At 42.3% G+C, this 137,272-nt stretch overlaps 19 protein-coding genes and 4 pseudogenes across 23 annotated transcripts; 11 read left to right on the plus strand and 12 right to left on the minus strand.

Annotated features, from left to right (window-relative positions):
- The first annotated feature begins 447 nt into the window (after nt 1-447).
- LOC127777902 (non-specific lipid-transfer protein-like) lies at nt 448-1,234 on the plus strand. Its single transcript, XM_052304527.1, has 2 exons — nt 448-981; nt 1,082-1,234. Exons 1-2 carry the CDS (start codon nt 611-613, stop codon nt 1,089-1,091), a joined length of 381 nt encoding a protein of 126 aa, XP_052160487.1. The 5' UTR covers nt 448-610; the 3' UTR covers nt 1,092-1,234.
- A 1,462-nt stretch (nt 1,235-2,696) lies between these two features.
- LOC127777900 (long chain acyl-CoA synthetase 4-like) lies at nt 2,697-10,779 on the plus strand. Its single transcript, XM_052304525.1, has 19 exons — nt 2,697-2,883; nt 3,021-3,087; nt 3,328-3,417; nt 4,395-4,451; nt 4,570-4,618; nt 4,820-4,896; nt 6,678-6,717; nt 6,811-6,905; nt 7,076-7,243; nt 7,346-7,456; nt 7,536-7,623; nt 8,177-8,243; nt 8,473-8,548; nt 8,662-8,779; nt 8,891-9,136; nt 9,235-9,374; nt 9,959-10,141; nt 10,234-10,353; nt 10,489-10,779. The coding sequence occupies exons 1-19, from the start codon at nt 2,753-2,755 to the stop codon at nt 10,522-10,524; spliced, it is 1,959 nt and encodes a 652-aa protein (XP_052160485.1). The 5' UTR covers nt 2,697-2,752; the 3' UTR covers nt 10,525-10,779.
- A 959-nt stretch (nt 10,780-11,738) lies between these two features.
- Nucleotides 11,739-16,171, plus strand: LOC127777901 (transcription factor WRKY19-like). The gene is made up of 4 exons (XM_052304526.1): nt 11,739-12,330; nt 12,410-13,024; nt 14,364-14,489; nt 15,209-16,171. Exons 2-4 carry the CDS (start codon nt 12,660-12,662, stop codon nt 15,894-15,896), a joined length of 1,179 nt encoding a protein of 392 aa, XP_052160486.1. The 5' UTR covers nt 11,739-12,330; nt 12,410-12,659; the 3' UTR covers nt 15,897-16,171.
- Nucleotides 16,172-18,871: 2,700 nt separating this feature from the next.
- On the plus strand, nt 18,872-25,986 carry LOC127776209 (protein-tyrosine sulfotransferase). The gene is made up of 12 exons (XM_052302570.1): nt 18,872-19,467; nt 19,653-19,830; nt 19,914-19,985; nt 20,507-20,795; nt 21,598-21,738; nt 22,671-22,775; nt 23,014-23,161; nt 23,683-23,735; nt 23,849-23,926; nt 24,021-24,140; nt 24,439-24,603; nt 25,318-25,986. Exons 1-12 carry the CDS (start codon nt 19,419-19,421, stop codon nt 25,456-25,458), a joined length of 1,539 nt encoding a protein of 512 aa, XP_052158530.1. The 5' UTR covers nt 18,872-19,418; the 3' UTR covers nt 25,459-25,986.
- Nucleotides 25,987-26,110: 124 nt separating this feature from the next.
- On the minus strand, nt 26,111-32,127 carry LOC127776208 (disease resistance protein Pik-2-like). 2 transcript variants are annotated; one of them, XM_052302569.1, is made up of 4 exons: nt 31,748-32,127; nt 31,575-31,665; nt 29,517-30,645; nt 26,111-28,542 (listed from the first exon to the last, which is right to left on the minus strand). In XM_052302569.1, exons 3-4 carry the CDS (start codon nt 30,404-30,406, stop codon nt 26,568-26,570), a joined length of 2,865 nt encoding a protein of 954 aa, XP_052158529.1. In that variant the 5' UTR covers nt 30,407-30,645; nt 31,575-31,665; nt 31,748-32,127; the 3' UTR covers nt 26,111-26,567. The 2 variants fall into 2 exon arrangements, with proteins under 2 accessions (XP_052158529.1, XP_052158528.1); XM_052302568.1 differs by having other exon boundaries at nt 29,517-30,668.
- A 765-nt stretch (nt 32,128-32,892) lies between these two features.
- On the minus strand, nt 32,893-36,964 carry LOC127777592 (disease resistance protein Pik-2-like; annotated as a pseudogene).
- An 808-nt stretch (nt 36,965-37,772) lies between these two features.
- LOC127775499 (disease resistance protein Pik-2-like) lies at nt 37,773-43,579 on the minus strand. 2 transcript variants are annotated; one of them, XM_052301749.1, is made up of 3 exons: nt 43,295-43,579; nt 40,856-43,199; nt 37,773-40,161 (listed from the first exon to the last, which is right to left on the minus strand). In XM_052301749.1, exons 2-3 carry the CDS (start codon nt 41,743-41,745, stop codon nt 38,187-38,189), a joined length of 2,865 nt encoding a protein of 954 aa, XP_052157709.1. In that variant the 5' UTR covers nt 41,746-43,199; nt 43,295-43,579; the 3' UTR covers nt 37,773-38,186. The 2 variants fall into 2 exon arrangements, with proteins under 2 accessions (XP_052157709.1, XP_052157708.1); XM_052301748.1 differs by having other exon boundaries at nt 40,856-43,579.
- Nucleotides 43,580-44,847: 1,268 nt separating this feature from the next.
- On the minus strand, nt 44,848-47,979 carry LOC127777809 (uncharacterized). The gene is made up of 9 exons (XM_052304428.1): nt 47,604-47,979; nt 47,456-47,521; nt 47,253-47,358; nt 46,449-46,491; nt 46,055-46,127; nt 45,736-45,823; nt 45,305-45,361; nt 45,143-45,221; nt 44,848-45,043 (listed from the first exon to the last, which is right to left on the minus strand). Exons 1-9 carry the CDS (start codon nt 47,675-47,677, stop codon nt 45,030-45,032), a joined length of 600 nt encoding a protein of 199 aa, XP_052160388.1. The 5' UTR covers nt 47,678-47,979; the 3' UTR covers nt 44,848-45,029.
- A 57-nt stretch (nt 47,980-48,036) lies between these two features.
- LOC127777810 (uncharacterized) lies at nt 48,037-50,706 on the plus strand. The gene is made up of 3 exons (XM_052304430.1): nt 48,037-48,416; nt 49,887-50,019; nt 50,108-50,706. The coding sequence occupies exons 1-3, from the start codon at nt 48,130-48,132 to the stop codon at nt 50,162-50,164; spliced, it is 477 nt and encodes a 158-aa protein (XP_052160390.1). The 5' UTR covers nt 48,037-48,129; the 3' UTR covers nt 50,165-50,706.
- A 740-nt stretch (nt 50,707-51,446) lies between these two features.
- On the plus strand, nt 51,447-53,990 carry LOC127776465 (uncharacterized). Of its 2 annotated transcripts, none has more exons than XM_052302846.1 (2): nt 51,447-52,617; nt 53,875-53,981. In XM_052302846.1, exon 1 carries the CDS (start codon nt 51,643-51,645, stop codon nt 52,567-52,569), a length of 927 nt encoding a protein of 308 aa, XP_052158806.1. In that variant the 5' UTR covers nt 51,447-51,642; the 3' UTR covers nt 52,570-52,617; nt 53,875-53,981. The 2 variants fall into 2 exon arrangements, with proteins under 2 accessions (XP_052158806.1, XP_052158805.1); XM_052302845.1 differs by having other exon boundaries at nt 51,448-52,612; nt 53,875-53,990.
- Nucleotides 53,779-62,890, minus strand: LOC127776464 (ABC transporter C family member 10-like). Of its 2 annotated transcripts, XM_052302844.1 has the most exons (14): nt 62,682-62,890; nt 62,389-62,606; nt 62,010-62,071; nt 59,500-61,535; nt 58,615-58,935; nt 58,448-58,534; nt 57,336-57,932; nt 57,078-57,242; nt 56,638-56,932; nt 55,955-56,169; nt 55,559-55,864; nt 55,249-55,312; nt 54,499-54,738; nt 53,779-54,183 (listed from the first exon to the last, which is right to left on the minus strand). In XM_052302844.1, the coding sequence occupies exons 3-14, from the start codon at nt 62,023-62,025 to the stop codon at nt 54,074-54,076; spliced, it is 4,452 nt and encodes a 1,483-aa protein (XP_052158804.1). In that variant the 5' UTR covers nt 62,026-62,071; nt 62,389-62,606; nt 62,682-62,890; the 3' UTR covers nt 53,779-54,073. The 2 variants fall into 2 exon arrangements, with proteins under 2 accessions (XP_052158804.1, XP_052158803.1); XM_052302843.1 differs by lacking the exon at nt 62,389-62,606.
- A 16,988-nt stretch (nt 62,891-79,878) lies between these two features.
- Nucleotides 79,879-83,866, plus strand: LOC127776232 (U-box domain-containing protein 70-like). Its single transcript, XM_052302591.1, has 7 exons — nt 79,879-80,192; nt 80,302-80,581; nt 81,809-81,894; nt 82,025-82,248; nt 82,322-82,382; nt 83,047-83,241; nt 83,393-83,866. Exons 1-7 carry the CDS (start codon nt 80,031-80,033, stop codon nt 83,501-83,503), a joined length of 1,119 nt encoding a protein of 372 aa, XP_052158551.1. The 5' UTR covers nt 79,879-80,030; the 3' UTR covers nt 83,504-83,866.
- Nucleotides 83,867-84,524: 658 nt separating this feature from the next.
- Nucleotides 84,525-91,151, minus strand: LOC127776275 (uncharacterized). The gene is given in 2 exon segments (XM_052302637.1): nt 84,525-85,238; nt 90,618-91,151. Coding segments are annotated over 2 exon segments (978 nt in total). The 5' UTR covers nt 91,073-91,151; the 3' UTR covers nt 84,525-84,715.
- LOC127776231 (U-box domain-containing protein 70-like) lies at nt 86,320-90,566 on the plus strand (annotated as a pseudogene).
- A 380-nt stretch (nt 91,152-91,531) lies between the features above and the next one.
- On the plus strand, nt 91,532-92,238 carry LOC127776234 (histone H3.2). The gene has a single exon (XM_052302593.1). It carries the CDS (start codon nt 91,647-91,649, stop codon nt 92,055-92,057), a length of 411 nt encoding a protein of 136 aa, XP_052158553.1. The 5' UTR covers nt 91,532-91,646; the 3' UTR covers nt 92,058-92,238.
- A 1,064-nt stretch (nt 92,239-93,302) lies between these two features.
- On the minus strand, nt 93,303-95,034 carry LOC127776235 (GDSL esterase/lipase At4g01130). Its single transcript, XM_052302594.1, has 5 exons — nt 94,794-95,034; nt 94,482-94,694; nt 94,078-94,229; nt 93,705-93,975; nt 93,303-93,597 (listed from the first exon to the last, which is right to left on the minus strand). The coding sequence occupies exons 1-5, from the start codon at nt 95,032-95,034 to the stop codon at nt 93,329-93,331; spliced, it is 1,146 nt and encodes a 381-aa protein (XP_052158554.1). The 3' UTR covers nt 93,303-93,328.
- A 923-nt stretch (nt 95,035-95,957) lies between these two features.
- On the minus strand, nt 95,958-99,484 carry LOC127776233 (uncharacterized). The gene is made up of 5 exons (XM_052302592.1): nt 99,129-99,484; nt 98,164-98,210; nt 97,028-97,219; nt 96,617-96,718; nt 95,958-96,286 (listed from the first exon to the last, which is right to left on the minus strand). The coding sequence occupies exons 1-5, from the start codon at nt 99,346-99,348 to the stop codon at nt 96,155-96,157; spliced, it is 693 nt and encodes a 230-aa protein (XP_052158552.1). The 5' UTR covers nt 99,349-99,484; the 3' UTR covers nt 95,958-96,154.
- Nucleotides 99,485-103,457: 3,973 nt separating this feature from the next.
- Nucleotides 103,458-104,504, plus strand: LOC127776276 (ethylene-responsive transcription factor CRF4-like). Its single transcript, XM_052302638.1, has one exon. It carries the CDS (start codon nt 103,458-103,460, stop codon nt 104,502-104,504), a length of 1,047 nt encoding a protein of 348 aa, XP_052158598.1.
- A 4,551-nt stretch (nt 104,505-109,055) lies between these two features.
- On the minus strand, nt 109,056-112,668 carry LOC127777298 (uncharacterized). Its single transcript, XM_052303873.1, has 2 exons — nt 112,318-112,668; nt 109,056-110,345 (listed from the first exon to the last, which is right to left on the minus strand). Exons 1-2 carry the CDS (start codon nt 112,622-112,624, stop codon nt 109,252-109,254), a joined length of 1,401 nt encoding a protein of 466 aa, XP_052159833.1. The 5' UTR covers nt 112,625-112,668; the 3' UTR covers nt 109,056-109,251.
- Nucleotides 112,669-113,887: 1,219 nt separating this feature from the next.
- On the minus strand, nt 113,888-121,500 carry LOC127776826 (soluble starch synthase 1, chloroplastic/amyloplastic). The gene is made up of 15 exons (XM_052303381.1): nt 121,146-121,500; nt 119,886-120,241; nt 119,153-119,230; nt 118,941-119,065; nt 118,022-118,103; nt 117,752-117,925; nt 117,481-117,562; nt 117,293-117,384; nt 117,120-117,182; nt 116,952-117,041; nt 116,164-116,288; nt 115,931-116,039; nt 115,798-115,850; nt 115,620-115,659; nt 113,888-114,789 (listed from the first exon to the last, which is right to left on the minus strand). The coding sequence occupies exons 1-15, from the start codon at nt 121,441-121,443 to the stop codon at nt 114,631-114,633; spliced, it is 1,926 nt and encodes a 641-aa protein (XP_052159341.1). The 5' UTR covers nt 121,444-121,500; the 3' UTR covers nt 113,888-114,630.
- A 1,822-nt stretch (nt 121,501-123,322) lies between these two features.
- LOC127777863 (uncharacterized) lies at nt 123,323-123,987 on the minus strand. The gene has a single exon (XM_052304481.1). It carries the CDS (start codon nt 123,885-123,887, stop codon nt 123,486-123,488), a length of 402 nt encoding a protein of 133 aa, XP_052160441.1. The 5' UTR covers nt 123,888-123,987; the 3' UTR covers nt 123,323-123,485.
- Nucleotides 123,988-129,684: 5,697 nt separating this feature from the next.
- LOC127776277 (40S ribosomal protein S5-like) lies at nt 129,685-130,148 on the minus strand (annotated as a pseudogene).
- A 411-nt stretch (nt 130,149-130,559) lies between these two features.
- LOC127776278 (uncharacterized) lies at nt 130,560-135,300 on the plus strand (annotated as a pseudogene).
- The last annotated feature ends 1,972 nt before the right edge of the window (nt 135,301-137,272 follow it).

Consider the following 137,272-nt stretch of genomic DNA (forward strand, 5'->3'; position numbering starts at 1 on the left):
AATTGAGTTTCGTTCACATGGCCGTCGGTGGTCGCTGACATCGAACCGAAGCGGAAGATAACGTCGGAGAGTAACTGAGATGCAAATCATTCGTTCGCCGGTACGTTTACCAAGGGGGCTCCAACGAATTTTGATCGCTCAAATTTGAATAATTCAAAAAGGAAACTATTCGAATAACTTCGCGTCGATGTCATGATTCTGATTTCACAGCTACAGCCCATGAAGAAGCCTGTCTACTATCTAGTGTCATCTGTCACCAGAGGAGCAGTGCAGTAGCATATCCCTGTCTGCTGCAAATCCCTACAGGATTGCCTCAAAATCATTGCTTTCCATTGACCACAAGATCTTTAATTGCATTTTTTTTTCCAAAAATGCAGTAGCATGCATGCACCATGCAATGCAAACAATTGAAATCCCTGGACAAAATATCAAAAAACTTTCGGGTAAATAATCCTGACCTGTCAGATGATTGATGCTAACATGATAACATCCATGCACGCGTTGCGTATCAACGCAGATGATTCCATCTTCAATTTCCCATTTCTCCCTATAAATAAGTCGCATTTGATCCAAATTCGTCTCGACCAGCGTGCACTGCTCTCACCCAACAATGTCCATTTCCATGACGTCGACGGCGGCGGCGGTCGCCGTGGCGCTCCTCGTCGTCGCCGGCGGCGCCGGGCTCGCGGCGGCGGGGACGTCGGACCTGTGCGGCCTCGCGGAGATGGCGTTCGGCGAGTGCACGGCGTACGTCGCCGGAGGGGAGCCCGCGGTGTCGCGCCGCTGCTGCCGTGCCCTCGGCGACATCAGGGACCTCGCCGCCACCGCCGCGGAGCGCCGGGCCGTGTGCGCGTGCATCCTGTCGGAGATGCTCGCCGCCGGCGACGGCAGGGTCGACTCCGGCCGCGCCGCCGGCCTCCCCGCCGCCTGCAACGTCCGCGTCGGCTTCATCCCGACCAGCCCAAACTTTAACTGCTTCAGGTAAATTACAAGAACTCCCCATTACGCTTCAAAAAATAAAAACATTTTAGAATTCCTTTTTCTTCATATGAGCTGATTTTGTTTTCAAATTCTTTTGCAGGGTTCGTTGAAGAATGAACAAAGCATCAACACATGGAGGAGTTACAATTTGAAAACCATTGCAACCTTCAAGCTTTACATTGTTCTTAAGTTTCACCATTGTTTGTGTTTCATCTTAAGAATATTATAAGCAATACATTCTCAATCTTCAGTTCATCAGTCTCTTTCGGCTTTGGCTAGTGCAGCTTTGCTTTCGTGAATTCTCAAGCATTAATGATGCAGTTTTGAGCTTGGTTTGTCCTAACCCAATACACGCGTCACCTGGAAATTGACATTACACTTGCACAAACCTTCACTGGGCCTAACAAGTTCGGCCCATTAAACCCAGATGCTATCTGGGCCTCACGTGCCGATTAAACCTGGCCCAAATGATTACTTAGACCTCATCAAGTTGCGTCCTTTTCTAATCATTTTTCTTCAAACTATTTTTTTCTTGCAAAGTTGCAAGAAACCGCAGAAATCAAACTTCATTATGAAATAAGGGCCTGTTCACTTTGATGCCATTTTCAGTCTTATCAAATTTTGGTAAAGTTACCAAAAAAGTTGCTACATTTAGTTTGCTGCCAAATTTTAATAACTATATAAGAAATCATATCAAAATTTTGGTATGGTAAGGTTTTTTTTTCATCAAAATGAACAGACCCTAAGTATATGGTTCCGTAGTCCGTACAGTTTACGTACAGAAATGGTCTTCCAGCATTATGGTTGCGTAATTCTGAACTTCCTTCGGCCCAAATTCATCAAGATATACAGCAGCCAATGTTGTACAGGTCAATTTTCTGCTTCTGTCTGACCTGTTCCATGGATAAAATTTGTCGTTAGGAACAGTTAGTCAAAATTATTATTTAATGAACATTATTTTTCCCAGATTACTGGGGAACTATAGTGATAAGCAGCAGTAGTAGTACTTTGTGCTCACCTGTTGATAATAATTAATTGAGCAGGTGATTGCTCTGATTAAGATTGGTACTTGCTCCGATAGAGAACTCTACGGATTATCTTTGTTTGTTGGATATATGTCCAATACTCAATGTTTACTTTTGTAAGGTGTACCTTAATTTGGCACTGCCCAAGAAAATTTTGACAAGTACTCATTTTCTTTAAATGTTTGATACCGTTGAATTTTAGATATAAGTTTGACTATTCATCTTATAAAAATATTATCTATATGACTTATATTTTTACACATTTGCATACGTATTTTGATTAAGACGAATGGTAAAACATGTTTAAATGTCATCAAATATAAAGAAAAGGGAGGGAGTAATCGATCTCTCTTCCATTCTTACAGCATACTGGTAATAATTACTAGTATAAAACCATGTTCAGACATATAGAGAAAATTGGAATATGATTCTCTACCCAACATATGCATAAACCTGACTGTTGTTATTCCAAAGTTACAAAGCTAATTTTGCTTGGTTTTGAAAAGAATTTGCAAAGTTAATTTGGACTTCAAAATCCACCCTCCTGAAAAAAAAGAAATCCATGGGTGGAATGAGAAGTTGAAAAGAAAAATCTTTTGGTCATGTGCTTGCATGGTCTCAGTCAACCAAAGACATTTTCCCTATATATCTTTACCAATCTCTCCCAGCTTGCAAGGCATCAATCTTGAAAGCTCCTCTCTCTTTCTTCCTCTCTCGTCGTCGTGTCGTCGCCGCCGTCGCCGGAGATGATGAAGCACTTGGTGGAGTCGGAGAAGGCGGCGGAGAATGCCGGGCCGACGTACCGGAACGTGCTGGCCAAGGACGCCGGGCTTCTGCGGCCGCCGCCGGGGGTCGAGAGCTGCTGGGACGTCTTCCGGTGGGTGATCGCGCGGTCTTCATTTCTCAGCTCCGGCGATCGCCGGCGGATGGCCGGAGACATGCAGCTCCATTTGTTTTTGTCATTCATAGCCTGATTCGATCGGTTTCTTGAATCGTCTTCGGATAATTTTGCAGCAATTCGGTGGAGAAGTACCCGGACAGCCCGATGCTCGGTCGCCGGAGAGTCGTCGACGACGGCAAGGTGATTAATTCAATATTTCTTTTCCCTTCGTTTGAACAAGAATAATCTTTCATTATTTCACATTGGTTTCTGCTCTAGCTTGTAGCTATAATTCTCTCTTCTGCCTTCTACTTCTACAAAATGTATTGCTACTTTGATCATTCCAAGCACCACTTTATTATTTCGGATACACATGTGGAGTAAAACTTAATTTTTTTTTTCGGTTTAATTAGTTCTCTAATCTGTATAGTTCATTTGCAGGCAGGTGAATATGTTTGGATGACTTACAAGGAGGTTTATGACGTTGTGATGAAACTTGCTGCCTCCATTAGCAAGTCAGGAATCAGCAAGGTAATCAACTTCCCAGATGAAGATTGCCTCCTTAAAACTTTTGCCGGCAGTAACTTTGTTTTTTTTATTAAAAAAAAACGTAATGCATTCAGTAACATTTAACTGAATGGAAATATTTGTTAAGCAGATCTTGATTCCAAAGATACATAGTAGTAAATGAATAATTGGCAATAGTTTATGGCTCAGGTTCATTGGATATATATATTTAGATCATCATCAATGGCCATTTGTGCACGTCTTGATCACCAGCAGTTGGTTAGCTGCAAACCTGAGCCAGCTGCCAAATTTAATATAATGTGAGCAATTCATGAGATTGTGGATGCATATGCATGCTTACCATGAATTTTGGATCTTACAAAATCTTGATAGTTTTTAAAATAAACTGCGCAGGTTGTGCATCAATCAAACAAAATTGGATTATTTCAGATATGTGAGTTGACTTGGTAGTAAATTAACCATTAAGCATCAGGAAAGGCTTATTTATTTTGATTCGTTATAAGCATAACTTAATTAATTTAATCTTAAAACACAGTAACTTGACATTGCTGAAACAAGATTTACCACCAGAGATGAAGAGTTCCACTCTTGTTGTCATCAGGATGATGACAGAGGCACTCACAACCATAACTTTGGCAGGTTGTGAGCAAAAGTCCACTGTTTGAATCTTCCAAGGTTAAAAAGTCTGAAGTCTGAACAATTCATTACCTCCAGGAGAGTTGAATTGATCATGTTCTAGAATTTGGATAGCTCCATTGTCATGTACTAGTATAACCTGGCATCTTTCAGTTCAATCTCTTTGGATATCATATTCCACAATTCAGAAAACATTCAGTTTGTTTGAAAAGTAATTGACTGAAGAATCCTCTCATTTGCTGATGAGTAGTACTATGTTATTGGATGGGAACAGTTGACTAGTTCAATCATTTTAGATTTTACCATTCAAATGTTATCAAACTGAATAAATTACCAAATTTCAGGGTGAAAGCTGTGGCATCTACGGCGCAAACTGCCCTGAATGGATCATCAGCATGGAGGTTTACTTCAACCATAAATTACTCATCACTCATGCACATGACCAGTTTTAACCATTAAGTTGCATGAACAGTTTTAACCATTAACCTTAATCTGTTACTCTGATCTGACCATTTTCAGGCTTGCAATGCACTTGGGGTTTCATGCGTGCCTCTCTATGATAGTCTTGGTAAGCACATAAACGCATGTGCAATTCTATAATTGATGAGAATTCTTTTAACCATTCTTGAAGAGTTCAAGATACCGATAACCATAAATTAACACTTGAAAGTACATCTACCTCAAGGGTAGTAAAAAGAGCTCAAGAATTAAGATTAGCTCTTCCTTTTCTTCTATTTTTTAATATATTTTTTTTGTGTTTCTGTTCTAGGTGCTGGTGCAGTGGAGTTTATCGTGTGCCATGCTGAAATCCAGATTGCTTTTGTGGAAGAGAGAAAAATCGCAGAGGTAATTCGACAGCTTTTCCAGTTTTTTTTAACTAGAAAAAATGCATGTGCGTTGCAACGGGTAAAGTCTATTTTAATATTATTATTGCTATATAGTTTAGTTAAGATGAAATTCACTGTGTGAGTTCGCTTGGATATATACTCCTCCGGTTCTATTTTTAATTGACGTTTTGGACAATGACACAGTCTACAAGATACATCTTTGATCTTACTTTTCTATTATAATATATATAATAAATAAATGCATGTTTACTTTTATTATAGTACTTTAAAAGACAAAATATGTATATGTTGTTCTAGTTCCTTTAGACTGAATATTTTTAAAGTTATTGATGGTCAAAGTTATAAAAGTTTGACCTCAATCTTGTCCAAAACGTCAATTAATATGGAACCGGAGAGAGTATATTATTAGAAAATCATGAGCTGCAGTTAGGAGTCTGATCGTCTCAAGTTTTTTTAAATAGATTTCTTATGTGATTCCTTATGTATTATCAAAAGTGAACGATCTTAAAAACTAACTCAAATGTGGAAATGTATTTCCAAAAGCAAACGAACTTAAAAAATGATTCATACACGGATGACGTACCAAAATATCGGCAAAAACATCTTCAATTTTTATAATAGTAGAGATAGAGAAGAGATAGGCTGATTTGGAAGGGGGAGAAAATGTAATTTGGGCTGGCCTTTCTTCATCTACGGCCCATATAATCCCAATTTGGCCCATATAGTCGATCTACATTTGGCCCGCTTTATTTAGTCTTGTCTCGGCCCGGCCCAATAAGATCCCGAGCATAGGCCGTTTCGCCGGGCCGACGGACGGCGAAGCGCCGGTGGCATTTCCGGCGACTCCGGCCTAGCACGGCCACGCCGCAGTTGCCCCGCGCCGCCGCGCACGCCGGAGCTATGCCTCGCCGTGCTCCGGCGATAGGCCGGCGCGCTCTCCGCAGGTGGCGGCGCTCGTAGCGGTTTGCCCCGCGAGAAGGGGGGGGGGGGGGGGGGGGGGGGATGGGGATGGGCTATGGTGGTGGTCCTGGCCGCCGCGTTGCCCCGCGTTCGGCCGCGCGCGTCCTCCCGATCGGCAAATCCGCGCAGCGCGATGAATTCTGCAGGTTTTGGTTTTGCTCTTTTTTTTTTTTTTTGCGCGAGTCGAGATGATCCGTACTCATCGAATTTATAGCAAATGATTGGGAATTTGGGATGGCTAGTTCCTCTGGTTAATCTGCTCTGCTCTACCTTTTTTGGGCGAATTCCGATTCGCTTAGTGTGTATCTGTGATACAGAATATTAGTTTGTATCTGTGATACAGAATATTATTCTCGTTACTCCTTTAGTGTTGGAGTATTAGTCTTTGCATCGTTTAGTTCCTGGATTGTACGTGCTCCCTGTTGAGCGAATCATGTAATTCGTTGAAGCAAATACAGGATTTTATTCCATTATTGAAAAAAAAACTGTGATACAGAATATTATTCTCATGTATCTGTTATTTGAGATTACTGAGTAGACGCATATGCAGAGAGTGTTTGTAATCATTAAGAGACCACATGCTAAGCTGATGCAATATTCGTTAGAAATTTATGTAGTGCTGAACTACTGAGAGCTCTCGAGCTCTCGATTGTGTCTCGAATGAGGAAATAGTTGAGTCCAATTGACCAAATAGCGTGAGATGCAGATGGGTGTTTTGGGTAATTTGACTAGGGAGAAATCTGTATGTGGCAGTGCTTACTATGGTTGCTTTAAACTTGAAAGTATCCTAATTCTTGTTAATGGTTTTAATGATGGCAGCTCTTGAAAACTTGTCATGCCACATCAAAGTATTTGAAGAGTAAGTTCATTTTATACCCATAATTATATCAATTAGTCGATTCCCAATCACTGGAGTATATGAATTAACTTTTATTTTCTTATCTTTATTTAGCAATCATCAGCTTTGGAGGTGTGACAAATGACCAAAAAGAGGAGGCTAAAAATCATGGGATGTCCATATTCTCATGGGAGGAATTCCTGATCATGGTAATTTATAAATTGTTTCAACTTACTTAGTCCTTTATATTGGTATAATTCAAGATTATATTGAAGAATTAAACTTGTCTGACTAATAATGTGTTATTTACCAGTTATATGACATGCTACCGAACCATTACAAATTTACAAATGAACTTGTCTGACTTTTATGCTTATAGGGAGGTGATCATCATTTTGATCTTCCTGAAAAGAAGAAATCTGACATCTGCACAATAATGTACACAAGCGGGACAACTGGAGACCCTAAAGGTGTTATGATATCAAATGAAAGCCTTCTTGTTAACATCACTGGTGCTGATTGCGTGACCAGGTCTATCGGCGAACCTGTGAGTGTAGAATATATTTGTATTCTGTAATAACCATTGCTATGTACTATCTTGAATGAATTATGCAACTCATTTTATTTGCCCTCCATTGCTCTTTTGCAGTTTGATCATGATGATGTTTATATGTCGTATCTTCCACTGGCTCATATCTTTGATAGAATCTTTGAAGAATTATTCATTTCACACGGATCAAAAATTGGATTTTGGCGTGGGGTATGATTTATGGATACTCCTTGTTTCTATTTAAGCTTTCAATGGATGCATACTCAAATAGTGTCATATATGTATGTAGGACGTCAAGCTGTTGGTCGATGACATTGCAGCTCTAAAACCAACAGTATTCTGTGCAGTTCCACGAGTACTTGATAGAATATACTCAGGTAAATTCCAAACGTACACATTTATAGCTAATATCATGTTAATGTCCACTAGTTGATTTCCTTGTATGGAAAATGGAACTCAATGACTATACATGTCTCAGAATTTATTTGTCTAATCAATTTATCTGATACCCTGCCATATTTCTGTTCATGATGTTAACATGCCTAGACTACTATTATTTTCATGGTCTCATTATTTCTAAATGCATTAATAAAATTTTCATATGAAGTATTGAAGTGAACATGTGAAATATAAAAATATACTATAACAATAAGGTCCATAACAGTTTACTGGAGGCCTTACTTGAAATTATTTCAAAACTAGCTCTTTAGATTGAAAATTTTTGACAAGGATGCATAAGGGAACAAACCAGAAACTGTTAATTGTCAAATATGGTGGAAATGTTTTGCAAGGATTGATCTACTAGCTACTGAACTCTGCGTAAATGAAAGTCCTTTAATGTAGAAATTCAGTGGAAAGTTGCACATAATGTCTAGCTGTACTTGCAATATTTTGTCCTTAACTAATATTCGATGCATTTTGTTTATGTAGGTCTTACAGGAAAGATCTCGTCTGGTGGCATACTGAAGAAAGCTTTATTCAATATTGCTTACAAGCTGTAAGTCTGGATATGACTATACTGAGAACTCCTTTTACAAGGCTTTCCAAAAAGAATTTCTTTTACAGAACTCTTGAGTTGATGGATTGGACAATATAAGTTTCTTCTGATATTCTTATGTCCTTTGACCTTTTCTGAACTTTCATCATTTTTTTCAACTTATTTGTTCAGTTGATTATGTCATGGTATGATACAAATTCTGAATTAGTCATAATTATCAAATGAACAGGAAACTGGACAGCATGAGGAAAGGAATTAAACACGAGAAAGCAGCTCCATTTTTTGACAAATTAGTTTTCAGCAAGGTACAATTAGCTAGTTCAGGAGCATTTTTTTTATCTCTTCATCAGATAAAATTTAGACTGTCAATGCATCTTCATATGTATATCATTGCCCTAACTTAGTGTTTATCCTTTAGGTGAAAGAAAGACTGGGTGGAAAACTACGTTTTATCGTGTCTGGTGGTGCCCCTTTATCTGTAGCAGTGGAAGAATTTTTGAGGGTTGTGACATGTGCAAGTGTTGTTCAAGGCTATGGTATATGCTTGCTTCACCATTCAATTCCTTTAGGAAGTATTTAATCAAGCGCTTCATATGTTGGTTGATATAGTAACACTTTTAAATAAAATTATGAAAAACCAACTTCAGGGCTCACGGAAACTGGTGCGGCGTCATTTGTTGCAATACCAAATGATTTTTCCATGGTTGGGACTGTTGGTCCACCAGTTCAGCATTTGGATGCACGTCTTGAGTCAGTTCCAGAGATGGGCTATGACGCTTTGTCGAGCATTCCTCGTGGAGAGGTATGTGTAAAAGGAAGTGTTCTATTCTCAGGATACTACAAAAGGGAGGATCTTACACAGGAAGTCATGATTGATGGATGGTTCCACACAGGTTAGCTGTTTCTATAATCTCTGGGACATGCTAGTTGACTATAATGGCATTATTTTTTTCAGATGATGACTATATGCCAAATACCATGTATAATACAGGGGATGTTGGCGAGTGGCAACCAAATGGGTCCTTGAAAATCATTGACAGGAAGAAAAATATATTCAAGCTTTCACAGGGAGAATATGTTGCAGTAGAAAATCTCGAGAATGTGTACGGGGTTCTCCAAGAGATAGATTCGGTAACTACTATACTAGCTACTCACTTTTTCAGGGGATCGTCTCAAATTTTATGTTTCTATCTGATATGAGCCTTTTTTTTCCCTATTGTATTTCCCATATTTTTTTATGTTTGTTGAAACAATTGATGAATGTATACAGCACCTGATCTGAAAAATTAGATGAAGTTAAAGTGTCCCTGAGTGGGAAAAAAGGTCTTTATAGCATAATCTGCTGATATCACAATATGGTTTTAAAAGCACCAGTTTAATTTTTTTTAGCCCTTTAGCGTTTTGATTAAAATGCATATCAAACAGTAAATTCTTATGAGCATCTAACTGAACCATGTCATGGCACCTGGCTTACATGCTCAATAGCACTAAAACTACACAAAAATGGAAATAATGGCTTCGCCTCAAAATTGTTTACTGTTTGGTAGTGTCTCATGTTCATTTGGTTCTAACCATTTTAGAGGCTATATAGTGCATGTTTGTTTGGAAATGTGATGCACCTGACTACCCAATGCATGAATAATTGAATCTTTTTTTTGGGCAACGTTTTGTTTGTAGATGTCTTGTTTTTCATTGTATCTTCTAATCTATTTCAGATATGGATTTACGGAAATAGTTTTGAATCTTTCCTTGTTGCTGTCATAAATCCCAACCAACAAGTTCTTGAGCATTGGGCTGAACAAAATGGTATCTCTGGAAGTTTATCTGAATTATGTGAAAATTCAAGAGCTAAAGAATATATTCTTTCAGAACTCACGAAGATTGCAAAGGAAAAGAAGGTAAAGTTTTGTGGCATGTAAACCCTACAATTTTCTACGCATTTCAACGGGGTTAGTATTTTTAAATGTTTATATATTTTTTACCTTGCCAGCTGAAAGGCTATGAGTTCATAAGAGCTGTACATCTTGACCCATTACCATTTGATATGGAGCGTGATCTTATAACCCCAACATACAAGAAGAAACGACCACAGTTGCTTAAGCACTATCAGGTTGGATGCCATACCAAAAACAGTTTGTCTGTTCTGCAATTCCATTCTTTGTCATCACCATCATTTCTTGAAGTCTTCTAGCTAATGCAAGTTAATATAATCTCTAATATATTTATTCGTGCATTGTTTGTTCAGGGAACCATTGACGCACTCTACAAGATGGCAAAGTAAACGAGCAATGCTACAGACAATTGAAGAAAGGCTTCACCCATTCATGTAATCTCACCATGTTGGTATATATATAAATCCAATTCACATGTCATGTACCTAACCACTCATAAAAGACTGGAAACAGATCATAGCCTTGTCTTTCTTGTGCTGAAATGATTACTGTCAGAAACGGTGTGACAGGGACTGTCTTTTGTTAGATCATTCTGTTAAGTCATCCTATGTTTTGCACAACTTAATTATTACTACTATTCCCTTAGGCTAGAATCTCATTCTGTGCATGTACTACTACTATTTCTGATTGCTTAGCAAATAATGATAAGAAAAAAAGAGGGGGGGGGGGGGGGGGGGGGGGGGAACTATTCCTTGTGCGGCTGTGACCCACAAACTCCCTTTTCTTGGGTCAGCACGCAGTCGTAAGCACAAGCTCTGAAGCCTCTGCGTCACTGTCATCCATCTCCTGCTCTACACACGGAAACAGGTTTGAAGATTCCTGGTCAGTTCTTCCAACCTTCTAAGTTGACCTCTCTTTTGCCAATAGTATTGTGCTATTCTCCTCTTCTTTGATCCGTTTGTCCAGTAGCAATTTGGAGTGGAGGGTTGACTGGTCAGCGGTCAACACTGTCTATATGAGCTTTTGAACTTTCCTAAGTCCACCAAACTTTGCCAAAAAGCAGTTCTATGGTGAGTGAATGCCAACACAAAAGATGCTACTAGTTGGTATCAAGCTTAAAATGCAACAGAGCATGTCATTATCCCAGTGAGAATAAGCATACCACATCAGGCTCCAAATATGTGATTGTTCTGGAAGGCATCGCATTAATACCTGCAATTTCGATGTAATATCCGTGAGCTTTGGAAAAGGCTGGAGCTAATTAGATCATCACACTTGTTATCTTTTATTTTCACAAGTCAAAAGTTCTGAGCTTTTGGCATGGTAGCTTAATGCTTATGGTGAATATGACATTAATTAAACAAAAGAAAAAGAAAAGCCTATGCGTGTTCCCTTTTCTTCCTCTATTTTCTCCTTTGCAATGGAGATTGGAGCTCCTTTCTTGGAAACTCTTGTGTTTAATTTCTACACAACCAACTGAATCAGGGGGAAAAACAACAAGTTGACTTACAAAATGGAATCGAATAGTCTACAAAGTAGTAAAGCTTATGCAATTATGCACTGTAATATTCCCAAGATAAATGGAACCAGATGAGATTAATTGACATTAAAAACATAAAGTAGATCCATACTACTCCAAGTAATGCTTTCTTCTTTCGCAAACTACGAACTACCATAGTATACGATGTCAAGTTTTTCGGCCGGTACCGATACCGGGTGTACTTAGCAAATTCCTCCTGATCTCCCAGTAATAGCACTAGTACGATGATGAGTATGACCAAAGACTGGTCAACGGGGAGCAAGCACCCAGGAAAATAAAAGGAGAGAAATACAAAGGGAAAAAATAAGAATTAAACTTTGCATGGTTTCTGTTTGGTCAAACTTCTCTTCCTCTTACCAGCATATCATATCTCCCCAAACCCAACTAAGTTCAGAGTTCAGACCTAAGACAGCCATGGCCACCGGCCTTAAATTCATCTGTGCCCATAACCACATCTCTGATCTCTCTCCATGAATCCAACCCTAGCTTAGATCAATAATGTCCTTGCTAAGCTATCTCCTCCAATTCTGCTTCTGAATTTCTCCATTCTTTCCAGCAAGCTTACCAAAGCAAGCAAGCAAGCAGAGAAAGAACCGATCACCATTCCATTTCGCTTCTCTCCCAGTTCACGCAATCTTGCAGTGTTTGCTACATGGTAGGAAGTGAATAAAAAGACCTGATATCTGTCAGAGCTTTGTTTGTCGTCCTAGATCACTAATTTTTCAGAGTTTCAGACTTTGGGAGTTTGCTGCTGCCGTCTTGTTGGTCGCCTCTGCAACTTCTCTTGTGTTTCTCTGAACTTGCCATGCATGATCCTTCCATTGCTCCTGCCTGCAAGCTTGGCTCTTCAAATCTGCCATTGCAACATCGATCTTGCATTGCTTGCAACATCTGAAGTCTGAATCTGCAAGCTGATTGATCCAAAGCTACAAGAACAATCAGCTTAGCTTTCGCGTGTCGTGTCGTGTCCAAGAATTGTGCCCCATGGACGGAGGAGACATCCACCTGCTGCTGAGCATCCTCGCCGACGGCGAGAAGCAGGCCCGGCAGCTAGGCGAGCCCGCCGCGGCGGCCGACGACGAGTACCACGGCGGCGGCCGCGGGGAGGAGTACTACAGGGGCGTGGCGCGGCAGCTGCAGGGCACGCTCGCGAGGGCGATGGGCGTCGCGAGGGCCATCGAGGCGGCGGCCTTCGCCGGCGGCGGCGGCGGCGGCGGCGCGTCGGGGTCGCGCGGCACCACCGGCGACCGCTCCGACTCGCCACGGTCGGCGGACGAGAGCTCGGGCCGGACGGCGAGGGACGCCGCCGTCGCGCAGCAAGAACGCCACCATGACACGATCAAGAGAAGGTGCGTGTGTGTGTTCAAATTCGTCTAAACAAAAAAAAAAATCTCTCTCTTTCAGTTCGTTTTAAAATTTCTCTTTCAATTTGCTTTAAAATCTCTATCACTGTCTCACACACACGTTTGGCATTTTGGCCGTCGTCACATCACTTTAAATTTTTTTAAAAAAAATGGCGCGAAACTAAGGACATGCCCGCCACGCGTAAGTCGCCACTTAAGCAAATTGAGATAATGGATAGAGTATCTGAAACTGAATAAGGATAAAATTCGTGTCACCCTTTCTAAGCCCCTATTTGTGTACATGGTTGGACTTGTTTAGAGCCTTAAACTTTTTTTTTGTTATAAATCTCTTGCCTTAATGTTAAGAATGGCTCTTATCAGTCCAGCTACAGTCTATAACTATAAGTCGTAGACAAATTAACGAAGTAATAAAAAAATAATATTCCCTCTGGTTTTTAATAGATGACGCCGTTGACTTTTTCTCACATGTTTGACCATTTGTCTTATTCAAAAAATTTACGTAATTATAATTTATTTTGTTATGAGTTGTTTTATCACTCATAGTAATTTAAGTGTGATTTATATCTTATACATTTGCATAAAATTTTTGAATAAGACGAATGGTTAAACATGTGAGAAAAAGTCAACGGCGTCATCTATTAAAAAACGGAGGTAGTATCTAGGTAAAATTTTACAAGTCAAGGCTAAAAAATAAACCTTGGTAAAAAAAACTCAAAACCAACTCTAAAATTTAATTTGCTAAAAAAACTAGGTTTAAAATCAAGTCACTGTTTTTTTTCTTTTTAGCAAAAAGGGCAAATGATCTACCTAATGCGTTATGGATGTAGATGAGTATGTATGTCGTCTCTGTGTTGTATCATGGTGCAATGTGAATTTTTTAGCTTCCAGTTCCATATGTTTTTGGTAGTTCCAAAATATCGATGTCTCCGGTTAATCAATGTCAGGGGGAAAACCCATTCGAAATATCATTGTGACTCTAAACAGAGGATATTTAATTTCCTAAAAAAAAGGCTATTTAATTTGTGGTTATTTGCTTAAATATAAAAAGAACAAATTCCGTTTTCAAACCAATCATATGCAACCGTCAAAAATATATTTGAAAAGGACCTAACCCCAAGGACGGGCAATGTAGAAATCCATGTCATAGTTCTTTGGTCAAAAGCATGGAAACAGTCATAATCATAAGTGGAAACAGTCATAATCATAAGCATACAGCTGTACTGAATTATTAGAATTTGCCTGAGTCAACCTAAGGAAAAAAAGGAGTCAAATATCATTGACTGACCATTTGGTATAATTTTCTTGGCTCTAAATCATCATACAGGAAGGGCCTGCCAAGATGGACAGAAAAATTCAGAGTGCCAGATGCAAGTTTGGAGGCTACACCAGATGATGGATTCAGTTGGAGGAAGTATGGTCAGAAGGACATCCTTGGTGCCAAATTCCCAAGGTTAGCTCAACATATCATTTTATACATGTTTTAATTTAAACCTTGGTAATTTTAAACATAAGTATATTTCTAAATATTTAGATTGGATGCATGAAAACATATTATAGGTTTAAAAAATATTATAATAATTTTGTCAGGATTATTATTATTTTGAATAAAACTAGTGGTGAAAGATCAATTTTGAAGACTGTAAATACCCAAAACAGCTTGTTTCTTGACGGGAGGGAGTTAAACCTACAAAATTCATTCCCCACAAAAAAAAACCCTACAAAATTCACCATTATTTGAAGCCCCCATAGTTCCAAACACAAAAATCGAATCATTTTACAGCCTCATGGCTGACTCTACGGTTGATAAGCTTAAAAAAAATCGAAGCAGTCGAAAATAATTTATGGGTACAACTTTTATATAAGTATATTTAGTGATTTAAAAGTTAATGATGAATTACTGATAAAACATGATATTTTTTAAAAAATAAAGTTAAGTTTCAATTTTTATATTTTGGTTGTGGTTAACAAACGATAAAAGCTTTTGATTGGGAAACCTAGTCCGAGCCCAATCGATTTATCGTGGCAAATTCATTTCTTAAAATTGGGTCAAAATTAACATTCTCAGTTTTTTAAAGCTTGTGGGCCGACAAAAAGAAAGTAAAAAAATGAACGGGCCAGATGCATGATCTGATGCCTCCTGTCACTGACACGTGTCGGATGGATTCGCAGGGGTTACTACCGGTGCACGTATCGCAACGCGCAAGGCTGCCCGGCGACCAAGCAGGTGCAGCGCTCCGACGCCGACCTCGCCGTCTTCGACGTCACCTACCAGGGCGCCCACACCTGCCACCAGAAGCAGCGCCGCGCCGCCGCCGCCGGCGACCAACCGCCTCCGCCGCCGCCGCAGGCCGACCCGAGCGTGGAGCTGCTCGTCAACTTCAGGCACGGCCTGAAGGTGGAGACCAACGGGCTGGCTCCTCCGCCGCCGCCGCCTCCGACGACGACGACGAACTTCCACGACGACCAGCACTTCTGCTTCCCCTCCATGCCGCCGTTCCACGCCGGGGTGGGGCCACCGCCGCCGCCGGACGACGCGCTAGGAGGAGGAGGGTGTAATAATTTCTCCTCGCCGCCGTTCGTCTCGCCGGCCGGTTCGGCCGCCGGCGAGAGCTACTTCTCCATGGAGCACTCCTACGAGCCACGGGGAGGCGGCGGCCACTTCGTCATGAGCCGAGGGGACTCGTCGGAGCTCCACGAGGTCGTCTCCGCCGCCGCCTCCTCCTCCGCCGTGGTCGACCCTGCCGCCGCCGGCGGCGGGTTCGACTACCCGCTGTACCACGGCGAGGTCGACCCGCACCTGCCGTTCCCGCCATTGTTTGGCCACGCTTCCATGTACGGCCAATACAGAGACGCGTGATGAACCGTGCCACGTGTCACCTGACGTGGCTATGATTTTCGTTTTGTTAATTTGAACTTCCTTTTTTTTTTTTGTATCTTGATGACATGATAGACAGCAGTATGCATGGAGTAGTAATCAGTTAGTTTGTTCTTGTTTTATTTGTTTAGTGTTGATGAGTCGTTACATGACACTTGTTAACTATTGAGGATTTTAGAGTCACTCAAAGAGGATTCTAGTTAAGTTCTAGTCCATAATCAGTTCTTCCTTTTGGAAACCTTATAATTTGAATTTGAGTTTTGTGAAGAAGTATTGGATATACGTCACTATATTGGTGAAATGGTGAGATGTCATGGAATTAATTAGCAGTACAGTGCACACAGTTTCCTTGTAGTTTTGGACAAATCCCTTGTAGTTCAGTGATCTTTAGGAGTACTTATCCAAACTTGATAGATCACAGTGACCTGATTGTATGAGAACAGTATATTCCCTATTGGTTAACTGCATTCAGTGAGCAAAGCTGGTCACTTTCACTGTCAGTAATGCATCATCCATGCAAGTGTTCAGTTGCAGGCTTCCCAGGTTGATTGAAAACAACTGCTCAATCATTCATTGGATAAGATTAAGTCCTTTCAGGTGACACTGTCCTACTGAACATTGCACTCTGACAGAGAGTCATCAGTACCTACAAGAATGTATCCCCCCTCTTTTAGAAAAAAAAAATCAATATTTTAGTTTGATTTTGAATATAGTCACATTCATAACTATAAGTTGTGACACGGCCTCATCTTTTGACTTATGATTATACTTATAAGCTAAAATTTGAATTTTGAGTCTTAAATTTGGAGTTGATTTTGAGGTTTTTTCATCGTACTTTATTTTTTCGATTTTACTTTTAGATCGCTAAGAAAACGTATATAAAAGTTTTATTTATAAATTATTTTTGTTTGTAAATATAACGTTTCGCTTATTCCGTTAATAAACGAAACGATGGCCTCCACAAGTATTTTTTTTTAAAAAAAAAGATGGATGGAATACACAAGAAGATGCATGAAGAAAAGGTTTGGCAGGAGCAGGGACCCTGATAACCTGATCAATTAGTGGGTAATCATCTTCCCTCTACCAAACGGCACTAAGTTGTAGTGTTATGGTAGTGGACAAGATAAGCCTGAATCCGGCAGCCTGCTTCCACAAAAAGATTGTTCTTCAGTAGCAGCAAGATTCGGCAAGCCTGCGTGACTGCCACCACAAGTTGCTCCCTTGCTGTGTAACCTTCTTTAGGCTTAATTAGAGGTAGCCCCGATTATTTCTAAGCAGAAACGGCAAAGATGTTGTAATCACACAGTTAGGGGCATGTTCGGTACAGCCCAACTCCTAAATTTAGCTTCAGGAGTTGGGTCTAGAGTGGAGTTGTGGAGCTGCCTAAATCCAGCTACACAAGTTTAGTTCATTTTGTGAGAGAGCTTCACCCAGCTCCACTCTCAGTTTTGGTGGAGCTGAAACTGTTTGGCTGAGCTCCAGCTCCAAGAGGGGTGGAGGTAGAGCTGGAGCTGTGCCAAACAGACCCTTAAATACCCATTAACAACCTGCTAAATTTAGATCAGTATAAAACACGCTTCTAATTTTACCGTGCGCTGGAGGCTGCAAAACCCATCGGATCTTATTCGATTAATGCCCCTAAAAAGTCAAAGGTATTATTCCACACTTATCACTACAAAAAGATTGAGAGAGATTTAGAGATAGGAGGATTGAGAGGGATTTGGAGAGAATTAATTCTATGACTATTGAGGTGTGAAATTAATCCACCTTAATCCTCTTATAATCCCTTGAGGGTTAGCTGAACAATGAAATTTTACTATTTTAAATGTGTTGGTTGGGGACAAGACCACTATAGCTTTGTGCAATCTATAGTTATACCATTGGCGTATGGACCACAATAAAATAAGTCGTCTATAAATAGTGACTCAAAAAGCTTCATTGGGGTTGAAGAGAGATTTTCAACACATATATTAAATAAGAAAACATATTAGTATATGATTAATTAAGTATTAACTATTACAAATGTGAAAAATATGTTTATTGTTGTGTTAGAGGTATACCACGAGGACCTTCGGCCGGGCCTACTGAAACCAAGGACCTAGGCGAAGGACTCAAGCCGGAGGCACGCGACGAAGGCCGAGAAGGCACCCACATGGGCGAAAGCCACATGGCGAAAGCCGTGGCATGAAGTACACGGGCTTCACTGAGTGCGGACCTTGTCAGAGGGCCATACGGTGCGAAGACTGTGGGGCGAAAGCCTTAGCACAAAGGCACGGGTTTCGCCAAGTACCAAACCTCATCGGGAGAAGGCCTAGCGGGCCATCGTGTCTTCCAGAGGTTTCGCCAACAATTGGGCCTAGCCACTTAGCCCATTAGAGGCCCATACATGTAAATTCTCTATAAAACCTAAACCCTAATGATGGAGGAGTCTGTAATAGAGCTATAAATAGGCCCCTAGGGCCATGTAACAAGGGGATCTAAAAAATTTTTACTAAACAATACAATTTTCTTTTCTTCCAACCATTGTTGAGAGAACCACGTTTTTTGACGTGACGCAGTTGTCTAAAACGACAACATGTTGTTTTCTAAATAAATTTCTATATAGAATTTTTTTGTTTCACGAAACATATCAAATGTGAAAATGAGGAGGTTAACGTTTGGAGTTAAGATTAGAACAGGGTCTCCAAACTTCAATGTCTTCATTTTCCGTTAGCATATTTTTAAAACTGTTAAATGGTGTGTATTAAAAAAAATAAGTTATATATAAAAGTTGTTAAAGAATCAACTAGATTATTTTTTTCAAGTTTATAACAATAATACTTAATTAACTATGGGGTAATGAATTTTCTCATTTCGCGTGCGCTGTAAATCTTTCTCCACCATCAGGCCGGCGATCTGGCTCCGTTGGTTGGACACCGTGCGGGTAAAAAAGGGAGGCGCCGAGGCGGAGGAGGACGGCGGGTGGGCGCAGCGCAACGGCGCAAGTGGCGAGAAGGAAAACTCGTGCTTCCGCCGCGATTTTCCCCCCACTTCCACCACTAGACTATTTACGTCGCCCCCGCCTCGGCATCGGCCTCGTCCTCCGCCTCCTCTGCCTCGGCACGCGAGAAGGCGAACGAGAGAGAGAGAGAGAGAGAGAGAGAGAGAGAGAGAGACACCGCCAGTAGCAGCAGCAGCAGACACTGCGCGAGAAAGCGAGCGCCAAAGCACAATAAACTAGGGAACGCGCCGCCACGCCACGCCACGCCCACCACCCCGCGCCCGCGCCCGCCGAGACACCGCCGCGCCGCGCCGCGTGCCACGCCACGCCGCGCCGCGCTCAATTCCCCACCGCCACCGCCACCGCCGCCGCCGCCCTCCCCCTCTTCTCCCTTCCGGGTTTTTGCCTTTTTACCGCCCCGCTCCGCGCCCCCCCCCCCCCTTCCCCACGCCGCGCCGCCCTCCTCCTCCTCCGCCTCGAACCGGGGCCGCGGCACCCCGGCTGGATCTGGGCCCGAACCCCCGATGGCGTTCGGCGGACTCGCCCTCGCGCTCGCGCTCCTCGTCGTATCAGGTAATCGATCAATCAATCAATCCCCTCTCCTCTCGCCCTCCCCCGCCGCGTGCGAATTTGTGGTGGGCGGAACGCGCTTCGGTTTTTGGTAGGATCATTCCGTGGAATCATCGCTGCGTTGGGTAGCTATGTATGTGTCTGCGCTGATTTGCGCGTGTCGTTTTTGGTGTTTCGTTTGTTTGCAGTGAACTTGCTCCAGGTTGCGAGCTCCGATGGCGACCACGCGCGCTGCGAGGGGGTCGTCAAGGGCTGGGCGGCCTCGGTTGCGGGGAGCGAGGGCAAGGATGGGGACAAGCTGAGCCTCAGGGATCTGCTCTTCTTCCTTCACATTCCTAGAACCGGTGGCCGTACCTACTTCCACTGGTACGATGGGGACATGCATAGTAGCTTGTTTCATCGTCATCAAAGGATGTGTGCATTTCACTCATGCTAGTTGTTTTTGGCAGCTTCCTGAAAAAGCTGTATACCAATGCTGAGGAGTGTCCGCGATCCTACGATAAGCTGCGGTTCGACCCCAGGTAGAAAAGTTTGTTCTCTGTTTTTGTTCTATTGTATATTTGTCAAGCTTTATGTTGGCCAACCAAATGAGAATTAAAATAAACTAGATTGTCTTTTGTGTATTACTAATATTATTACTTTACACTATGTACTATCCTATTCAGATTCAGACAATAACATTCCCATGGATTAACACGTTTTCTGTGGTTTAACACTGATTTAGAGTATTCCCATGTATTGGAATAACATTCTTAGTGCTTATCTGACTGAAAACAGTAGATATGGTTTACCTTTATACGGATTACCAGGCATTCAATACATCTTGAACAATGTAATCAACAACTTATATGGCTATCGTGAACACGTGTCAGTCATGCGAGAAAATTGTGATGGACTCAAGATTGATTGTTCAATTAAAGCATCTGATATGTAATTATCCACTAGTATTTGCTGTACAAGTTGAGCGGCTTCATACTCCTGTTTATTTCACATGATTCTGCAGTTACAATTAATAATGATGTTTTATATATCTTTGTGTCAGCCATCCTGATTGTAAGCTGGTTGTTAGTCATGATGACTATAGCTTCATGTCCAAGCTGCCAAGTGAGAGAACTTCTGTTGTCACAATACTAAGGAACCCAGTTGACCGAGTATTCAGCACATATGAGTTCTCGGTCGAAGTTGCAGCCAGATTTCTTGTGCATCCAAACTTAACATCTGCAAAGTTAATGACTAGCCGTGTGTTAACAAAATCTCGTGCTGTAAGTACATTGGATATATGGCCTTGGAAATACTTGGTCCCGTGGATGAGAGAAGATCTGTTTGCCAGGGTATGTTTACTTATTTCAGCCAAACCTTTTGCTTAGTATCATCCTTTTCCACTAGTAGGAAAACAACTAGGACAAACTATCAAGCCTGCATTTCTAGATATTGAACCTTTCTATGCCAATGTATTCATCCAATATCAGGTTCTAGAAGGCGCACCTTAAATCTAGTCTTCACCAGAAGCAATCAAACAAACACACATTGCAGCAAAGATAAAGTAGTTGATCCATTCTAACAGTAAATTGAACATCTGCTGCATGGAGCAGACTATAATCAAGCCTCTCTTTAATTGAACCTTTATATGCCAATGTATTTATCCAACATCATGATCCACAGGTGCATCTTAAATCTAGTCTTGATTAGAAGCAATCAAACAAAAACACATTGCAATAATCTAGTCAATTGAACCTTTGCTACATGGAGCGGAGACTATATACTTGAACCTTGGAAGCCATCTAGGACATGCCAGTTTCCCAAGAATCAATTTTATTTAACTCGAAGTATCTAAGATAATGCTTATGCTCCAGTGTTTGAATAATAATAATTTAAGATTTTGTCAGCAGGAAGGTTTTGACTTTCAGGTGGGATCTCTTAAGCTTTTGTAACACCTGAACATCGGTTTTAGTGTCATTGTCCCGCTATTAGTTTACACTTAAGTTGATGTGAGTGATCAGGAAAATAGAGTTCAGAAATATTTGGAATCAACACACACATATAATTACCATTATTATGATGATGTTTTCATTGCCTGATGCCTATACTAAACCATTTTTGCAATAATATAAAAGCATACTGTTAATTTGGCAGAGAGATGCTAGGGGGATTGATAAAGTGAGAAGTAGCCACAGGGTTAATGCATATGATGTGGAGGATATGGTTATGCCACTACACCAGTACATTAATGATCCTGTTGCGCATGAAATCATTCATAATGGAGCTACCTTTCAGGTATGATGACTTGTCTATGCTGTTAGTTGGTCACTGTCTCTAATGCATCTCTCAATGTGTTGGAAACTATAAACTTTCTTTGTGCAATTGCTTTGACCCTGAAATATTGGTCTGCCTGCTAACAAATCACGCAGTAATACTTACTGTGGTGGTGAATTGGTAGTGCCTATCGTTAATTGCATATCTTCCTGATATGTCTGATGAATGTTTCATGCCTATGAAACTTGAAAATTTAAGTTAGACTCCATGAAATAGTAGAAAAATGTGACAAACTTAGAAATTTTGATTAAATGCAAAAAGTTCTTTTGCATAACCATTGTGCAGCTGTACTCCTTTTTGTTCTTTTGCTTGTTGGGACTTGATAGTAAAATTTAGAACAGTGATGGTAGTGCTGTAGGTATTGTCTAAATGAAGAAACTTATATCCATGCCATTCTTTTTAATCTACATTCTTTCTGTTTTTTATCATACAAGACATAAACCACTTCATGTTATTTACCAGTTGACAGTAGACCATGTCCTCGCTTGTTAAATCTCAACATTTTTCACTCTGGCTGCTTTACCAGTGGCAACTTCACATTCCTTTTTTCTTTTGTTTTTCCTTTACCCCTTGTTTGTGAATAACATACACCAACTATTTGACAAGAGTCCTTAGGATAATAGCCTATTTGGATAGAATGACCAAAAATGTGCATTGTTTTCTCTCATTGCAATTCATATGCCCTATATATGCCATCATCCAACTTCCTAGCAAGAATCAACAACTTGTGTGTTTAGAAATTTAATTGCAAATAATCAGTAGAACCACCATGTTATGTGCCCAATCAATTTGTACGCTACAACTTTTATTTATACAAAATGCTGTCTAGATGACTTCCCTGTCAATTTCAACAATCTGGTTGCTAATTTGTTTTTGTTTTCTCATGTTGCAAGATTACTGGGCTAACAAACAATTCTTACCTCAGTGGAGCACATGAGGTTCGGCACTGTGTCAGAAAGCACCCTGATCTTGGTCATTTTGTGCTTCAAGTTGCTAAGGTATATACTGAAGAGATGGATGTTGAGAAAAAATGTAGATGTGTGCATTTAATTAGTCAAAGCTCATGAACCACTATTGAACTATTGGATATCCAAAGCATCACTGCATAATAACTAATTGCCATTATTATCCATAGTAGATGGGTACATTATTGTATTAACCATGTCATATCTATTTACTAATCCAAGTTAGATTTCATACTTCCTACCAAAATGAATGCCATTATTTCAAACACAGAGCAGGCTGGACCGTATGCTATATGTAGGACTTACAGAAGAACATGAAGAATCTGCGAGGTTGTTTGCTCATATGGTAGGAGCACAGGTGCTTTCACAATCTGGAGCACTGAACTTAGATATCAAGGACAATCAGCCCACTGGAAATGGTAAGAGACCTCACAAGCTTGCAGCCTTACCCCTTTATGTAACATACTTTCAGGAAGCATACTTATGTAGTATTTATCTACCTTTTTAAGACTGAGGGACAAAGCCCAGCTAGTTTTATCTATAGAATCAGAAAGACAAGAGAATAAAACTGAAGGATCAGATTGTCTGGGTTCCAGCCTATCCTGCAAGACAAAAACAGTGCAATACAGTTACAAAGAAGTTAAATGTCAGTACATAACAAAACAACATAGAAGCTAGAACTCAACAAAGCTCAAACAAATGGAAATAAGTTACTTGTTAACTACTCAGTGCATAAGTAGCAGATGCACGCCACGTCGTGTGGACTCTGGAAAACAATGTTTTGTTAAAGCTGCAACTCAATAGAATAATGAATAAATAAAACAACAGCACTCATGGAATTGTGGTACGCGTTATGTCTATTCTTGGCGTATGGTAATCCGTTTGTGGGATATCATTGTGCAAAAGCAAATTACTTAGTCTATCTTACTTGTTCTCACAGACTCTCACTCATCCACGCTGGACCCAGAGGACGAAGAAACAAATGAACATCTGGTAATAGGGTGATTAAGCTTTAATCTTTACTTTGCGTGTTAATTGGTTTTGCACAATAAGGTGGTCTGAACCTTTAAATCTCCACTCATGTTTTTGTTTTGAACTTTTGATAGAATAGCACACATGGTTCGCAAAATAACCGAGCTCTGAACGCTGCAGACACTGTCAAGGACGATCATGGAAAAGGAAATGTAATACAATTACACAAGTTGTTTGATTACTAACGTATACATTTTAAGTTATTATTAATTTGTGATCTTACTGTGGTGTTATTGCTGATTCCAGTTGACTGTTGGTAAGTTGATGGAAGCTTACGAGGGTTGCATTTCAAAACTGCGAAAATCTCAATCTAATCGTCGTAAAATCTCTCTCAGAAAGGTGGAAGGAGCAAACTTTTCGAAGGAGGTGAGAACCAGAGGGAATGAACTTCCTGTAGTTTGTAGATTATTGTTGTCTCAGTTGGACCCCATTGTCGTTAAACATATTATTTTTATCATAAGTTTTCTTATTCTGTTTATTGCATGTCCTAGGCTACTGTGCCCAAAGCCACATTTGTAGATAGATAATATCTGGTTATGGAATATATAATTCTGTTATATAAGCAAGCTCTGTTTACATTTAGAGTGTGCCACCTAATTAGAATATTTCAATGTTGACATTGCAAACGCCGAGGTTTAGTGAAGATTGCATATTCTGTTTTCAGGCACGACGGCAGGTACCAGAGGCGGTTTTGGAGCAAATCATCTCACTAAACAGCCTTGACATGGAACTATATGAGCATGCCAAGAAGATATTTACACAAGAACATCTTATGCTAAAAATTCAGCAGTCCACGGTCATACAACACAAGCAATTGACAGATCAGAAGGTTTGTTCTTCAATTATCTACTGTATTTTAGTTTGATAACCTTTCCTACTAGAATTCAGAACCTCAGAAGTTAGAACATGTTTGCTGAAAGTATGAACACCCTATGTGATTCACATACACCATTGTTATCAAAGCATTTCCTTGTTTTATGCTCTCTAATTGATTTTATGTAGTATATCCATCTATTTTCTGTGTTTCATCAATGAGCATGGCAAGGGAGAGAATAGATAAAATTAGGTAGACTGTTATTCTACTTGGCATTACCTATGTTTGAGCCCTCTGCGTCTCATAAAATGATGATACTTTTAGCCGCACACTGCTGGGTGGTATGGTATGTATACATTGTCATGCCATGGCCATGCCTAAAAGCCATGAAATGGCCCCTTTGGCCACGTCACTCTTGGTATGGAGTGTATACATACCCAAAGGGATTGCTTCATGGAAAATAAGTTTCAGAAGGTTTCTTTTGAATATTTTTAAATGGGACCTGGTTTCTCCTAGCTAGCACTCGTTTTTCTCTCTTAAGCTAATTGTACTTGCTTGCTTCATAAACGTCAGTATGGAAATATTTTGGTATTTGTGCTCATTTTTCACAAGCATTTATTCAGATTTTGTCTTTCGTCTCGTATATTATTTTCTGTAATGTAACAATGTCCGTGATGTAATATTTCTCAAGGTTTATCTAATCTTATAATTTTTTTGGTTCTCTTTCAGGGCTGGATAGAAATGGTCTGCAGTTCCTGGAGTTGCTCTCCTTGGAAGGTTGTACTATTTGGTCTTGGGGTCACAATAACCATCGCACTTATCATACTTGCTTTAACAACGAGAAGAAGAACGTTTAAACTTAAGGTCTGATACTCTGATGAAGATCAGGAAGTAGCCTCCCGATTTTGATGTACAGCTTGATACTGCCCAGAGATTAACCTTCGCTATTCCCTCGGGCAAAGATGTTAGCATGCACAGAATCATCACATATACTCCCAACCATGTTAAACCTGGCTCATTGGTAGGGTGGTGGCTTTTACCCGATGTGATCAGTCAATCGACAAATTTTAGGCACTTGTCTATTCGTATGTACATTTGCCTTCTTGACCTTAGGTTGAATTCTCTCAAGGTGTTGGTAGTTGACAAATTGCCTCAGATGAGCAATGAAACAATTGACTGTTTTGCTAGAAAAAGAGAAAGAAATACAAGATGTCACTATGTCAGTCTCAACTAACAGGCATGCCCAGATGAGGTGAGCACGACACAAAGATGTCAGTCTTTAACTCTTAACAGGCAGTCTCAACTTAGAAACGCTGCAGGAGATAACGGGAATGTATAAATATTTTCTCTATACTGCTATTTGCATCGGATGTACTGTAAGCCAAACAAGATTTTCTACTTTACAGTGCCCCACCCTTATACTCCCTCCGTTTCTAAAACGAACGACGATGTTGATTTTTGGATATAATGTTTGGTTTCATCATTTGCCCTATTCGAAAAGTTAGTGCAAATATGCACAAATATAAGTCACTCTTAAAAGTAATTAATTAATAAATATAAGTCACACTTAAAGTCCCAACAAAATAAATGATGCTCACATTTTAATTAATAAGATGAATGTCCAAAAGTTAAACATTGTTGTACGTTTAAAAACGGAGGTATAGTAATTTATAAACAATAGTGGCTGAGTACAAAAGAAAATAGAAGATGTAAAACAAGACAAAAGGCAATAACCAGTACTAGTTGAGAGTGGAAACACTTCAGACAAGGGCAATATATGTAGCACTAGCTGCTAAATAATACTCTTATGAATGCAACAAACAACGCAGAGTACTACCGAAATGCAGATACAGGCATGCCCAGCCAGCATCTACCTCATCTCAAAAGAAAAAAGAAAAAAAACAAAGAAGAAAAAGAAGACAAAAGAAACCAAACAGGCTTCTAGTCAGTGTTGTTTTTCAGACTTCAGATATTGCTCCTTACGCATACTCCGTTACAATATTCCATTTGTCACCTATGACTCTTGGGTGGTTAGGATGCGCCTTCACGCATGATGCCACTTTGGTCACCACAGATAATATGATGTCGCCAAAGAACTCGATCTCCTTCAGCTTTGTTAGATTCTCCAGACCTGAAATCCCATACTTGGGTTCTCGCAGGAATGACAATGTCAGCCTCTCCAGATTAGGCACTGAACCCGCATCGAACTGCATCTTCTCTATCCTCTCCAGATTATCAATGATCAACAGCTTGAGCTTCACGAATTTACCGTGACAAAAAACTATGCAGTTGTCAGCATATGATTTGTGATAGAGCTTGAGGCAGAGCAGATTTGGCAGGTCCCCAAGAACTCCTATGGCATCAGCATGGAGTTCGGTGCGACGAAGAGCAAACCTGGATACGTTTCGAAGCGATGGTATCCATGGAGGTAGCCTTTCCAACTCACCGGCCAGGCTAAACTTGGTTATGAATAGAGGAGGCGACTCAACAAAGGCTAGATTATCCAGTGATAAGCTGTGCTCCTTCTCATCCAGAGTGTGGATGGAGAGAGAGCGAAGAGGGCCAGGCAACTTGCTCAGAGACTCAAGGAATGCGTTCCAGTTCTCTTCCACACCGCGCAAGAGAACATTGAGCTTTGTCAGATTTTGCAGCAGGCCAATTTCCCGCAGTACTGGCGATTTATCCTTGACTACTATATGGACAAGTGATTGCAGAGCCACCATGTTCTTGACCACCCCAGTCGCCACCTCCAAACCTGAAGATTGTCTCAAGAACTTCACACTGGCTGTCCTTGTAAGCTGTACCTTGTGCCCCGCAAACAAATGCTTGAGACAACTCAGGTTGCCTGCACTAGCTGGTAGCTTCTTGATAAGTGTTGCCCTAATGTCCAGCGTCTCTAGGTGTTTCAGATTCCCTAGAAGATGCGGTAATTTGGACACGTTGGTATTTCTGAGGCTTAGGTACTTCAGCTGGAAAAACCTGCACATACAATGCAAAGTTTCGTTACTCAAGCAGCTGCAGCCTTGCAAGTCAAGTACTCTTAATAACCGTAGCTGCGGAAAGAAGAATGGGACTTCCTCAACAGAAGCAGACATCGTGAAGGAGCGAGCATGAGATACATTGGCACTTGTTTTTTGAGACGAATTGTAACTGCTGTGGATGGAGAGGCGACGGATTTTGTCATGGGAAGCCAATGTACTCCCATTGTCACATAAGAATGATGCAAAGTTCTCCTCAATTGACCTGGAGACAATGACATCTAACATCAAATCATGAACTCTGCAGCTCCTCACTTTGCCAGTCCAATCAGTCCTCACAGGCTGCACAATGCTTCTAGCCACAAACTCATCAAAGTAACTTTCTGCAAGCTGTTCCATGCTTTGTCCATGCCTTTGGCTGACAAAACCTTCAGCTATCCACCTTCTCACCAAGGGTCCCCTCTTGATCACATAATTTTCAGGGAAAATACTTAGATACAAGAAGCAGGCCTTCAGATGATAGGGTAGATCATTGTAGCTCAAGGTTAAGACTTGCTTCACTCCTTCCAGGGTAGGGTTGTTTTCAAGTTCAGATCCTAAGTTGTTACAAACCTTCTGCCACTCCTCCTTGGTCCTATTTGTCTTGCTTGCGAGAAGGCTGCCGATGTTCACTATTGCTAATGGCAAGCCTCCACATTTCTTCAAAACGGAATTTGACACTTCCTCAAACTCATCAGTTGGTGATTTATCATCTGCAAAACCAAATATCTTCTTGAAGAACAGTTCTCGTGATGTCGTTTCTGATAGTCGCTGGATATTGTAAATCCGATCTTGGGGACGAGAACAGCACGTGTTGGCCACATCTGCATTCCGGGTGGTTACTATTATCCTGCTACCCTTTAAGTTGTCAGGCAATGCACATCTGATGCTCTCCCATGCCGATACAGTCCATATGTCATCAAGGATCACAATGTACCTAGAAGAAACAGTTCAGTAAACAAAAGGAAACGTGGTAACAGATAGGATTAGCTAGAAACAACCCCCCCCCCCCCCCCCAAAAAAAAAAAAAAAAGAAGAATAATTAGCAGTAAATACGCCTCCTTTTCCTTTGCATCGGTAAAAAAGGGAAAACAGAAAACGAATTGCAAACAAATAGGTGAAAAGTCCTTCATTGCATACGATGTTTTTTCTCTTTTACACTGGATAGTGTAACACTGTAACCTATTTGGATCTTTGTTATATTTTTCAGGTACACATGCCTTAGATAGTGGAACTTTCAAGATTCATCAATACTAAATAGTGGTTGGGCCCTCCCTCTCTCTCTCTCCTATATATATAGATAGATAGATACTAGAATAGTAGAAGACCTTACAGATGATTTCTCCATCACAACTCGTAAAACTAATTTTCTGGCTTTGAATGGTTCACATTGAATCCAAATTATTAAGCCAACTCTAGGAAATTGAGACTCGATTTGTATGATGGCCTTGCATTTTGCCAATGGTGGCTTGAGCCAAATCTCTGTATCTGGTTGGTTCTATATGACTAACTAGTTGTTTCTGGTTCTAGATGTGAAGGTTTTATCTGCAATCTGTTGGTTTGTTTTCTGCTCCCTTTTGAACTATGTAACATGGTTTATTTAATGGAAATGAGAGGGACCTCCTTATAAAATGGATATGGTCCTATATTTAAGTTAAACACACTTATGTTTTGGCAATAAATACACAATTTCAAATTAAATTGCCTGACAGTTAATTACATCCAGCAACTACCTCAAATTGAATACCAACTGGTCCTATAAAATGGAGACGGTCCTATATCTAAGACTGCCATTTTGACGTTCTACTTCACCATAACCAGCAATATCTCAAAAGAAAATATGGATTATTTTTAAAGCACAAACTATTATAGTTCACTATCAGGGAGGAATAACAAAAAACTCTGGCATACCTTTTGTCTTGGAAATACCTCCTGAGATTCTTAGTCAGTGCTGCAACCTCCCACCTTTCCATTCCCTCCAGGTAATCATCTGTAATAAGGCCATGCTTGCATCCTGCTATTGCCATTGCCTTGTGTGGCTCCTGGATTAGCTCCCTTACCATGTGCTGAAAAAGTGCCCTGATGTTGAACGTCTGTGAAATGATGAACAATGGACAGCACTGAAAATCAGCACTCTTCACCACAGGGCTTCCACACACCATCCTTGCCAGCGTCGTCTTCCCAAGGCCACCAAACCCGACAATAGCAAGCACACGAAGCCGAAGGTCCTCTTCCATCAGCCAGCTGACGAGCTCATTCCTAGGCTCATCGATGCCAACCAGCTGAGCCTCCTCCGCGAAGAGAGCGTGCAACTGTGGATCGATATGGAGAGAGGCATGCCTGGTGAGTCTTGGATGTGCTTCTTCATGTGTGGCCTTTGCTAGCTCCACCCCGTACCTTGAACGCCGCTCACCGACATCCTGAGCACGGGCCTTCAGTTCTTGTAGCTGGAGAGCAATTCGGTGACGACAGGCTAGCTTGCGAAGCATAGATATGAGCCCACCAAAAAATCCCATTTCTGATGACTCCCCTAGGTTATGGATGAACTCATCAATACAATCCTCAGAGTCGTAGGCTATCTCCCTCACCTGCTTCATCCAGATCCTAACTTGGTCGTCATGAATCTGTGATATGGTGAGATTGCGTAGGAATGCATTCATGCACTCGAGCTCATCCTTGATGTACTGTATCTCACCATGGACACCCTGCACCAGCCAAGTATCCTCAGTTAGAAGGCAGCCAAGCTTGCACAGCAGGCTCCTGACTGCACCCTCCGTCAAACTGAAGACAGCACCCTCCATATCTTACTATGGAGCATGGAAATGGAAACGCTGCTGCTGTTGAAGTTAGGATGCTCAGGTTATATTTGTAAGACATTTGGTTAGCTAATGGTGGAAGAATAAGAACATTCCAGAATTCAGACCATGGTTTTCCTGGTCAAGGAGACATGCAATGACAAGGAGACCTGCGGTTCGCTGCTGATGGCAAACAGAACCCTGAAACATGCTGACAAGGCAACTTGACTTCATGTCTTACAAGCCTGATAAGCAAATAATAGTATTCCTGTGGTGCATAAGAATATCATAAAAAGTTACAACTCATAGAAAAAGTCAATCAGTACGGAAAACTCATCGCTGTATGTATATGTAAGAGGCCAAAGGCAGCTTAAAAATTGGTAAAAGATCCAGTAATACTTAGAGAAGGTATAAAAGCAGTGGGGAAGAGTATGAACAAGTGATACCCTAAGGTTTGTTACATTCATAGCTGGATGAAAGGGTGATCCAAACAAGTACCCAGACAAGGATAAGCAGCACTGAAAAGAGGACAGAAAACAGCTAGGTAACTCTGACATTTTGACAACACAACTCATACGTGAAATGGAAAGAAGGCGGTATAGGACAACAGTCGTATTTTTGTGATGAATAGCTTGGTAAGATTGGTAAAATATTTCGCCCGCCTTCTTACATCTGACCTATGAGATTAGAGTGCTACTTGTTTTAACAATGTGAACATCGTACAACACCATATATAAAGCAGAGTGAGAAAACTATGGTAGCAATAAGCAGATGAACACTAACATAATCACAGATCGGACGTGGCGACAGCAAAGCAAGGTTTAGTTAATAAAGATGAAATGCAAGTCAAAGTGCATATTATATATAAATAATCAAAACTGTTAGCTAGTGTGACACAATGAACTGTAAAGGCATATATGCAAGTGAAGCGAAGTTAACATATAAGAGAATAGTGCAGGAAGGCAACAAGCTACTCGAGGTGGTTCCATATACTTTACAGCTTAATATGCACCGATCGCAATTGCACAAATAAGATAACAATGGTTAAAGCATTGCGTGTTCCCCTTGTAATTTTGTATAATAACCTAGTACTAGACACCTTGAAAGAAATGGCGATGTCGACATAAATGCAGAAAGGCAATCAAGCAACCATTGGAAAAACAGGCACAGTTACCAGCATCATCTTGACTGTAGTGTTTGACTCTCTTCTTTTTCCCCTTAAAGATTTGCATAAAAGATGAAACCGAGCCACAGCATATCCAGTCCTGTGAAAGAGACTCCAGGAGCTCAATGGTTCCATTTGAGAGCGCAAAAGAAAGTTGACATGGAAGAAGACAAATCAAGCACCTTGGATTGTGAAGCACTTCAGCGGGGGCCGAGTCGAGCAAGACCTAGGAGAGCTTGGTTGTTACACCTGCGACATCTCTGATCTCTCCCTTGCGAAACATTCAGGGCCAGCTGCTCGCCGCCGCTACCTAGTCAGGCCCTTCTCGTAGACTAGCTGGGTGACGCATTTCATCGAACACATGAAGCACAGAGCCGCCCACCCGCGCGCGCTCTTCGATTAGCCACCACCACGATCCGTGCTTCACCCGGCTCCCTTGAATCTTCTGCGCATGCGCATGCGCATCCGGCCGGAATCTCTACCCGGCACGTCCTCCGCCGCCGCCATCGCCGGCGCGGAGGGCTGCGGCTGCGGCTCTCTCCCTCTCTCTCTCTTTTCCGAAAGAGACAGTAAGGACGCGTACATTCATAAGGCGTCACCGAACTTCATAGGCGTGTGCCTCCCCCACGTGATACAGAAATACGCCTTCCAAGCACGGATGTGTGTTTTCTACTTTTGTTTAAGTCATGCTCATATGCTATCCTTAGGTGAAAGGAAAATGACGGTGCTAATTTTTTTAGAACATTTTTTTTTAAAAAAATACAGTACAAACGTAGCCCTAGAAACGTGCGTGTACTTATCTTTTTAAAGGAATCAACACGAGACCATACTATTTCATTAAAATAGAGGGAAAAGTACAACCCCTAGAGATAAAACTATACAAAACTGATAAGGCCTAGATACAGTTCAGTAGAAAATCCCGTATCCTCCTTGCTCCCGCCATAGCCCAAGTTCTTGCCTCCTCTTTTATTTTTGCCATAAGGCTAGGGTCGCAAACTCCTTTTGTTCGAAAACCTGCTGATTTTTTTACTTCTAGATTTCCCAAACTATTAAAAGAATTAGGTCCACAGGCTTTTCTTGGACACCTCATTTGTATTGGCTAGCATTTCCCACCAATTTTGGACGCTATGGCATGGAGCCCAGTGACAAGGGTCCACCTATTGGTAGGGGCACTTATCCTTATAAACACACAGCATATCTCTAATTCTTTATAAGCACCCCTGAAAGACTAGGCATGTATATCTTGATAATGACAAAGTCTCCACAAACGTCTCATTGTTAACGGGTATATCATCTATCCCTGAAAGAATAAATAGCCGTAAATACAAGCACTCGTGTCAAGCCTAAAATTTAAACTCGAATAGGCAAGTTCAATCACAAGAAACCTAACAAAGTAGTTGACAAGCAAAATGTTGTGCTTATGAAATAGGAGTACATTTGATAAGTTTAAACTAGCAGGGGAGGCCTAGCCACAACCTGCAGAACACTGAAGCAAACGCAAGCTTCAGATGAAATGCTTCTTTTACTGTTTTACACCTCAATTGTACACCGTCACAATGTTCCATTTGTCACCTACAACTCTCGGATGATTTGGATGATCCTTCACACATGACACCACTTTGCTCACCACAGATGATACGATGTTGCCAAAGAACTCTACCTCCTTCAGTTTCAGGAGATTGTTCAGACCTGAGATGCCATCCTTGGGTTCTCTCAGGAATGACAATGTCAGCCTCTCAAGATTAGGCATCGATCCCTCATTGAAATGCAACTTTTCAAGGTTCACCAGGTTATCAACGATCAGAAGCTTGACCCTGGCAAATCCTCCCTGTGGAAAAACGAGGCGATCATCAGCATATGATTTGTGATAGAGTTTCAGGCAGAGCAGATTTTGCAGGCCTCCAAGGACATGTATGGCATCAGCACGGAGTTGGCTCCTGCGAAGAGTAAGCCTCGAGACGCTTCTAAGTGATGCTACCCAAGGAGGTAGACTACCAAGCTTGCCAGTCAGGCTGAAGCTAGTGATGAAAATGGGAGGTGACACTAAGGAAGAAAGCATCTCCAGTGATGAGATAGAGATGTTTCCTTGTGCGTCGAAGATGTCAATGGAGAGTGATCGCACAGAGCCACTCAGCATATTCAACAACTCCAGAAAGGGCTTCCAGTTTACCTCTATACCATAAAAGAGAACACTGAGCTTCCGTAGATTTTGCAGCAAGGCGATCTCCTGGAACACTGATGGATGTTCTTTTATCTCTACATGGACAAGTGATTGCAGCTTTGCCATGTTTATGATCACTCCATGGCTCATCTTTAGACCTGAGGATGGCCTCAAGAACTTCACACTGGATGTCCTTGTAAGTTGCTCTTTGTGCCCTGCTAACAAATGCTTTAGGCAAGTCAGGTTAGCTGCACTACTAGGCAGCTTCTTGATAAGTGTCTCTCTTATATCCAGTGTCTCCAGGTGATTCAGATTCCCAATTAACCTCGGAAGTATGGACACACTGGTGTTTCTGAGGCTTAGGTATTTGAGCTGGAAAAAATCTGCAGATGCAGTCCAAATTCTTGTTACTCATGCAACGGCTGCCTTGCATGTCCAGCACTCTTAACAACCGCAATTGTGGAAAGAAGAATGGGATATTGTCAATTGAAGGTGACATTCTGAAGGTGCGAACATGAGCTACACTGTTGCTTGTTCTTTGAGCTGATGAGTAGCTACTGCTGCGGATGGAGAGGCGGCGGATTTTGTCATGCGAAACCAGTTCGGTTCCATTGTCACAGAAGAAGGATGCAAAGTTTTCCTCAAGTGACTTGGAGACGATGACTTCAAGCATTATATCATGAACCTTGCAGCTTCTCACCTTGCCACTCCAATCGATTCTGACAGGATGAACCATGCTCCTGCTCACAAACTCATCAAAGTATCTTTCACCGACCTGTTCCATGCTCAATCCATGCCTCTGGGTGACAAAACCTTCAGCTATCCACATTCTCACCAAAGGTCCCCTCTTGATCACATGATTTTCAGGAAAGATACTCAAATACAAGAAGCATGCCTTCAGATGGTAGGGCAGATCATTGTAGCTCAGAGTTAACACCTGCTTTGTGCCTTCAAGAGTAGGATTTGACTCAAGTTCAGAGCCCAAGTTGTCACAAACCTTCTGCCACTCTTCTTTGCTCCTGTTTGGCTTGCTTGCGAGGAGGCTACCGATGCTCACTATTGCTAGAGGCAGCCCTCCGCATTTCTTCAGGATGGAATCTGAAACTTGTTTCAGCTCATCGTCGTCTGGCGCTCCGGCATCCGCCATGCCAAAGATCCTCTTGAAGAACAGCTCCCGCGATGCCGCATCTGAGAGGCGTTGGATCTTGTAGATGCGATCTTGGGGGCGGCAGCAGCAGGTGTTGGCGACATCCTCGTTTCTGGTGGTTACTATGATCCTGCTACCCTTTTTATTATCTGGAAACGCGCATTTGATGCTCTCCCATGCTGATGAAGACCATATATCATCCAATATCACAATGTACCTATACAATGTAATAGTTCCACATATATGAACAAACTCGGCAACAAATAAAATAATTAACTACATATATGATCTGTTTTTTTAGCTACTACCTGCTACTGGAAGGAAATTTTGTACAACCGGCAAGACTGAGTTGAATAGTAGTAAAATCGAGTTTGGTTCAACTAATCAATAGATTATGATTCTCTAATAGAGAACAAATAACCAGAGCAGGAGAAGGTTGAACTTCATCAAACCTACCTAATAAAACTAATAGGATAAATTCAATGGAAGAGTGTCATTGTTGGAAACAATTTTGTGTTACTGTAACTCATTAATTCTCCCTCTATATTATAAGACATTTTGGTTTTTCTAAGTCAAACATTTTTAACTTTAAGCAATTTTATAGAAAAATGTAGCAACATTTTGAACACAAAACAAATATAGTATCAAAATATATTTAATGTTTGATTTAATAAAACTAATTTGGTATTACTACGGTTTTTCTATAAAGTCAAACTTAACTGAAGTAGTGTTCTTAGTTACTTGAACATTTTCTTTTTCTTAGTATAGTAATACTAATGTTCTTTTTCTTAGTTGTTATAGTAATACTGGTTAGTATAGTAGTACTACATTGTTGTAACTCGAGAAATTAAGTTGAACAAGGAAAGGAAATACTCCTCCCGTTTCAGAATATAAGTTTTTTTGACTTTGATCAAAATCAAACTACTTCAAGTTTGAATAAGTTTATAGACAAATATAGTAATATTTACAACACCAAATCAGTTTCATTAAATCAATAGTTGAATATATTTCCATAATATATTTATTTTAGGTCGAAAATATTACTATTTTTTTACAAACTTAATCAAATTTAAAGCAATTTGATTTTAACTAAAGTTAAAACAACTTATAATCTGATTATAATCTGAAATGAAGGGAGTACTAACCTTTTGCCTTGCAGGTATTCCCTCAGCTTGCTGGCGAGCGCTGCCGTCTCCCACCTCTCCATCCCCTGCAATGCATCGTACGCGACAAGGTCGCCGCCGCCGCCGGCGGCGGCGGCGACGGCGGCCATTGCCTTGCGCGGGCGCTGGATGAGCTCCCTGAGCAAGTGCTGGAAGAGCGCCGTGATGCTGACGTCTGCGACACGACGACGAGCGGCGGCGAGCACTGGAAGTCGGCGGCGCCCTTCACCCGGGGGCTCCCGCACACCATCCTCGCCAGCGTGGTCTTGCCGAGCCCGCCGAACCCGACGACGGCGAGCACCCGCAGCCGCGGCTCCTCCTCCATCACCCACCCCACGAGCTCCTCCCTCGGCCCGTCGATCCCCACCAGCTGCGCCTCCTCCGTGAACAGCGCGTGCAGCCTGGGGTCGAGCCGCCCGGACGACGACGACCCGCCGCCGCCCCTGACCGCCGCCACCGCCAGCGACACCCCGTACCTCGTGCGCCGCTCGCCGGCGTCGCGGGCGCGGGCCTTCAGTTCCCGGAGCTGGGCCGCGACGGAGCGGTCTCCTCCTCCTACTCCTAGCGCGCCGGCCAGTAGGCGGACGAAGCGGCGGAGTGAGGCCACGAGGCGACCTTCGTCTCCGGCGGCGGCGGCGGGGTGGCTGCGGCCGCGGACGAACACGTCGATGCAGTCCTCGGCGTCGTAGGCGATCTCCCTGACCTGCTTCATCCAGACCCTCACCTGGTCGTCGTGGCCGGCGGCGTCCTCCGGCGACGTGGAGACGCTGCGGAGGAAGGCGTTCATGCTCTCCAGCTCGTCCTTGATGTACTGCACCTCGCCGTGGACGCGCTGCGCCGGCGAGCTCTCCTGCGCGAGCACGCCGGCGAGCTTCCGGAGGAGCCCCCGCACGGCGCCCTCGGTCAAGCTCACAATGGCGCCCTCCATTGATTTCCTAACACCAAACGTCTGAAAAAATTTGCTTCTTAAAATATATAAACATGTTGAATTTTAAATACTAGCTATCTCCGTCCCAAAATAAGTTTATTTTTCATCTATCACATGGTACCAATAAAAAAATAAAAAGACTAGAATACTCATATTTTATCAATTCTCAATGCAATTATTCATCAATTATCTACTTCCAGTACTCCCTCCGTCCTATAATATAAAGTGTTCACGTATTTTAAGATTCTAACGTTTAAAATATTTGAGCAACACTTAGTATATAGTATGTTATAAAATGAATTTTATTTGTTAAAAATTATATTATTAGATTGAGATTTAAATTTACTTTCATACGGTTATAATTTTGTTACTACAAAACTTATAGAATATGAGAAATTATAAGCTAAAGATTAGTTTTGAAGACTGTGCCAACTTTGACCGAGTCTTATATTACCGGATAGAGAGAGTACAATTATTCCTTACTTTCACAAATTCCGATGCAATGATTACTCCCAAAATGAACTTATCTTGAGACAAATAAAATGAGCTAAAAGATAAACTTAATATGGGACATAGGTAGTATAACATTTGGGCTATCCTCTCATATTAATATTTTTTATACAAATATGTAAAAATATGATGCTTAAATTACTTTTAACCACAAAATAAGTCATGACAAATATCAAATGAATGGTCGGACACCGTGGTGAAAAGTCAACGACTTTGTATATTTAAAAACGATAATAGTACCAGTAGTGACCATCACCCTATATCATTGCAATACTGTGTGGAGAGAGAGTTGCGCAAAAATATGCCATCCGAAGACAACCTAACCATGTAAACAATTTCACAAAGAAACGAATGGAATCGAGAGGATTCCCCGCTCTTACAAGCAAGGTAAATACAATACAGAGTTGTACTTTCAACTACTCTTGACAAACCAACTCAGCTTGTCTTCTTAGGAACACACCCTGAAAAACTATCAATACATACTGTCCAGCTGGTTACACTACACTTTCTGCATTGCTTGAAATAAGCAATGCAAACTACTTCCCAAAATGCAAGCATTTCTGGCTTTAAGCCTAGACAAGCTTGACTAGATTCAAAGCTAGAAATACTTATATTTCGAGATGAAGGTACAAGCATTGCCCAACTAGCTAGCTGAACCTGAACACCAAAACCAAACAGGCCTCTAGAAGCAATGTTGTTTAGAGCTTGCTCCTTAAGCGTACTCCGTCACATTGTTCCATTTGTCACCTATCACTCTCGGGCGATTTGGATGTGCCTTCATGCAGGATGCCACTTTAGTCACCATGGATAATATGATGTCGCCAAAGAACTCTATCTCCTTCAGCTTCAGCAGATTCTCCAGACCTGTAATCCCATCCTTGGGTTCTCGCAGGAATGCTATTGTCAGCCACTCAAGGTTAGGGACTGAGCCCTTCTCGAAGTGCACATTGTGAATGTTCTCCATATTATCAATAACCAACATTCTGAGCTTCAAAAAATTACCATGAGCAAAAAATATATGGTCATCAGCGTAGGACCTTTGGTAGAGCTTGAGACAGAGCAGATTGGGCAGGTCTCCAAGAACTCCAATGGCCTCAGCGTGGAGTCCAGTGTCACGAAAAGTAATCCTGGACACATTTCGAAGTGATGGTATCCAAGGAGGAAGCCTCTGCAACTTGCCTTTCAGGCTAAAATTTCTGATGAATAGAGGAGGCGACTCTGCGATAAGAGCTAGATATTCCAGTGATGAGCTGTGCTCTTTCTCATCCAGAATGTGAATGGAGAGCGAGCGAAGAGATCCAGTCAATTTTGCCAGAGACTGAAGGAATGCGTTCCAGTTCTCTTCCACACCACGAAACAAGACATTAAGTTTCTGTAACTTTTGGAGCTGGCCAATTTCACTCAGCACCGCTGGCCGCTCCTTGACCACTATATGGGCAAGTGATTGCAGAGCCATCATGTTCTTAACCACCCCAGCCGTCATCTCCAAGCCTGAGTCCGGTCGGAAGCACTTCACGCTGGTTGTCCTTGTAAGTTGTACCTTGTGCCCAACTAACAAATGCTTGAGACAACTGAGGTTGCTTGCACTGGCTGGTAATCTCTTGATACGCGTTGCCCTAATGTCCAGTGTCTCCAGGTATTTCAGATTTCCAATTAGTCGTGGTAATTTGCCAATATTGGTCTTTCTGAGTGTCAGATACTTCAGCTGGTAAAATTTACAGATATAGTTCAGAGTACTGTTGTTCAGACAGCTGGAACCTTGCAAGTCTAGTACTCTTAGCAGCCGCATCTGTGGAAAGAACATTGGAACTTCCTCAACGGAAGCTGACATTGTAAAGGAGCGAACATGAGATACGCTGACTCTTGTTCTTTGCACCGAATTGTGACTGTTATGGATGGAGAGACGACGGATTTTATCATGGCAAACCAATGGATGTCCATTATCACACAAGAAGGATGCAAAGTTCTCCTCGAGCGACTTGGAGATGATGACTTCTAGCATCATGTCATGAACTCTGCAAGTCCTCACCTTGCCACTCCAATCAATTTTCACAGGTTGTACAATACTCCTGGCCACAAATTCATCAAAGTAACTTTCGGCAACCTCTTCCATGCTTAGTCCATGCCTTTGGTTGACAAAACCTTCAGCTATCCACCTCCTCACCAAAGGCCCCCTCCTGATCACATAATTTTCAGGAAAAATACTTAGATACAAGAAGCAGGCCTTCAGATGGTAAGGTAGATCATTATAGCTCAGGGTTAACACTTGCTTTGCAACTTCCAGGGTAGGATTAGTTTCAAGTTCAGAGCCCAAGTTGTCACAAATCTTTTGCCACTCTTCCTTGGTCCTATTTGTCTTGCTCGCAACAAGGCTGCCGATACTCACTATTGCTAAAGGCAAGCCTCCACATTTCTTCAAAATGGAATTCGAGACTTCATCCAACTCTTCATTTGATGATATATCTGCAGAACCAAATATCCTCTTGAAGAATAGTTCTCGTGATGCAGCATCTGATAGACGCTGCATTTTGTAAACCTGATCTTGGGGACCTGAACAACATGTGTTAGCCACATCTTCATTCCGTGTGGTTATAATTACTCTGCTGCCCTTCTTATTGTCAGGCAATGCACATCTGATACTCTCCCAAGCTGATATGGTCCATATGTCGTCAAAGATAACAATATACCTACAGGAAAAAAAGTACTTATCACTTTATCAGTCATGAACCTATCATAGAAGATAACAGTGTTTCTTACCCAAAACAAAAAGGAGAGAAGGAACTACATATATTTTATATAAAGGAGTGAGCACATTAACCCACGGTTAGCAAATTAAGGCTTTAGGGATGATCCTGATTTTAAGGGGAAAATATATGTACCTTAAATACCTTTATTTGAAAAATATGAAAAACTTAGAAGCCTTTCTCTTGGCTAACAAAACACTTTCTAGTTCTATACCAGTTCTGCATCACATCCAGTGAGTTTATTTACAGCAAAAAAAACCACCTGAAAGTGCTATCAGCCAGTAATCCTGGTACACAGCATAAAACTTGGTGATACGGGCAACAGTAGGGAACAGGGTGGAAACAACCTTTCCATTCCTATGTAGAGCAGCACAGGGAAGGTCGTGCACCCTCTATTTCTCATTTAGACAGCCTTTCTATGTGAGCAGAGATCATTGGAAATCAATGGTCAAGATCTGACATAGGACTAAATTCTCCTATTTCATTGCTGAATTGAAGTAAAAGGTGCATGATTGTCTTTGATTAAACCTTTTCGCAAGCAATGCATCAATCATCTAGATATATTCACCAAAGCAGGAAAAAGGGGAGTCTAAGAGATAATCAATTACCAGTAAAATAAAACAAAAGCACTAGTTACCTTTTGTCTAGCAAATACTGCCTAACTTTTTCAGCCAGCACTGCAACTTCCCATCTTTCCATTCCATCCATGTTGCCGTCCATTGTATGACCGTGCTTACCTCCTGCTACAGCCATTGCCTTGTTCGGACGCTGGATCAGTTCCCTTATCATGTACTGGAACAGAGTCCTGATATTGAATGTCTGTGACACAATGAACAATGGACAGCAGTGAAAATCAGCACCCTTCACCATTGGGTTCTCACACACCATCCTTGCCAGTGTGGTCTTCCCAAGGCCGCCAAAACCAACTATGGCAAGCACACGCCGGCAAGGATCCGCTTCCATTACCCAGCGGACAAGTTTATCCCTTGGTTCATCAAGGCCCACCAGCTGTGCCTCCTCAGTGAAGAGAGCATGCAACTGCGGATCAAGATGACGAGATGCATGCCTGGTAAGCCGTGGGCCTGCTCCTTGAAGTGTGGTCTTTGGCAGCATCACCTCATAGCGTGAACGCCGCTCACTGACATCCTGTGCACGGGCCTTTAGCTCTTGTAGCTGCATGGCGATTCGATGGCGACAGCATAGTTTGCCAAGAATATAGATTAGCCGATAAAGGAAAACAATTCCTGATGACTCACCAAGATGATGAGTGAACTGGTCAATGCAGTCCTCGGCATCATAGGCAATCTCCCTCACCTGCTTCATCCAGATTCTCACTTGGGTGTCATGGTCCTCCAACACAGTGAGGTACCGGAGGAATGCATTCATGCTCTCGAGCTCATCTTTTATGTATTGTATGTCACCATGGACACCCCGCACGAACCAACTCTCCTGGGAGAGAAGGGAGCTAAGCTTGGACAGGAGGCTCCTAACAGTGCCCTCAGCCACACTAAAAATAGCACCCTCCATGTCTAACTATGAGCATGGAAATGCAGATGCTGCTGCTAATGCAGTTGTGTTCCCTAGGCCACACACGCACATATATATAAGGTATCCAATAGACTAAATTTGAAAGTGATAGCAGGATAAGAGCGTTGCAGGCAATAGTTTCCTAGTCATTTCCAGTTCTCAATAGGCTACATTTGGACTCCAGCATAATAAATTGTACAAAGGGAAATATGTTGATTGCAGTGTTAGCTGATGACAAGGCAATGAAAAGGAGACTTCAGGTTCATAAGGTGATGACCCGAATGATGAACAAACATATTGACATGGCATCATGACTTCTATTTGTTTATTCTATTCTCCATAGCAATTTATGATAATCCAGACGATCCAATTCACATTTCCACTGCCACTATATACAAGCCACCTTACTGATTGATAAAGGAATCATAATCTAAGAAGGTGCTGAGACATTTACCAGTTAGAAAAACTAACAATGTGATAACCCTTTGTGTTAAATATTCAAGATGACATGGAAGGGTGACTCAAACTAAAGAAGTACAGATAAAATCACCTTGCAAGCGACCTCCAAAAAGAAAAGGAATGGCAACAACCAGTAAGTTTGGCAATATCACAATTCAATGACAGAAAGGACAAGGACATATAGAAAGGATAACATAGTTTTATCGTGGATAACCTGGTAACTAAAGTTGGTAGAAAAAAGAACTCCATACAATTTAGAAAGCCACCTAACTGCCTGAATGAAATGTTTCACACGTATGCCCATCCCAATTAGTTTACTGATGCAGCCCATATTAACTAAGTGAATCTCCCTCTACAAGAAGTGAACCCCAGGTAAGATCCTATATAAAGAATTAAACATTACTGGGACAGAAAGGGAAAACCGTCAGATCGCGCCAACTGTACAACGGACAAACAAATCGCCATCAGTCAAGAAGTCCTACAACTAAGAAACTTAAAGAACTAACACCAATCTCCATCAGACAAAGATGATTTATTTCCTGTCAGATGTGGCAACCACAAAGCACCTAAACTGCTACATAAGATATGAGGTTTGGTTGATAATATGCTAACAAATCAATGAACCACAAAATGGCAGTCGTTATAGCTTGTTTGATACTTTGACATAACATGACGCAAAGATTAAATATGTCAAGAGAAGCCAAGACACTCTAAAAGAGTGACGCAATGCAGGCTACATGGAGAGGTTCCATACGCTTGCTTAGCATTCACCGAGCGCACGTTCCAAATTTAATAACAAGTGGTGGTTGTGTGATTATTGGATTTGCATCTAGTTTTAGTTTGGATATGAACATGAATCAGGGGGGGGGGGGGGGGGAGGAACATTTTGGATAAGGACTAAGACTATCATCAAACAACCAACACAAACAAATCACAGCAGCGTACCATTTGATCTTCTCCTCGAAGATTAAACTAATGAGAGCAAGCATCTCCCTCTGCGACCATTGGGGTGATTAGCTCGATGATTCCCTTCCAGAGTTGAAACATTTGCAAATTGCAAAATAGTTAGCATTGGATCTCTTTCTCTTACCTGCACTGGCATGTCGTCATATCAGTGACCTCACCGGCAAAGCTATCTCCATGCCCAGACTCGGTGAGGCATTTCATCGAACACTTGAACCTCACACCGCAGAGGCGGGTTGCCGCTGGCGAAGTGAAGGACTCGCCGCCCTCCGCTCCGAGCGAAGGAGTCGCCGAGTCTCGCCGCCCTTGACCGATCATCTCGCGTGCCCTCGCCGGCTGGTTCGCCCAACCGCGGCACCCCCGTCCGCCGCCTCTTGGGGTAGGATGGAAACTGCAGTCTCCGTTCCCGTTGGGCGATTAGCCTCATTGGTTGTCATGAAAAGCTAAAGTAAAAACCAAATTTTATATTGATTTTAAGATATTTCCAATGTAGTTTTATTTTCCAGCATTGTCTTTATTTTCTTTGTCTATAAAAAACAGATATGCTACATCCTAAAACTAAAATGTGTCATATCTCGTATTAGGTTTGTTTTTTATTGGACGGAGAGAGTAATTTACTTTTAAAAAAACATATATAAAAGTTTTACACACAAATTATTTTATGGTTAGTGGTCACTAATAAACCATTACGGCTTATTATTTGTTCTGGATAACCGATGAGGCCCAACGTTAATTGGATTGAAGTATTTTAATAACATGCTAACTGTAGTAATAAAATGTTTAAAGTATTTTAATAAGATGCTAACTGTAGTGGTAAAATGTTTAGCCACAAAATATTCGATAAAATGTTTATACTAATGGCTAATGTTTGTCAATTTTCATTCGTTTTAATGCTTATACTTTGAGGTTTTTATTTGCTTTAATGCCTATATTTTAAAACAGAAGATGCATGCCATTGCCAATGTTTGCCAGTTTTTCTGTTTTAATGCGGGAACATTCATCTTTTCCGTTTTAACGTTTGCTAGGCTGTGCTTAGTTCAGCGTAAAGTTTGGATTTTGTTTGAAATTGAAGATGATGTGACTGAAAAGTTGTGTGTGTATGACAGATTGATGTGATGGAAAATGACTAAAGTTTAGATCCAAACTTTGGATCTAAATACAGTCCTAGTTTGCCATTTCGTTTCAAATGTCAGACACGTGAAATGACAAAAAATGGGTTCATTAATTTGCTAGGATGATACAGGATCTCAAATCGTAAGCTAGCTCTTAACAGCTACTCCCTCCGTCCTATAATATAAGGGATTTTGAGTTTTTATTTGTAATGTTTGACCACTCGTCTTATTCAATTTTTTTTTGCAAAGATAAAAAACAAAAAGTTGTGCTTAAAGTACTGTAGATAATAAAGTAAGTCACAAATAAAATAAATAATAATTTTAAAAAGTTTTGAATAAGACGAGTGGTCAAACGTTACAAGCAAAAACTCAAAATCCTCTCTTATATTATGGGACAGAGAGACTATCAAAAGCGCCAAGAAATCGGTTTTTTACATTGACATGCTACACGTTAATTGAGAACAAGGGTCAGCAAAAGATAGCGCCTTCTCTTTCATAACAAGTAAATTCAAAACTTTGCTTCCTTCCAGTAATATCCTCATTCAAATGGCATAGACACACGAACAAGGAAGCAAACACATCTCTTGGATCTCGATAACAGTAATATCCTCATGAGGTTGGTACAAAACTTTGAAGTGGTTACAATTAGCACAGCTCACTACAGCATTTGTTTCAAAAGGCTACTACAGCAGTATTCTTGGCCAGCAAGTTGAACAGTGAAACATTCCCCATTTTTTATGTCCGTGCCGATCAGATTCTTGGTGCTGCATTACATATCGAAATGTGCCTCAGGTTAAAGGTAGGAGATGATTAACATAGAAGACGGATTTGATAGAGACTGCCACCAGCACAAAATACATTACCTCCTCCGATTGTAGCTTCAGGGAGTCGTTCTATCGAGTACCTGTGCCGAGTGATATACATGATTGGAACACCAGGAACCTACCAAATTGAGAACACAAACATGTAATTAGCATAAGAGCAAGGCTGCTGCAATGTTCAGGCTTAAGTGCTTGTAAATGTACCTTTCTTATCCTCCTTTTCAAATCTCTATCACATGTTGCGACGATGTAGCACTTGTGCTGTTACAGAAAAGTTGCAGTTTAGCAAAACTAGCGAAATTTTTTACACGCAAGCTACATAGATTCAAATGATTATCACAAACACTAGTCTTAAACTTTCAGTAGCCAACCAGCCTTAATTTAAGTGTTCACTAAAATGTAAATGGAAGCTGTAAAGATGAAGAGCAGAAATTGGCGAGACTAAAGAAAGTTATATTAGTAATTTCAAAAGGAGATTGCGAAAATTTCAGTAACCCATACATTCATCATATTCTCTACTACTCAACTGCAAGTAGCGTCAAGTTACCTAACATCTGCTATCCAAAACAATGCTGCCACTTGCACACATAAAAACTCAATTCGAACAATAGAAGTTCAAGTAGGCAGAATTATACCTGAGTAACCCTCTCTACGATACAGTCATCAGCATAAGTTCCCTTGTGTGTGCATGCTAATCTCTGGAACCTAGGGTCCTTTGCAATTCTGTAAGAGGTAAAAATAGTATTTATTGATGGATGAAAATCATAGAAAATTATATTATAGTACCAAACATCAGAACTATGTCCAACTGATACTAATATGCATAGAAGACAATAGCTACAGATACTGGGATAGAGAAACAGAATGAATAACGGAATTTGCAACAAGTGAAGAATATAAATTAAAGGAAATGCATGAACCAATTACCACAGTAATTATTGGGAATGAACATACCTCAATGCTACACGATACTTTTGTCCCAGCTTTTCAAGCTCCGCCATAACACAATCCGTGATACATGGTGTGCCTTCATAACAAGATGGTAGACTTTGTCAGCAAAGCCGTATGCATTTCAAAATATGCTAAAAAGGATAGCTTAAGCCCTACTCGTTCCATTCCATATTATAATGTGTTTTGGGTTTGTCCTAAGTCAAACTTCTTCAAGTTTGGCCAACTTTATAAAAAAATGTAGTAGCATTTCCAACACAAAACAAATATATTAATTTGGTATTGTAGATGTTGCTACGTTTTTTCTATAAACTTGGTCAAACTTAAAGAAGTGTGACTTAGGACAAACCCATCACTTCTTATAATTTGAAACAGAGTGAGTAAGAAGATGCATGCTTACATTTTGCATAAAGGCAGTCCATCATTCCTTTCTCCAAATCCAACTGCATAGGTGTCAAAGAAGCATTTAGCTATTACCCATAAGCATAAGCTCAGAGAAACTGTTAGTTAGCTCCATAATCCAGTAAACCCACATGAAAGGAATACACTCTGACCAAGAAGGGATGTAGCTAGCACTTGCACCAGGGATGGGAAAAGATACGATGATAGATAGATAGTCAATGTATTTCTCTGTCCTAGAAATGCAAGATTTCTGTTGTGTTTGAACTGTCAATATGGACAATCACTTGGTCATCTACCCCTATACCCTATATAAAGCCTCATAATTCAATTAGTTTTCAATATGGTTCTAGCATCTAATAAGTGGCTCCAGGTTGGTTATGAACCTTCTTGCACTCAGATGGATGTAAGGCACTCCAAATGTTATGTTATTCCCTCTATTTCACAATATTTATCCAGTAGATAGAGTAGTACTAGGTCTATCTAATAGATGTGATCATAATCCATATTGGTTAAAAAATGATTTTAAGTATTGTGACTCATACATCTGCATACCAGAAAATATTGTGGAGCAGAGTACAAATAAGTTAAATGATGTGCCAGCGCTTGTTACACATGCCCTATACTATATGCCTCTTATTAAGTGCCAATGGGCAATACCATTCTGTTATTTGAGGGCTGTTGAATGACACTTGAGAATGTCCAACAGTTACATACTCGACACAATTGAGATTAAGCTAGGCTTCACGAAATCATTCAGTGGATAAACAGAAGAGCACCTAATTCGAAGCCTCAAAGAACAAACCTTGTTCTGGATGGAGAAATTGATGAAGTTTGTATCCACAATAACCCGGTATGGCGGCCCGAGCGCTGTGTTGTAGCTGAAGAACAGCGCCGAAGAGACCTGAGGCCTAAAATAATAAACCAACAAGACTTGATTAATCCAATCATCCCAATAATCGTTAAACACTTTAAACAAATGGATCCCAAAACGCGGTAGGCACTCACACATTCCGCCCGAGCTTCTCCTTCTCGTTATCCTTCTTCTTGGGGTTCAACACATCCTCCTTGTACCTAGAGGAGACAAAATTTAGGGTCGCAACAAAAAGAACCGAATCACCAAGAAACCAATAGGAGAGGGAGATGGTTTGCCTACTTCTGGATGGTCTTCTTGGTGATGATCTTCTTGACGGCGGCGAACTTAGGGCCCTTGCTCTTCGCCCTCCCCATCCTCAGACTAAAAATCCCAGATAACACTATCAACACCAGCAGCAGTCTCGAGCACTACTGCGCACCGCGGGCGGCGGCGGCGTTAGCTCTCTCGGTGGAGCGGGTCCTCGCAGCTGACTGCTCACTGCCGGCGGCGTGAAGCGGTGGAAGGGGCCGCGTGAGACGAGAGCCTACCGACCGAGAGCGGCAGGGGCGCAGAGCGCGACGCCAAGTCACCGAGGCGCCGAGCTACCTTCTCCTACCGGCGGGAGGGGCGACGGCGACGGTGACGTCGAGGCGGGAAGTGCGGCGAGCCGGAGACTCTGGCGGCGGCGTCGCGCGTTCGAGGAGAGTGAGAAGCCTAGGGTTGGCGTTGCTGACTTGAGAGGCCTCATTGGTGGGCCTGGACCGTTGAGTTGGGCCCACCTGTCAGCTAACACTATGATGGGCCTTTTCAAGCTTTGGGCCGTTGGATGCGGCGAGAGATCTGGGCCTCTGGGCCGTCGGATCTGAGAGAAGTATTGTGCGCGTCTCTGAGCGACGGCGGCTTTGGTCTGGAAGGGGAGAGGAGGCGGCGGCGGTGGGGGATGGCGGCGGCGACGGCGACGCTGCGGTGGGTGCTGCAGATGCACCGGGACGTGCCGCGGGCGGCGAGGTTCTACTCCGAGGGGCTCGACTTCAGCGTCAACGTCTGCACGCTGCGATGGGCGGAGCTCCAGTCCGGGCCGCTCAAGCTCGCCCTCATGCACACCAACGACAGGTCCCCCGACTGCTTAGCTCTCTCTCTCTCTCTCTCTCTCTCTCTCTCTCTCTCTCTCGTTTATGCTAGTTTTCCATGGGTTTGGGGGTCGATTTGAGTGTGAGTTCGGAGATGTATGATAAAATGCGGCTGAGGTTGGGATGATGGGGTTGGGTGGTTCGCTGTTCCACACGATGGCGTTCAAGTGTTTGTTGAATTGCCTGTGCGGAGCAGTTGGTTCGGTTTGCTTCTGAAAACGCTACACATGGAATGCGATGTTACGCGCTGCAAAATTTTAATGTTGGTGCGTTCAATGATTAAAAAAAAAGTGTTCCTTCATGTGCTATGTTCGTGGAAATTCTGGCTCTAAGGAGAACCTTTTCCTGAATTGTTAGTCCCTGGCTATAAACCAGCTAGCGCAAGTATCTGTTTTTGACCAATTTTAACATTTTTCATTGCGGATAGCATCTCAGCTAAGTTTGGGCAAGATGGAGTCAGCATTAACTGTTCTCAGGCACTCCTGTTTTCCCTTTGGAAAGGCAGCAAATTAGTCTACAGTGTTCAGATGTGCAGGTAAAATGTTAGTGGATTGACTCTATCCTTGGGAAACAGTCACACTTAATGAGTTGATAGTGCGCATCACAAGTCCCTGCATTTTTAGTACAAGGATCTTGTTTGCTTGACTTTGTGTGGTTAGGCCTACCCTAGGATTGATGCCTTGGTAGAATACTTATCCAACATCCATCGTGGCCCTATTGCTGTTCTTTCACATGTAGAAGTGTTGGATATGCTAGGTTGTTGATTTGCTATTCTTTTTACTCACCATGCTGAGTAATGAAATTCTGCATGAGGAATAGTGTAACCTTAAGTTTCTTTTACATATTGTTTCTTGTGTCATCATATGCATTTCTTTTTAGCAGAGGCATACTATGTTCCGCAGAAACTTGTGCTCTGATGATTTGAGAATTGAGATACTCAAGGCCTCAAGGGATGATATGGATACCACAATATACAACAAAAAGTTTGCATGGCAATTGGATCTCCTTGATGTAATTGGCTGAGATCAATATAAAGCTTCCATTATCTAAAATAAATATACTACAAAAAAAAAACAACAACTAGATGCTTTTGAAAAACTCATGATCTCCTAATTCTGAAGTCATCTACTTTTTTTTCCTGTTGTTCTTACTCTACGTAACATTGACAATAGTCATGGTAGCCAGATAGCTTGGTATGGTAGCTTTAAGATCACCCCGTATGAGTATGAGGTATAATGCATCTTGTTCATATGGAGATAATCAATATGTTGAAAACTTGGCACTTTGCAATTTGGCATTGTAAAATCCAGTGCTTTCTTAGCAATATTATATCTAGTAGTACAGTAGTTACTAATGTTTAGATGTCTTTATCTTTTTCTTGAGATATTATGTTATCCTTTTGCAGTCGAACAAAACATGGAATTGTTACCTGAAAATTCATATACATTTGCAGTAATCTTGCATCGCAGAGAATCTATTCTTCGATGCTGTCATTCACTGTACCAGACATAAACAGTACAGTTACGAGATTATTGTCGCTGGGAGCTGAGTTGGATGGGCCCATCAAATATGAGATCCATGGAAAGGTAACCAATAGCCCATAACTATAGAACATGTCTATTTCCATTGTTTCTTCAAAAAAAATTTGTGATACTAGTTTTCTTTTTTATACAGGTTGCAGCCGTACGATGCATCGATGGGCACATGCTTGGCCTTTTCGAACCAGCGTGAAGAACCTACACTGCAATGTACATAATGAAAAAATTATTTCAATTTCTTGCAGATGGTATGTTTTATTTCTGTGGACTGAAGTTGTTGTTGACAGAAGCAACTGACTGGGCCTGTAGTGTCTGAAACACTGATGAATAGTTAGATGGGCATCTCTTTCTGTTAAGAGAAACCAGTATGAGAATTGAGGTGCTGTAGCTCTTTCGCCACCGTTTGCCTGGTAATTGCCTGTCGTATTGCAATCGGTAGAGAGCCACACTGTCATGGCTCTGCTTTATAATGGCCTGAACTATTGCTAACTTGGCAATGTTCTCATATAAGCTTTCAAAATCTAATGCATGGAATATTCTATTAATGTTGAAGTCAAGATGATATAATTTAGTATCTACTTTGAGCAACTGGCATAAAAACAACGGTATTTGATGCAAGCACTTAAAAAAATCTGAGCTAAACATAAGTTGTTAATTACGACCTTAATGTCCGGCTGACTGTCTGTAGACAGGAGCAGATACATATACCAGCCTTTGTTGTACTAGCCACCAGAAACCAGTGATCAGAATATGATCAAGAATCTGCTGGAATCCTGGCTGGAGAAGAGAGGCAACCAGCTTGGTTCCATGCAGAAACAACAATCAGGATTCAGTCTCCGTCCAAAAAAAGACTATCCCTGATTTTCGTGTCCAATGTTTGACCGTCCGTCTTATTTAAAAAAATTATGAAAAAAATTAAAAAGATAAGTCACGTATAAAGTATTAATCATGTTTTATCATGTAACAACAATAAAAATACTAATTATAAAAAATTTTATATAAGACGGACAGTCAAACGTTAGCATGGAAACCCAGGGTTTACCTTTTTTTTTTTTTTTTTGAAACGGAGGGAGTAGTCATCAACAACAAACCTGCACCCACTCGCATGAGCACATCAATCAACAAGACCTTTTCTTTTGTCACATCTATTCATATAGTACCATGCACAAGTCAACCTGCCTGCAAAGCTGCTCTCCCCCAATCAATCTCCTGCACATGCACTCAAGAATTCCCTATGGTTATTTAACCTTTCAATCCTTGCATGTTTGATATTTTGATTGATATTTGATTGATAAAGGTTTCTCTTTTTTTTTTCTCTTGGGAACTGATTGAGTGATTGGAAAAAGGTTAGAACTCACTGCAATTGTTAATTTGTTATCAACTGCTCCATGATAAACTGGAAAATGATGGTTTTATTATGTTGCAACTTGCAGTCAGATTAGTTGCTGATTAACAGCCAGTGCCTGCTAAATATAGCAAAGCACACATTTCCTCTTCTCTGTGCTGATTAATCTCTCCCTCTCTTTGTTCCTCTTCTTCCTCCTCCATCATCTCCAATAATATTCCTTCAAGGAAGCCGCTTCGATTCCCACATCGGAGATGGCGGCTTCCTCCGGCCGCCGCCACGCGCCGCCGTCGGGTTAGGAAGGGCTCGAGGTTGGAGAGGCAACAATGGCGATCGCTTCGTCATCGTCGTCGTTGCTGCTGCTGATGTTTCTTGCGTTCTTGGATCATGGCGCCGCGGTGGCGAACCTGTCGTCCATCGAGGCCGCCGTCCGCGACCGCGCGTTCCAGCTGTTCCGCCGCACGAGCGAGATCGTCGCCGTCGACGTCCCGGCGGTGCTCGCCGGCGCCGGCGTCGAGGCCTCGGCGACGCGCGTGCGCAGCAGCGCCCTGTGGGCCGATGGCGTCAACGCCACCGTGCCCGGGCTCGCCGTCGCCGTCCCGCCGCGGGTCGTCCCGGCGCCGTTCGCCCGCCGCGTCGCCATCGTGTTCGTCCGCTTCCTCGGCGACGCCTCCTCCTGGCTGTTCGACGCGCCGCCCGGGTACGCGCTGGCCGCGCCGGTGGTCGCGCTGCTCGCGTTCGACGCGTCGGGGCCCAACGGCGGCGTCGCGCTCCGCGCGCTCGGCGCGCCCGTCCGCGTCGAGTTCAGGGACATCTCGCCGGCGAGCGGGTTCAACGCCACGGCGGCTAGGTGCCTGACCTTCTCGTCCGGCGGCGGGAAGGCGGTGGCGGCGCACGCCGTGGCCATGGAGCCCGGCCCGTCGTGCGTGGTGTCCGGCACGGCCACGGGGCACTACGGGGTGGCGGTGCGCGTGGAGACGCCGCCACCACCGCCACCGCCACGACCACCGCCGGTGAGGGAGCGGTGGTGGGTGTGGAAGGTCGGGGCCACCGCCGGCGGGGTGGCGGCGGCGAGCTTCCTGGCGGTCACCGTGGTCGGCGCCGTGAGGTGGAGGAGGAGGCGGCGGAGGGAGGAGATGGAGCGGCGTGCGATGTGCGGGGAGGAGCTCGGGAGGATGGCGGTGAGGGGGAGCAGGATGCCGTCGGCGAAGATGGTGAGGACGCGGCCGGAGTTGGAGGAGGAGCTAAGCTAACCTCCGCCGCCGTGAGTTGCACCGGCGAGCCGCCGTAGTTATCGTAAGGTTTTTTTTTTTCTCCTTTCGTTTTAGGTGTATTTTTTTCTTTTCAGATTATTACGAGACAGATGTACAGTACATTAAACTCTTTCGAAAAATTTTCATGCGCAACTCAAACTCAAATTCAAATTGGATTGGAATGTACATTGCAGTTGGGTTATGTTAAATTTTGAGAGCAAACACCGCCTTCCTTTTTCGAATACTACTTGCATAGTTTACTTTATTCCCTTCAGCTCATAACCAAGATGGGATTTTTGTCACTAAAATGAACAAAGAGAAAGCAGTATTTACCCACTTTGATTTATTGGCTATAAGAAACAGAGAATTATTGCATTTTGATTTGTTTTCACTTCACATTTCACACAATCTTGGCTTGTTCAGTACCTTTAATACTAGTCTAGTATCCCGGAAAAAAAAAATTACTAGTCTAGTAGTAAGTAGTACACTCTCTGTTCATGGATTCAGTACCTTTAATCCGTGACATTGTTAACTTTATTTGGTCTAAGAATTTAAAAACTTTTTTTTTTGAAAACGCAGACACTCACAACGCACGCGCACTCAAACCTATGAACACATGCACGTAAACCCTCGCTATCGACGGGTACGTCGCCTACCACTAAAAGCACAACGCCGTTAAATCCTGGAAGATTCGCTCCCATGGGGAGTCGAACCCAGCACCTTAGGTGCTAAGGAGGCTCTTGTAACCACTAGGCTACAAGCCCTTTCGCTAAGAATTTAAAACTTTAACTATTAATAGTTAAAAAATATTTAGCTTGAAGACAAAATCATATGGATATATTTTTCTTTATAAGTACTTCTACAATAATTTTATATCAAGTATTGTCGTTATATACTAATACAAGAATAATGTTCCAATTCGCACGCCATACACTGAATAAAGTCTACATTGCCATATATTTAAAAACAAAGGTAGTATATAAATTCAAGAAAATGCACATGAAGGGGCTGAGGAGACACCATTACAAAATATATACACACTTTGATTTACTGTGGCTATGGAAAAACAGATAAGATACCTTCAATCCATTTATGAGTGCATAATATGATTTAGTAGATATGGAAAAATAGATCACATATATTGAATACATTTTTCTCTAAGCAGTTTGCAAAATTTCCAGTTGCACAGTACTGATTGTACTAGCATGATTTACAAACTTGATGAGCATCTCATATAACCTTTCGAAAATCTTGACTATTTCAGCAAGGAAATGTTTATGACTTTACTCTGTTAAGCATTTGCAGAACACCCATGAACAGAAGCTGCACGCCTGCACCAGCACCACATATTGCTCAAATTTCGGCTAACGACAGATGGCGAAAATGTGCATTTTTGAGGCACTATCATCTCATCAAACTCCAACATACCAACTCTTCTATGAGCATGAATACAGATTTCTGCCTCTGTTAACTCTTCAGAAACTGAAAGCATGCGAAAATTCACCTAAATATTTCCACTCGATGCGTATGACCAGTACTCCTTGACGAGCTCTCGGAAAAGAGAACCTTCTGTTTCCATGAGCTTCGTAGGTTTGTCATACTCCACCACTTTACCTGGAGGTGAATACAGTTTAGTATAGAACAATTAGCCGAAAAAATAGGCATTATAAGTTTTTTTTTCCTTTTGTTGTTGGTCAGTGTTCACTGTACGACATTAATACAGAAAGTTAGAAGGGATACATTGTTGGGAAAATGCAAAAAAGTTAAAAGCATCACACATCAGTGAAAATTGGGGAAACAGAATTATTCAAGCAGTTTCAACTTTCAAGTATAATCGATATATTCCAGAATAAGTAGTGCTGATCCATTAGACAATGATCACAAGAGGATAAATATATTTGTAATAAGTTGGCGGTAAGAAAGACGTACCATCGCTCATTGCAAGGACCATTGTGCAGTCCATAACTGTTGGTATACGGTGTGCAACAGTAATAACAGTGCAATCTTTGAACTCTGTTCTGATTGTTTTCTGAAGGATAGCATCAGTTGCATTGTCTATAGAGGCTGTCGCCTCATCAAGAACTAAGATACGGCGTCGTCTCAAAAGTGCTCGTCCTAAACAGAAGAGCTGCCTTTGACCCATGCTCCAATTCGACCCATCTTCCACAACTATATGGCAATATCATAATTAGCATATGAATAATGTAGCTTCATTATATCATGCTAGAATATGAGTATGGCAAAAGATATCTACGAAAAGAATGGTATATGCAGCCCCCAAAGTATTTCTAGCTACAATTTTTGTGATGTAAATGAAAAGACATATTTTGAAAAATACATTGGAAACAGAGGAAGAGGTTCTTTAGGCAACTCGAATCTCATTTACAAAGTCATTTTCCGTGACGATTCGGCAATAGTGCTAAAAGAGTGGAATTTCTAATTGGTTTTTAAAAGTTCCCTTCATGAACTCCAATATATATCACAAGTGTGTTTTCAGCATTTTTAGTATTGACTGCGAGGATGTGCTCAGTGCTATGGATGTTTTTGAAAAAGAGTCTGGGACTAATATTGGTTCCAGATTTTAGTGACATGTATTTTTCCCTCATGTGGCCAAGCTGTTAAGGAAGGACACAGAATGAATTCAAGAAATCAAAGTACATATGAAGCAATGTCCCCTACCAAGTGAATCCAATCCCTGTTCCTTCTCCTGGACAGTCTCAAGAAGTTGACATTTGTCAAGAACCTGCAAGAGACAATAGCAAACATAAGGAATGATTCCTATAAAGGCGTCCATATGCAAAAAAAGGACTAACTAAATCTGATGTAGACTTCCAAAGCCTTTGGTTATTTAATCACATAAACTGAATAAATCGCCATTGTCAAGAAAAGTAAACGACTTCCATGATTTCAACATTACATCATGGTAAGCTTATCTAATCATTGATTACAATTAAAAAAGGTGAATAATTGTGTAGGGTACACATCTTACCTCCCATATCTGTTGATCTGAGAATTGCCCAAGGGGGTCTAGATTGTATCTTACAGTACCCTGGAAAAGTGTTGGATCTTGTGGAATGATGCCCAACCGTGATCGCAGGTCATGTAAGCCTATTGTGGTGATGTCCACAGAATCTATGATTATTTTCCCTCCAGCAGGTTCAACAAGACGAAACAAAGCACCAATCAAAGTTGTCTTGCCACTTCCTGTCCGACCAACTATACCAATCTTATGTCCACCTTCAAATGTGCAAGTAATTCCATGCAGTACAAGGGGAGCATCTTGCCTGTACTTAATCTGTTGAATGAAAGTCAGTAGCATAAAAACTTGTTAGGACTCTAAAATGGTTTCACCTTGTACGCCAACCATACATGAAAATACATTTACCTTCAAATCTCTAAGCTCCACCTTGCCAACTTGGGGCCAATCTGGTGCTGGCCGATTTTCTTTGATAACTTCTGCTGCTTCACTTGTAATGTCCATGTACTGGTTAACCCTTTCCACAGAAATGATTTGATTCGCAAGGTTGCATTGGTTTTGAATAGAGAAAACTAAAGACATGTTCAGGGATAGACCATAGGATAATGCCATTCCTACAAAACCTGCACAAGCACGAATAGAAGCGATTAGCAATTAACATTTTGGGTGGCAATATCAATTTATTCATAACATGAATTAACAAAACAGATCATCCTGCCCAACAGACTTACAGTTACAGACATGCAACAAATGGATTTTTTTTTTCTTGTGATTCAGCAGTACCAAGTACTAGTAGGATAATTGTATAGAAATAACTTGCAGTTTCATAAAAATAGTAATTCTACTCATGACCCAGCATTATCAAAAGATAGTAATGGATTGACTTTTATATGACTAGATTTTACTATTTTGGTATGCTCTGGCCTCTGGAGACCTAGCAATACGTTCTTTGCAGAACTGCAGTAAAACTAGCGATTTCATGCAAATCAGACAAGAATGGCATCAATGAAAATAGAACCCTCTGGCTACTTTGAGTCTGTCCAATATATGAAATTATGTAATGATGCTTGCAATTACCATAAACTGCTTACCAGGGCTAAAAGTTCCTGGAGGAAGAATCACCATGACAAGAGCAGAAAAGGAAAGAACTGCAGCACTCATTAGTTCCAGGCGTTGAATCAGCCATTCAGTTGCAGCAAAATTGTAGAAGCATGGGCCAGCATTCTTGTCCACAAGCTCCAAATTTTTAGCAAAGAAACGATTTTCTTCCTCAAAGGCCCTTATTGTTATGGCCCCTGAAATCGATTCACCTAAGTGATTAGCTAGAGAAGATTTGGTAGTACCATTGATCCGCATCAATTCCTTAGCCGAAGCTAAGTAGTACCTCTGCATAACCAAAAATTAATAGACTTCAGTAGACAGGAAGTTTGAACAGAAAACGGTAAATGAAAGGAGCAGCAGACCACATCAATTAGTAAATGAAATAACCCAGCATCTGTAACCATATAGAATAAAAACCACATAATATTACCTGCAACCTGATTACCAAAACTATCATTGGCACCGAAATAAACAAAACTTGCCATGTAATAACAGCCAATACCCCCAGATTGCTGTATGCATTTAAGCTGGCGCTAATGCTAAACATGAAGAAGAATGGAACGTCAAGGTCAACAATACTCAGATCTGAAGAAACCTACATGAGAAAGCACCAATCGAAATTGTTCAAATGTAAATGGAACTGTAATATATCAGCTTTCCACTTTCACATATGTTTAGGAGTTCTTACCCGGCTCAATACCCTTCCTAGAGGAGTAGAATCAAAAAATGACATAGGTGCACGGAACAGTGAGTTAAGTAGCTGGGAAAATAAGGATCTTGAAGTCTGCATCCCAAGGACTACGATGGATAAAGACCTAGATAGCAAGAAGAACAATGTGCAAACTCCGATAGCAATATACACGACTATTAACTTCAGTGTACTAACACTAGTATTTTGGACATTAGCAGCCATCCATGAATTTTGTGATATTTGCCCACTTATGAAAATTATGTGGGAAATAACACAGAGAGAGAGATATAAAAAGCCTTTGTTCTGGCGCAGGTACAGGATATAAGGCTTAAGACCTGTATCCCCTATTTCTCTCTCCTCTTTCTTTATCAGCTGATCTGCCGGCGATGGCTTCACAGATTCTCTATATCTGCTGCCATGAATATCATCTGTCTCCTCCGTTGATATTTCCTTTTCTCTATGGAGGGGCATATTGTTAAGATCTGAAATTCCAATTGTATCTTTGTGGGCATTTACTAGGTCCTGAAATTCCTGGCAGTATTCCAATAGATCTTGATAAGGTGCTGACCGAATAATCTTTCCATCTGACATTAACTGCAATAACAAGCAATTCATTAGATAATGAACAAACAGTCCATTTTGATGAAATCAATAAACCAATGCAATTCATAAAAAAAATTTGGATCCTGCAGGCACCGATATTATTTAAAATTCAATCCATTAATTCACCATTTTTGTGTTGTATTTTTTTCGAGAAATTTTACAGTACTTGAGAAAGTACCTAAGTTACCTAAATTTTATATTAAAATTTTTAATACCTTGAGATACTTAGTAACTGGAGGTACCAAATTTTACATTAGAAAATATGGTATCTCTCAATATCTTCTCAAGGATGGTAAAATTACCCCTTTTTTTCTTGTCTAATAGTGGAAGGGGAACTACTTCCATTTCTATTCCGTATATTAATTTGATTAAATAGACAATTATTTGATTGTCACTAATAGGAATGAAAAACAGTAATATTTAAGTATGAAAACTTGCTTCTGAAAAATGTGTGCATATGCGCAAAAGGACAAGAGGGCGAGATTAGGATAACATGTGTAACAAACCAGAATAGAATCAAATACGGGTAGGAAATCCACTTGGTGGGTCACTAGAAGAACAGTCTTGTCTGACAGAGCTCCCATGACATATTCCTACCAAAAAAAAGTTTTGAAAAACAGTCATGGTCAAATAGCACTGAAATACACATTTGTTATGAATTTGTGATCTTTACATTAAACAGACTTGATGCTGTATGGGCATCAACAGCACTGAAAGGATCATCAAGAAGATAGATGTCTGCATTTTGGTATAGTGCACGAGCAAGCTGAACACGTTGCTTCTGACCACCACTAAGATTTACTCCTCTCTCCCCAATTTGAGTAGAGTCTCCATGTGGCAACATTGCAAGGTCCTTTTCCAAAGAGCACTTCTCAAGTGTTTCTTTGTATCTTTGCTCATCCATCAAAGATCCAAAGAGAATATTTTCTTGCACAGTTCCTGTTTGGATCCATGCATTCTGAGAAACATATGCTATTTTCCCACAAACTTGAATCTGAAATAAAAAAGGTTGGTACTAAATATAAGTAGTTTCATCGAAAAAGGAACTAATTAACACACTTCAAGTTGGCAACTATTATCAAGCAAAATTATCTTACTTTGAAGAACCTATTTTTGAAAACCCCCAAAATTTGGGTGTATATATTAAAAAGGAGCATTGTACAAGAACCAGAAACAGTTCAGAACCTATCTGATGCAGTTTATTGCCATGCTGTATTTTTAGAACGAATAGGAAAAGGAAACTATGGTTGTCAACTGCATGTAACTAGCATCTCTCATTTTTAGGCAATAAAATTTGGTATGATGGCAATTTATACCTTCAACAGGACTAAAGTATGTAGATATTACAGAATTTGCAGACATATATAAGTGATAAGTAGGGATTTAATCAAAGTGCCTTTTAGGAAGCGAAGTGCCAACAATTATACTGGCCATGATTCCTCTTAGACAATGAATAATACAACCCAGAAGGAACAACAAAAGCATAGCATGAACTTGCTACTTGACAGCTGTATGATTCTTGATTTCATAATAATCAAGATAACCAAAGGAAACTTACTGTGCCTTCAGTCTTTGGGAACTCTCCAAGTACTGAAGCTAAAAGTGTTGATTTTCCTGATCCTACCTCGCCACAGATTGCAACTTTCTCCCCAGATTTGACCACTAAATTTATATTCCTCAGAGTATGTTTCGACGGGTTCTCATCCCACGAGAAGCTGCAGGAGTTTAGCGCAATGGGATACTCAGTACCCGCTATATATTTCTTCCTGCATTGCCCATTCAGCTCAGGAGCATCAAGAAATTTTACAACCCGGGTGAAAGCAACTTTAGCTTGAATCACAACTCCAATAACATCTGGTATCTGTCTGATTGGATCTTGCACGAGACGTAGAGTTGCCACAAAGGTGAATACATTGCTAGCATTCAGAGGAACTCTTAAAAGATAGCAAGTCAGAAATGTTGCTGCTGAAACCAGAACTGGTGATGACCAAAACAGGAAACTGTTGTATGCCTTCCTAAGGTTGAATGCTGACAGCCACTTGTACTCAACCTCCCTCAACCCCTCAATGACCTTCTTGAAATGACTTTCCCAAGCATATAATTTCAAGACCTTCATATGAACTAAAGACTCAGACATGGCCTTCAATCTCACATCTTGTGCTTCCATAAGTTTACTCTGGTACTTGTGTTGCAGTTTTGCCAGTGGAGCATTGCAGAGTACAGTAATAATGATGACAACCAACGACGAAACGGTCGCAAGTCCAACTGCATTGTAAAGGATTGCCAGAGCAATGCAGAGCTGGACACTTGTTGTCCAAATTTGGTGGAACCAATACGGGAATTCCCCAATGCGGTAGGCATCGACAGTCACATAGTTCATTATTTCTCCAGAAGAGTGCTTCATTTTTGCTGAGTTTGATAGCTTCTGTTGCTTCTTGTAAATAGCTGCTGACAGGAATGACCTCACCTGGAGGCCTAACCTCCGAGTGCGGAAATACCACTGTCTCTGAGCCAAAGATTCACAGAATTTGCAAACGAACATTGTCACAGCCAGCACAATTCCTTCGTATTTGAAGGTCCCTTCCCCCAGCGATACATTGATGAGTGCCTTGAGAAGCAATGGGCCTGAGGATAAGGTAACAACCTTGAGCAATGCAAAGAAGCCTGAGATCAGAATCCCACTCTTATGGCAAGAAACAATGGTCCAAAATACTGATGGTGTGGCATGTGACTGCAACTGCTTCTTTCTATTCATCATCTCCAAGAACATCAAGTACTGATTCTGCGCTCGATCAGTGGAGCCTAAAAGTGGCATGTCTTTCTCTTCGAGAGGCTTCGCGTAACCCATCTTCATCAAAGGGTTCAACCACCAAAATGACATCACACTGAAAAATCCAGCTTTAGCAAAAGGAGTTACATGACTCTCTGAATCAGCCGTCCCATGATCCCTCTCTGTATTCAGTGGCATGTATAAAGCATTTTCAGTTGTTTCATAACCCTCTTCATCACGGCTGTGCCGAATGGCATAAAGAAGAAGGATAAGGGCTCCAGGTAGCAAAAGAACATCTAAACAAGCTTTAATGGTGATCTCCTTCTCTCCAACCATGTAGACAACTGAACAGCAACAGATGAATGCTGCACATATGGTAAGCAAAAGCGACCAGAATCGAACAAATGTAGCTCCAAGAAATCGAGGTCTGATGCTAAAACTGAAACTAGTAAGGATCAAACTGAATCCTTGAGCCAAGATCACAAGCCACCAATGCGGCCGGTAAATGGAGGTATCCTGATTGAAGCTAATCCCCACCATCCACATTCCTAGGCCAAGATTAAGCAAACCCAAGCAGCCAGTGAACACTACAGCAGCCAACTGCAGCAGTGAATTGAATGCGACAAGCTGCCGCGCAGATGCTCTACTCTTTGGAATTTTCATGAGCAACTGAAGTACAAGCGCAACAGTGAGCACTGCAACAATGGAAATCACCACCAGATGATTCACGCAAGTCGAAGAATCCAATGTTTCCTTCATAGCACATGAGACCACATCTTGCTCGGAGCAAATTGGGCTCCCACACAAGCTCATCGCCCAAGAACCTGAAAATTCATTACCCCCCAAAAAAATCAATGTTAGGCGGTGTTTAGTTCTTTGGCCAAATTATTTTTGAAGCATACGGACACACATTTGAAGTATTAAACAAAACAAAAACAAATTACAGATTCCGCATGTAAACTGCGAGACGAATTTATTAAGCCTAATTAATCCGTCATTAGCAAATATTTACTGTAGAATCACATTGTCAAACCATGGCACAATTAAGCTCAAAATATTCGTCTCACAATTTACAATCAAATTGTGCAATTAGTTTTTTTTATCCACCTTTAATGCTCTATACATGTGTCCAAACGACACATTTGATGTGATATTTTTGGCCAAAATTTTTGGGATCTAAACACACCCTTAATAGGAAAGCTCAAAAAAAAATGTGACAGTCCAAAAGTGAAAAGGGCTCAATGATGAATCAATGATGCAACTGTCAAGCACGAGAGAATTGTGAGAAAACAACTAACTTATGAGGGAACCCATCTGTCCAATCTCTGTTGCACCGTCCGTTGAATCAGACAGCTTAAACCTGCAGCAAAGCAAACTAGTCAGAGCAAATAAGTGAAGAACATGGACTAGATAGGGACTTGTACTGCACAAGATTAGTACTAGTGTTTCGGGTGGCTATAGAAGCTCAAGATAACCACAGAAATTTCACTATACCCAGCACAAACATCACTATATCACCGAAAGAAAAAATCAAGAAACTTAAATAAGTCAGCAGAAGAAGAGAGAAAATGGTAATAAAGTCTAAGATTGCAATGTTTCTTCTTAATAAGTCAGCAGAAGAAGAGAGAGACCAAAAAAAAAAAACACTGTATGCATGAGTGTTCATCAACCAGCTACCTCAACAGTCAACACCATTCATTCACCGAGGAAAGGAAAGAAAATATTCAGGGACCAGTGATCCAAACGAGAAGAACAAATCGCAACCAAAATCGCATCGCCTAGGGGTCAAAAATCTCGTCCCCTCGACAAATCCCCAAGAACTCCCATAGGAATCAATCAAGACAATGCGATTGGCGTTGTAGATTCACGATGCCCTCGAGCCCAGAGCAGCCGCACTGGAGAAGAAGGAGGAGGAGGAGATCACGGGAGAAGCAGTAACCAACCAAAGATCAAAAAACCTTTTTACTCACCTTCTTTTTCAGCTCTCCAAAGCACGACTCCCCAAAAACCGCTTCTTTTCTTTTCTTTTCTTTTTCTTTTTTTCCCCTCCTTCCTGCGCCAACCAAACACCTTCCCAATCGTGGCCCCTTCTTCCTCGCCGCCGTCGCACTCGTGTGTTGCGGCGAGCGAACAGCGGAGACGACGCGCTGGGCGCGCGCGCGCGCGGGTGGTGTTTATTATTCTCTATGCGCAGCCCATATGCTTATGGATAGATTTTGTTATTTCTTTCTTATGGACTAGTTCCACAATGTTGCTAGGTGGCTGAATCAAATATTATATTACTTATGGACCACTTTTGGAGTACATTGTGGATGCCCTTAGTGTGAATAGGTGACTCTGGTCAAACGCTGCTCTTCTTTAAGACAAAAGAAAATGCGCACCGGTTTTTCTTATTAGCAGTTTAGCACATCTCTGCGAGATTCGTGGTGTCTTGAAATTGATCGACAAAAACACTCTATCATTCTTACTAGGAGTTATGGTGATATTAACAAAATCAATATATATATGTATATATATTACTGATAAATATATCTGTTTTACTAAACAATAATTTATTATAAATACGAACCATAAATAAAGTTAAGTATGTTCGATCAAGTTACTTATCGTTTGATCACGTGTTATAGATTTCTTCATTATTACATTAGCTTTGTATCTCGTTGTAAACTTACTCTCTTCTAGCTAAGATATGGCTTTTAATTTTATTGGTCACATGTTGGTAAAAAAAAAGTATGGTGAATTTTGACGATTTGAGTATGCCAATCAAACTAATACTCACCAACGAGCTTGATTCCCAATTCCACATAAAATTCTATAGGTGATTATATATGTATATAGATCGACCGAGTTCATGATTAGTATTAGTGTTTAGTAAATAAATTTACTAAGGGCATGTTCAAATTGTTTCCAAAATAAACCTTACCAAATTTTAGCAAGTTGACATATTACCAAAATAGGATTTTTTATGTATTTACTAAATTTGGCAACAAGCTAAACGTAGATATTTTTTTAATAACTTTTAAAAAAAATGATATGGTTGAAAATGGTATCATTCTGAACAACCCCTGACGTTACTCCATAAATAGAACTCTCTTGATCAACCACCGCTACTCCATAAGTAGAACTCTCTTGATCAACCACTACATGTCATACCACATACTCCCTCCATCCTATAAAAAACGAATATAGAACTGAATATGATATATCATAGTATAATAAATCTGGACATATATATGTCCAGATTTATAGTAATAAAATGTGTTATATTTGATATATATTAGTTTTTTACGGGACGGATATATATTGGATTTTTACGAGACGGAGAGAGTAGCCACTGGTGCGACTGCAGAGCAGAGAGGCAGAGTGGTCAACGGCGCAACGCCGTGCATTCATAGTGCGAGTGTGCGACTGCAGAGAGCCAGAGCGATGATGATGGTGATTGGCCCTCAATAGTCCCAAGATGAGACCGTTTTAAAGTTTCCGGATCCATCTCAAGATCTTAGTATTTAGTTTATGAATTAAATGAAACGTAATAGCACATGACCTCACTGCTGCCTTCACCCAAATTATTTGTTTGCAATTACTCCTACTTGCAAGGAGTGGTGGAACGTATACATCTATGTTTCTATTTGGAAAAAATATGAATTACTCCCTCTATTTCAAAATATTTAGCATCGTTGACTTCTTAGCATATGTTTGACCGTTCGTCTTATTAAAAAAATTTGTGAAATATATAAAACTATATGTGTACATAAAAGTATATTTAACAATAAATCAAATGATATAAAAAGAATAAATAATTACTTAATTTTTTTAATAAGACGAATGGTTAAACACGTACTAAAAAGTCAACGGTGTCAAATATTTTGAAACGGATGGAGTACCTCTCTAAACTATCACGGTTGCTCGATTTACCCCCCCCCCCCCTAACTATAAAACCAGACATTTTACACCCTCAATTGTTTATATTGGACAAATAACCCCCCCCCCCTAAACACTGTTTTGAGCGGTTTTAACTGGAGCGGGCACACGTGACGCCAACGTGGAGATACAGTCAACAAAAAAATTTTAAAAAAAACTTCCCTGGACCCACCTGTCATACCCCTCCCTCAACCCAATCCTTCCCCACCATTCTCTCTGGCGCGCACACATACTCGAGTGGCTGGCTATGGAGGAGAAGGCGGACCGGGCGGCCGGCGGTGGACGGCTAAGGAGGAGCTCGCCCGGGCAACTGGCAGCAAAGGCAGGGCTTGTCTAGGCGGTCCAATGGCAGAGGCGGAGATCACCCGCGTGGCTGAGGAGGTGGACTAGTGTAAGGACCCGCCTCTCCTAGGCCGGGCCTGCTTACATCTGATAGCTTTCATAGGTCGGTCCGATGGCAGAGGCGGAGATCGCCCGCGCAGCTGAGGAGGTGGACTAGTGTAACGACCCGCCTCTCCTAGGCCAGGCCCGCTTACATCTGATAGCTTTCATAGGTCGGTCCAATGGCAGAGGTGGGCGATCTCTCCTAGGCCAGGCTCGCTTACATCTGATAGCTTTCATAGGTCGGTCCAATGGCAGAGGCGGAGATCGCCCGCGCGACTGAGGAGGTGGACTAGTGTAACGACCCGCCTCTCCTAGGCTGGGCCCGCTTACATCTGATAGTTTTCATAGGTAATAGACTGTCCTCACATACCAACACAAAGTGTCACATCCTCACCCTCTTAAGAGAGATCGACGACCTCGTCGATGTGTCCAGTGCCAGCGCATGTGCCATGCTGTGACCACTTCGGGTCCACACCAGCCATGCGCACCGGTCTTCGCCTCTCCAAGGCTGGGCCCGCTTACATCTGGTAGTTTTCATAGGTAATAGAAAAACAACACAAGTCTTTTCTGCACACTTTGTCCTCACTCATATGCACCCGGGAAGAATTTTCCGGTCGGTCACCCATCCCGATATTGCTCTAGGCCAAGCACGCTTAACCTTAGAGTTCTTTCGTGATCGGCTTCCGGAAAAGAAGTTGCAACTTGTTGATATGAGTATTCTATTAATCCTATTAAGCCCTAGGCCGGGATGTCACAACTAGATGGCTGGCGGCGGAGGCAGAGAACACCCAGGCAGCAGGCGACTGAGGGGGAGCTCGCCCGGGAGGCCGGCGGCGAAGGCAGAGATCGCTCGGGTGGTGAGCGGCTGAGGTGAAGCTCACCCGGGCGCCCGGTGGAGGAGGCAGAGGCGGACCGAGCAGCCCTTCCCAACGCGCCTGCCACTTGCCCTCCCCCGCTGCGACCTTCTCCGATCGGACCACCGCCGCGGCCTTCTCCGCCCGGACCACCATCGCCGCCGCACTACAGGAAAGGGGAGGGGGTGTGCTGGGAGACGGCAGTGGGCTTGTCGCCTCCTTCATGAGAGCTACGACTCCGCCACCACAGATCCCGACCGACGGCGCCGCGATGGTAGGTCCAGGCGGCACCGAACCGACGGCAAGATCCAGATGCAGAGGCCCGAGGCGGAGCCGTTGACCCTCGAGGACCGCCGTTGCCTAGCCTTCCCGCTCATCGAGATCGATGCCCAAGACACGGCCGAGGGAAAGGATGTGGCGAGGACGCTGCCTTCTGCCGGGGATGTTGCCGCTGCCGCCGCCACCTAATGCACGTCATCTTCCTCCGCTGTCTCATGGTGGCCATCGTCGCCTTCCTCTGCCCCCTCACTGCTCCTGTTGTTGGGGGGCAGAGAAACAGAGATAGAGAGTGCGATGGAAAGGAGAAGAGGTGGAAGAAGATGCTGACATGTGGAGCCTACCGATTTTTTTTCTGACTATATTGCCACGTGTGTGCCACGTAGAATCAAAACTGCTTCAGGCTGATTCAGGGGGTGATTCATCCAATTTGTTAAGTTCGGGGTGTAAAATGTCTGGTTTTTTAGTTAAGGGGGTAAATTGTACGACCGTGATAGTTCAGAGGGTAATTCGTACTTTTTCTTTTCTATTTTCAACCTTTTTTAATTTACTTCAAACAGTGTCAAGTCATTTTGGGCGTGTTTACTTAGCTGCTTCGGTTGCGACTTTTAGGGACTCTTGGTTAGAAGCTTTTTGGTTTATATGATTTATAAGTCAATGAATTTTAAGTCCTAAATTTAATGATGGAGTCATATCTCTACCTCACATAATAAGAAAAGCTTTTCCAACCTAGCTTTTGGCTTAATAGTGCTAGAGTGGTTTGTGAAAAAAACTGCTTGTTTATTTAGTCTTAGATTTTTCGACTCATAAGCTAACTTATAAGCCTAAACAAAGAGTTTGACGAATTTTGGTTAGTATGTTTTGGGGTTGATCATATAGAATGTGTTTGGGCTTTGGGGTGAAGCCTTATCAATTTTTTTAGAGCTTTTAAGAGTGGAAGCTACGGGAATTACCAAAATTTGTAGGGTATCAATGATAAGATATATTTAGTTCGTTGTTCTATTAAAATTTAATTTAGTAATGCTAAATTTTGGTAGGGTTGAAAATAATTACAAGGTATATAGGCTCTTCGTGCGTAGCTTGTGGACAATGATTTCACTTGCAGTTGCACTTGGTTGTCAGTCATTTTTTCCCTGCCTTGTTAGTTGTTAGAAGTATTAAGTACTTCCCCTCTTATAATTATTTGACGTGTAGCTCAATATTTGGCATTTATGAAACTCTTAACCATCATTAGTTCTCTCAAATGCTCAGTTCTTTTTTTTTTAAAAAAAAATATAGTATATGGGTTGGTTTGCCTTGGAAAGTACTATTATATTATCATAAACCATTATTTTGATGGGAACTACGGTGAGCATTTGACAGCATGAACTTTATTGATGTTTAAAAGATGGTTTTACAAGATGGCTGTATTACAGCTGCACTGGTGGGGGAAAGGATTATAAATTGTCTCATCTCATCTTTTCGTTTATGCTTATACTTATCAGTAAAATTTAAATTTTCAACATTTAATTTGGAGTTGGTTTTGGGGTTTTTTCATTGAAGTTTAATTTTCAGCCTTTGTTTTTAAATCGCTAAGAATATATATATAAAAGTTTTTTTCACAATTTATTTTTCGTTTATAAATATACCGTTTGGCTTATTCCCAAAGTGGAACGATAGGGCCGTATAACCCTGCATGGCAAGAGCATATTTGACGGCTGCTTTGCAGCTCCTGTTGATTTTTACAAATCTGAAGCCCCTTTTTTTTCTTATACTTTTATACAAGTACAAATGTGATGTAGTAACTCGTACAGCCTGTTTATCTTACTTACTGTAGTCTCTCTAAGCAAGCATCAAAGTCTTGAGAGCAATACACAAACGACAGTAGCAAAATACCTGCTCCAAAATTTGTGTCGTGATTGATCTGAAGCTAAGGGTACCCTGTACTAGTGACCAGACACTAAGATCTTGTTGAGTAGTACTACTAATTATTGCCCCGTCAACCTGCACAATTACACATCTTAAATTGCACTCTTAAACCTGTCAAATTGGTACAGTAGCAGTACAGTTGGAGTATCAAAAGCAGTCAATCCCAAGGACAATAAAGTTATGCAGGGGATCAGAAGAATTTCAGGGGGGAAAAAAAGGACACCGAATGAAACGGACTTCCTGGCAGCTTTGACACCACGAGTTGCAGTTTCAGACTTTTTCAGGTACAGACAGAAATCTTAACTTAGCATGCGTTTGGTTCACGGTCAAGATTGGATGAGATATGACGATCTATATTTTACTGGATATGGGCGATCCAGTTTTTTGTTTGGTAGAGTGAATATGATGATCCAGTTTTTTGTTTGGTTGTATGGATGAAGATGGATTTGGTGATCCATTTTTTTTTCTTTGGTTAGGAGGAGTAGGATGGATGAGTGGTTGCAATCACCTCATCATTAGAGGTGGTGAGTATACCCCTTCAAATTCACCAAACCCAAACATTATCAATCTACTACAAAATAAAAAATCTAAAGAGAAATAAAAAAATCACAAAGAAATAAAAGGGAAAAAGGAGAAAACAGAAAAAAGAAAAAAAAATCACAAATCTTCTCGCCGCCTCACTCCTCTCGCCGGCTGCCGCCCGCCTCGACCGCGCCTCGCTCCTCTTGCCGGCCGCTGCCCCGCTCCTCTCACCGGCCGCCGTCTCGCCTTCTCTAGATCCGGTCGCTCCTCTCACCGGCCCGCTCGTCGGCTCGCTCCTCTCGCCGCTCCACCTCGTCGCTCGCCAACCGCCGCCACGCTCGTCTCCTTTCCCACCAGCCGCCACCCCATCTCCTTCCCCACCGGCCGTCGCGCCATCTCCTTCCCCACCGGCCGTCGCGCCATCTTCTTCCCCATCGGCCGCGGCGCCATCTCCTTCCCCACCGGCCGCCGCCCCGTTTCTCCCAGATCCAGCCGTCGTCGTCGTCTTCATCCCCACCGGTCGTCGCCGGTCTCCATCCCCATCGGTCGTTGTCATGGTGCACCGGTCGATGCCGCCGTCGTGCACTGGCCGTTGCCACCGCCGCCTCCACCTTTTCCCGCTGCCGCCGCCGTGTACCGGGCGCTGCCTCGCTTGCGTCGTCGTCGAGGTCGCGTGGTGAGGGGTGACGTGACCCATGTTGGTCGCTCGCCCGGGCGCCCGGACGGCTGCATCCGGCCAAATCGGCCGGATCCCCCCATCCAGCATCTGAGAGGAATATTCCTCTTTGGGCCGCGCTATCCCACCCCCGCCCACCAACCAAATATCCACTAAAGATGGGCCGTCATGTCCTATCCACCCAAATTCCTCTATCCAAATACACCCTTATTGGGTCGTTGGATCCATGCAACCGTCAAGCTACTACCGTCAAAAAATAATTTTGGGTCACTCGTTTAGCTAGCACAAAACGAAGTTTGCAATGTCATCTGAAGACGAGGAAATTTTGTATTGGCAAATTCGCCAAGCAGAAAGCAGAAAGGGACCTCAAGATTGGATTGATCATGTAATGTATGCGTGAATGATTCATTCTTTTTTTGCCCCCTCACTTTCTTAGACTATATACGTCCATGTCCACGAGTACATGTTTGAGATTGGAATGAAGACATGGCTGTGTCGTTTATAAGTTAACACTGGCATCATTCAAGGCTATATTGATTGCGGGGTTGTGTGTGTGTGGGGTTGAGTGTTCAGTATACCATCCGTCCTAAAAATAAATTTATTTATAGAGTTCTGTGTTCAACGTTGATCGTCTGTATTATTTAAAATTCTTTATAATTAGTATTTTTCTTTATATATGGCTTATTGTTTCTAATTTCTTCATAAATTTTTTAGATAAGACAATCAAACGTTAAAAAAAAAACTCACGAATAAACTTATTTTGAGAACGGAGGGTGTACTTCTGTTGTCTTGTCATTTTGTCATTTTGCTTGTTGTGTATTTTTTTTCTTTGGAGAAATACGTACGGAGTACAGGAATCAATCGTCCTGTATTGTCGCCGACCGATGTCGATGCGTGCAGTTGTTGCGTTCTCGTTCTCGTCCTCGCGTCGCGTCTGACGCGCCGGCTGCTGTCAGCGACACACCTACATGTACGAAACATACCCTGTGTTACGGACACCGGGTAAATCCCAATTTCTAACACAAGTTACATAAAAGTACTCTATCTGTTCAGGAATATAGGGTATTTTGCACTCTTAATATGTCCATGAATATAAAGGAGTTTAAGGACTCATCTTTTCACTTATGCTTGTCAGCCAAAATCTAAATTTTCGACCTTAAATTTAAAGTTGATTTTGAAGTTTTTTTTATTGAAGTTTATTTTTCAGCCTTTGCTTTTAGATCGTTAAGAACACATATATAAAAATTGTATTCATAAATTATTTTTCATTCGTAAATATGCCACGATGGGTCCGTTAGTTTACCCGAGGCTAACAACGACAGGAGTAATCGATGCCAGCCATTAGATATTAAGAATCCACCGGTTCCCATCAAAATAAATAAAAAAAAAGCAAAGAATGTACTCTATTAGTGCTGCTTCACACCGTTCAACCTGCCAAAGTTTACTCACTTCTTCCCAATTTGAGTGCAACCATGAGTTTACGTGTCCAATTTTAGTCGTTCATCTTATTATTTTTTTATGATTAGTATTTTTATTATTATTAGATGATAAAACATGAATGAAGCCATCGGCTGAAGGCCTAATTGAATAGCAATCTATAATACTTTATGCGTGACTTATATTTTTTATTTTTTCAGAAAAATTTTTAATAAAATGGATGATTAAAGTTGGACACGAAAACTTATGGTTACGCTTAAAATGGGGACGGAGGGATAGTTTATTCCCCAAAGATGTACTTTGTGCAGTTTATTCACTGTGCCAGTGTGTACTCTAGATGTCTGAGATGCACTCTTTCATCCTTCTTTAATTTGTCCTAGATCAGAAATAATCCCCTATATATAGCCGGATGGAGGGAGTGTATTGTATCTCTATCATTGACTAATGAAATATTCTACTATTAAAAAAGTGAAATAATATACCATACCTCGATAATTTTTATTTCAAGTTCCTCAATTACACTGCACGGTGCACACGTGTGGCAACTGTTGCTCCGTCAGCCGGGTTAATTGTTCAAGCTTGTTTATATGGGGCTAAAACACTTTTTAGTCTACGTCACATCGGATGTTTAGACGCTAATTTAGAGTATTAAACATAGACTAAAAAAAACTAATTTCATAAATGAGAGCTAATCTGCGAGACGAATTTTTTAAGCCTAATTAATCCATAATTATGAAAAGTTTACTGTAACATCACATTATTAAATCATGGTGTAATTAGACTCAAAAAATTCGTCTCTTGAATTAGTCTAAGGTTATAAAATGATTTTTATAATTAGTGTATGTTTAATACTCCAAATTAGTGTCTAAATATTTGATGTGACAGGGACTAAGAATAAGTAGATTGCTCGCATTGTTTGCAGCACTGTTCTCTATGGCTCTATCCAGTCCTGCTCTGTTTCTGCGGCAAGTGACTGGCTGGTCGCTGCTGCTCTTGAATGCCCCCATTACAATAGATCGACCAAGGATCTCTACCAAGGAATTTCAAATTCTTTGGGAATGGTAGGAGATTTTGGAAAGAGGTTTTGGAGAGAAGTCTGTGTATGAGGTGTAATCTAAACTCTCTGTTTTATATTATTAGTCGTTTTGTTTTTTTTCTAATCAAACTGTGTTAGGTTTGATTAAGTTTATAAAAAAATTAGCAACATCTAAAATACTAAATTAGTTCATTAAATCTAACATTAATATATTTTCATAACATTAATATATTTTCATAACATGTTTATTTTGTGTTAAAAATACTACTATGCTTTTTATAAATTTGATAAACTTAAAAAAGTTTGACTAAACAAATAGCTCAAAAGACTTATAATATAAAACCGATGAGAAAGTATTGAAAAATTTCCTTTAAGCATATAGTATCTTATCAAGTGTTTTTTCATAGCCTATTCAAATATTCATTCATGTATTCCTTCCTTTTTTATATGTATATCTATTGAGTTCTTTTTCCGTGTTCTGTCAGGAGTTCCAAACGAGGTTTAGGCCCATGAAAATAAAATATTCCATGCGTTTTCAAATAATCGGCCGTGTTCACTTTAACCACCGATAACTTTTAAACGGTTAAAATATGATGCTGAAATTTTTATGCTTATATTTTAAGCTGCAATATACTCCATTTAGATACTATATATTGACAATTTTTAATAGTGTTTATATTGTCTCTAAAAAAAAAAGAGGAAGATGGCCGGTCCACGTCTGAAGATGAATACACATTGTTGATTAGTAATTAATGGAGGGAACACAAGAATAACTCTCCTATGTTCTAATCAAAGAACGCACATGACAATTTGGTTATCAACGTCAAATATTTAAATTGGTGGTGGAGCTGATGACAACGGTTTTTATGTTGCCGATAACTTATTTATTACGTGAGATTGCAGCCATGCATTCCTAATTAAATTTTAAAAAACACCTCTATGACGACTTACGATTTTTAGCCGTCGAAAACACACCTAACCATACGTGTGTCAGCTTAGAGCAACTTTTCAATAAATATTTTTATAGAAAAAGAAGTCAAAGTTGTGTTTTGGAGATCGTGTCGCTGTCCTAAACGACTTTCTTTACAAGTACAAGGAGTAGCTAACTACTAACTCCAATTCATTTATAGCCAATCTAATAACTCATTCATACAATAGTTACATACTACACTATTAATACCTGGTCCCACCTGTCATACACACACTGAGTCTTGTAGTTCGTGCTACAGCTGGCTACAAATCTGTAGCCCACTACTCTTCTCTCTTCTTATTTATCTTCTTAAAATATGTTTGCAGCTGGCTTATAGCTCGTTATTGTACATGCTCTTACCTGGCTACATGCCTTTCAAGGAGGAGGTATGATGCATATGTACATCATTGCTAAAATGCTGACTTATGCCTCCAGTCTCATCTCTTCCCCTTTTCCACTTGAGCCCAATTAATGGAGTCGGGCTCAGAGCAAGTTTAATAGTATAGCAACTACGAGCTTTAAATTATCTATAGTCAATTTAGTAGTTAATTCATACAATAGTTGCTTACTATACTATTAATACACGGTCCCACCTGTCATATACATATTGTGTCTTGGAGTCCGTGCTGCAGCTGGCTATAGATCGATCTGTAGCCTGTTGCTCTTCTCATCTTTTATCTCTTTAAAATATGTTTATAGCTAGCTATATAGTCTGCTATTGTACCTGTTCTCATGCTCATGTGTTATCTGCCATTTCACATCAAAACTAACGTACGATGTAGCGTTATTTTTCTTCTCAAGCCTTATCCAAGCGCAACAAACAATGTGTTTCCAAAATAAAGCTTATACATGAAAATTGCATCCATGGTAATTTTAGATGTAAAGTTTGATATCCGACATGTTCATGCATACGAACTTTGCCGAATAGCATTTCCCCTTTAGAGCCATAGTGGGAAAAACGACACTCCATTGCCCTGCCTCTTTTCTTCGATGGCTACACGCTCTAACCCTCCCTCATCTCTATTACCCGGGAGGGTATCCTATCCACGCAGACTCTCGCGTGTACACCAACTAAAAATTATCACAAAAAATTCTAGGAAAATTCATACATGTACTTTCAATAGTATTATATCTACGTGCAAAGTTGCATCTTCAAATTCATTCTACATAGAGAATAACAAAAAAGATAAAATTCTGACAAAATTACAACCTTAAAACTGTCAGATTTTTTTTTGTTACGGCTAAAATATAATAAATTTGACGTTAAGATTTTAACCCTAGGTGTAATACAATTGAAAATATGTGTATGATTTTTTCTAGATTTTTTGGTGACATTTTTTAGTTGGTGTGCACGTGTGTACACGTGAGGGCCTGTGTGCATAAGATATGTTGCCCTATTACCCACCCCTAAAAGCCATCGATATATTCGGCGAGGCTGTCCTCACTCATGTGAATCCTCTGCCACCTCTGTTGGTGGTCTCACCGTGATCATTCACGTCTTCAGCAAGGTTGCCGCTGTCAGGGTGTGTTTAGTTCACATTAAAATTAAAAGTTTAGTTGAAATTAGAATGATGTCATGAGAAAATTAGAAGTTTACATGTGTAGGAAAATTTTGATGTGATGAAAAAGTTAAAATTTTAAAAAAAAATTTAGAACTAAACTCGGCCTCAGGTGAGTCCTCTGCCGCCTCCACCAATCATGAGTCATCTCATCACCAGGTATTGTCTCCCATCTTGCGTGTTGCTATCCACGACATCCTCGTTGGTGTGTTGAGCCACCTTAATCCTCAATTTTTTTCATCTCCGTATATATTAATTTTTTATGAACACGTAAAAACATTACACATCAATATATAGATCTCCATATACAATAAACTTGTCATTTTTTTTATTTTCTAAGTAGGGAGTGTGTCATCAACCGTCAACAAGCACAAGAACTATTGCGTTTAATTAGACTTTTGAACCGAGGGAGTAGTTCACTACGGTCAAGTGTCTACTAGACTACTACGGATCAGAAGAACTCTGGAAAAAAAAGACACTGAATGAAATGGACTTGCCGGCAGTTTGCACCACGAGTTCGCAGGCCGTATTTAGTTGCAAAGTTTGACAAAAAAAAACGTCACATCGAACTTTTCTACACACACAAATTTCTAACTTTTTCGTTATATTGTTTTAATTTTTTTTAAACTTTCAATTTTGACGTGGAACTAAACACACCCGCAGTTTCAGACTTCTTCATGTCCGGATAGAAATCTCACGGAAAATGCTGGCTCATTATCATTGGGCCGTTGGATCCATGCAACGTCAAGCAGATCTTGTCAAAAAAAAAAAACTTTTGGGTCACTCGTGTAATACTAGCACAAATCAAAGTTTGCAATGTGAAATGAATTAGACGAGGATTTGGATTTTGGCACGCTTAGCTGCTTCTTATTCTTAGTTAGCACGCTTTTCAAACATAAATGATATAAAGACATAAAAAGATGCTTTTAAATAAACAAATTTATTTTCATTTTTTGTAATTAGTACTTAATTAATCATATGCTAATCATATTTGTGGTTATGCTTGCAGCTAATCATCCAGCACTTACTGACCGAAAAGAACACGCCAGAAATTGTATTGTCATGCAGATAGCAGAGAGGACCTCAAGACTATCTGCATTCTTTTTTTTCACTCTTTTTTTTAGAATGTTTTTCACTCTTTTTTAGATGTCCACGACGACTAAATGGTTGGAATGATTGGTATCCTGGTCGTTTTCATGTTTCCATTGGCCTTATTCAAGGCCATTGTGGGGTTGAGTATTTGTTTCTTACTTTTCTTGTCACTTTCTTTAGGTTTCTTATATATTACTTTTCGAGAAATACGTAGGAATCAATCGTTCTTGGTCGCCTTCAATGGATTTCTTTTTGCACGATGAAATGACGTGCAAATCTCCATCCTAAATATTCTCAGACAGGGACGGATTCAGGCCTAGAGCAGCCCTTGGTCTAGGTTCTTGTTATAAAAACAGCCCCGAAATCGACATCGGTAGCTAAACGTGGAAGAAAACACCATAGGAGATCCAAACATGATGACGACACTGAGACACGATATTTGGTAACGGAGTTCAACCGAGGCCTACATATTCGGGGCACTAATTACGGGCGCTCCTCCCCGATCCAGCATATACAGCGTATCAGAGTTACAATGACTCACGGCCGGTCGACGCCGGCAGCCGCTTCCTCTCACTATGCTAAGTCGTCATCGGTTACAACAGCCACACCCCTTTACCACTTAACCTCCTCCGCGCCGCCACCGAAGACGCCGCCACCCGCCATGGGGTCCACCAGTGAGGGCCGACGCTACTGCCGCCATGGGCTTCCCGCCAGTGAGGATGCCGACACCCACGGGTTGCCTCCGATGCAGAAGCCGTCACCCCTGCTGTCGGAACCCGCCACCTCCTTGCCGGAGCCGGCCCGACGAACTCCGCCGGCACCTGCACGACGACTACACCAAGCCATGCTCCTGCCACCTGACGTTCATCGCCCCCAAATCATCACCGCCAAGAGGTCCCAGTCCGATCTCCTTTTGCTTGGATGATTTGGTTCTGATTGCTATTGCAATCATGTGGTTCCCCTTTGCTGATTTTCTCTGAGATGATTGGATTCCGATTGATCCACCAACCAGAGTCCCCTTCTCTCTCCCGTGTCCGACTTGGAGTGCTACCGAGCCACCGTGTGCACCGTGAACAAACCAGAGCTCTTCTCCATTTCCAATTTGCCTCCGCACCACCAGCTCCACAACTCCGACGCGATCCCGACTCAATCCCGAGCCTCTCCGCTACCTCCACTCTTGTCACCTCCGTGGTCTTCGGCCTCGACACGAGCTTCACGCACACCGCCACAACGTGACCAATTGAGCAACGTGTATCTTCATGCGACGTTCACGTGCATCCCTGACACTTCCATCTGACACTGGTAATGGAAGTCACCAAGCTTTTCAGATCATGTCCTCCAATGCGCCACGAATGTTGGACCCTAACAATTGTAATGACTGCCTCCTGTCATGTCCAAACAAACGTCGGCCACAATTTCTAGATACAACGCTTAGTAGCAGATTCATCGCCGACACCTTTCCATTAGCCTCCAAGGTTCACCCGTGGCTTACACCACCGTTGCTGCTCCACCTCGAGCCCGCAACCCGCTCCGACATCCGATTGACCGTTCGTCAATCTAGCCGTGAGCCGAAGCTGACAAATCGTCATGTCGTCTTCCCAGCTGCCAAATGACCCAAGCGCTACGTCTAGCCGTCTCCCTGTCGAACGCAACTCATCGAAAGGCCCGGGCCACCCCGCCTAAAGTGTTCGATTCCACCGATCGAGATCGCCGATCGCCTCCTGCTTCAATCAACCCCGAGCGTGAGGCCTCACGTCTCCCTGTTGAAAGTAGCTCACCGGAAAGTTCGAGCCATCCGCTCGAAGTGTCCGGCCTACCGATTGAATCGCCAATCGCTTCCAGCGCCATCAACTCGAGCACCACATCTAGTCATCTCCCTGTTGATTGCAGCCATCAAACGGTTCAGACCGCCGCCTGAAGTGTCCGATTCCACTGATCAAATTCCGTTGATCGCCGCCATGCTCAACCTTGCGTCCATGTCCGTCCCTGGACACCCTGTGTAGTTGTCGCGGCATGGAGCACATCACTCGTACCTCTACCATGGATCTCCCGCAGGCTCTGATACCACTTGTTACAAAACCGGCTAAACTCCGTTACCAAATATCGTGCCTCGGTGTCGTCATCAAGTTTGGATCTCCTATGGCGTTTTCTTCCGCGGTTTGGTTCCCGATGTGATTTCGGGGCCGGTTTTGTAACAGTTCTTGACTTCATGTAAATTTCATTTGAATTTCTAAAATTTGTATGAATGAGTGGAACATCAGAACAAGTAATGCAAATGAGACTTTCTTAGAAAGAAAGAAAGAGACTTCGCATATTCAAGCCTCCTTTGAAACACGGCAATTTTTACTGATCCTTGTAGGAATTGAGGTTATCCTGAAAAGTTAATTGCATTTGAAAATTGAAAGAGCGTCAAAGTTGAAACAACTGTACCGCCAGGGCGCCATGCAACTTTGCAAGCAGCAACTCCGGCGAATCAAAATCATCACATGACTGGGCCGAAATGCAGGAAAGGCCAGCCCATTGACCCATCTCGCCTCGGATGATGCATCACATGAAGGCCCGTATAGAAAGCCCACATTCCAGCCCAGTGTCTTGTATGGGCCCAAGTTCCAAAATGGATGGGGCTGACATTGGACTTTTCAAACGAGGCCTGACCATGATGCAGCCCAAGTGTTGCCGGCCTTGCATTTTCAAGCCATTTCGTATTTTCGGTGCTCTTGTAATGCAGTGGCGGAGCCATAATTTTTCCAAACCTCGGTCTCAATTGGTTGAATGTATATAATTTTGCCTTTATTTTCTAGTTTTTTAAGTTTTAAAATGAAATTTCAATGAATATTTAGGATCAGGAGTAGGGCTGCAGCCCCAGCTGCCCTACTACTGTGATCCTGTCTCCGCCCCTGTTGTAATGTGAATTCATAATCTCCCATGGAAAATCAAAACCATCCCGAATTCGCATCCCCCCCCCCCCAACCTTTTTTTGGTTGCCTCAATTTCTTAGAAATCTCAACAAAGAAACGTGAAATTCGTATTACAGAGCAGGTTGATTCATTCCCACAATAATCCAAGCTCCAAATGAGACGATGTTTATTTGGCATATCAAGTTAGGATGTGCATGAGTTCTCAAAAAAAAAGTTAGGATGAATCCGTGTAGTTTTATTTATAGACTTATAGAATGAATAGCAATATGATGATTATTTTAAAAAAATATATATAATGATAGACCATTTGATTTGTAGAAAAAAATATAGGAATTTTGGATGAGTATAATTATATGGAAAGAAAATTATATGAAAACCTTTTAAACAAATGATTGAAACCTATCCTATCTTTAAATTCCTATCTAATGAGTAATTCTATATGTATTTTGAAGGATAGTCGATCCAACCCTCTTAGAAAAAAAATATTTAAGTCTATCTCTCTCATCTCATTACTATATTTTATTCATGTGGTTTAGTCAAACGATCGTTCTTATGTTTTCTATGTGTTTTCCAATCATCTGTTTTACACTCGGATTCCTACCAGAATCACGTGTTTTTCATATTTCTTCCTTTAAAATACCCTTAGAGCATGCATTATGCAAACATTTTGGTCGAACCGAACCAGACTAAAGAGTCAGTTTGGTATAACTTCAACCTTGTAAATTTAACTCCAATAGTTAGGTATATAGTGTAGTTATGAAGCTGTCTAAACTCAGCTTCACCTCTCTAGATTAGTTCCAACTTCACTTGGTTGGGCCTTGACTCTGTAGAGGTGGAACTAAAGTTGAAGCTTTAACGGGCTCTAAGTGTTAGAGTATGTGGATAGTATTTGTCAAACAGGCTCTAAGTGTTAAGAGTATGTGGATAGTATTATTGTATTATATCCGGTTTGTTATGGTAAGATCAGATTAATTTCCATCTCTATCTCTCTGACTATATCTATGATTAAATTCATGTAGTCTCTTAGAGGCTCGATACGACGTGTCTGATATTCGCAGTTAGCACTAAGGGCACCCGCAATGGTTATCTATAGGCTCTCTACAAGAGATCCATGTCAATATATTTTCCTACTTGGAAGAGATTAAATGAAGAGAGAGAGCAAAGCTATCTACTAACCTGGAGATAGTCTATAGAAAAAAACGAGGCAATGGATTAGAGAGCTATAGATACCTATGTAGACATACTATTAAGGTGGTTTACTATTACTCTAGTTTATTGCTGAGATGTACATGTTTTATAGAGAGCACCTTACTTTACTATTGCAGGTGCTCTAAGCTCTATTCCCTCCGTCCCGAAAAAAGACAAACCCTAGGTTTTCGTGTCCAACTTTGATTAATATTTTATGCGTGACTTGTATTTTTAATTTTTTTCCTAATTTTTTCAAATAAGACGGACGGTCAAACGTTGGATACGGAAACCATGTTTATCTTTTTATTTATTTATTTATTTTTGTTTACGGAGGGAGTATTCTTTTTTCCACGTCGGTCGCGGCTTTTTCAGTGCTTTGACTGGTTGACTCCCCGCCTCCTCGTCTCTCCGCCGTCTGATCGTCCTCAGAGTCGACCGTTGCTGTGGGCCCCACCCCTCACCGCCGGACCCCGCCGCCGCCGCCGCCGTCGCCGTCGACTCCCCGCCGGCGTGCAACAAATCCACTCCATGGCTCCCGCCCACTCCACCGGCGTGGTGCGACGGAGGCGAACGAGCAGATGAGGAGGAAGAAGGAGAAGGCGCAGCGTGAGAAGGAGGCCGGCGACGACAAAGGGCGCTACAAGCGCGGCGTCGAGCACTACGCCCGCGCCGCCGCCCTCGACCCCGGCGACATCTCCCTCCCGATCAAGTGCGCCAAATCCTACTTCGACATGGACCAGGTCAGGCACCCACGCATGGACACCCCTCGTCTTCCTCCCCAATCCAATCCAATCCAATCCAAATCCATCCCCAATTTGCTACTAGTATAATTTACCTTATTCGTTTCAGTACGAGGAGTGCGTGAGGCGATGCGACGAGGCGGTGGAGAGGGGAAGGGAGCTTCGCTCCAAGAAATCGCTGGTCGCGCAGGCGCTGTTCTGGAAGGGGACAGCGCTGCTCAATCTCGCAGACTGCGCTTCGGATTGCAAGGCGGCGATCAGGGCGCTAAAGCAGTCGCTGCATGAGCATTATAACAAGGCGACGGAGGCTAACCTGGACAGGGCGGAGAACGCCATGGAGGAGCTGGAGGAGCTGGAGAAGGAAGCTGCCAAGCACCACCGAGACAAAGGTTTGGACTCTCTCTCTCTCTTTTCCACTCTTAAGGAAGAAGCAGAATCGTTGATCAAGAGACAGAGTACAGTTTAATGTGAGGTTTTGGATTATGGGGAAATGAGGAGTGCAAATGGGTAAAAAAAAATTGTTTGATTCCTTGTTTGGAATGTTTTTAGAGGCTGGACCTTGGGGGAAAGAAGAGGGTTTGGGAATCTTCAGCTCATGAAAAATACATAGGTCACAAAACTATATAAACAGTCTTAACCCAATTCAATCCCATGGCATACCAAACTGAAAAATCCTTTTTCATCACATCTCAAGTTCTCATTGAAAACAACAACAACAATCTGATCCATCTGAACTGTGCACAGCGATTGATTGCTCTGTACTGATCGTCTGGCGCTGTTGGTGTTAGTTCAGTTGACATCCGCAATTGGATCAGATACCTATATTGTGGTACTTGCTATTTCTACTCATGTAGCCATGCATGTAGGATCGCTTGTCCTTTGTTAAGTGTCAAGTGTTCTAAAGTTCTAGGAAGTTAATTCTGTGATTTAACTTGATATTTGCAAGGACAAACATAATTATTACGAGTAAATTACAGAAAACAACAAACCTCTAGTGCTTTGTTAAAAACACCATGTTTTAGTGATATTTGTAATAGTAAGCATTAAAACCACCTTTTAGCAACTAACTTGCCAACAGACCAGATAATGTGGATAGGGATGTCATCTTGGCTGGGTTACGGCCTTAGAGCAAGTTTAATAGTAGAAGTGATTGTTACCTCTAACCTTTTCCACATCATCTACTAATCAATTGGAAGCAACATTAACATATACAATGCGAGTTCTAACACACTGGTTCCAAATACTAATTTTATTTTATTCATTTGCTCTCGATCTACTCTTCATCTTTTTTTTTTCCTCTAGAAGTTTGTGTACATGTTACCTTTTGCATAAGGGGTGGCTCATAGGCTCCTCCTTTCTCTATTCCCTTCTTTCCTCCACCTCATCAGTGGCATCCTGGGGATAGATGTTAAGGTCGTGTACTTCCTCTAGAATTTGAACTTTGCAACAAGTGTTCTGGTTGTTACAGTGGAAGTGGAGTAACTCAAAGTAAGCTGAATATCTGGATGGGGCATGTATTGTAGGACTATTTGTCTGCATCCTTTCTTAGTAAAATGCTAATTGCCATCTCATTGAGATGTACAAATGCCGCTGCTCAGTATGTACACACATTGCAGGCAAAGAACTTCTCAGTCAGAAAAAGTACAAGGAAGCTGCAATCCAGTTTACTAAAGCCATAAAAAAGAATGCATTGAATCCCAGAGTAAGTATTGATACCACTAGTGGTTGTGAGTCGAAAGATATTTTGTTCTTTGGTGAAAGATATGTCTCGAGCTACTCCTTTTTAAGTTTTGGCATTCATTTTTTATGCCCTTTTATGATCGGTCACCCAGAATTTTAGTGACAGAGCTAAATGCCGCATCGAGCTAAATGCATTGGCTGAAGGGCTTGAAGATGCAGATAAAAGCATTGAGTTGGATCCTACATTTTGGAAGGGATATCTTCGTAAAGGTGAAGTTCAGTTCTTGATGCACAATTATGAAGATGCTATGACAACTTACCTAGACGGTTTGAAATATGGCCCCCAAAAAACAACAATTTATGATGGAATAAAGAGGTACATTCCCAGTCCTCTGTTATCTTTAGTGATCTCATTTTGATTATCTGAAGTAACCTTTTGTCCGGTTTAGATGTTTAGAACAAATTAAAATGGCTAAGGACCGTGATGACAGGGCTAAGGACTTGTGGGAGGTATTGACCCATTTACTTTCTTTCTTTTAACAAGTCTTCCATGATAACCTGTTGCTTTTTCAGACAGAAAGGAATATGCCTTGCATGTGTGGTCAATTCTAGTTTAGTAAAAATGAGTTAAAAGGGTCACATATCTGGGTAATACCGATACTGCTCCTCATAACTAGAGAGATTTCTTAGATACCAAAACTAGTTCCACAAGTGGGAGTAGGATTGACAATTCATTTGTATAATTGTATCTGCTCTTGAGATTTTCTACGATCATTGAGAGATATTGGTACCAACTGCTAGTCAAGATATATATACTTTTGCAATTGACAGGAAAGATCATCATCCAATCATTTCTTGTCAAAAGTTAGATTGCATAGACTATAGGATGCAAGACAACATTCATCATCCATTTACTCTTGCTGCTGCTGCTAAGCTTGCTTGCTATTGGCAATCTTGGAACAGACCAATGCCACTGTATTTAGTACCAATTTGCTTACTCCCAGCCACCCAAGCAGAATCTTCATTGAAACCAACACTCCCTTGTCATATGATAATACTTTTTGACATTTTTTTCCCTATAAGAAAGTATGGGATGTTGCAAGCCATTAAATACACCCATAAATCAAAGGTATCTATCTGAATTATATGAATGACGGGTGTTTGGTTTGTGCAGGCATTCAAAAAATCGAGTTCTAGCCAGGTCGAAAAACTTATGATGCAGCGCGATGTCGTCACTGTGGAGCTTAAGTCAGCCAAGGAGCGTAACGCAAATCTAGAACAGCAACTCTCAGAACAGATAGGCCGTATTGAACGGCTCCTGTCGATCCAAAACAGTGAACCGCCACATTTCATCTGTCCTATATCTCAGGTGAGTGGAAAACAATCATTTGATTTTCTTGGTTCATGCTGGTACTACTTTTTTTTCCTTGAAAAATACTGCCTACTGTAAGAGTATAATCTTTGTACCATTGTCCAATGACTGACCATAACATTACTTATATACGTGGTCGAAATTCCAGGAAGTCATGAGTGATCCTCACTTCGCAGCGGATGGACACACCTATGAAGCTGAGCATATCAGGAAATGGCTCAACGATGGACATGACACATCTCCAATGACCAATGACTGACTTCAACACAAAAAACTCACCCCCAATCACGCACTGCGCTCTGCTATTCGGGAGTGGCACCAACAGCGGAACATGAGGCATACTTCTCCGTCCCTTCTCTTCTAGTCACCACGGCGCCAACAGCTTCTTTTGTGAATTTGTGTGAAGCAAGTTGTAACTATGAAAAGTTAGCCGCAGTTTTGATCCTTGCTACAGAGAGAGTACTTGCCGCGATATGGCTAGACCGCAATCCACATTTTGTAAAGAACCATCATTAAGATTTAGTACTAAGTTTGTGACATCGTATTTCAGATATTATTCTTGTTATATGTACTTCTGTATGTCTCACTTGTGTTGGATGGCTAAATAGATGAATGATATTTATTCGAGGGTACACATGAATAAATTAGCTATTATAAAGTTAAACAATAGACTTAAAATTATATTATATGAAATTCGTATATATATTGTTAGATGCAAATAGTATGCTCTCTAGTTCATCATGTAGTTTCAAATATTACATGAATCAATCTTGCTTGTAGTCAACATAACTGATTGACCATGGTTTCTGGGCTGAAGTACAGGACTGACGGACACGGCGACGGGGCTTACAATTTCAACCCAGATGAATAGAATGGATGCAGAAACCAGAATATGGCAAGAAAGAATGTCTTCTGGGAAAAAAAAGACATGTTGAAAATAGCATGGATGCTCCAGTAAAGAGAAAGGTTTGATGATCTTCAAACCTTCCACTAAGAATAAAATCATGTTCTCTTGTAGTACTAAATCCTAATTGAATTGACTAGTATTTTTTTTAGCACTATGGTACAGATACAAGACACTACAGACTTGAATTGCAATTTATTCAGTACTTTTTAGTGAAAACTACAAATCTAGGGACAAATGCATAATGGAATAATTTCAGAACCATTCTGATTTCTGAACATCAAACAAAACAGAACAAGTGTAGGATAAGATGAATTTATCGCATGGAGCCAGACCTGATCATCCACTCAAATTGCAATCAGTTCAGACAAATATGGACAGAAATTTGGGGATAAAACAGATTACTTCGGTTGCAATTTCAGAATAACCAGCAGTTACATTGCAACTAAGAATTAACAAGAATCTAAGACTACGACATGACAAAGCGACGATCTAATAATTAACAAGAACTGGTAGAACAGGACAAGTCCCTACGAATCAAGCAAGAACCAAAGGAGGGCGGATGGCCTAAGCGCGCTCGCCGCGGATCCGGCGCGCGAGCTGGATGTCCTTGGGCATGATGGTGACGCGCTTGGCGTGGATGGCGCACAGGTTGGTGTCCTCGAACAGCCCGACGAGGTACGCCTCGGCGGCCTCCTGCAGCGCGGCGACGGCGGAGCTCTGGAAGCGGAGGTCGGTCTTGAAGTCCTGGGCGATCTCGCGGACGAGGCGCTGGAAGGGGAGCTTGCGGATGAGCAGCTCCGTGCTCTTCTGGTACTTGCGGATCTCACGGAGCGCGACGGTGCCGGGCCTGAAGCGGTGAGGCTTCTTCACGCCGCCGGTGGCCGGGGCCGACTTCCGCGCCGCCTTGGTCGCCAGCTGCTTCCTCGGCGCCTTGCCGCCGGTGGACTTGCGCGCCGTCTGCTTCGTGCGGGCCATCGAGAAGGAGGGAGGAGAGCTTGGCGCGGCGGAGAAGGCGAGGCGGCGGCGGCGGCGGCGAGTGAGTTCTTTGGATTTGAGACTTGGCGGTGGTGGATTGAGACGGTGGGATTCGGGTGTTTAAATAGGCGTGAAATTTGGGAGGGATTCGCATTCGCATTCGCATTCGCGCGCAGTGAAAATGTTCGAAATTTGGGCGAAATTTTGGGGGTTTGGAATTTGGGGGAGGCGCCGACCCGCGCGGGATGCGAACGAGATCCGCGCGCAGCTGCTCCAACCAATCACAGCGCAGAGCTCATGCTCCCACGGATCGCGATCCGCGTTATGCCCCCGAGATCAAATCTGCACCGTCCATTCGAACGCAATCGTACGGCGCTGGTTCCGCGCGGCAAAAAAAATCCAATCCTATTAAAAAAATTGCATTTGAAACAGCGCCAAAGTTGAAACACTGTAGGGATGTATGCAAAACCTAAGCATCGGAAGACTGGCCTGCTTCGCAAGAAGGCCCAGGCCCTCAACCCATAGGCCCATCTCGCCTCAGATCATGATGCATCATCTCATCTTCCTCGCATGGGCCTATCCTATGTATGGGCCAGAAAACTTAACTAATATCAGGCCCATCCATGTGAAGGGCCGGGAGCTTGGGCTTTTCCAGACGCCTGGATGGGAAAGTATTGCTGGCCCGGCCATTTTTCTCAATTCCTACCGTACGCTGCCACTCATCGCTTAAGGCCGTATGGAAATAAAACCGCCGTTAAATTTCCTGAAATTGGTCATACTGTACTTGGTTAATGATAACACCGAGTATTATTTTTACAATATTTTCAAGTTATTACTACAAATATATTTGGCTGTGCCGAAATGCACAAATAACTTTCTTTTTGAAATCTCGCCATGAATTTGGAATGGATTTTTTTAAAAAAAGGAAATAACATTTTTTTTTCATGTAGTGGAAATAGCAACTAGTACATGGTTATGGAGAAAACACACATATTAACTCGCACGAGTTCTTTCGACTAAACGCGTTTTGAAACTCCTTAATATTAATAAAGACATTTTTTTATAAGCCCAGCTGCATGCTGTAGTGGAGGGTTGGAGACTTAAGTCGGTCAAGAAAGAAAGTGAGGTCATTATGCCCCTAATGGCCTGATTAATTAGAGGTGAAGCTACGTCGGTCGAGCTTATCTGCTAATCATCCCTGAAGAGCCAAAGAGTTTGTACGCTGCCCTTTGGCCTCCATCCATCCATCCATGGCTCCCGTCGTCTCCCGCGGCGGCGGCGGCGGCGGGCGAGCGAGCGATGGGGCCGAAGGAGCGGAAGGAGACGGCGCAGCGCGAGAAGGACGCCGGCGACGAGGCCTACGGCGAGGAGCTGTACAAGAGGGCCGCCGCCCACTACGCCGCCGCCGCCGACCTCGACCCCGGGGACATCTCCTGCCTCATCAAACGCGCCAAAGCCAACTTCAGCATGAACAAGGTCAGTTCACTTCCAATCCCACACACAATTCCGCGAACAACCACTCTGATTCACCTCGCCGCTCGCCGCTCGCCGCCGGCGCGTTTCAGTGCGAGGAGTGCGTGGCGTACTGCGACGAGGCGTTGGGGAGGAGGAGGAGGAGGAGGGACGCGCGCTGCGGCTGCGACGAGAAGCTGGCCGCCGACGCGCTGTTCCTCAAGGCGCTGGCGCTGCTCAACCTCGCCGTCTGCGCGGCGGATCACGAGCCGGCGATCACGGCGTTGGAGGGGTCGCTGGAGCTGCGCCCCGGCAGCAAGGAGACGCGGGCTAAGCTGGAGATGGCGAAGAGGAACAGGGACGCGTTTGCGGAGCAGGAGCGGCTCGATCAGGAAGCTGCCAAGACCCACCGAGACAAAGGTTTGTGACTTTTTTATTTTTTTTCCTCTTCCCCTCTTGACGAACAACCACTAAATTCATCCCTAATCATACACACCATATATATATGTAATTGTGCACATCGATCAACACATCGTATGTAGTAATTGTGCACATTGATCAATACTCTGTACCGATCATCTGACGTTGTTCGGTTTCAAAAAATAATCTGACATTGTTGATGTTGATTCAGTCGAGTCCACAATAGGATCAGGTACCCATCTATGTGGAAGAATCACACGCACACACTGCTATGGAGTACTTGCCATCGCACATGCACGGATTTGTAGTCACCGGTGGTGAGTTACTACTCCATAAGCAGAGCAGCTGTCCTGCTCCCATCTGTCTGTTGTGCTCTTCTGTGAGTGTTTGGTGTAGTGTGGAGCGCTTTGCGCCATAGTGTGCTTTATGCTTCTTTCTCAACGATCCTGTTGTTGATTCATGTAAAATTGTAAAATGTAATGCTTTCTCCCAATCTTAATATAATTGGTCGGCGCCCTTCTGCTGTCCCAGCGGTAAAAGAAAACTGTAGTGCATTGCTAAAACACACACATAGGTGTTCTCCAAAAAAGGAACAAAAGGAATACATAGGTGTATCTTCACCACCGCAACTATATCAAAGTGAGCTGGATATATGGGACGTGTAGTGTTTACAGACTGTGCAGTAGTCTATGTCCATTCTTTCAGCATGATATAACCAGCTCCTAGTACTAGTAAAATGCTAAATTGACATTCCAGTGAGAAGTGCAAATGCTGTTACTGAATCTGAATGTATATACACATTGCAGGCCTAGAACTTCTCCGTAAGAAAAAGTATAAGGAAGCAGAAATGCAGTTTACTGAAGCTATAAAAAGGAATCCAAGGTATCCCAAGGTATGTTATTGATACCACTACACTAGTTGTATAACAAGTCTAATGAAAATTTGTTCTTTAATTGGTGAAAGATATGTCTCCAGCTGCTCCTTTTTAATTTTGGCATTCATCTTTTCATGATCGATATGATCACCCAGAACTTCAGTGACAGAGCTCGATGCCTCATCGAGCTAAATTCATTGCCTAAGGTGCTTGAAGATGCAAATCGATGCATTGAGCTGGATGATACTTTAGGGATGGGATATCTCCGTAAAGGTCTGGTTCAGATTGCGATGGCCAAATATGAGGATGCTATTGCAACTCTCGTAGACGGTTTGAAGCATGACCCACAAAATCTCAGTATTCACAACGGCCTAAGAGAGTAACTTTCCAATCCTCTGTTACCCATATTGTTTGCTTTTGTTATTATTATTTGAGGTAACATCTTCTCTGGTTTAGATGTGCAGCACGCATTAAAATGGCTAAAGACAGTGATGCCATAGCAAAGGACTTGACGAAGGTATTGATCCGTCAAGTCTTTCTTTTAACAGGTCTTCCATGGTAATTTGTTTTGTTTTTCACAATGAAAAGGATATGTCTTGCATGTGTGGAAGTAATAACCGGTCAATATAGCCATATGTTCGTATGCTCACAAGGTTCTCTTATTTTGGGAGTTATATACCTCTTCATTACTCGAGAGATACTCTCCACAAAAGGATGTACCGAAACTAATCTTACAAGTGAGAGATTATCTATGTTCCTGAGTTTTTCTACAATATATGAAAATATAGTTATTTTGTGTTAGTTAGGTTCTATGTAACACTATAAGTTTCAATGACAAAAAGATTCTTACTTTACTACACCTTTTGTCTAATCAAATCAGTTTAAAATCTTTACATCTTAAGTAGTAGGGATCTTCAAATAATTGGGAGGCACATACCTTTTAACATATTCTACTTTATCAGCAAACTAATGGATATCTTACATACTTTCAGCACCAAAGAAAAATAGAATGTCTGCATAAACAACTGAACGAAGGTGAGAACAAAGCATCCAAGGAGCGCTCAAGGCGGATGAAATCTGAAAAGCTGGTAAATTTATTACTGTTTTACTAAGTGTTATATATTAATCATTTATGTCTGCAAAGTAGCTTGACCGGAAATATATCATCATACAATCGTTTGTTGTTGTGAAAAGTTTGATTCTATAGGGTGCATAACAACATTCACTTTTTTTTAATTTTGCAGCTTTGCAATTTATCAGTTGCTTGATTTTTTCCTAACTGTTTGTCACCTACACTAAGGTAAGGTGCAAACTAGACTCGCGCAAATAATAAACTAAACTTGCGGAACATAGGAGTTAGATTTTGTAAGTTTAAGTTAGAATATTGTTTGTCTCACAAAAAGAAAAAAAAACATAAATATGAGTAATTGGATATTGTCCTAGTGTTAAAAAAAAAGTCAATTGACAAATAGACACAACAAACCCTTGATTTTGGCGTTCCAAGAAATGGGTGATCTTGGAGCAGACCACTGCCACTTATATACTGCAAATTGCCTAGAACCAATATACTTCCCAATGACTTTTTCCCTAAAGAAATATAAGATGTCACAAGCTATTGACTACACCCATAAATCAAGATGTCTATCTAAATGGCACTCCCTATGAATGACAGGTGTTTTTTGTTTGTGCAGGTCAAGACATTGTCAAGCCAAGTTGAACAACTTAGGTCAGCCAATGAGCGGAATGCAAATCTAGAACGCAAACTCTCAGAATGCAGAGAGCGTTTTGAACAGCTTCAATCAATCCAAAACCGCATACTTCAACATTTCACCTGTCCTATATCTCATGTAAGCCCCCCCCCCCCCCCCCCCAAAAAAAAAAAAAAAACCCTCAAAAAACTATACCAAGTGCCATAAAAATGCATAGCTTGTTTTTAACTTTTGCAGACATAGATCCTTTGCAATATTGCTCCTGCAGTGACAACTTACGATAACTAGTTACTGTAGGTGTAATACTACAGAGAATCCACACCCATTTTGTGACTGATGACTGAATAATTTACGTGGTAAAAATAATTTCAGGAAGTCATGAATGATCCGCTTATGGCAGCTGATGGACACACCTACGAAGCTAAGTTTATCAGGGATTGGTTCCGCAGAGGCCATAATACATCACCAATTACCAACGTCGAACTTGAACACAAGAAACTCCTTCCAAATCACGTGCTGCGTTCTGCTATTGAGGAGTGGCACAAATAACACAACATGATGCTACTTTTTGTGAAGTGAACAACTATGCTTTATTAACAAACCATGATATAGCCTTTCAATGAGCAGATTCAGATTTGCAAACTGAGTTTATGCGTGAATTAAACTACGAACATTTTGTAATAATTTATTATGGATTCGTTTGATGGACTAGTTGAAATGTTTGCTCTATTATAAACGAAAATACTGTGCAAATTTAGCATGCCTTGTCTACGCAGGTATATAATTCAATTGATGCTGGTATGCAACACTAACGCATCATTCAGTAAGAAAATGAGGACACATTAAATCCTGTGGACTCTGATTCTCTGAAATCTGAAAGGCATTCTACAAATTCATTTCAAGTCTTTCATGAAAAACGGGTAAAACAAATGGCCAGATTTGAACATGGAAGACCGATTTCTCATTCATAATAATCAGATCAACACTTCACAGCCATTCATTGCAGGTTTGCAACAAGTTACATTACTACTACTACCGAGCAATTTTCTGGTAAGCTCAGATCAAGCGGCTAAAAATCAATCAGGCGCGCTCACCGCGGATCCGGCGCGCGAGCTGGATGTCCTTGGGCATGATGGTGACGCGCTTGGCGTGGATGGCGCACAGGTTGGTGTCCTCAAAGAGCCCGACGAGGTACGCCTCGGCGGCCTCCTGCAGCGCGGCGACGGCGGAGCTCTGGAAGCGGAGGTCGGTCTTGAAGTCCTGGGCGATCTCGCGGACGAGGCGCTGGAAGGGGAGCTTGCGGATGAGCAGTTCCGTGCTCTTCTGGTACTTACGGATCTCGCGGAGCGCGACGGTGCCCGGCCTGAAGCGGTGGGGCTTCTTCACGCCGCCGGTGGCCGGAGCAGACTTGCGCGCCGCCTTGGTCGCCAGCTGCTTCCTCGGCGCCTTCCCGCCGGTGGACTTGCGCGCCGTCTGCTTCGTGCGGGCCATCGAGGAGGAGAGGAGAGGAGAGCTTGACGCAGCGGAGCTTTGGATTTGAGAAATTTCGCGGCGAAGTCGGCGGCGGCGGAGTGGGTTGAGAAGGCGAGGGAGGCGACGCGTTTATATAGGGGGAGGCTGGGGTTTGGAATTTGAGAGCGCGAAAATTTTTTGGGTTTGGATTTTGGCCGCGGGGAACCAGCGCCGTTGGATTGCGTTCGAATGGACGGCGCAGATTTGATCTCTGGAGACATCACGCGGATCGCGATCCGTGGGAGCATGAGCTCTGCGCTGTGATTGGTTGCAGCAGCTGCGCGCGGATCTCGTTCGCATCCCGCGCGGGGCCCCCCCGCGCCTCCCCCAAATTCCGAACCCCCAAAATTTCGCCCAAATTTCGAACATTTTCACTGCGCGCGTATGCGAATGCGAATCCCTCCCAAATTTCACGCCTATTTAAACACCGCCGAATCCCACCGTCTCAATCCACCACCGCCAAGTCTCAACTCCAAAGAACTCACTCGCCGCCGCCGCCGCCGCCGCAGCCTCGCCTTCTCCGCCGCGCCAAGCTCTCCTCTCCTCCTCCTCGATGGCCCGCACGAAGCAGACGGCGCGCAAGTCCACCGGCGGGAAGGCGCCGAGGAAGCAGCTGGCGACCAAGGCGGCGCGGAAGTCGGCCCCGGCCACCGGCGGCGTGAAGAAGCCTCACCGCTTCAGGCCCGGCACCGTCGCGCTCCGTGAGATCCGCAAGTACCAGAAGAGCACGGAGCTGCTCATCCGCAAGCTCCCCTTCCAGCGCCTCGTCCGCGAGATCGCCCAGGACTTCAAGACCGACCTCCGCTTCCAGAGCTCCGCCGTCGCCGCGCTGCAGGAGGCCGCCGAGGCGTACCTCGTCGGGCTGTTCGAGGACACCAACCTGTGCGCCATCCACGCCAAGCGCGTCACCATCATGCCCAAGGACATCCAGCTCGCGCGCCGGATCCGCGGCGAGCGCGCTTAGGCCATCCGCCCTCCTTTGGTTCTTGCTTGATTCGTAGGGACTTGTCATGTTCTACCAGTTGATGTTATTATTAGATCGTCGCTTTGTCATGTCGTAGTCTTAGATTCTTAGTTGCCATGGTTGCAATGTAATTGCTGGTTATTCTGAAATTGCAATCGAAGTAATCTGTTTTATCCCCAAATTTCTGTGTTCATCTTGATCTTGTGAACAGATTGCCTTTGACTGGATGATGTCATGTTCAGAATGTTTCTGAAGTTATTCTAATTTTATGTTTCAAATTGCAACCGAAGTAATCTGTTTCATTCCCAAATTTGTGTGCTCATCTTGGTCTGAACTGATTGCAATTCGAATGGATGGTTAGGTATGTGGCTGCATATGCTATATATTTCGGTTATCCTAGTACTTGTCCTGTTCTGTTTGATATTCAGAAGTCAAAATGGTTCTGAAGTTTTTCGATTGCTTCAGGTTTTTGTTCTGTTTGCTGCTATGGATTTGCAGCATTTGTCCCCAAGATTGGAAGTAGTAGTGTTTTTCTCAAAAGGAAAAGCATTGAAAAAAATTGCAGTTCAAGTTTGTTATATCCATACAGAAAGGCAAGTACTCTATACTGGTCTGTTTCATAATGGGCAACATATCTTATGCACACAGTCCCTCACATGTACACACGTGCACACCAACTAAAAAATATCACCAAAAAATCTAGAAAAAATCATACACATACTTTAAATTGTATTACACCTAGGGTTAAAATCTTAACGTCAAATTCATTATATTTTAGCCGTAACAAAAAAAACAAAAAATCTGACAGTTTTAAGGTTGCAATTTTGTCAGAATTTTATCTTTTTTGTTATTCTCTATGTAGAATGAATTTGAAGATGCGACTTTGCACGTAGATGTAATACTATTGAAAGTATATGTATGAATTTTCCTAGAATTTTTTGTGATAATTTTTAGTTGGTGTACACGGTGTGTACACGTGAGGGCCTGTGTGCATAGGATACGCTCCCTTCATAATGCTCAAAATCTGCAATTCAAGTCTCGGTACTGTAGTACTATGTATTAGGTGGATTTACAACAAACATGATTTTATTCTTAGTTGAAGGTTTGAATATCAAACCTCTTTATGTACTGACTAGTGACTACTGAGACTTTCATACTATTTACAACATCTCTTTTCCAGAAGATGTGCTTTCTTGTCATATTCTGGTTTCAGCAACCAGAATATGACTAGATTGGTGCTGTGATTATGCTATGGGCTGACCCGGCAAAAATTATGCTATGGGCTGTAGGTGGCAAAGTTTGGAAAGATCAAAAGGTGGATATGAATATGAGCCGCTCATCAAGGAAGCCGCTATGATCTTGTTTGCAGCTTCAGTCGCATGGATTCCATCCCAGCTCACGTAGTTCTGTGGATCAGCACAAGCTTTTGCGGTTACCGTTTGGCCATTCAACAATTTGCTGCTTCCACAGTACACATCTGGGTTGAAATTGTAAGCCCCATCACCGTATCCGCAGCAAGCCTTAGTCCCATACTTCAGCCCTGAAACCATGGTCAGTCAGATCAGTATCAGAATAATTGTTAACAATAAGCAAGGTTGTTTCATGTAATTTTTGAAACTGCATAATTTACTAAACTAGAGAGCATACCATGAGCTTTAGGATGGCGAAACAGCTCGAGCGTCACCGCGTGTTTGTCAAGATACACAATAGATGCATCCTGCAGCTTCTTCCGAACCTTGGCCAAGCTATTGTTCAGCAGTTCATTGTAGTAGGTCACTGCACTGTTGTAGGTTTTCATGCAACCATATCCATCCATGTCATTGCTGGTATGCGGGAGTTTCGTGAGGAATGCCGGGTAGCATCCAATAGGCGCCATGTTGAACACCATGATGTTGCGAGCGCCAATGTTGTACAATTCCTGTGAAGAATCGAATAGGTGAGTATGGAATATGCAGTTAATTATTAATCTCCAATCTCTTATCTTTCCCAAGTTCAGCTAGATTCTACTTGCACTATTTACCTGCACAGCAGAGGAGATCTTGCTAACAACTGAAGGGAGACTTTGCTTGACCGTCTCAATGCTCTGTGATCCTAGGTTGGAGGTGAGATCATTTTGACCAATGTCAATTGTGTACAGAGCATTGTGCAGAACATCAGGTGCAGGAAGTTGTCCTGAAAATTAATTTAGCAAAGTTAGTACTAGTAGCATTCAGTAATCCATCCCTACAATTTATACAAAAGTTAGAAAACCATCAAATTAGCAATGCTATCTCTGTCAGTAGCAGATAAGATTGTTACTACTAGAAACAAAGCCATCACTGTTCATATCAATTATCCTAAAAATTCTCTTCAGAAATTCAGCAAAATCTCTCTGCACTGACGCAAGGCATGACTGAACTGTCTGAAATCTGAACAGGAGCATACCGTTGTTGCCATTGGAGGTGAGCACCTTGTTCCTGAGATCCTTCATCTGGTTGAGCTGGACGGCGAGGAAGAAGGGGCTGATCCCGGTGACGAACAGCGACGTGTTGGGCTGCAGTGCCGTGGACGCCAGCGTCGCGAAGTTGGCGCCGTGGCGGAAGCCGGAGCCGACGGACTGCAGGTAAGGACTCAGCAGCGGAAGCCCCATCGCTTGCACTGAGACGAACACACCACCATTTTATTCAGACGAGCAAATCCATGGCGCGGCGAGCAGAGGAAGGAGAAGGAATGAAGAAGACGTGCTTGGCTGCTTGCCTATGAAGTCGACGACGAGGCGGCCGTCGGAGGCGCGGCCGGCGGGGCGGCAGAAGTAGGTCATGCCGAACGGCGCCTGCTGCGCCGGGAAGGCGGCCCAGAAGCCGCCGGTGTCGGAGTTGGAGTCGCCGAAGTTGAAGACGGCCGGGAACCTGCACTGCCCCGCCGCACTCGCCGCCGCGACGAGCCAGCACATCGCCGCCGCCGCCGCCGCCGTCGCGAGCCACGTGATCCTCCTCATGGCGGAGAGAGAAGAGCAGATAGCTCGTAAGCTTCGATCGGCGATGGGCGGGAGACGGCGCGACATCTCGTCGTTTTATAGCGGAGAGAGGAAGGAGATGAGAGATCGTGGTGTTGGGCTGGAAATGTAATTTTCTTTTTTCTTTTCTTTTTTTCCCTTTTTCTGAGAGAAATTGAGACGGCATTGCAACGATTTTGTTTTCTTTTAGTGAGAGAAATTGAGACAGCATTGCAACGATTTCGTTATGGGGGAGAGATGGAGATGGAGATGGATTGTGGTGTTTGCTCTTGTTCATGCTCGTTGTTGCTGTCCAGTGATGCAAAGCTCATCCTCTGCAGAAAAAAGATAGTGTGGTGAACCAGTGATCCTCAATTCTATTCTCAGTCCCACAAAAAACAAATATAGGTCTGGATGTGACTACTATCCGGATCAGTTCTAGATTCGGTTTTTTACTTCTTTTTTTTGACTGAGGGAATAGATCACACGATAAGTTCTTCAATGACATTTCAAGTGTGGATGGAACAGTCACCGGCCGGCACATATTCTGGACTTCAAGTGTGGAGGGAATAGATCACCACAGTATTGCTTGTTTCATCTGCCCAAACCAGATGTGTTTTAGTCTGGCAAAAGGCAATTGTTAGCGTGTTTACTTACCATCTGGAAGTTGTTCATCACGTTATTGAACGAGTGATTTTGCCACCATGTCAAGTGACAACCAACCGTCATCCACAGGCATGAACTATCAGTAGTGAGCTCCAGCCAGCAAATTGCCACAGGAATCTGGTTGCTACTGTGCAGCACACAGCGTTCGGAGCTTACTGAACAACGGCGGAAAGAAATTGCTGAATCGACCAAAAAGGAGTAGCAAACGTATAGCAACCAAAATTTCAGCAATCAGAATCATCACCTACTGGCTCTATATATGCGACACAAAAAGCAAGGTTAAGTTTATGAAACCGCTTGGGAAGCACAACAATAGTCAGTTCATGAAACTCGTAGCGGAAATACACGTACAATCGCTAGCACTCGAAAACCATCATTAAAAACGCGACATGATGACGCTTGCCAGCATTAGGATGAACCTATACATGGGGGAATATGTGGAGAGTTTTGTTCTGGACTATGATGTGCCGATCAGGTGCTGGATAACTTTGTCAGGGTCGTTGTCGTGGATGGCCAGCAGCTCGGGAACATTTGAGGATGTGAAGCCCATCTCGTGGAGAGCGTTGTAGGATTTCACAAACTCCTTCACCTGCAAGTACATAGGATTCATCCTTGTCAGTTTCTCTCTCTTTTTTTTCCCACTGTCTACAAATGCTCGTAGCGATTAGAATGGCAGAAGGCACTTCTATCTCCCTGAGAAGTAGAAAATCGAATTCCACAAAAACTACCAACTGGACAGAATGGCAATCACTGTTTTGCTAGAAGAAGAAACCCTAGTTCTGCAAATACTGACTGTATATAGCTATCTTGGTGACCTTTGAAAACCTTTTTGAGTTATCAAAGCAATGGTTTTTGTTCTTGATGATATGTTGAAAGAAGGTAATGATAAATTACAAGATAAATAAGGGAAAAGGCATGCCTTCGCTGGATTATCTCCGTAGTTCAACACAGCAAATGAGACAGCTTCACGTCCAAGCCCCATGGATATATACTTGTCCACTATTGGATCCCCTGGAGTAGCCTGCAGAAGGGCAAAAATAAAAATAAGTTTTCTAGGGAGATGGCATTACATCTCTACAACTTCCTAGGGTACCTAACTTGTTATAAACAGCTGATAGTGCTATCATGTGAAAGGATGCCAAGAAGCGAGTAATCTCTTGAGAGTATCAGGGGTATTAGTCACCATTTGCCCAAGGAACTTTATATATCAGCCCTTGCAATGGATTATCGATTTTTCAACAACAGCCTGCTCCCTGATGTTAAGTACCTACCGCTATTTGTGTAATACACAATAATATATGGAAGACAATAATTATGTGGATATTATTACCACAGAAGTAGGGGGAGTTGTGAGTTTTGGGCCTCTTGGCGGCTGTGGTGGTGGTGATGGCTGACTCTCTATCACAAACTTGCTCCAGTTGGGGTTCTCCTTCTCAGCCTCAGCAAGAATTTTCCTTTCATACTCAAAATCAAAATTGAAGGTACTGCGAGGAATTTCTGTAAGCTGTGGCGGCAACTGAGGCTGCAATAATAAAAGCACACATTAGAGGATGGCCAATGATCAAATATACGAGGGAAGTGTAGATAATAAACGTTGATGCATTTAACAAAGAACGATGCATAAATATGCAAAATAGATGGAAGTTTGCAAGATGATGCCATTTGTCTCTAGAAAGAACAGCTAGGCAAGCCCAGTATATGGAACAAGTTTTTGAAGGAGCCCATTATAGTATGAATCATGTCTGCAGGCTACCAACTAGAACACCAGATTCACAGTCAAGGAATGGAATGGCCAATAAATAAATAAAGGAAAAGAACAAACAGAATCCATCCACAAAGTCTACTATACGGAATAAACTGCACTACCTATATCTTCTACGATGGGCTTCTAACAACATAATAGTCCATCAAGAAACAACTAGACCATTAAGATTTGTGAGAGATGCTTCAGAACATAATAGCCCCATGCAGATTGAATAACTAGAGGTGAATCCTGACTCCTGAGCTAATGCTACTAGAAGTCCATTATTTGTGAATATTTGTAGTGGAGCTATTTCCTCATCTGTAATTTTACACACAGAAGCACAAACCAATATACAGAGAGACAGTTTATAAACAACCATATCTCCTGTTACACTGCAACATAATATCTTCATTCCTTTCAAAAGCCAAAGGAGGATAATTTCAGCAGTTCAAAACTATCATGACGCTATGATCTATGTCTGCTTTCAATACACAAAAGTTAGAAGGCATCAATTTGAATCTGAACGAACAGTGTTTGGCTGTTTGCTAAGTAAACACCAGGTTACTCCAATTGAATTACCAATCTTAACTAAACATAAAGGGAATTTATACCAAACATCCTGCAGGCATTAAAATAGAAAATTTGGTACCAAAGCAGATGAACAATTCTCATGTAGGTGAATACAGCAAAGTGATGACTGAATAACAAACTTAGTGACTTACAGGAGGGGTTATCCGATATGCTGGCTTTATCACAACTTGTATGCCCACTGCAGAAACAACAATTAATGATGAATAACATGCTCTTGATAATTGGTAAAAAAGGAAACGCTACAGGGCAGTTTCTAAATCTGGCATGATACCAACAGTAAAAACAGGGATGTTCCAATATTTTTGTCTTCAAATAACTTTTGGGGAAAAAATTATATCGATGGGCCCAGGGAATTCTACAATTTTACCAACTTCGGCTATGGTGAAAACACCATTAAAACAAACACTTCGATGTTTTCACTCCCACAGTCAATGTTTCATTAGCAATGGTGCAGAAAGAACCATATGCTGTTGCATTTATTTGTCTTTGGCTAGTGAAAAAACACACATGCAGAAGGCAGATTTTCTCGCACACTTTAAAATATAGAAAGTACAGCATTTTTAACTAAACAAAGCTGTTACTTTTGAGAACTCAATTTTGTACATAACGAGACCATGTTAAGGCCTATACTGAGGTCAACCGGAACATATAAACAGTAGTAGAGCTAGTTCCCTTATCCAAAGACAAGGTTTAATCTAATTCTGTTGTTGTTGCTGATACAAGTGCCCAGTACGTCCCCTTTTTCATTGCTAGCTAGGAAGCATAGCATGGTGAACTAACTAATCACACCGATGTGCAAATGATTAAATCGAGGGAATTTACTGCATGACATGCCACCTAGAAACCAAATGGTAGTAGAAGTTCAATGCACAACTCAAAACCAAACTAGCTCAGTTTCAGGGATAAATCGCTCGGGATCACGATACCCCCTCCAACCGGATTACCAACATGAGATCTGCCAATCTAGCACGCAATCCAATCAGGTTAGAATAAGCTGTTCACTATTCGATCGAGTAAACATGACACGCAGTTCTCTCTTCTCCGCTACTGAGCGATTCACTATGCACAGAGCGGGGAGGAGGAAGGAGGGATTTACTCGATGTGGAGGACGAGGCGGGGACGGGGTGCGGAGCCGCGGAGACGGTGGGGGGGCCATGGTGGTGGTACGGCGCGGCCCGCGGCGGCTGCGGCGGGGGCGCGTTGGCGACGCCGTGGGAGGGCTGGCCGACGCGCGGGTAGAGGGACGACGACCCCCCGCCGCCGCCGCCGCCGCCGTAGGATCCGGAGCCCGGCCTGCCCCGGTAGTCGTAGTCCATCCTCGCCGCGCGCGCGCGCCCAAGCCGGTGGGGCTGAGCTCCTCGGGTGAGAGCTGACGCGCCTCGCCTCGCCGCCGGTGGATCGCTTCGCCGGGAAGGATGGAGGAGGACGCGGTTGCGGGTGGGGGAGAATTGGAGCGGAGAGGTGGACGGAGTCGCCATGGTCGGGGAAGGAAGAAGGCAACGTGATGGGCCGGATCACGAGGTGGGCTGGGCTGGGCTGTGCTCGCGTGGACGCCGCTTCGGCCAGCATCGACCGGCCTTGCGGTGGGTGGGCCTCGGCCTGCCTGTGCGTCGAGGGTGGGCCATGTAGGGAGGGTGGGCGTGTGATCCGAAGTTGATGACCACAGTAGGAATAAGTACACTTTAGCTCCCTTATATATCTCCAATCTAATTCATATCTCTAAATCACAATACCGGATATATTGAACCCCCAAACTATTAAAATTGGTGTAATTTAATTCCCTCAGGCTATATTCGGTTAATCCACAAGAGAGAGGGATTGGAGGGGATTTATTCCACACCTATAATAGTGTGGAATTATTCCCCTCAAACCCCTCCAATCCCCTTTAACCCCCCTCCAAATTAAACCGAACAAGGCCTCAACGGTTTTGGAGGGTGATGTGGCGCTTTGACTTGGTCCAACCTGTTTAGTTATTCTGTGGGACCCAACTGTCAAATAATCCTTATATTTCATCTCTTCCTTTCCTTTAACCTCCATCGGATCGGCGCCTCTTCCCCTTCTGCTCCGCGCCGGACCGCCATTAGGGATTTTTTTATGGGTTTTAGGGTGTTGCTGGAGCGTGAAGGGGCAAATTTTAATTATTTTGCCACTTGTCATCGTGGAGGGGTTGTCTGTAAATGTGTTGCCTACGTAGTATGCCACGTCAGCGATCAACAGTCAGCTCCAGTCAAGTGAAGTTTGGACCGGCAACAAACCATTAAACCAATATGACAGATCTAGATGCGTAATTTTTAAGTTTACGGACGTAAGTGATAGCTATTTTCAAGTTTAAAGACCGTCATGTATTTTGCTTTAAAAAAATATCACTTCTTCAATTGCTCCAATGTTATGATAGGTGATATACATGTCGACAACAAAGACTCGTAGTAATTTCGTCATCTTAAAAATATACCGGTTAAGTCTTTCAGATAGACTTATAGTATGCACGCTTTGTGGGAGTCCGTATTTGTATTTGTATAGTGTGATTCTAAAATAATAGTCAGAGTGGAAAAATAATCGAACTGACCAAGTGGCGAATCATGTACTCCCCATCATGCATGCACTCTTCCGTTAATTAAATTAGCGTGCAACTGGCGATGGCGACCGAGCCTGGCCAGTCTAATTAATTTCTCTCTATACTTAACTTATTATACAGATGCTTACAAATAATGCAAATATGTATCAGGTGAGTGGCGACGGCGCTCGATCACCTTCGATTTCCATTTATATGGCTGGCGTTTTTGTCCGTTGCGTTGGCTGCAGCGCAGGGGATCGGCATGGGTCGTCCGGCCACCGTACCGGCCGGGCTACCGGCTCGTTTCGCCCCGCGCGCGGCTCGATCGGCATCTCTGGATCGTTGCATGTCACCGTGCGCGCGCTGGCGTTTTGCGTTGTCCGGTCAGGCGCGCTAGGCCTAGCTATATATCGATCGCGCATGCAGGCTTCAGATTGCCCGGGTTTCACTCCCTTTCTCTCCCAGATACGCAGATATATAGTTAGATCACAGTTGACACATACTCCCCTACATGAGGTGGCGGATCTGTCATGGCCTCATGGGGCGGTAGGGCCTCGAGTACTCACATACCGATGTTACGACCATGAGAGTTTTCATTAAGCTTTTACTAAAATTTTCTATCATACATACATTATATCATTAGAATAAAGGTTATAGTTTTTTATAGTTTGTTCAGCCTTTTTTTATGTTCTATGAGTTCTCTTGAATACGCCTTTGTAGTTTTTATCCCATAAAAAATAAATCTAGTAGGGAGTGTAGTATGAGATGTGATAATCATACTACTAGAATTCGTCACATCTCATACTAGGGATGTGTTCATCCCCTCACATTTCCCAACTCACATCCTTCATGTTTCGCGTGCACGTTTTTCAAACTGCTAAACGATGTATTTTTTTAAAAGGTTTTTATACGAAGGTTGCTTTAAAAAATAATATTAATCATTTTTTAAAAACATAAATACTTGATTAATCATAAGGAAAAATATATAGCTCCGTTTTACGTGTACGGGAGATGAGTTTCCAACCTTACCTCTCGAACACAGCGTAGGTTTGTTTTATTAATATTCGTATTACTAGTGCTAGGATTATCACATCATTTTATTTTATATCGAACGAAATAAATAGTTGGAGTAGATCGTTTGGAAACGTTCCTGTTCAATTGATTCAGATATATAGCTAATAAGACATAGAAATATGAATAAATGGCCATACAAAAGTTTGTAGGTAAACTTGCATGTATGTTTCATTTGTAGTTAAAATGCTCATGTTGGAAAATATACCACTTACGGTAAAAGAAATCTCAAAACCAACTCTATATTTAAATTCTAAATTCTATTTTTTGGCTCTGTTACTAACCTATTTACAATTTCTAGTTTTTTTAAAGAAAAACTTTGCGCAAAAATTGTTCCTTCATCTTTTTTCCTTGAAGTGTGCAACTATTGTTACTTGTCAACATGTCGGCTCTATATATATATTGATACAAGTTGATCTGAAAGCAAAATGCTAACAGTTTCTTCCGTTTTCTTTCTTTAAAGAGATGCCAAAAAGTAGATATTTGGCGTCTACCTTCTGTTCCCAAGCGTATCTAAACTAAAACATGATGCGTTTAATTTGTCCGTGCTCCTTCAAACATGTCGCTGTACGTTGGCGATTTTGGCACGTTGCGTTTGAGAGGGAAAAAAAAACAAATTTGGGCGTCCATTAGGCGGCTAATCATTCTGCTGCGTTTGTGATTATCTCAATAGACATACATATATAGGGAGTGATTGATTGGTTTGCTCGTCCTGTTATGTCTTGATCTCGTCACAACGAAGAACTCTGCTGATTCCTTTTAGACCTTTGGCCGGCCATTATTAGATTAATTTCTCACACCTCAATTTGTTCTGAATACAATTCTCACATGAATTAATCTTGTGTAGTTTTATGCTGAATGGCTAAATAGATAAATAATTTATAATAATTATTGAGAGCACAAGCATGTAAATTAACTATTATAAGTTGTAAATGGATTTAAATCAATATAGCAGAAGAAAAGGGTAAATTCTTTTGTGATTAGGAGTGGTTGAGGAGCGCGCCGTTTTTACTGATTTGCTTAAACTGATGATTCAACAGCTGTAAAATGTACTCAACTGTTGCATGGTCAACCGCACATGGCGTTCGCATGGGCCCACACGTCGGTGGGTCATTTGCCGACTGCCGAGAGGAGGTGTCGCGTGGCGCGATTGCGATCAGCTGTGCCGCTTACACGTGGGCCGAAGAGATTAAAGACGAGCACCTTTTTTTTTTTACAAAAAAGTTGAATATTTACCGATCCAAACAACCAACAAAAAATAAAGGGAATTTAACTACTCTTACTATGTAAGAATTAAGAACATATCACCCGTAATATATGACATGCGGACCCTCATTTATATATAATATGCGGATCCAATAATAAATTTTTAGTTGTCACTTTTAAGATTGATAAAAGTTAAATATCTCAAAAATAAAACCCAAACAATCGGTGAAAGAAGATCTAACGGATGGATGGTAAATGGTAATGAGTAAAACAAATGAGAGAGATAAGAGTATATGCGTACATATGTGAACAAATCATGAGTAATTAAGAGGTTAAAGATTTTGTAAGTTAGGATCCATATCCTATAAAAATCCCTCAATTCTTGAGCCTTAAGAATCTCTTCGTCTAAATTTATTCTCTCTCCCTCCCTTCCTCTTTTTTCTCTCACTGCAACTACTACCTCTAACCTTTACCTGTATCGATCAATCTCCTCCTCCTCTCTTTCGTCTCCTCTCTTTCGTCTTCATTGATCAATCTCTGTCTTCATTGATTTGGTTGTTGAGAGCTTGATAAAGTGCGTAAAGATAGTGAGCAATGATAGAAGCCATCGTGGAGAAGAAGGCGCGAAGAATTGTGAGGGGGAGGTGGCATGTGGAGGCGAGCAACGAAGCGGCGGCGGCGGCGCCCGCCGTCGTTGCCGCGCCCGCGCCCAGGGTTGTTCGGGTTCTCTATCGAGACCACGACGCCACGGACTCCTCCGGCGACGACGATGGCGAGGACGACGCGCCGCGGCGTGCTCGACTCCTCGTGCACGAGATCCACGTCGCGCGGCAGCCGGTGGCCATGTCGCCAGCGGCGGCGGCGAGCTCCAGCCAGAGACGTCGTGTCGGCCCGATGAAGAGGAGGACGGAAGCTGCGGTGGATGCGATGGCGGCGGAGGTGGCGCCGGAGCGGAAGTTCCGCGGGGTGAGGAAGCGGCCGTGGGGGAAGTACGGGGCGGAGATCCGCGTGTCGCAGCAGAGCGCGCGCGTGTGGCTCGGCACGTTCGACACCGCCGAGGAGGCCGCGCGGGTGTACGACCACGCCGCGCTCCGCCTGCGCGGGCCGGCCGCCACGACCAACTTCCCCGTGACGCCAACGGCGCCGGCGCCGTCGCCTCCTCCCTCGCGCGACACCAACGCCGGCGCGGCGTCCGGGTACGACGAGTCCAGCGACGAGTCGCAGCTCGTCGGCTCGCCTGTCTCCGTGCTCCGCCCAATGCCGGCGCGCGCCACGGCCAAGAAAGAGGCCAAGGAAGAAGACGACTCCGCTCCCGATATCCTCGGCATCTCCGCCGGCGACGGTTTAATCTTCCCGTTCACCGGCGACGTCATGAATTTCCCACCGCCCGACGAGGACATGTTCGGCGGCGGCATCTCCTTCGGCGAGCCGACACCGCCACCCATGGTGTTCGACGACGACTGCATGGCACGCCTCGGCCACGTCCCCAACGACGACGTCGACGACGAGCACCCGGTGACGAGCTCGTACTTCCTCGACGACGATCTCGGCGACCTGCCGTCGTGGACGGAGGTGGACGGCTTCTTCAGCGACGTCGGCGGCGACGACCTGTTCGCCGCCGAGCCGTTCCCGGCGCTCTGAGACTGACAGTTTTGTCGCGAGCTTTGTCTACGTACGTGTGTGCTTGTGTAGTGTGTGTTTGATTAATTCGTTTATTATTCGCGATTGCAAATATTTCTTATGTCACGGTGAGATCACCGGAAATCGCCGGGGGAATGCAAATATTTCACGCAAATATATATCACCGGAGATCGCCGGGAATGCAAATATATCTTGCAAATATATTTCACCGGAGATCGCCGGGAATGCAAATATATCTTGCAAATATATTTCACCGGAGATCGCCGGGAATGCAAATATTTCTTGCAAATATATAGCAGCGGCGATCGCTGGCAATGCCGCCGGTGACGGCGGCGAGCCGGCGTAATATAGCAGATTAGCAGTATGTTATCTCAGTCGCCGCCGCCATTATCTAACTGCCGGATCGCGTGCAGAAAAAGTGCATCTGGCGGGTTCGGAGATAAAATCTCCGACTCCTTTTGGGCCTTTTTCCTTTTATGTTTTCCTTTTCTATGGTTGGACCATGTTTCCCGCTTGGTTCTCCGTGCCCAGTGTAGCTAACGGGCCGACGTAATTGTGCCGTGCAATGATTTTAGACCCAACGTGCGCCGTCCGAAATAGAATAAGTTCACTATGGATCTCTGATCTTGACGTCAAGTTTAATAGCCTCATCTTTTCACAAATGCTTATCAGCCAAAATTTAAATTTTTAACCTTAAATTTATAGTTGAGTTTGAGGGGTTTTTTTTTATCGTAATTTATTTTTCAGCATTTGCTTTATGATCGTTAAGAACACGTATATAAAAGTTCTATTTATAAATTATTTTTCATTTGTAAATATGTCGTTTTGCTTTTTCCTCCAATATGCCAAAAGATGGGGCTGTAAATTGCATCCCTGAAACATAATATTAAAAATCTTATCCAACTTGCAAAATCGAGTTAATAGCATAATAGATTGCTGGTTTTACTGATGTGGCAGGTTGACCCGATCACTCGTGATAAATAGGCGCAAAAACAAAAGTAGCCCTCATATGCCATCCTCACTCTCCTCCACTCTTCATTCTCCTGGTTAGAGTACAACGAGATGACGCAGAGGAACCCTTACTAGATTATTCCTCCGATACTCTCCATTTTTGTGAATTGTTCCATTGCTCATGTACTGTGTGCTTGACTCGATCATTATTCACGGTTGCAAATATTTCTTGTGTCACGGTGAGGTACATATTGATAATGGCGGAGATCGCCGGGGATGCCGCCGCTGACGGCTCCGGCAAGCCGGCGTCGTGGAGCTATTGAGCAGTTGGATCGCCGGATCGCGTGCAAAAATAAAATGCATCTTTGGGGTTCGGAATTAAAAACACCGAACCCCCGATTGGGTCTTTTTTTTCTCTTTTTCCTTTCTTTTTCTCGTAATTGGATCGCTACCACTCGTTGCATTCCGCTTGGTTTTCTGGGCCCACTGTACGTAACGGGCCTACTTTATTAGGCCGAGTGGTGATTTTAGGCCTAGTGTGCACCGTCCGATCTCTACTCGATGCTATCAGACCGTATCTACTGTGTCACCGGCTGGGGCTTGAAATTGGGTCATATTGAAATTTGAAAGCCCATAATTTACACGGACACGGAAGGTGGGATCGAACCCTTTGGTATTATTTTTCTTGGTTTTTCAAATGAGGAGGTTCGGAGATTAAAACAGCAACCCCGTTTAGTTTTGTTTCTCTTCCTTTTGGCATCACGGCCTAATCACTTTGGTTAATCAGCTTGAATATTATTGATGCAGTAACCATATGTAATTAAGCTCGTATTAATTGGCTAGTAATTTACAAAATTTGCCTTCTTTTCCTCAAGTTTTGCCTTTTCCACGGGATAATAAATGGCATTTTAGGTCATCGTAATTTACAAGTATTACACCTTAGACAGGCACATGAATGAATGAATGGATCCACGAATTTTACAAGTCATTAATTGATGATTGTTGTTTGATTAAATTAATTCACCCACGCTTCTTCCTGGTGGCGACAATGGCGGCGACGATGGCGGTGTGTAATGTGTAGTGTGTGTTTGATTAATTCGTTTATTATTCGAGATTGCAAATATTTCGTGTGTCACCGTGAGATCGCTGGGGGAATGCGAATATTTCTTGCAAATATATATTGCTGGGGCAATACAAATATTTCTTGCAAATATATAGCGGCATATATCGCTGGCAATTCTGTCGATGATTGCGGTGAGCCGGCGTAATATAGCAGTATCTTATCTCAGACGCCTCTGACATTATCGCACGAAGGAGTGGAACTATCGAACACTTTGATTGCCGGATCGCGTGCAAAAACAGATGCATCTGCGGGGTTCGGAGATAAACTTTGGTTAATCGGCTCGAATATTATGGACGCAACAATCGTTTTAATATATATGCAGGCTTATACTTGAAAAGAAAATCAGCAACTGCAAGCACATACGTAGTTAAGCTCGTATTAATTGGCTTGTAATTTACAAATTTTCCCTTGTTTTCCTCAAGTTTTGCCTTTTTTTTGGGAGAATAAAATGGAATTTTAGGTCATCGTAATTTACAACCATTACGCCTTACAAAGGCACATGAACGAATAAATGGATCCACAGATTTTACAAGGTATTAATTGATGATTGTTGTTTGATTAAATTCACCCACGCTTCTTCCTGGTGGCGACAATGGCGACGATGATGGCGGCGACGACCGACGACGCGGCGACAATGGTGGTGTGTAGTGTGTAGTGTGTGTTTGATTAATTTGTTTATTATTCGCGATTGCAAATATTTCTTGTGTCACTGTGAGATCGCTGGGGGAATGCAAATAGTTCTTGCAAATATATATCACCAGAGATCGTCGGGAATGCAGATATTTCTTCCAAATATATATAGATGGAGTTCACCGATGGAATGCAAATATTTCTTGCAAATATATAGCGGCGGAGATCGCTGGCAATGCCGCCGATAATGGCGGCGAGCCGGCATAATATAGCAGTATCTTATCTCAGACGCCGCCGACATTATCATGCGAAGGCGTGGAACTATCGAGCAGTTAGATCACCGAATCGCGTGCGAAAAAAATGCATCTGCGGAATCTCCGAACCCCCATTTGAACCTTTTTCTTTTTCTTTAAATTTCCTTTTTCTCATCAGGTTGGATCGAACGTGAGGTGATTTTAGACCCAGCAGTGTGCAACATCCAAAATCCACTCGGTGCTATCAGGCCGTATCCACAGTGGAACCGACCAGGCCTAGAAATTAGGCTAGATTAAAAGCCCATAATTTACGCAGACACGGAAGTTTTGGCCCATGTTAATGACTAAGGTGGAATCGAACCCTTTCGAATTATTTTTCTTGGTTTTGAAATTAGGAGGGTTCGAAGATTAAGGGGATGTTTGGATCAGTGTTGTGGAAGACGGTATACGGATATCGGACGGAGAGGGTACCGCTAAACGATTAATCGGAATGCGGACGATTAATCGGAATTTGGCGGAAATATAACGTTTTGAAAATATATGTACATAGTTGATAATAGTTTTTCCTTTTTGATAAACAAATGCATATAACTTAATATATTCCTTCTATATATCCTTAAATAGAATAACCATATATGATATTTAAATAAGTTCATAATGGATAGCTGTTACTGTATATCTCAATTCTAACGTAGTGATGGGTTTTGTTCATAATGCATGAAATGAATTATCAAGAGAATGTAGTACATAGCATAAATGACCGTAATCAAGGCCCCAAATAACATATGTATCGGCTTCATTAAATACAAACTCCAATAACCTGATCATCGTCAAAATCAAGGAACTCATGTTCAAACTTTAGAGGAAGTCAGTTCCTTGTCATTTTACATCTTGCTGCCTTGTGAGAATTTCGGAAGAGAAAACTTCTAGGCAATAGTAGTAAAGGGCACAGCTAATGAGCTGGATTGTGGAATCGACCTTTGTCATCACGCCGATTATACGGCTGATTAGACGGAGACGGACGATTTAATCGTTAATGATCGGATTTATGCGTTCGTTACCGACTAATGATGACCGCATCGGCGTGACGTGACGGACTGATCTCCGTATCCGTATTATCGGACATATTAACGGCCGTTAACACCGTTTTCCACAACACTGGTTTGGATGCTATACTAAGTTTGTCACCATTCACCATACATTTATACCACACTTGCCTAAGTTGTGGCTTTAAAAAAAGAAAGCCACACTTTAGCTAGCAAAATAGGTTAGTGCCACACTTTGTTGAGTTGATGACGTGTGGGGTCATAATATATGAGAAGGAGTCTTGTCACAAGTGTGGCTATAAACCAAATAATAGACTAACTTTGTCTAACTTGCCTAATATGAAGTGTGGCAATCTATGGCAAATTTTAGGAGCAAACCAAACAACCCCTAAAACACCGACCCTCTTCAGTATTTTTTTCTACCTTTTGCCATCATGTCCTAATAACTTTGGGACAACTTTGGTTAATCGGCTCGAATATTATGGACGCAGCAATCGTTTTAATACATCAGTAGGCTTATACTTAAAAAACAGCAATTGAAAGCACATAGGTAATTAAGCTCGTATTAATTGGCTTGTAATTTACAAATTTTTCCTTGTTTTCCTCAAGTTTTGCCTCTTTTTTTTTTTGCGGGAGAATAGGTCATCGTAATTTACAACTATTACGCCTTACAAAGGCACGTGAACGAATGGATGGATCCAGGAATTTTACAAGTTATTAATCGATTTGTTGTTTGATTAAATTCACCCACGCTTCTTCCTGGTGGCGACAATGGCGACGACGGAGGCGGCGACGACCGACGACGCGGCGACAATGGCGGGGCGGTAGCGGACGAAGAAGTTGTTCATCCGCTTCTCGTGGAACACCTTCACCTTCTCGACCTGCACGTCCATGGCCATGAACACCGACGGGTAGGTGGCGTACCCGTCGATCTTCTTGATGAGCTCGTGCACCTCGCCGGCGCCCCTGGACCCGCCGCGCACGACGCCGGCGCGGCGGAGGATCCTCACGTCGGCGACCTCCTCGACGAGCTCGTTCATCAGCTGGAAGTAGCGTGTCACCGGCTTGCTCTGCTCCTCCAGCTCCCGCGCCAGGAGGTTTCTCGCCACCGTGGCCAGCTTGAAGTCGAACACCAGCGCCGGCAGCCGCAGCGTCGCGGCGTCCTCCTTGAACTGGACCACGGCGCGGCCGTCCTCCACGCCGGCCTCGAGACGGACGCCCGAGCGGCGGAGCTCCTTCGCCGTCGGGATCCTCGACGTCTTGCCGCCTTTCACCCCTCCACCGCCGGCTTCCGACGACGGCGGAACAAGGCTGGCGTGCAGGCAGTCCAGGAGCGTGAGCTCGCCGGAGAAGGCGTCGTCGTCGGGTTTCTTGGCCTGTTCGTCCTTGGAGAAGAACGGCGAGTAGTACGAGCAGAACGAGCGGATCACGCCGTCGAAATTCGCACCCGCGAATCCGAGCTTGTAATCCCGGAGCGCCTTCGCGACGTCGTCCCTGAGCCCCGGGATGCCGGCGGCGGCGGCGTGGACCGCCGCCTCGGCGAGGTCGGCCACGGCGAGCAGGTGCTTGATCGGGAGCTGGTTCTCGAGCTTGATCACGTCCGTGACGATGTCCTGCATGTGCGTCGCCTTGAAGCTCTCGTCGACGGCGTCACGCCTGGCGGCTGCCGCGGCGGCGCCCTTGCCGCCGCCAGTCGCCGCCGCCTTGGTGAGCCGCGGGAGGAAGCCGACGACGAGGAAGATGGAGTCGATGACCTGCTTGTTCTCCTCCGTGCCTTCGTCGGGATGCTTCGTCCTCTTCGCCAGCTGATCATCCTCCGCTTTCTTCTTATCCTCGTCTGACACATAATATTCGAGTAAATTTTGTCAAATTGCTCCAACCAACTACAACGCTCTTGGGTTCGTTTGAACTCCATTAAAACACTTCCTTCGTTTCAATTACAACTCGTATTATTTTTTTTTCTAATTATCAGCATTTACAATACTGAATTAGTCCCATTAAAACTAACATTTAATATGCTTGTTTTATATTGAAAATATTGCTATAATTTTTATAAGCTTGATCAGAACGACTTTAATATATAACGCCGTTGATTTATTGATAAACGTTTAACCATTTATCTTATTTAATTTTTTTGTGTAAATATAAAAAAAATGTCATGCTTAAAGAACTTGACGATAAATCAAATCGCAATTAAATAAATGATAATTACATAAATTTTTTTGATAAGACAAATCGTCAAATTTATCTTAAAAAGTTAACGTCAGCAATAAAATAGGAGTAAAAGTATATAAGAAATAAGATTGAATGTGATATTTACTACTTCCTTAGTTTCACAATGTAAGTTATTCTAGCATTTCCCACATTCATATTGATGCTAATAAATCTAGATAGATATATATATTTAGATTTATTAATATCAATATGAATGTGAAAATGCTATAATGACTTATATTGTGAAACGAAGGTAGTAGTACGGACTATCTATCCAGATTCATATCTAAAGTAGTGAAAAAACTAAAGTTTTTCATCATCTCAGTGCGCCACATCATCAATTAAATACAAACCATCCGATGGAAGAAAGATTCATTTTGAACTGTTGGATCTGGAGTGTGTCTGAGGCTTGTCGCTTCCATCTCACGTTCAAGCAAAGAAGCACAGGCTTCAGGAAGCTTCGCCCATCTTCCTGTCACTCCCGTACTTGCCATATGTGATCAATGATCGGTTGGGTAAGCAGACAAGGATGAGTCTCCTCTGATATAAAGTCAGAGAAACTTTGTCACTGACATGTGGGAGTGACAAAGTCCCTCTGACTTTACGTCAGAGGAGCGCGATCCAGCAGACAAATAATCTACTTACATGATGTGTGTTAATATGCATATGTAACAGTGTAGCAAGTCTTCTTTTAAGCATTTTTATTAAGTACTTTCTCTATCGTATATTAAGATTATTTTTAGCTCATCCCATTTATCTCAAAATAAATTGATTTTTAGTAATAATTATATCAAAGTTTATAATAGTAAAGAATAATTGCATTGGAAGTAGATAAAGTGATAAATAGTTATATTACGATGAGATAAAGTAGGGATATTTTAGTCTTTTGATGTTTGTATTGGTATGTGTAGGATGAGTGAACAATGAACTTATTTTGGAACATCTGTATTACTAATATGCATTTGTACTAATTTTTTTACCAGGTATGCATATGTACAAATTACTCCCTTTATTTTAAAATGTATTGATATATATATAAATATAGTTACCTTCTCAAACAATCTTTCCAATATTATACTTTTAACTACTACTGTTTTCTTTCGTTTATTATCGATACCTACAAAATCGACGCCATATAAAAATAGTCAAATAAAAATATTACAATACTACTTTATTTATATAATGATATAAAAATCAAATAAAAAGTCATAACATTAATCACATATCCAAACCTGTACTTTTAATCCATTCATTAGACAAGTTTTTATGTTTTGATTTTTCTCAAAATAAAAATGCCTTATATATTTTAGAATAGACGGAGAAAAAAGTTAGTATTCCTTTATCATACAATAATACTCTATTGTTATAAATATATAACGTTTGTTTTTTCTTGAGCAAACTTTCAAAATTTTTCCCATCAAGGAGATCTCAACAGCAGGGCACCGTTGGACTGACCTATATATATACATCTTTTAAACGGATCTTAATAGCCACATAACGCGTGGCTTATGTGGCTAGTTAATAGTAGAAAATATTTTATTCAGTTATATGTTCTTGTATTTTGGGACGACGTGAGTATTTAACAAGCCTCTCACCTTCTAGAAGGGCCTGCGGTCTACGTGGTGAAGGGTCGGGGTGGATGCGGGGGCAGCAGTAGGCGGCGAGGTTGAGGAGGAGGTCGCGGGAGAGGTGCCTGGTGTGGTCGTCGACGTGGTCGCCGGTGACGGACTCGTAGACGAGCGCCGCCTTGACCCAGAAGCTGTTGCCGCGGTCGATCTCGTTCTCGAGGCCGGCGTGCGAGAGGAGGACCCTCCTCGGCATGAACTCCGACGGGTTCTCCGCACGCGTCCGCGTGTACGCCGCCGACCCCAGCATCCCCGCCGCCGCCGTCCACGCCGCCATGGCTTTGCTCGTGCGTGCGTGCTCTGCTTCGATGGGTGGTGGTGGTGGTGATGATGGTGAGTTTGATTGCGTGGTGGATGGGAGGGAGGAGTATTTATAGCGGTGTCGTGGATGTGGGGGGCGATGGGCTTGCAGTAATCCCTTTCGTGACGTGGTTACTTAACTGGAGGGCAGCTGACGTGACAGGGGAGAAGAGGAATGTAGGAGTACTAGCCAATGGCTCCTACAGTAGTACTAGAAGCAATAGGCACGTTGCTGCATTGCATTCCGCCAACTTTTCTTCAGAACAAGATGAGTAGTGATTGATACACCCCCATTCCAAAATAAGCTTATTTATAGTTTTTTTAACGTTTAACTGTTCGTCTTATTTAAAATTATTTTTATAATTATTATTTTTATTGTTATTAGATGATTAATTTATTTCTTTTAATTTTTTATATTTTTTAAATAAGACATACGGTCAAACGTTGAATAAAGAAATCCATAAATAAACTTATTTTATGATGAAAGGTGTAGTCAAAGAAGATCAACTAGAGAAGTAAGGTGAAGTATTAGGAAATGTTTTTTTTTTCTTCCATGTGAGCATTTGTAATGGACTATTGGACTGTGTCCCTTCCTCTCACAATTACTCATTTTTGTTTTACAAAAATTGCATTGAAGACATTTTTCCTTCCCAACTTAATGTCCATCATTTTGGTTCGTGTGTTCGAGGCTTTGAGCAATGTTCTCTACCTTGGTCCCAGATTTTAACACTTCTCTAAATATATTTTTCTGAACCAATTATAAATAATGTTTCATCTACTTCCTTTTCTCAAACAATTATAATATTTTTCATTCAATTTTACCGTTATCTTGATACACGTGTCTAACCCCATAAATTTATAGGAAGAAATAAATGAGCAGCTAAAAAAACAGTATAAAAATTAGTGGCGAAAAACAAAATATTATCCTTAGATCACAAAATCCCTTATACATTTTAGGACAAACTAAAAAAGACAGAATGTCAAATACCTTATATTGCGCGACGGACTGATGTACAGATGTAGTATTTGTTTCTATCTTGCGGTCGATCCGTTGATGGCTCATGAATCATTTCTCTCTCTTTTTCGAAGGACGGGAATCTGGGTTGGTCACTCACAAAGATGAAGGATTGATACCTTAATGAGATGCCTGGACGTCTAGGTATGGAGCACTGGAGGCTCTTCTCTATGCCATTAGGTCATATTGCCCTTACAGCAGGTTAATGAGATAACAAGGGGTAGGTGATCACGGCATCACGCCAAGGATAATTGGATAAAGCAACTTGATTTGATTACAAGGGGTGGAAAAATGTGCTGCATATGCGAGTGCCTGTGCCTGCGAACACAAGGCACACCTGACTGACGCCGCATGCTTCCAACCACTACTCCCTCCGTTTCACAATATAAGTCATTCTAGCATTTTCCATAGAATGACTTACATTGTGAAACGGAGGAAGTATTTAGTCTTCACCTTGTGATTTCCAAGATCTCTTTTGACACTTGACATCGCAGTAGCTACAGCTTCCAAACACTATTTAGTCTTCACCTTAAGACTCAACAATACAGTTACCTAATGGACTAAAATTTATCTTCACACAGATATAAGAACAGCACAGGCGACAAAGTATTAAGCAAAAAAGGGTACAACTGTAATTGATGGGAGCTAAATCCTATTGATTCCAAGACTCACATTTCGATGCATTGAGAGGTTGCTTGCGTGGTATCAGCCACATGTGAAACCGCTTCAAGCATCCTCATCTTATTCTTCACTACTCACAAGTGCCATTCATCTGAACCTGACTCTGCATATGGTCACTGGAACCATATTGGCCAAGTAGCAGGCCTACAAGGGTAACCTTGAGTGATCGTTTGCAACTTTGCATAACTGGTTCCCTTTCCATGTAGTGTACAAAGTTTTCATTCCGCTCATGAAAGACAGGAAGATTGAGGGTCCTCGGAGAAATTCGCTGCTTCCTTCAAATCCATTTACATGACATATGGTTGATCCATGAAGGCCCATTCGAAGATCTGTTCATACTGTGAGGCGGCATGGTCCCATGTAAAGTCGCTTGACATGCCTCGCTTCATTAGACCCTCCCAAGAGGACTTGTGTTCCCTGTATGTCGAAATTGCCATCCGCAATGCCTGCAAGAAACGATGCAGATTTTTAGTACATACTCCAAAAGTTCATATGGTGTAATGCTTGTGCCCTGAAAATACCATTTTCAATGAGGCTTTTATTACTGATTCTACAATGTTTTCTCAACAAAGTTTGTAGCTTTCCCTAATTATTATCTTGACTACTTGAGTACAAGGCAAAACAAAACTGACTAGTACTCACATTAAATTGTAGACAAGCAATGCAAATCTTTCCTTGTCAAATCCATTTTTTTATCAGTTTCATTTGAAGTGTTCAATGACACAAAATGGGCCCTGTTTCCCTGTTTCCACATTCGAAGTATGTACCAAACATGTAATTCAAATCATTGACTGGTCAGTCGAGCAATTTAGCAACCTAAGCACATATATGCTTCAGGGTTCTATTCCCCACTAATTCCAGTTTCCCATTAGCCCACCAAGTGCTGAGCCGCTTTCTTCTTTGGATTTCAATCACGTGTGTTCCTTTTCTTTAGTTTGCTTGTCAACTCTTTCTTATAATATTTACTTAAATCTGAAAACTAACAAGTACTAGGAGTTCAATCCTACTGGAATACCAGACAATAACCAGAACTGGCTGGAACATACGTCATGAGCCTCACCTTGTTTTATCTTTTTTACTTCTGGCAAGAATCAAACTACCTTATGATTACCGGCAAGAAAAATAGCAGTATACGATACAACCAAAATGCATAGTTGAAATCATCATGCTATTGATGTTAAGAGGGCCAATAGTATTGATGTTGTATGGCATATATAATGGGATTAAGGAATGGATAGAAGAACTAAAACTAGGTGCAGGTTCAACATAAACTTACCCACAGCATTTTTTCAATGGTTAGTGGCGAGAATGCCCACCTGCAATATGTCCCAAGTAGCAACAGTTAAATCAATTGGTTATAAATTGAATAATATACAAAAAAACATTTTTGAATTTAATTAATTCCACTAAAATAAAATAAATCTGCAATTTTACTTTAATGAAGCATTCCTTACCCTGTACCCTGCTCTCCTTTCTCAGCAAACGGGTTAAAATTCTCCACTGTATCCTGTTAAATAAATAAAAAAAAGTGAGCAGCTCTGCCTTGGTGCTGTGCTGACATAAGTGTCACACTATAGGAAAGCTTACTCTGAGGCCTCCAGTTCCATGAACAACAGGCACTGTACCATATTGCATAGCATATAGCTGATTGAGGCCACAAGGTTCGAATCTGGATGGCATCAACAATATATCGCAACTGTACAAAAATAGAGGCATCAATATTTCAAATGTAACTTTATCAGCAAAATTAATTGAGATTTCAAATGTAAATGCATCCTTAGCTGACAAATGACTATTATTGGTGAAGTTATTTTGCATACCCTGCAGTTATTCGGTGGGAAACTGGAACACTAAATCCAACCCATCCACGAAATTTATCCCTGTACCCTGATTCTGTGGATCTCATCCATCCTTCAAAACCTGGGTCACCAGATCCAAGCATGACCTATAACAAATAAAAACAAAAGGTGTCATTTTTTTTTAAAAAAAAGAAGTATTAAAAGGTGTCATTGATCAATCGATTTCAGTTGTTGGCTAAAATATGTGGATAAAAATTTTTAAAAACCCACTACAAACACTACTCTGTTTTAGTCTCCAGTTGAAAGCCAGAAACCCCCAACAATGAAGTATTTGGGATAAGCACGTGGTTGCAGTTCATAAAGACATTTGCTGCCTACAAGTTAGATCCTACTGACTTAATAAATGGTGATCCTTTTGTCTGCATGTATATGCGTCCCCTGGTGTCTGTCAGAAGATGTTATTTAGTATACCCAAAATGTATAAAGGGTGGAAATAACAGACTGGCTGGCCAAGCAGGTGCTCCAATTGATATCACACTGGATGGTTGCTAATAAGTCATACAGTGGTCAAGTTATACTACTGCTATCTTTCTTTTATGACTTGCATATGCACTTTTCTTATAGCACTAATATTTGCATCTGAAATACTAGTTTACTTGCATATGCGTTCACAATGAAAGCAATAGCTGCATATTACATTCCTTAGATTCATGATAACAAGCTATATAAGTGTCAATATACTACTATATACACTAAGATCTATCACATTCACTTTCTAGTCTCACGCAGAAAAAGAAAACAGAACTTACGAATTGAATATTGTCCCGCATGAGATCTGGAATGGCAAGTTTAATTAGATCAATGCCTTTTTGATAGTCCAATCTTCCAATAAAGCCAATCTGTAAATAAAGCTAATAAATCCAACTGCCCATAAAAGAATACTAAAATAAATAATTTCATAAATATTTGTATCTAACCAGAGGCACATCGGGCCTTATAGGTAAACCCAGCTCCTTCTGCAATTCAGCTTTACACTTGGCCTAAACATGAATTCGAGGTTTCATAAATTAGTCTGTGAAAGAAACGACGAGGTGCAAAGAAAAAAATGAAACGAGATGACAATCTGTATATACATGGTACTATACTTCACCTTTCCGGACAGGTCATCAACAGAATAATGATAAGGGAGAAACTTGTCTGTGGATGGGTTCCAATCATTAATGTCAATTCCATTTACAATTCCTACATATCCAGGGAATAGATTGAATTAATTTGTATCATCCACCCTATTCCAATGATCAGTCCAAGAACAAAATATAAAAACCCAAATATAGGTACCATTCAATACACTCTTCCGGGAGCTTAAGAGTTCATTGAGGCCTTGCCCACCTTCAGCAGTTGTGACCTCCCATGAATACCCCTGGTAATGAAACATAAATGATTCCTTAATTGAGTGCAAGACAAAATGAACGAAGAATTTGCAGTTTAAAAGCCAAGGCATAAAAATAGACTAGGATGGGAAAAAAAATCAACTCTAAGGTTAAGTTCAAATTTCAAATTTTGACTGTGGCCGTAAGCCAACTAGTAGACGAAAAGGAAGGAATCTCACCTGGCTGACAGTCACAATTCGATCTGCTGTCACAACTGCGCCTTTTAAAAAATTGACTGCCTCACCCTTGTCAAGGGCATGCCGCCTTGCCCACTCTGGAAACACCCATTCTAATGCTCCATACCATTCAGGTGGCAATCCCAGGTCAGGATATGTACTGGCAGGCTCCACACCCTATCACATTGAAACACAATGAAATACTAACATACTGCACTTACAAAGTGCCATTACAAAACTACTTGAAAGATATGCAAAATGATAGGCTCAAACCTGATGTGCTAGATTATGTATGACAAGAACACTGCGGGCATCCCTGTAAACACCATATGGTCTATATTTTGCAGCAAGAAGGCTGGATAAACAAGATAAAAGTTATATTTAAATTGATATGTAAGGAAAACCAATTTAACATTCAGCATTGAAGTAAAAAGGGACTAAAAAATAAGTGTGATGAGTTTTTCACTGGCATTAGCATCTTATCCACCGTGAGGAACATGCCAAAACAAAGGAGTAGCAATGTAGCATCTGATGGATCAGACCATATTCATAATATGCAGCGAAAGACATTACACCATTAACCTCATGTTGTTCTGAAGTGTCTTAGAAGTTAGAAAGCATGTACCATGCACTCTCTTAATAATTATAACATCAAATTATGGTGTGAAACAAGCAGTTTAAATTTACCACAAATTAGAGGGTTACAAACTATCACCTCAGTCACCTAGTAGCATGATAGGCCATTTAGACTATAGGATTTTTCCCAAATCCTTTGGGTATTGAATTGTATCTGTAGAAGATGAACTTAAAATAGGTACTACCATAATAAGAAACTTTGCACTAGCTCAGAAAGATGCCAAAAAAAACATAGGCAGGGAGATTTTCAGATCAGCTATGAACTAGTGTAGCACAAAACTAAATCATTTAAACACATAAATGATGTACTGGACTGTTCATGTTTTTGGAAATATCAAAATGATTGAGAAAATAATGAAATGAATCGCAGTTCTCCTGCATTTTTGAGAAAAAAAAATGATTGAGAAAATCCTTCTATTCACTCAATCTAATATTTTGTTCCTCTTATCTAACATAGACACACACAAACACAAAGCAAACTTATGAAAAAAATTGGTTTATAAGAGATATTCAATGTTAATCAATTTGGTTGCAGAGTTTCAGATCCAGAACATACACTGGCACAAGACTGGCATGCCAATCATTCACAACAAACATGCATTTCTGTCCATAGATATATCCTCCCAGTTCAAGTATTAATGGGGCTTCACACGCCGCATAGCACAGGAGTGTGTATCTGAACTGCAGTATATAGAGAAGTCAAGTCAAATCAATGACTCAATGTGATATAATTTAGACTGGTCAAATAGGATCTTAATGTAAGAATACCTGATTATCGCCAAAAGCACCAAAATTATCTCCATACAAATTTCCGGGTCTATGATATGAGGGATGATCAACAAACACCTGAACAGGAGAAGTGAGGTGCAACAAAAAATAAGTACGCAAAATGCAGGTATGCTTTCTACAATCAGCATGTTGTGTCATGGTGATGGTGCTGCAGCGTGAACACTACCAAGTTCCAATAGGAATAAGTAAACATTTGGTAAACTCAACAAGGAATCAATCTTGCAACCAAAAATGCTAGAAATGTTTCCTCCTATGTTATAAACATCCTTGTTCCTTAATGATTATCATGTCATGTCATCTATATCTATTACCAGTTCTGACAATACATATTTCAATGTAACCCACATGTTCTCTTTCAAGAAATAAAAATGTGATTGAAGTACATAATTCCCATGATATAACTACAATGTTACTGATGACTATTAATGCAATGGAAAATCCAAACAGTACAACTTATTAATATTAAGTGCTTGTTGCAAACAGAAGTCACAAATGCTTGAGACATAAAATGGATACATTAAGTCATATGAAGGAATCCTTTGCATTTTGATCTGGAAACACTAGACATCAACCAATGCACAAGTGTACAGACAGTAAGACATAGAAACAGGGTACAGAATATGATATGATCATGTCTTCAGTGGGATAAGAACAGAAAAGATAAGCAGATAGTTGTTTTCATCAGAAAATAGTAAGGAGATTGAATACTCACCCAATCAACAGAATCCCTATACTCGTGAAAAAAAGTAACTTCATGTTCTCCGCCAAAGCATGGAATCTTAATGTGCTTCTCAGTGTAAAACGCATTTGCAAAATTTTTGTTCAGGGCCCCGTTCATGTATCTCGGCATTACAACCATCACACGATGACCACGAAGAGCAAGAGCAATTGGCAGTGAACCACAAACATCTCCTAGTCCACCTGACTTTGCATAAGGAGAAGCTTCACCGGTTACAAAGACAACGCTGCGTGTTACTTTAGCTTGAGCTTGCTCCTTCACATCCATGATCTCAGACTCCTGCTCACTAGCCACAAAAATTGTTTTGTCGATGGAATCTTCTGTGAGACCTGAATGCAAAATAAAAGATATTCATATGGTATAGTATTGGCCGAGAGGCCCAAGAAAAATACAGCAGAAACATAAATAATTATCGTTTTCTAGCCACATCTTGGCATGGCAGTACAGCAGTAATGGGAGCATTACAATAATGCAAACAACATTCTGATCTGAATAACGCCAAATTCAGGTTGTCATTGCTCCCTTCTGCCCTCTAAATAATTGGATTTTAGAGAGAGGTGAGGTGAGAGTACGTCATATAATCAGGAAACACATATTGGTGGCAGCCCAGAGAATCCAACAGATAGCGAGGTGGGTCTAGTGATAGGCAAAGCACATATTGGTCCCAGGCGCCCATGTGACTTTCTAGGTACACATGGACGGTCCACAGAAAATGGCGCCATCGACCACAATTCAGTGCAACGAAAATTACGAAATGCTACTGTCACTCTACAGAAAATTCAGTTGACGGCTGAGAATTGAGCTCCCAACTTGAGCATCGCATATACTCCGTACTTGCCTAAGGAAAAGACAAAGTCGTCAATTTACTCAGTTTCCAACGCTTCCTACACCAAACCTCACCATTCCTCTTCCTACTAAATTACGATATCAAATACTAACACATCAATGGCGTGTCTGCTCAGACCCAGCCACGTGCACAGGCCTCGAAACCTCCCAGGTGCACACCCCATCGCCACCCCCATCATCTCGCGATCCAATAAATATATATATTGTGTATATGTGCAGTATAAAAAACGTTAGTGATGTGCTCGAATTGGGGTTCCAATTTCTCGCGTGGTAATTAATCCGCAGGGTTTGTTCGATTGATCAAGTGATCAAAGGCGCGCATGGAACTGCACGGATCGGGCATTGATACGGGAGGAGAGGAGGATCAGCACGAGACAAGTCGCGTACCTTCTAGATCGGGCTCGATCTCCCCCACGCCGGAATCCGGAAGGGGCGGCGGGGTCGGCGCCGGCGACGGCGACTGCGCGGGCGCGGTTGGCGTCGACGTCGGCACGAGGAAGGTCGGCATGACCGGCTGCTTCACCAGCGGCGCCGGTGCCAGCGGGCGCTGCGCCGACCCACCGTCCCTGCTCAGCTCCGCCACGCACCGCCTCCGCACCCGCTGGAGCCGCAACCTCCTCCCCGGCCTCACCTGCGGGGCCACCAGGCACGCCGCCCCGATCCCCATCCCCGCCGCCGTCGCCATGATCCCCCCCTCCTCCGCCGATCCTGCTGCTGCTGTGTCGGGCGGGCCGCGCTTGGCGGGCGGTGGTGGTGGTGGTGGTGGTGGAGAGAGAGGAGGTGGGTGTGGGTTTGGTTTTAAGCGAGGGAGAGGCGCTGAGGCGGTGGGGCACAGCAAAAACGGATAGCGGCTCGCGGGGTGGATGAGCTGGTTCGCTCTCGCTACACGCGTGGCGTGCGCGCGCACCGGCGCCCGCGCTTCCGTTCCTTCTCTCGGTCGCTTCACGCTAAACTCTCCCAGAAATGTCCAGGTCCCATGGTTTGGCTTATTCGGCGCAAACGAGTAATTTGTAAATAAAATTTTTATAGATATATTTTTAGCAACCTAAAAATAAAAGCTGAAAAATAAACTTTGATAAAAAAATCTCAAAATCAGCTTTAAATTTATAGTTAAAAATTCAAATTTTGCCGACAAACATAAGCATAAATGAAAAGATGAGACCATCATTTTGTCATTTGCATATCACTTGTATAGTTAAAAATAATTAAAACTATTAAGAAAATATATTATCATATGATATATTGCTTCACAAATATACAAGTTAAAATTTAATTTTTATAAATTACAATAAAAAGCAAATTAAACTAGTTAAATTTATTATTTTAACATGTATAAAGTTAAATTTGATCGTTGTTTGTTTGTAAAGTGATATGTTACATACTCCCTTCATTTTATATTATAGGACTTTCTAGTATTGCCCATATTTATATAGATGTTAATAAATCTATAAGCAATGCTAGAAAGTCTTATAATATGAAACGGATGAAGTATTAAATTATCTTGTTGTTGAATCTTTTAAAAATAATTTAAGTTACATGTAAATGAGGAGACGATGTCCACTTGATCGCTTTGGGCCCGTTGGTTTCACGGTTTTTCACCGAGTCACCGGGGGCTCGTGATTCGTGACCCCGCTTTACGTGGCACGTTGCCGGATCGCGAGGGCTTCCTCTGCGTTTCTTTCTCTCCCTTTCTTTTTGTTTGGGCTTGGTTGTGTTTGGGACGTGTACGGTGTGTCCTGTGTTCTGTGTGGCCTTTTTGTCAGCTTGTTGAGATAGGTTGTCAAAAACTGATATAGACTTTGCTTGATTGCCTTGTTTTTGCTTTGCCAGCTTGTTTCAGCTGGGTTAGCGTGATTGTTCTAGCTAGATTTTGCAGGGGGTGAAGTGCTGTGTTGCACTAATGATACAGTGGTTACAAAAGCTGTGCACAGATTACAGGCAGTACCATTGGCCATGAGTAACAGTTTGGTTCATTTTTATTTTTCTTGGAAGCCTGTTAGTTCCAGCAGAGGCCTAAACTATATGTTGTTTGGCTTTAATTAGACTACTTAGCAAATATTACAATCGCATATCAACCACAACCAGCTGTGAAGGTGTTTGTTGCTAATCTAACCGGAGTTTGAATTAATTAAGCTTTACTTTTAGTATTCAATTAAGTGCCAAATACCTATCCGCATATAAAGTTTATTTTATTCACATTAGTAAATGTTGTGATTGTCAAGTACTTGTGACAATCATGTAACTCAATCACGCAAGTAAGTTTACTATTAGATCATGAACCGTACGTTCAACTGATATATATATGGGAAAATTAGAACCATGTCATTATAATTTTGTAAAATTTGAGATATGTCATCCTGAGCCACATGTCATTGACTCATGTGGGTCCTACATGTCATTGAGATACCGATGGCATATCTCAAACTTTGCAAAATTATAATGGCATGGTTCTAAATTACCCTATATATATCGAGCACGATCGATAATCAACAATGTCTCATTTCATTGGTATAGTATGTAATTGAAAAAAACTACTCCTAAATTAAATAGACAGCAATGGGTTACATATCCAAATTAAATTTTATCATCCTTAAAAAATATTTGAAGGTACCAAAAATTTACACTGGAAATTTTGATACCTCATAACATTTACTAATTAGATATATCAAATTTTACACTATAAATATACCTTCCGTATCTTAAGGATGGTAAAATTACCCATCCGAATTACATACGGCTGATCATCCGCGACTGGTGAGTTGGGCCACAGCCAATGGCACCGGAGTTGTCGTCGGCGCCACGACGACGAGTACCACCATCGCCGCCGGCGGCGGGCGTAGCTGCTCGCACCGAGTCGATCATCGTCTTGATGACAGCCTGCGCGGGGAGGATGACGGTCTCCCTGTCCTCCCGGAGCTCGCGGATCTTGTCGGAGAGCTCGGCGGCGGTGTACGGGCACCGGTCGTTGTCGATGGCGTCGATCAGGGCCAGGATGTAGGCCTTGTTGCCGGCGATCGACTTCTTGTTACTGGCGATGAGCTCAGAGATCCAGGTGAGGCGCATCTCCATCGCCTGCCTCTCGTCCATCGTGGCCAGCTTCTCTCTCATCCTCATCTCGTCCTCTTCCATGGCTGGCTAAGCTCTGGCTGCTCGTGGCTTCTGCCTGCTAGGCTGCTGGAGTACGTGCGTGCGTACGCGTGGACGATGAGTACGTTGAGGACTCTTGCTGCTGCTGATGCCGCCGCGATGAGAAAAGTAGACAGCCAGGGGTCTGGTTATAAAGGCAGGCAGGCAGGCGGCGACGTGGCAGTCGACGATTCGGAGCGCGGAGTCCGTGTCGGAGCTGAAAAGAGCTCGGCACGGATTAAGTTGGGCTCGATCTGTCTAGGATGTACTGGGCTGAGGCCCGACGCCCGTATCCTGGCCGCCGTCAGGGGTTAGAATTCGGAAAAAGTACGTACGAGGTCCCCAGCCTCAAAATCAGATATATGTCATCCCTCAACTAACAAGATTATTAGACGGTTTTGATCAGGTTTTATTCGATGTAGCAGTTGAGTCAGCGTGTAATTAATCAGGAATCATCGATCTTCGAATCTCTGGCACATCGCTGTCGATTTTAGCAGTGTAACTACAGTACTCCAGGATTGGGTCAATTGGGATGACGGGGAAGATAATGTTAACGACAATGTTCCTGAAGATTTCATGCCTTAAGTGCCACAACCTGTGGATGCTGTGCACCATATTTCCTCTTCTCTCAGTTCAGCACCTGCTTCTGTTTCTACTTCAGATTCTACTTTTACATCTGTTGTCAGTATTTCTAGTGATGAAGATGTTATGCAACCTGTGCCTGATAACAGTATTGTAATCCCTCCGGTCTCTGTCGATGCTGAGCTCTTTAAGCTTTTGTGCCAAAGGATCCCTCAAGTTATGTTTGATAAGAACTTTCTCAAGGATGCTTCCTTTTGGTCTGCCTTTAGACTAGTTCTTAGCTCTGTCACTGGGAACTCAGCTGGTCCTTCCAACTGGATTTCTGTACCAGTTTTGGATTCAACTTCAGTACGATCAGATGAGGTCTTGGATCCTACCCCTTTAGCAGTTGTTCCACCGTCGGATTTTTTAGCACTCCCTGATCCTAGTCCTGAAGCTCCAGTGAAGAGAAGCTATAGGAAGAGAGTTGCTGGTTCACCTGTTGTCACCACAGGTTTAAGGAGAAGTTCCAGGCTTCTTGCCATCTCTGATGGACATAAAACTAATGTAATTGATAATAGTTTGGTGGAACCTGATCCTAATCAAGGTGTTGGGAAACCAAGAGGAAAATCAACTAAGAAGCTCAAGCAGGTTGCCCATGAGGTTGGAATTTTATTTTCTGGAGGCGCGCTGCATGATTCTGATTTTGCTTCCTCTCTCTCTAACATAACTGGTTCAGCTGAAGCTGCAGTGCCATCTGATTGCCCTATTCCTCTTCTTCAGAAAATGGCAATTGATCTTTGTGGAGTCCCTCCTCAGGATGTGACCCAAGAAGACCTTCTGTCTCCTTCAAGGAATGATGATGCTGAGTCCTAGCTTGTTTCCCATTAGGTCTTTCAAGAATAATGACAGAGGTCTGTCCCTCTGTTTAGGTTTCAGATTTGGTGTCTGTTTCAGTCTTAGTTGTTCTGTGTCCTCCTTGTCTCTTTTGGCTTGTGTTATGTCTGCTACTCTGTTTGCTCTTTTAAATATTATCAATTACCAGCTATATTTTCCAGAATGTAATTTTATTATATTCTGTCAGCCATATCTTTTTTATGTCCTTTATGAATAATCATACAAGAAGCTGGAATATTCTATGTTGGAATGTTAGGGGGGTTAATTCTGCTGATAAGTGTAGAGCTGTCAGACAAGCTGTTGACGAGAGTGGTTGTACAGTTTTTTGCTTACAGGAAACTAAAAAGGAGGCTTTTGACACTGCTTACATTAAAAAAATGGCCCCTAAAAGGTTTGATTCTTTCACTTTCTCTCCCTCTGTGGGGGCTTCAGGGGGCATTCTGGTTTGTTGGGTTGGGGCTGTTTTTACAGCAAACATAACATGTATTAATAGGTCTGCAGTGATTGTCAATTTTTGCTCAAAACATTCTGGTGAATCCTGGACACTTGTCTCTGTTTATGGCCCATGCAGTGAACCTGACAGGTCTCTTTTTGCTCAGTGGCTTTTTGAGTTGCAAATCCCTGATGATGAAAATTGGATTCTTATGGGGGACTTTAACTTTTATAGATCAATTGACAATAGAAATAGGGCAGGTGGTGATATGAATGATATGATGATTTTTAATAGTATTATTAGTAATCTAGGCCTGCTTGAATTGCCTTTAAAGGGAAGAGCATATACTTGGAGTAATATGCAAAACTGTCCACTCCTTGAACAGCTTGACTGGTTTTTTACATCTGTGTCTTGGACTGCCAGCTACCCTAGTACCTTGGTTAAGCCTTTGGCAAGGGTAATCTCTGATCATATTCCTTGCGTGGTTCAGATCCAAACGTCCATTCCAAAAGCTAATCTTTTCAGATTTGAGAATTTTTGGATAGAGCATGAAGGTTTCTACCAGTTGGTTTCCTCTGTCTGGAATAATCATGGCTCTGATTCTGATGCTGCTAAATCCATAACAGCTAAATTTAAGTGCTTAATGAAGGCTCCTAGAAAATGGAGTAAGGGTCTTTCTAGACCGTCTAATTTGATTGCTAATTGCAACATGTCAATCTCTTTTATTGACAAGCTAGAAAGAGTTGAGAGATTTGACCCTGGCGGAGTGGAATTTAAGATCAATTGTTAGAAAGAGTGTTTTGCAGTACCTCAGATATAAACAGATTTATTGGTAAAAGAGATGCACTATTAGGTGGGCTACTTTTGGTGGTGAGAATACTAAATTTTTTCATGCTGCTGCTACTGAAAGGTACAGAAAAAATTTAATCACTCATTTGCAGTCTACTGATGGTAGGATTTTAACTGATCATAATGAAAAGGCAGAGGTTATCTTTCAAACTTTTCAGCAGAGAATGGGTGTTTCTACTCTTCCAACTATGCATTTTGATCTTGAGGATCTCATAACCAGGCATGACAATCTGGAATATCTCTCAGGTAATTTTTCCATTCTGGAGGTTGATGAAATTGTTAGTAAAATGCCTACTGATAGGGCTCCTGGACCTGATGGATTTAATGGGTGCTTCATGAAAAATTGTTGGCCTATAATCAAGCAAGACTTTTATACTCTCTGTGCTCATTTTTGCAATGGTACTTTGTCTCTTGAGAGTTTAAATAGGTCTTTTATCACCCTGGTTCCAAAGAAGCCAACTCCTGAAAAGGTCAATGATTATAGGCCCATTTCTTTGCAAAGTGTAGCTTTAAAGCTTCTAACCAAGGTACTGGCAAATAGGTTGCAGTCAATGATCACAGAACTTATTCATCACAATCAATATGGTTTTAATAGAGACAGAATTGTATAGGATTGTCTTGCTTGGTCATTTGAGTACCTGCATCAGTGCCAACAGTCAAAGAGAGAAATAGTGCTCTTAAAGCTAGATTTTGAAAAGGCTTTTGACACAATTGAACACTCGGTTATTTTGAATATTATGAAGCAAATGGGTTTTGACTCTAAATGGTTGAGTTGGATTAACTTGATCTTCTCATCAGCTTCCTCTTCAGTGCTGCTCAATGGTGTCCCAGGTAAATCTTTTTATTGCAAAAGGGGTGTGAGGCAAGGTGATCCCTTGTCCCCTCTTTTATTTGTGCTAGGTGCTGATTTTTTGCAGGCTGTAATTAATAAAGCCTATTCACAGGGGGTACTTTCTATTCCCATTCCAACACCTGAAAATGATTTTCCCGTAGTACAATATGCAGATGATACTTTGCTCTTCTTGACAACTTCCTCAAAAGAACTTTTTTGTCTAAAGGCTATCCTCAACACCTTTGCTGATTCTACTGGTTTAAAGGTTAATTACAGTAAATCTTGCATGATTCCTTTGAATGTGGATCCAGAAAAAGTCCAGCATCTTTCAGGGTTGTTTGGTTGTGCTGTTGGATCACTACCTTTTACATATTTGGGCCTCCCTTTGGGAACCACCAGACCAAAGGTAATTGACTTTGCACCTCTTGTTGATAGAATTGAAGGAGGCTCTCAGCTACCTTTGCTCTTTTGTCTTATGGCGACAGAATTACAATGGTAAATTCGGTCCTTTCATCCCTCCCTACTTATTACATGTGTTCCCTCTCCCTTCCAAAATCTGTGATTGAAAGTATTGATAGAGCAAGAAGGCATTGCCTATGGAGGGGATCAGACATAAATTCTAGTAGGAAATCCTTAGTGCTTTGGGAGAGAGTTTGTCAACCAAAGAATAGAGGAGGCTTGGGTGTTATTGATCTCAATCTTCATAATGCTGCTCTCTTAATGAAAAATTTGCATAAATTTTACAACAGACATCCTATTCCTTGGGTTAATTTGATTTGGACCTCTTATTACTCTGATAAATTACCACATGCTGTTCACCCAAGAGGTTCCTTTTGGTGGAAGGATGTGTTGCAATTTGTGGATATTTTCAGAAGTCTGTCAAGTTGTAAAGTGGGTGATGGGAAAACTTGTTTGTTCTGGGATGATTTTTGGAATGGTAAAGTCAGGTCAGCTGTTTACCCTAGAATTCACTCTTTTGCACTCTCTCACAAGGACTCAGTAAGCATAACTTCTACTAAAAGCATATCACAGCTTTTTGCTCTGCCTTTATCTGAACAAGCTTTCAGGAATATGAATCCATGAGTGAAGCTGACCCCCTCAACTTATTATCCGGTGATAAAGATGTTTGGGCTTATGTCTGGGGGAATGGACTGTTCTCTTCACAGAAAATTTATGCAATAAATTTCATGCATGTTCAAGCCCCTGGGTACTTAAGTTGGATTTGGAAAAGCAAATGTTCTATGAAAGTTAAGGTGTTTGCTTGGCTTCTCCTAATTGACAGATTAAACACTTATGATATGCTGCAGAGAAGGCACTACCCTCCTGAAAATTCTGATCTAGCATGTGTCCTTTGTCCAGCTCAAGCAAGGGAAACATCTTTCCACCTTTTCTTTCAATGTCAATTCAGCTCAGATTGTTGGGCGCAGCTGGGAATTGTCTGGAACCTTTCTCTCAATTTTGATGATATGCTGCTGCAGGCAAAGATCTCATATAGATCCACTCATTTTGTTGAAAAAATTCTCTATGCTGTATGGAACATTTGGAAGCAACGAAATGCTCTCATTTTTCAGAATGTACCACCTTCGGTTGTTTCCTGGAAAGCTCTCTTTAAGATTGATCTTTCCCTTTTAGTGTTTAGATTAAAAGTTTCTGAGAGACAAGCTTTATCTCAGTGGATAAACATTTTGTAAATATTTTGTATTCCTTATTTTAATTTAATTTATTAACTGTGGGGGCTTCCCCTACAGTGCTTCCCCTCAAAAAAATACTCACGTAGTGACTATTCTTTTGCAGTAGTTGAGACAACAATTAAATTAAATAAAATTTGAGACAACAAAACCTCTTAATCACTAATTCCAAAAAAAAAATACTACTCTTCTTTACTTTTCTCCATCCAATGCAACACAATTTCATTTAATAAAATGTTAAGAGTAGACTATGAGCTTTTGTAGAGCATGTTTAAAGGTAGAGCCCATATAGACTCTTAGATAATGCACATTTATTTAGATACTATATCCTTACAATGGTGAAGACTACAAAGACTCTAAACCATTAATCCGTAAAAGTACCCTCTTTTTTTTTTGCTGGTTCAATATAAAACCATGTCGATATAGATAGTGAACAGACCACTACATCCTTTTCTCAGCACTAGTCGATGTTCATTCAAACATTAAAACCACTGGTAGGTCCGAAAGGCTTAAATTACTAGCAAAAAAGTATAGTCCTGCCTAACAGTGCAAGAGCCTTAGCACACTGAGATGGGATAGACGCTCAACAGTTGGCCTTGGCAACACGCTCGACCCAATACGGGTCGCATCCTGATCACGAGGGCCGCTGTTGATGATGGCGTCGACAATGGCCTGTACGGGGTTGGCGTCGGTGAGGAGGTGGATGATCTCCATGGCGTGCTTGACGATGCGCACGGCCATGATAATTCTTCCCGTCGTTGTTGCGGCCGTAGCATCATGAGCGAGTTGGTCATCAGGAGCTCCACGATGGGGCACTGCGCCTTCTTCCGGAACCTCTTCGCCGAGTACCTGCTCCCCGCCGTGTGCGGCAGGTACGCCGCGTGCTTCGTCGAGTTCACCGCCAGGTAGTCCGCCAGCGACATGTCCTTCACCTGGACGTCCTCGAAGGACCAGCGGCTGAAGAGCTTGACCTCCTGCTGCGGGAGCTCCGCCTCGGCCATGGCTGATGCTAGTGCTGCGGCGGCGGCGGTGGAGGGAAACCCTAAATGAGAGTGGGGGAGCTAGGGATATAAAAGTACCTTTTTATTAGGGTTAATTGGATCCATACCATTGCAACTTTGCCAAATTAAAAAACTGCCACTATTATTCATCATATCGGCTGGGTGTCATTGCAATTTTGCGAAATTGAATCCTTGCCACTCCATTGCGTTTTCCATCCACTCCCGTTGACGTCGTCTCTCCGTGTCCGAGGACCGAGCCAGAGGACACCACCACCAACTCTGGCTCCGGAGACGACACCAACGCGCTGCTATTCGCCGACCAGTACACCTACTTCAACGGCAGCGCCTACGAGTCCCTGGATAGCCTTCAGCACCAAGGCCGTGCAGAGCACCGCCGCCGCCGCCAACCAGGACATGGGGCTCTGCTGCCTCGTCGATGTCGAGGGCAGCTTGTCCTTCTAGCCACCGCCTCTGTCGGGCCAACTCGTGTGCAGATCCAAAGGTAAGGAGAACGAGGATGACAACGTCGCGCAACCCAGCCTGCCGCCGCCACTGCCGCTAGGACCTCGTCGTGCGCAAAGGGAGTGGCGGCGCAGGCGCGAGTGGTGGCCGGAATCCTCGTCGCCTCGCCGGTCATCCACCGCCGCCAGGTCCAGGTGACTGAAATGTGCCTAGCGAATCCTAACATATTCGTTCTTTGGCCGCGGCAATGAGCAGCAAGTTTATTACTCTTTCCGTTTCAGGTTATAAGATGTTTTGACTTTGGTCAAAGTTAAACTGTTTTAAGTTTGACTACAAATATAGTAATATTTATAATACAAAATTAGTTTTATCAAATTAATAATTGAATATATTTTCATGATAAATTTGTCTTGGGTTGAAAATGTTACTATTTTTTTCTACAAACTTGATCGAACTTAAAGCAATTTGACTTTGACCAAAGTCAAAACGTCTTATAATCAAAATCCCTTATAGGAAACGTCACATCTATCAAAAATCCCTTATATTATGGGACGGAAGGAGTATTATTTAGGAGTATCTTATCTTCTAATGCTGGCTGTGCATGCAAATGATGATTGGGCCACGTGTCACCTTTTCACATTGCAAATAAATCTTGGAATTATACGAGAGGAAAAAAAATAAGCGCAAAAACGTGGTAATAGTGCTGAAGTGATTAACCATCTCCAGAGTCCTACATGGCTCGACAGAAAAAGGAAATAAATATCCATCGGCAAAAAGAGAATCAAACAGGATTAAGAAAAAAAAATAGACCTAGATGCTATAGCTTACACACAAAGAGAAGAGAAAATGCGAAGGAGAAGTGGAGAAGAATCTAGAAGGATTGATGGGGCTTAAAAGAATTTTACTAAGGAGCAAAATATCAGGTATAGATCAGTGGAGTCCGGTTATACTGTAATATTTATCAACAAGTATATCTTTTCCAACATAGATACTTATATTAAATCCTTTAGCTCATAAAAAAATTCTTTACATTTGCAAACAAATGCCTTTTAAAATATTATCACCTATTTGTCAATTAATAGACAATACAATTATAATTTTACTCTACAAAGGAACCCTAAATTGGAACCCTAAATAGTTCAGACAAAAAAAAGAGAAAACTTAAAAGATTTTCAAAATTTAACAACATCAAATTATTCTATAAAAATTTGAAAATTTCTACTTCCTAATTACTGAAACAATGTGGACAGGCTATAACATGAGCGCGTCAAAAGACACGTTGAGTTTCTATCTTTCTAAAGCTGGTTTGTGTCTCGAGCCATCTTATTGAGCCACATGGCGATGTTAAATTTTGAGATAAATCTAAGAAAAATAAGCATAAGAAATATCCAAAATAAAAGAAAAAGATAAATCCAATTTCTAGAGACTTCTCAATTATCTATCCACTTTATGATAAATCTAGAGAATATCCATAAGAAAAGAAATACCGAGAAGTAAGCAAAAGGCACATCATCCAGATTCTAGAGGCTTCCCAAATTATTTTTTCCCCTTTGCAATCTATCTACAAAATATTTTTCCCCTTTGCAATCTATCTATAAAATATTTTTGTCCCCTTTGCAATCTATCTATCTATCTCATGCTGGTTAGTTTCATGCTAGCTGATTGGTTGCCCTCACCATCTTTTAGGTGAGTGACACATGGCGAGATACAAGTGGCAGAAAGAGGGCCGGGTAAGAAACCATCTCTATAAAACTTGCAAGTGCGCAAGTTACAATGGTGAATTGAAAAAAAGAGAGAGAAGATGAGCCACTCCATGTGCGTAGCTAGGCCACGTGACATCACAATACAAACAATGTTTGATCAAAAGAGGGGGAAGAAAAATAAAAACACGAAAAAAATACTTTTTTTAAAATTCTTTGCAAATTATTCGGGGCAAGTATTGAGACCACATATCGTATATTTCAAGAAACTAAAAACGATAAATAGAAAAATAAATGACAAAAACACTTTGCTCTTTTTTAAGATTGAATCGATCTTTGTAACCCTGATAACCATTTTCTAATATATATATATATATATATATATATATATATATATATATATTGTTTATACTATAAAATAAATAATATGTAGATTCTAAATATATGTATTTGTTATTTATACTATAAAATAAATAATATATAAATCTTTCAACTTTTGGGAGACATTACAATTCTGATAAAACAAATAGAGTAAATTTCACAAAACTACAGATACTATGACCAAACTATCACAAAACTACATATTTAAGGAGATGTATCACAAAACTACACATTTAGCACCAAATATATCACAAAACTACACATTTAAGATGAATTGTCACAAAACTACACGTTTAGTAACTAAATTATAATAAAACTACAGGTTTAAAACCAATTTAATCACAAAGTAATAATATTTATAGCTCCACCATAACAATAGTGCTAGGGATTTAAACTCTAAAAGTTGTAGTTTTGTGATAAGTTCAATATTAAATATGCATTTTTGTGATACTTAACCTAAAATCTGTAATTTTGTGATAAATTTGGTGCTAAATGTGTAGTTTTGTGATACAACTCCTTAAATATGTAGTTTTGTGATAATTTAGTCAAAATACCTGTAGTTTTGTGAAATTTACTCAAACAAATAATACTGGTATTGGATCCATATCTAGAGTCTTATTTATCCTGATGATAAAAATCACAAAAGATAAAATAAAATATTAGTATATTAACTATGTGGTTTTAAAGGGCGTTGATTTTAGTATATTATAAAAATGAGACAGTTATGAAAAAGGAGAATGCACCACATGGCCATAACAAAATGTGTCCGTGTGGTGTGGGCCCTACCCGGCCGTAGCAGCCTATCAAAATTGCAAAATGCTATTTCGCTCGAGGGACAAAACCCCCTTCTTTCCAAACCAGGATTGAGCGCCGCAAACCTCAACATCAACATCGCCTTTCGCTGCCAGTCGGCGCGACTTGTGATGACAATGAGTGTAGGTTCCCATGTGTAATTGCCTACATCGTTGTTCTACTCTACGCGGAACGCGAGCGGAACCTTATAATGTTCTTTGCTATGAGTCCAAGACCGGAGTAGTTGATACAGAGACCGAAGTAGTTGACACAGAGACCCATAACAAGGACTGGAGCAACACAGAAACCCACGACCAGCACTGGAGCGAGAAGTTGCTGTCCTGCGAACAGTCACCGAGGGGTTGGCATAGCCACAGCCACCGTGCGATACCCTCGATGGTGAGGTCTGTTGGATTGACGCTGCTTATGGTTTGGTGCTATGCGAAGTTATGTTGACCAAGCACTCGAGAGGAGATCATGTGACTCAGCAATAACCATGAAGTTGTAACTCGATGTAATATATTTTCTTACTATTCCTTCTGCCGGTCCCTTTAGATCTGCAGCTATTTGTGTCAAGAAGGTTGGTTCCTACTGTTCGAAGACAGGGAAGATATTGAAATTTCACAATTCGAGGTTACATGCATGCAAATGATCCGATCGAGACATTGTCAATGGAAGATTTCCAAATCATCAATGACGTGAATGAATATGTCGAGGCATTGTCAATGGAATGTATCCACATCGTCAAAAACGTCAATCAATGGATTAGCCGCCAACGACCACATAATTGTATAATGGATGTGGCTAGGGTTGGCAACGCGGCGGGTCAGGGGTGGGTTGGGCTGGAACACCCCCGGCCCCGCTCCCCGACTTCTCCCCCCGACCCCGGCCCTGCAGAGGTGGTCGAGTGGAAAGTGTCACCCGCCCCCGTCCCCGCAGGAGACCCGGCGGGTGATCGGGGCCCCGCACTACCCGGCTGGGCCGGTGGACGGCGAGTTGGACGATGGCGACGAGGACGGCGAGCTAGAATACGACGAGGCGAGCCACCGCCGCCCGCGGATGGCTGCTGCCGCCATCGACGCCGCCGCCCACACCCTAGTCGTCGCCGCCGCCGCCCGCGCCTGCTCGGCCGCGCACTCGGGAGGCCGGAAGGGAGGGGTGAGGTCGAGTGGTCGACTGGCGACGGCGAGATCCAGAGGACCTGGCCGTCGACGCCGCCGCCCGTGTCCTGGCCGTCGACGTTGCCGCCGCCCTTGCCTGCTCAACCGCGCACTCGGGAGGCCGGAGGGGAGGGGTGAGGTCGAGTGGTCGACCGGCGACGGCGAGATCCAGAGGACTTGGCACGGTGGCGCCACCGCCGCCGCCTGTGTGGTGAGGCCGTGAGGGTGATGGGAGGGGAGATGGGAAGGGAGATTGGAGAGGATAAGGCTAGGGTTTCATTTTTATATCTTATAATTTTGTTGGGTTGGGCTCTTTTGGGCTTTATATGGGCTACATTTTGAGGTTTAATATACACCCCCTGGGCCCCGCGGGTGAAATGCCTCCCCCGTCCCCTCCCCGCAAAAATGCGGGGCCCCGGCCCCGCCTCCCCCGCGGGTCAAAAACTGAACCCGCCCCCGGCCCTGTAGGGTCGGGTCCCCGCAGGGGAAATTGCCATCCCTAGATGTGGCTAAGTCTGTGATGTGGAAGAGTGCCTTAATATCTTTACGTACCTTGGGGGCGAAAATGCCACGTTCATGCTGATGAATTCCCCGACATTCCTTGAAAAAACCGGCAACAACATACGCAAGTCTTCCGATTTGAAGGAGTGGGTCTACTAAGTAGCAGCCATTTACTGGAGACTTATCTGACTGTATAAGTAGCCATAAGGTCTAGAATTAGTAGTTTGTTTTGCAAGGGTGTATTCACTGATTGGCCCAGCTCTTTATAAATACATGATTGAAGAATGAATTGATTACATATGTATTCCCTGCGCTTCAAATACATGATTGAATAATGAATTGATTACATATGTATTCCCTGCGCTTCAAATACACATGATTGAATAATGAATTGATTTCCTCATCGAGCCAAGTCATATTGGTTACAAGCGTGGCTGAGGTTGAGCAGCGTTCTGCTGCTGCCGGAGGCCGATGCCTTCATCACCGCCGCCGGCGCCGCTGCCGCCATTATCAAGGTCGAGGGCGGCCGCCGCCGCTAGTAGCGCGTCAGTGTCCCTGCGTATCTGATCGAGCGAGCGGCGGACCGCGGGGCATCCAACCTCCCTCATGTGGCGGATCATCTCGTGGATCTCGTCGACGGGGACGGGCGAGCAGCCGGCGTCGACAAACACCAGCAGCGCCTCGATGATGCCTTGCATATCGGCGACCAGCTGCTTGGTCTCCTCCATGCAGATGCGGCTGGTCTCCGGGTCTGGCAACTCCGACAGCTGCACTGACGACTTCGCCGCCGACGCCTCCCTCTCATCCATGGCGACCCCCTGTAGCTGCTCGTCAGCTCGTGCGTGTGCGTGTGTTCGTGACTACGACGATGACGATGGCTGATACGGTGGTTGGTTCGAGGGGTCGATCGATGAGATTGAGACGTAGCGTGGTTTTAATAGAATCGACCCAACACAATCCGACCTGGATTCACCATCGCTTTCGGTTCCGACACGGACTCCCGCTCCGAATCATCGTCGCCGCCCGGCCGCGTGCCTATATACGTCACGTCTCGTCGTCGTCGTTCATCGTAGCAGTCGATCGATCGTCATCACCTAGCTAGTCCACACGCGAGCAGGGCAACTGGGCAAGCACGTATACGATCGAGCATGGACGAGAGAGAGGCGATGGCCAGGTCACTGCTGGCGAAGCTGTCGCACTCGCCGATCGGTTCGTTCAAGGCGGGGTGGATTCTGGAGCGCGTCGAGCGGACCAGGCGGCTGCTCGCCAAGGCCGAGGCCGTCTACGAGACGCTGCTCGGGTTCGTCGACTCCGGCTGCTCGCCGTTCACCGTCGACGAGCTCAACGGCATCATCCGCGAATCTCGGCACGGACACCGTGATCTGCCCCTCCGTACAACAGATTGACGCGGACCTCGCGGCGCTACTAGCATCGCCGCCCGTCGACGACGACGACCACGCTTCTGTACCTCAAGGCCAGCTCATGATCATTATAGTGGCGACAGCGACGGCGACGGGCTGCGGTGGCGAGAGGCAACTCCAGATGAGGAAGTCATAGGCGGCGCCGGCGTGACACAAGTGCAGATTATGAGCCGCATGTAGTTTAATACTAAAATGATTTTGTTTAATTTGGTTGTTTATTTTTTGGACCAATCTAAATATCTAATGGTCCCACTTGTGGTAGTATAAATTAATTTACATGGAAAAATAAGAAAACAAACAAATAAAATTGCATATTGTTTCAGAGTTGGTGGACGACGGACCATAATGACTGGGTAAAGAGGGTCTCAGACAAAAGCTTAGCCTAGTGCAGTAACCCTCTTAGGGGTGTTGTCGAGGAACCCTCCTCTCTCGACGAGGATCTCTGGATGAAAACCGTGTCCAATTTCTTTGGACGGACGATGACAGCGTCTTTTGGCGTCGCAACCTTCGCGAAGGCATTGTTTTTGGAGTATCCTTTATGTGATGTTGTTTTATACCCGGCGCGTCTTTTGGCGTCGCAACCTTCGCGAAGGCATTGTTTTTGGAGTATCCTTTATGTGATGTTGTTTTATACCCAGCGGCGACCGGTCTCGCATAGCGCCGCTAGTTTGGCGTTCGGCTCTCCTCTCTGTAGCTTGTGTCTCTGTGGT

Source organism: Oryza glaberrima, chromosome 6, assembly GCF_000147395.1.
Source record: "Oryza glaberrima chromosome 6, OglaRS2, whole genome shotgun sequence".
Lineage (NCBI taxonomy): Eukaryota > Viridiplantae > Streptophyta > Magnoliopsida > Poales > Poaceae > Oryza > Oryza glaberrima.

What these genes read in the sequence shown, in the direction of transcription:
- LOC127776826 (XM_052303381.1), bottom strand. Translation starts at nt 121,443, where the DNA reads ATGGCGACGGCGGCGGGGATGGGGATCGGGGCGGCGTGCCTGGTGGCC. An exon ending in TAAGGCCCGATGTGCCTCTG is followed by an intron (nt 117,042 to 117,119) that starts GTTAGATACAAA and finishes CTTTATTTACAG; the next exon opens with ATTGGCTTTATTGGAAGATT. An exon ending in TCCCACCGAATAACTGCAGG is followed by an intron (nt 116,040 to 116,163) that starts GTATGCAAAATA and finishes ATTTTTGTACAG; the next exon opens with TTGCGATATATTGTTGATGC.
- LOC127777809 (XM_052304428.1), bottom strand. Translation starts at nt 47,677, where the DNA reads ATGGGGAGGGCGAAGAGCAAGGGCCCTAAGTTCGCCGCCGTCAAGAAG. An exon ending in ACCAAGAAGACCATCCAGAA is followed by an intron (nt 47,522 to 47,603) that starts GTAGGCAAACCA and finishes TGTCTCCTCTAG; the next exon opens with GTACAAGGAGGATGTGTTGA. An exon ending in GAGAAGCTCGGGCGGAATGT is followed by an intron (nt 47,359 to 47,455) that starts GTGAGTGCCTAC and finishes TTATTATTTTAG; the next exon opens with GCCTCAGGTCTCTTCGGCGC.
- LOC127776464 (XM_052302843.1), bottom strand. An exon ending in CAGATCAACAGATATGGGAG is followed by an intron (nt 55,313 to 55,558) that starts GTAAGATGTGTA and finishes TGTCTCTTGCAG; the next exon opens with GTTCTTGACAAATGTCAACT. An exon ending in ACAGGGATTGGATTCACTTG is followed by an intron (nt 54,739 to 55,248) that starts GTAGGGGACATT and finishes ATTGCCATATAG; the next exon opens with TTGTGGAAGATGGGTCGAAT.
- LOC127776208 (XM_052302569.1), bottom strand. Translation starts at nt 30,406, where the DNA reads ATGGAGGGTGCTGTCTTCAGTTTGACGGAGGGTGCAGTCAGGAGCCTG. An exon ending in AGGTATTTCCAAGACAAAAG is followed by an intron (nt 28,543 to 29,516) that starts GTATGCCAGAGT and finishes TGTTTCTTCTAG; the next exon opens with GTACATTGTGATCCTTGATG.
- LOC127776276 (XM_052302638.1), top strand. Translation starts at nt 103,458, where the DNA reads ATGATAGAAGCCATCGTGGAGAAGAAGGCGCGAAGAATTGTGAGGGGG.
- LOC127776232 (XM_052302591.1), top strand. Translation starts at nt 80,031, where the DNA reads ATGAGGAGGAAGAAGGAGAAGGCGCAGCGTGAGAAGGAGGCCGGCGAC. An exon ending in CAAGCACCACCGAGACAAAG is followed by an intron (nt 80,582 to 81,808) that starts GTTTGGACTCTC and finishes CACACATTGCAG; the next exon opens with GCAAAGAACTTCTCAGTCAG. An exon ending in AGAATGCATTGAATCCCAGA is followed by an intron (nt 81,895 to 82,024) that starts GTAAGTATTGAT and finishes TCGGTCACCCAG; the next exon opens with AATTTTAGTGACAGAGCTAA.
- LOC127777810 (XM_052304430.1), top strand. Translation starts at nt 48,130, where the DNA reads ATGCGGCGAGAGATCTGGGCCTCTGGGCCGTCGGATCTGAGAGAAGTA. An exon ending in CTCATGCACACCAACGACAG is followed by an intron (nt 48,417 to 49,886) that starts GTCCCCCGACTG and finishes ATACATTTGCAG; the next exon opens with TAATCTTGCATCGCAGAGAA. An exon ending in AATATGAGATCCATGGAAAG is followed by an intron (nt 50,020 to 50,107) that starts GTAACCAATAGC and finishes TTTTTTATACAG; the next exon opens with GTTGCAGCCGTACGATGCAT.
- LOC127776235 (XM_052302594.1), bottom strand. Translation starts at nt 95,034, where the DNA reads ATGAGGAGGATCACGTGGCTCGCGACGGCGGCGGCGGCGGCGGCGATG. An exon ending in AGATCTCCTCTGCTGTGCAG is followed by an intron (nt 93,976 to 94,077) that starts GTAAATAGTGCA and finishes GATTCTTCACAG; the next exon opens with GAATTGTACAACATTGGCGC. An exon ending in TCGCCATCCTAAAGCTCATG is followed by an intron (nt 93,598 to 93,704) that starts GTATGCTCTCTA and finishes CCATGGTTTCAG; the next exon opens with GGCTGAAGTATGGGACTAAG.
- LOC127775499 (XM_052301749.1), bottom strand. Translation starts at nt 41,745, where the DNA reads ATGGAGGGTGCTATTTTTAGTGTGGCTGAGGGCACTGTTAGGAGCCTC. An exon ending in CAGTATTTGCTAGACAAAAG is followed by an intron (nt 40,162 to 40,855) that starts GTAACTAGTGCT and finishes TTTTTCCTGTAG; the next exon opens with GTATATTGTTATCTTTGACG.
- LOC127777902 (XM_052304527.1), top strand. Translation starts at nt 611, where the DNA reads ATGTCCATTTCCATGACGTCGACGGCGGCGGCGGTCGCCGTGGCGCTC.
- LOC127776209 (XM_052302570.1), top strand. Translation starts at nt 19,419, where the DNA reads ATGGCGTTCGGCGGACTCGCCCTCGCGCTCGCGCTCCTCGTCGTATCA. An exon ending in CAATCAGCCCACTGGAAATG is followed by an intron (nt 23,162 to 23,682) that starts GTAAGAGACCTC and finishes TTGTTCTCACAG; the next exon opens with ACTCTCACTCATCCACGCTG. An exon ending in AAGAAACAAATGAACATCTG is followed by an intron (nt 23,736 to 23,848) that starts GTAATAGGGTGA and finishes AACTTTTGATAG; the next exon opens with AATAGCACACATGGTTCGCA.
- LOC127776465 (XM_052302846.1), top strand. Translation starts at nt 51,643, where the DNA reads ATGGCGATCGCTTCGTCATCGTCGTCGTTGCTGCTGCTGATGTTTCTT.
- LOC127777863 (XM_052304481.1), bottom strand. Translation starts at nt 123,887, where the DNA reads ATGGAAGAGGACGAGATGAGGATGAGAGAGAAGCTGGCCACGATGGAC.
- LOC127777900 (XM_052304525.1), top strand. Translation starts at nt 2,753, where the DNA reads ATGATGAAGCACTTGGTGGAGTCGGAGAAGGCGGCGGAGAATGCCGGG. An exon ending in GCAAGTCAGGAATCAGCAAG is followed by an intron (nt 3,418 to 4,394) that starts GTAATCAACTTC and finishes ACCAAATTTCAG; the next exon opens with GGTGAAAGCTGTGGCATCTA. An exon ending in CACATCAAAGTATTTGAAGA is followed by an intron (nt 6,718 to 6,810) that starts GTAAGTTCATTT and finishes ATCTTTATTTAG; the next exon opens with CAATCATCAGCTTTGGAGGT.
- LOC127776234 (XM_052302593.1), top strand. Translation starts at nt 91,647, where the DNA reads ATGGCCCGCACGAAGCAGACGGCGCGCAAGTCCACCGGCGGGAAGGCG.
- LOC127777298 (XM_052303873.1), bottom strand. Translation starts at nt 112,624, where the DNA reads ATGGCGGCGTGGACGGCGGCGGCGGGGATGCTGGGGTCGGCGGCGTAC. An exon ending in ACCGCAGGCCCTTCTAGAAG is followed by an intron (nt 110,346 to 112,317) that starts GTGAGAGGCTTG and finishes ATTATGTGTCAG; the next exon opens with ACGAGGATAAGAAGAAAGCG.
- LOC127776233 (XM_052302592.1), bottom strand. Translation starts at nt 99,348, where the DNA reads ATGGACTACGACTACCGGGGCAGGCCGGGCTCCGGATCCTACGGCGGC. An exon ending in CGCCTCGTCCTCCACATCGA is followed by an intron (nt 98,211 to 99,128) that starts GTAAATCCCTCC and finishes TTGTTTCTGCAG; the next exon opens with TGGGCATACAAGTTGTGATA. An exon ending in ACGGAGATAATCCAGCGAAG is followed by an intron (nt 96,287 to 96,616) that starts GCATGCCTTTTC and finishes ATGTACTTGCAG; the next exon opens with GTGAAGGAGTTTGTGAAATC.
- LOC127777901 (XM_052304526.1), top strand. Translation starts at nt 12,660, where the DNA reads ATGGACGGAGGAGACATCCACCTGCTGCTGAGCATCCTCGCCGACGGC. An exon ending in CATGACACGATCAAGAGAAG is followed by an intron (nt 13,025 to 14,363) that starts GTGCGTGTGTGT and finishes ATCATCATACAG; the next exon opens with GAAGGGCCTGCCAAGATGGA. An exon ending in CTTGGTGCCAAATTCCCAAG is followed by an intron (nt 14,490 to 15,208) that starts GTTAGCTCAACA and finishes ATGGATTCGCAG; the next exon opens with GGGTTACTACCGGTGCACGT.